We start from the raw sequence: 120,695 nt of genomic DNA, 5'->3' as shown, positions 1-120,695 counted from the left end.
CTACAAAATGATCAAGGGATCAATCCAAGAAAAAGATATAATTATAAATATATATACACCAACACAGGAGCACCTCAATCCATAAGGCAAATGCTAACAGCTATAAAAGAGGAAAATGAGTATGAGATTAGAAATAAATTACAGCGGAAAAAATGTAAAAAACACAAACATGTGGAGGCTAAACAATATGTTACTAAATAACCAAGAGATCACTTAAGAAATCAAAGTGGAAATCAAAAAATACCTAGAGACAAATGACGAGAACAGGATGATCCAAAGTCTGTGGGATGCAGCAAAAGCAGTTCTAAGAGGGAAGTTTATAGCAATACAATCCTACCTCAAGAAACAAGAAAAATCTCAAATAAACAATCTAACTTTATCAAAAAAAAAAGCAAGCCCATTCTCCCCACCTAATGTATTAAATATATTTCAAATAACCATTATTTAGTTTTCACTTCACTTCTCATGTAAGCATTTGGGCGAAGCAAAATATCACAACAATATAGAAGACCATAAAAAAGATTTATAACTCTTTTTAGGGTAATATAATCTGCCCAAGTATTAGACAATATGAACTATGAAAGGAAAATAGGGGCTTCCCTGGTGGCGCAGTGGTTGAGAGTCCACCTGCCGATGCAGGGGACACGGGTTCGTGCGCTGGTCCGGGAAGATCCCACATGCCACGGAGCGGCTGGGCCTGTGAGCCATGGCCACTGGGCCTGCGCGTCCGGAGCCTGTGCTCCGCGACGGGAGAGGCCATAACGGTGAGAGGCCCACATACCGCAAAAAAAATTAATTAATTAATTTTAAAAAAAAAGGAAAATAAACTTTTTAGGGAGGATACCTTGGAATAGAACCTAGAAAGCTCTAAGGTTGAAAGGCTCCCTCTTTTCATGTTTCTCAACATTATTTTTTAGTGAAATTTAATTTATGTCCCCTTTTCCTATGAATCTGCTCAGAAAAAAAAAGATAAAATGACTGAAAAAGAGCAGTTAAAAACAGAAAAGTTAAGAAGAAAAAAACAGAGACATGACAATATCAATATTAGTTCTAACAGAATGTAGCTTGAGTGTCAAAATTTGTGTTAACCTAAATTTAAAAATATGACTTAGGCACATCGGGAATCTGAAATTTTATACTTCTCAGATCAACAAGTATGTTTAAGTGAATAGTACACAGATATATATTTAACATGATGCCAGGACATGGAGAGAAAGAATTGTAGAGTATAAATGGGGAAGTTCCATAGCAAACTTCTGCCTTCACAGAGTTTACTGTCTATTTGGAAAATAAGACCAACAAGTGTGAATTTAACAGCAAACAGCATCTGAAAACATACATTGAGTTGTAATAAATTTTCTAGAAACTCTGACTGTAAATTGTATATGGATTTACTAGTGAATATGGTCAATAAGGACAAGAGTAAAGTAGAAAAGGTTTGGAGAAGCACAGTCAGTTCTGCTGTTAGACAGCATATGCATTTCTTTTTTTTTTTTTTAAATTTTTTGGCCCTGCTGCGTGGCATGTGGGATCTTAGTTCCCCAACCAGGGATCGAACCCACGCCCCCTGCACTGGAAGTGCAAGTCTTAACCACTGGACCGCCAGGGAAGTCCCCCAACATATGCATTTCTATAAATCATTGTGCCATGAAAAACTACAATAAAAACCACATGGCTTATAGGAAAAATGGGGTTAGGGGCACAAAACTCAAAAACTTCATCAGTGACACATTAAAAAAAAAAGATAGGAAACTAATAAAAATAGCAACAGAGGGCTTCCCTGGTGGCGCAGTGGTTGAGAGTCCGCCTGCCGATGCAGGGGACACGGGTTCATGCCCCGGTCCGGGAAGATCCCACATGCCATGGAGCGGCTGGGCCTGTGAGCCATGGCCGCTGGGCCTGCGCGTCTGGAGTCTGTGCTCCGCAACGGGAGAGGCCACCACAACAGTGAGAAATCCGTGTACCGCAAAAAAAAAAAAAGAAATAGCAACAGAGCCTTCACACATGTCAAATAGTTAAGAAATACATAAATACGACAATTAAATACAGCACTTTGAGAAAATCATGGGTTTGCTCGTGGAAGTGAATGTCAGTAGGGCTATAGCTTGTGAGTTACTGTAAAGTTAGTGCAAGGGGGGGTGATATGAAATTAGATGGAAAGTTTTAGTACAAACTGTACTTAGGCGTGGCTCATAACACAAGTGATGAACTGAGGTAGCTTAGTAGATGTGTGAGGTGTGTGTATGTGTAAATTTTTTTGGGGGGGGCCGTGTTGTACAGCTTGCAGGATCTCAGTTCCCCAACCAGGGAATGAACCTGGGCCATGGGGCAGTGAAAGTGCCAAATCCTAACACCAGGCCACCAGGGAACTCCCCTGGGTATGTGTAATTTTTGTGTATTCCTGTAAAGCTGTTCAACTGCGTATGGTTTTCTGCACTCAGTATTTCTTGTAGACAAGAGCATGCATAGGCAAAGGTGAAACTGATGCTATGTTCAAATTGTCTTCTAATGTATCAACTGAATGGAATAAATGCATGCTTTCAAAACAAGCAGTATAGCAAAACTGACTATGTTAGGATTTGAAATAGGGGCAGGGGAAAGTAGTGTGGAGTAGTATCTGTAGAGTGCTTACAATGTGCTAGTAAGCACTGAACAAACTCGTTTTTAGGTGTAATTTAAGGATGAGTAGATTCTGGATATAAAAGGGAAGATTTTTTTACAACACTTTAAAAATATGAAGAAAGGAATGGAGAAATTGTGAAGATGGAATAGATTCATCTCTTCCTATCCTCCTGCTAAGTGTAAGTAGAAATCCTAGACATAATACAAAAAGAAACAAACATAAGAAGACTCTGAAAGGTAGAAAGAAGGCAGAGTGGCCAGGGATCTCTGGATTTGAAGGTGACATGGTGGTTTTCAATCTGTCTCCCATATACCTTAGATATCACGCTGAAGAAGCCTGCAACTCAGAAATGCCAATGGACACAGGTTTGTAAAAGCCCCAAGAAAGGCCTGCTCTCTCCAGACAGAGAAATAGAAAAAAGATGGTTTAGCAGGACAAAAAATTTGTCACCAATACCTGCTTTACCGTAAGCAAATACTAAGGGGGAAAATTAAAAAAAAAAAAGTTCACCAACTCCCTCTTGGCTCTATCAGCAGAGACAAAGTAGAGAATTTGGATTTCCAGTACCCTCCCCTTCAAGCAGTGTTCCCCTTCCCTTGCCAGAGTGATGTCAGTAGAGACAAAGTGGGAAGCCTGGGCTTCACCTCCCCTCACTGCACCAGCAGGTGGCACAGATTTCAGAGAAGGAAGCTAGAGAAAAAGATTCTTTAAATTTATAGATGAAGTCCTGGGGAGGAGACCCCCAAGTTAAACTGACCACAACTAATATGGCAAAAGGTTTGAGAATTAAACTACAGTGTTGAATAGCATCCAGTTTTTCAGTAGCATACAAATGAAACCAGAATAGTACTGCAAGGGCTCTGGAAATTGAATTATCATTGAAACCACAATCTACAAAAGGAGGCCAGGACCTACATGCTAAACCTATATAAGGTGACTGCCTGCTAAAAATAGAAAACATAAACAGAATCCAGAGTTTCATAACATACAATACCCCAAATTTCCAGGACAAAATTTTTTAAAAAATCACTAATAATTTCAAGAACCATTTTCAAGGAAAATCACAACTTAAGTAAGAAAAAACAATCAAAAGACGCCAACACCCAGAAGACTCACATGTTGGAATTAACAAGGATTTTTAAAAATCCATCTTAAAAATGCTTCCACAAGCAATTATTAATGTTCTTTAAACAAATGAAAAAAGTTTAAAAATCTCAGGAGAAAAGAAGATATAAAGTATCAAAAGGAATTTTAGAACTGAAAAATACAATGATATAATAACTGAAATAAAATGTGCTCAATATCAGAGTGGGGATGACAGGGAAACTGTTAGCGAACCAGAGACAGACCAATAGAAATTACCCAACCAGAACATCAGAGAAAATTAAAAAAACAAACAAAAAATGAACAGAGCCTTGGAGACCTGTAGAACAGTAAACAAAAGATCTAACATTTATGTTATCGGAATCCCAGGAGAAAAATTTGAAATTAAAAAAATAATAATGGCAGAAAATTCCCTCATTACCTACAGGGAACAATGATTTGAACAACAGACTTCTCACTTGAAACCATAGAGGCCAGAAGGAAGCGGCCTAACACTTTTTTATGTGTTGAAAGAACTGCCAACCCAGAATTCTACATCTAGTGAAAATACCCATCATGAAAGAAAGGGAAATAATGACATTTTCAGAAAACTAAGATAGTTACCAGCAGACCTACCCTTAAAAAAATGGCCATTTTCTCCAAACAAAAGGAAATACAAGGAGGCTTGGAGTTGAGTAAAAATATGAGGCAAAGCAATTATCAACTCATATAAAAACAAATATAAATGGCTCCTAAGGAGATGATAACATCAAATACCTTAGAGAAATGCTTATTTAAACCAGCTTTAAAAACAACAACAACCAACCCTGTAATTAGGCTGGCAAAGATTAAAGAGTTTGATATTATGTGGCTCTGCAAAGGGCATAGGGAAATTAACTTTCCTATATTCTAGTGGCAATGCCTACCAACATTACAAATGCATAACCCCTATAATCTGTTAATTCTATTTCTAGGAATTTATATTATCAACATTCACATACACGTAGAATGGTATAGAAAATTTGAGAATGGGAACTGATGGGCAGAAACGGAAAAAAGACTTTTCACTGACTATCCTTTTATGCTTTCTAAATGTTGAACAAAATCAATGTATTAAATTTTAAAACTCCCAAGTCTGACAACAATTGTTGTCACCCTGTTCTCCAAAAAACCCTACTTCCTGCCTAACCACTTAAAATCTATTTCAAAGTATCATTTATAAGCATATAGCCATCCTTAAGATAAAAGAACAACACTTTTTAACTCTTGGGCCACTTCTGGTTAGTTTATTTTAGATTATTTAGATTATGCAGTTTGCTTATCAATCACTATGTAAAAGAAATTCCCAACCCTGTTCACTGACCTTTGTTGGGAGGGGAGGTAGGATGTGGTGTAATACTACTGGGTACTGACTTTACTAGTATGTTGTTAAGGTGAAAAAACAAACTTCTAGAACATTTTGCTTGTAAAAACATATGGTAAGAAAATGCTGCTTTACTAGTTTTTTGAGAGGTATAAATTTTATACCAATGAATTTCACGTGAAACCTTTATATTGAAGGAAATTTCAAGGCCATCATCAAAATAAGGTTTGAAATAAAGAAGAGAACTATACCTCAAATGAACCTCTTTTCATTTCAAAAATACTGGGTCTCCCCTCTAAACAGATTCGAAGTTTAACATCCCACTATTCTCCTTTAAAAGTGCTATCACCATGGCTCTTAATTGCAGGATAAAGACACTGAAATGGGATCCTGTCACCATACAAATGAGTGTCTGATCTTTTCTACTGTCTCCTGAGTACAAGATTCACCAACTGCTTCCTCTATTGTGCTCTTCTTTCTGTACTGCCAGGTAATGTTTTCTACCACATATATACAAGATTTCTGCTCATATAACTATTTATTTATTGCCATGCTGCCATAACTCAGCACTTGTGTTTCTATGTACTCTGTAATATTATCATCAGCCCCAACTCATGCTGCATAGCAAAGGTGGACAGACCTCTCTTTAACAACTGCAGGAAACTCTGAAGAGACCAGCATGATCTGAGATCATGGTAACTCTTGTAAAGCCAGGAAGTACCTTAATCAGTGTAGTGGTCTGTGTTCTATCCTACACTCTGCCCCTTGATAGCCTCTACAGGGTTGCAGTTTTGATTAGCCTCCTGTGTCCTCCTCTGCATCTGTTGGAAGGATCTTCCCCTTGACTCTGAACCTTCTCAGGCACATTCAAATAGCCACAAAAAGTAGAATTTCCAATCTCACAACAGCAAAGGGAAGGCCCAGGATGATTGCCCAGACTCACCAAGACCACTTACAGGTGGGCCCAGACAGTCATATTTCTTCAGAAGTCTTTTTGTTTTCTTTCAGGAAGTTAGAAAAAGAAAAAAAAAAGATTCGGTATTTATTTTTAAAGTGGGGTGTGTATCTCTCAAACAAGGTTTTCAATATGATGATGATGATGATGAACACTGCTGTGTTACACAAGCTTTTTGACTATGTCCAATTTAAGATTGTAAGAAGGCCATCAAACATAAATTGGATGGAAGACACAGCTCTGCCATAAAGAAGAAATTTTATTGATGCATGACAAAATCCATTCTGACCAATGTTCTGAATGGTAATTGAAGGACTGTAGAGTAACAGGTGCCAAACTGTGTGACCTCAAACATAAAGATCTTTTCCTCTTTCTATAGTGTGATCCAGAACAGAGCAGGCATGGAAGGTACGACTCAAAACAAATCTGGCCTTTCGGTAACTCCTGTGCAGACAGTAACAAAGGGCCAAATCTTCCCCAACTGATGAAACTGATAAGGGCAAGATATACTTCCTTAGCATGAGTCTGAGGAACACACACTAGAACACTACATCAACTTTCAGCACAACTTCCTGGCCACAATGGCATGGGCAAAATTAGCATTTATTGCTTCAAGTGAAAATATATTATAAAAACATAATAATATACAGAGAGTGACATTCATTCACCTTCTCATCCTTTCAGCAAATATTCAAACACTGACCATTTAGTACCAAAAGAATTTTTACACCATATTTATCTGAGTCTATGATAACATTTATGGTTTAAGATGTAAGCTTTTTAATTATCTCTTCTAAATATGTAAACCACACAGCATCCTTAACTTTTATAAGCAGAGAATAGATCCTAACACAAGATCCTTGAAGACTATAAAACACAAGAAAAAAGCCAAAAAACAGTTAATTACAGAATAAAAGATGAATACTTTCTAGATGATGTGGAAAGAAATAATATCTTAAACCAAAATATTCCAATTGTACTGACAACACTTTGAAGAATTAAATAGCAAAAGATTCAGGGTCTAAAATATGCAAAGATTTAGATTGCTTTTTAGTTTCTATTTTTTCAAAAAAAGGTAAGATACTCAACGACACTTCATTCTTAATGAATCATCACGAACACAAGGCATACATTATAACTGCTGTTTGTAAATAAGGATAGATAGCCAGACTCTTGAACACAAAACAGTCCCAGTATGAGCTGCAGCAATATTCCTGTGATGGTTTACAAGGTATATATTTGACATAAAAGAGAAGAAAGTGAAATCATTAGAATCAAAGTGGAATGCAGAGAAAGAAAATTAAAAATAAGCCTTCTCCAGGGAATTCCCTGGAGGTCCAGTGGTTAGGACTCGGCACTTTCACTGCTGTGGGTCCTGGTTCAATCTCTGATTGGGGAACTAAAGAAAAGCAAAATAAAATGTGCATATTACAGAGCACATCAGTATACCTAAAATTTGAGAACAGAATGTTCTACTTAGGGCAATTCTGAAAGGAATATTAAAGACTTAATGAGTTAGCAACATGTAACAGAAAAAGCTCTAGATCTGGAGCCAGCAAACTTGGGCTTGAGGTCTAGTTAGTTCCCTGATGTGGTAAATACTAATCTCCTTGACTGTATCTGTAAAATGAGGAAAATAATATTGATATTATACAGTTCTTGTGAGGATCAGAAAAGATTACAGAGACTCTCTTGCTAACCATGAATAACTAAGTACTGAGATTATTTATTATTCCCTGGACGATTAATAGAAAGATTAGGTCAATTCAATATTTTATTGCTTTCTACACAGATTTGAAGGTAATCTCACCCCATTACTTTTAGAGTGTCAGGCTCAATATCTGTAATAAACAACAGCAGTTACATATTTCTTATAAAGACTTAAAATACTTAAAAGACCAAGTTCTACCATTTCAGATAATATATCAAACTACCAGTCGTGTTAACTTCAAGTGTTCTTGTCTAAGTAAAAGAAGTTTCTCAAACATGCCAGATGCTTCTGAATCTAAGCAGTGCATGAAGGGGAAATAATTTATTCCCGTGAAGTTTATTAGTCTATGTTAATCTCTTCAACTGTCATCCTCCCCACACCGTCTCTTTCCCTAGAAGAATATTTATTTACCATGCTATTTAGACAACTACACTTTTTTTTTTTTTTTTGCAGTACGCGGGCGTCTCACTGTTGTGGCCTCTCCCATTGCGAAGCACAGGCTCCGGACGCGCAGGCTCAGTGGCCATGGCTCGTGGGCCCAGCCGCTCCGCGGCATGCAGGATCTTCCCGGACCGGGGCACGAACCCGTGTCCCCTGCATCGGCAGGCGTACTCTCAACCACTGCGCCACCAGGCAAGCCCTAGACAACTATACTTTTTAAAAAGCCCAAAACATAAAGTGGAAGCAGATGGATGAATTACTGCAAATAATTCAAGGAAAGTTAAGCAGTTCCATGATAAATAAACAAAGTATGAAGTAAGATAAAACACATTTGAAAAACACAAAAATACATTTAAAAACACAAAAACTTCATATTTATATTCACTTTAGTGTAAAGATCGTATCAACTAATTACAGTGTGTTTGTTTTGTGTGCGTAAGAGTTATCAGAAATATATACTTGCTTTTAGGGACTTCCCTGGTGTCACAGTGCTTAAGAATCTGCCTGCCAATGCAGGAGACACGGGTTCGAGCCCTGGTCTGGGAAGATCCCACATGCCGTAGAGCAACTAAGCCTGTGCACCACAACTACTAAGCCTGCGCTCTAGAGCCCGCGAGCCACAACTACTGAAGCCCGTGCGCCTAGAGCCCGTTCCGCAACAAGAGGAGCCACCGCAATGAGAGGCCCGCGCAACCCAATGAAGAGTAGGCCCCCTGCTAGCTGCAACTAGAGAAAGCCCACGCAGCAACGAAGATGCAAAACAGCCAAATAAATAAATAAACAAACAAACAGATTTTAAGAAAGAGAAATATATACTTGTTTTTACCTTTAGATTTGGGAATTAGCTCTCCACAACTGAGTATCCGCACCTCAGCAAATGGTTTGCTAGCTGCATCTGTTTTCTGGTTTTCTATCTCTCTCACAACTTCTTGACCAGAAATCACTTGCCCAAAAACAACATGATGCCTAAAGAGTCAAGTAAAGATGACTAAATAAAAGCTTATTTTAATATTAATTTAAAGTAGGTTGTAAAATAAATTAAAATAATCTTTACCCATCTAAATGAGGAGTTGGTTTTGTTGTTCTTTTGGAAGTCATCAGATAGAAGAATAAAAACAAAGTCAGAGAAAAACAAAGTTAGCATCTCTAAAAAGGAAAAGAAAATAACTGCATTGGAAACAAAGTAGCAAACAAAGAAATCATATATATGCTATCTTAACATAATAGAATCTTATTTACCTTAACCTTAAATAGAATCAAATGCAAGATGCTTTCGACAATGCATTTTCAAAAACTTGTTCTGAAATACCTATACACTGTTGAAAACTTACATGAAATTAAAGTTCACATTTTGGTGTTACTTCTATCCATCCATGTTCTTGCATGTAACTGGGTTCTTATTGAATATCCATGGTTGTACAGTATTCTACTGTCTGGGCATATAATAATTTATCAAACCATTTCACCAGTTTATGGGTTTAACAACAGTGTTTTTCAATCTTAACATTTTCAACAGTTAAAGCCCAGGTCATATTCTGATGTCCTCATACATGTTCTGTTGGACCTGAACAGAAATGGTCCATGTAGTGTTTATAAATTAGCTGCCAAGACTTAAAAATTTGGATACTTCTATATAAAAATCCAGATTCCAGACCTTTTTGAAAACATGGAAAGACATGGCACCTGGCATGTAGCAATAACTGGTCAGGCTGAGTATCCCTGCCTTCTCTAATACAGAGATTAATCATTAAGTTTCTTGTCCCAGCAGCCTTTACTCCCTTATATTACTTGCCTAAGACCTATGCGTATTTGAGTTTGTTATCCCTAACATAAAGTAAACTTCACACTGAAGAAAGATATCTGCATTAAAATTTGGACAAAACCTAAAATTAGCAAAAAGTAATTTTTAAAAGTCCTTTTTTTCTCCACATCAACCTTAAAGCTTTGTAGCTAAGAAAGCTGCTATCTGAGTAGCTATGAAGACACACTGGTACAACAGACTGAATATGGGCATTGTACAAGATTTGTCATTTTAAAAATCTTATCAAAAAAGGCATTAGAAATTTGGAAGAAGGAACACAATTTAAGCTAACTTTTGATTAAAACACACACTAAAAAAAATTCTAACACATACATGTATTTTTAAAAGTTCACCGTATTTTAAAAACTAATAACCTGTTATTGTTTTCTCACCGTAACAGCTATGATCACCTGAACTTGCTAAAACCACCTAGAAATGTAAAAACCTAGGTATACACTATATATGTATTTGTGTTACATTTAGTGTATATAATTTGCATCAAGATACAGTCAATCCTCACTTTACAGACTACGTATTTGTCCACTGGTTTGCTCACTAGAATTTATTTGTAACCCCTAAACCAATACTTGCATTGCTTTCATGGTCACTCTCAGATTGGTGAAAAAATGTTGATAAGAATGGAAAAACTAGAACTCTTTGTATAATGCTGGCGGGAATGTGAAATGATGTAGCCATTGTGGAAAACAGTTTGGTGGTCCCTCAAAGAGCTAACCATAGAACTACCATATGATCCAGAAATTCTATTCCTAGGTATCTATCCAAAAGAACTGAAAACAGGGAAACAAATATATATGACAATGTTCACTGCAGCATTATTCACAATAGCCAAAAAGTGAAAACAACCCAAATGCCCACTAACAAATGAATATGGATAAACAAAATGTGGTATGTATATATAATGGAATGATATTCAATCATAAAAAGGAATGAAGTTCTCATACATGCTATAAAACATGGATGAACCTTGAAAACATGCTAAGTGAAATAAGTTAGACACAAAAGGACAAATATTGTATGATTCCACTTACATATATAGAATAGGCAAATTCATAGAGACAGAAAGTAGAATAACGGTTACCAGGGGCTGAGGGAAAGGGAAAATGGCTACTCTCTGGAATGATGAAATAGTTTTGGAAATAGTGGTGGTAGCTGCAGAGCACTGTGAATATAATTAATACCAGTGGGGTATGCAGTTAACAAATGGTTAAAATGGCAAATTTTATATTATATAATTAATATAAAACAATAAAATAAAACATTTAAAAAAAGATTAAAAACTGAAGTTGTTTTCTTTAAAAAAAACAGAACACAGAAGTAGTAAAGAATAGTTATCTAGAAGTGGAAAGAGGTCAGGAGAAACCAACAATTGGAAGAGTCTGAGAATATACATGAAGGGTTATTTGAATTTAACATATGGGTTTTGGTAAGCACAGAAGGGATTTTATTTTAAAAAGTGAAAATAAATGATAACACTCAGTGTTGCTGAGGATCTGGTGAAACTGGCACTTACATACTGTTGCTCTAGAGTAAACTACACACTTCCTTTTGGAAGTCAATGTAGCAATATATATGGATAGTCTTAAAAATATGTAAACATTTCACTAAGTAAAATTCTAGCAACTTACATAAAAGAATTAAAAAATACATCAAACAATAGATACAACAACGTTCACTGTAGCAGTTTGAAAACAAGAAGCAAACCAAATGTTCAAAACTAAGATTAAATAAATAAAACCACAGTACATTCAAACAATGGATTAACATGTTAATTCATATTTAGTGATGTACAAAGAAATTTATATTACATCCAAAAGTTGATTACAGACTATATGCAACTATCTACCTGTATTTTTATTGCATGTAAAGATGCTCTGGGGATAGGATTGTTTTTCTTCTTTTAATCTGTGTGTTCTAATTTTCCTACAACAAATGTGATACAAGTTGTTTTCATTTAAAAATCAGAAACACCTGTATATAGGCAATTGGCTGAATAAACTGCAGTATATACACACAACAGACTACTATACATCTGTGGGGAAAAAAAATGAGAAAGATCTCTATGAACTGATATGCAGTGATTTCTAGGTTATATCATTAAGTGAAAAGAAAAAAACATATACAGTATGCTATCTATTGTGTAAGAAAAAAGAGAAAATAAGAAAAAAATATATATCTGTGCTTATGCTTGTAAAAAGACATACAGAAAAATAAACCAGAAACTAATGAGGTTGGTTACTAATATGGATAGGTGGTGGAAAAAAAAAAGGTAAAAAAATGGGGGAATGGGAATGGAATGAAGAGTTAGGTGGGAGTGATACTTCAGAAGTATTCTCTTTGCTTTGACTCTTGGAATCATGTTAATGTTTTAAAAGCTTAAAAAAAAAAGGCAAGAAATAAATCAACGTGAGAGGGAGAACAAATGAAATATAATCAGAAATGAATTTAACATATTTTGAGTCACAAAACCACACAAAATTTACACTAAAAAGTACTAATCCAAGTCATTTTTAAATATAATTTAACTACATACCCTCACTGTAAAAACAAAAATTGCTATAAATAAATAGTGAACTCTAGTTAGTAGGTTACTCTTCACAGTGGTATAGGATGGCAATTTTTAAATATAGGATTCAACAAATGAGTAGAAATTTTGAACACACTCGGAGGGAGATTTCTCACTGTTGAAGAAGGGAGTTACAAATGTGGAACAGAAAACACAAGAATAATCCACATGATGCTGACAGATTAAGTTCTTCTGAGACCAGAAGAGTTTACAGTTATTGAAGAGGAGAGCAAATCTTTACCCATGGGACATGATAAAAAGTATGAATTGCTGACAAGAGCCCTGGTAACAATATTTTTGTAGTCAGAATTGGAAAACATTAGCACTATTGACTTTGGGTTACAAATAAATTTAGTGAGTAGGCAAATTCACAAATACAGAATCTTTGAATAATGAGGAACAACTGTATTTTACTCTTTATAATTAAGTAATTTACGAAGAGATACTCAATGCAAACATCCTGTTCCTTGTTAAACTTACCCTATAAATTTACCATCCATAGGTAATTCTTTCCTGAATCAATGTTACTGAGATGACTGCAAAACAGGGACATTTCTAACTCTATAATTCCTTTTACATTTATTAGTTGCATTCTACTAAGGAACAGTTTTTCTTTCTCCCTTGTTATTTATTCATTTATTATTTATATCTGAATGGACTCCTGGATTTCCATTTTATTTGATAATATCATTATTTATTTTCAAGATAATCAATGCTCAACTTGTCCTAATTTGGCCAGGCGGAATGCCACCCCTTCAAGCTGGCTCCTGAGTCCTCTTGACAAAAGTCTTCATCTTTTGAAAACTTTAGCAGTACAATTCAACTCCCCTTTCAACAATTCTTTGTTCTTCCTCCTTCAAAAATTCTCTCCCTCATACGTCCCTCTCCTATTTATTAGTGATCAGTGGCAGGCACACAGAGAAACGACACACCAAAAAAGTGATATTTTAAATCATCAGATCATAAATTCTTACATGAAGAACTGTGAGCCGTTTGTATCCTTCCCTCTGTTGGCCATTGACAAGAGAAATTCTTTGTTGTGTTTAACAGCAAAACTCTCATCTATAGAGAAGCAAAGTTTTCAGTTATAGGTGTAACTCCCCCCAAAATTCATTTTCATTCTTCTTCATATCTTGTGTTCATATCATGTGCTCTTTAGTGTCAGACAAAATTCAGATAAAAGGTTAAAAGAAGAGAAATCCAATATTAACCAATTTCCTCCATCTTTTCAGATTAAAATATTTCTGATTTTCAATCCCTTGCTATAAAATCCAAATACTTTATCAACCCCCTTTCAATATTATTCTTAGCACAGAGAGGCACTCATTAAACTTAGTATCTGCCATGGTAGAAAGAGCAGATTGCCTTCGAATCTTGGATTAGAATTGGAAAAAAGCAGGTGGAAAGTGAAACAAAATTTCACTGACTCCGAAAAGTGAAAGATGGGAAATATGAAATTAATTCCACAATCACATGTTTATAGTCTTCCAAATGATCTTCACATTAATAAAAAATTCCAGACAGAAAACTTAAATTTGGGAAAAACATTACAGCCAAATTCAGAATATTGAAGATTAAAAAAAAAATCTTCATAGAAAAATGGATGCACAAAAATGTTGATATTGTCACTAAGAAATATAGCTGAATCTCTTTTAATAAAGATTAAGATCAAGCTATGGAAGTTCCTATTCTAGCACTATAATTCTAAAAGTTTATTACAGATCACTGAAACCCTTCAAGTAATATAATGTACGAATGTACTAATCACAAAAAAATCCTACCTTTATAAAAAGTCTATCACATAACATTTTTCACAAGAAAATTAACTTCGTTTAGTTGAAGGTAGTTAGATATTAGTATATCAATAATCTTATTGATTCAAGAAAGAAAAATCAATGAATACTAGAAAACATTAAAAACAATTTAAACATAAACATTTTTACCTTCAAAAAATCCTCCATAAATGGATTCCCCTCCTCGTCCATTTCCTAAGAATGAAAAAACATGGGACTCTTAGAACTGATAAGTCAGTAATCTCCTCGAAGGTCCTACCTAAACACAATGCTTCTTACAAAGTAGGTACTTGAATGACTTTGAATCAAGAATACTCAAACGTTCACAGCAAATTATAAGACCTTAACTTAAAAGTCAATACTGACAAGATCCCAAATTACTTTCTCTCCTCTATGATACAACAGTATGAGTGTAACAAAGTTTATTAAGATCTGTAGAAGAAAGAATGTTCAGATCCTAATGATTATGTAGGTCTTTTAACAGAAATTACTAGTAGCTTCTCAAAGTGTCTTTAAAAACACAGTTTCAATGTTTTTACAATAATAGAGGTAAAAACCATACTGTAGTAAAGGATTACTGGCTGTGACAAAATCAAACATGAACAATGATAGGCTACTAAGAGATGAATAGTGTTTTGTTTTTAATCCAGAAGCAAATTTCTGAAATTAATTCATGTATCAAACATGAAATTTTTTCCTATGTGTTTCCTCCGTTTTATCTATTTCTATGAGTACTTCTAATTTTTTTTTTTTGGCCACGCCAGGCAGCTTGCAGGATCTCAGTTCCCCAACCAGGGATTGAACCCAGGCCCTCGGCATTGAAAGCTCCGTGTCCCAACCACTGGACCACCAGGGAATTCCCAGTACTTCTAATTGTTTGACCAAAGATTAAGTGGGCTGAGAAGAAAACTGGCCTAGTACTTCTAGAGACTTGTCTAACTTTGAGATCCATGTATTTAACAAAGAATATAAATATATGATTTTCTTTGTGGGAATCAAAGTCTTACCTTCACTGAAGTCACCACCTTGAACCATAAAATCTTTGACAACTCTGTGAAAGAGACAACTTTTATAATGTAATGGCTTCTGAGTTGATTTCCCTGTCCCCTTTTCACCTACAAGGAAGAAAAATTAGTAGGCTGTTAAGTAGAAAAGAAATTAAGGAAGTAGTATTAAAGCAAAATTCATGATGAAATCACAAGAAAAAAACTTTTCACTACTTCTTTAATTTTGTATCTATATGAGATTATGGATGTTCACTAAACTTTCTGTGATAATCACTTTATGATGCAAATAAATCAAATCATTATGCTGTACACCTTAAACTTATACAGCAGTATATGTCAATTACATCAATAAAACTAGAAGAAAAATTTAAATAAAATAAATAAAACATTTAAAAGTTAAAAAAAAATTAATGATGAAAGCTTTTGCCCAGTAAAATACACCTCTCTTGACCTATACAGACTTCTTTAAATTACAGAATTTTAACTTCCCTCAGGAATTTTTTAAAAATTCATTTAAAAAGCACCCATGCTTTTCTACTGAGTGTAGAAATCAATCTCAGATACAATCCCATTACAATTAATATGTATAAGAATTACTTTCATGTCTAGTAAATGTTGCATAGTCAACATGCTGAGAAGGAAATAACATGCCTGAAAAAATCTAAAACATGTTAAATTAAAAATCAAAGCAAACTGAAATCAAATGGGACTACTATTACGGCAAGTGAAAATGTCAACAAACCTGTACAAAGACAACGAAAGTTCTCGCATGTTTTGGGGCACACATCAGAAAATAATTCAAAGACAACTCTTCCAGCTAAAAAAGAAGGTAGTTGGTTTAAATTTCTTTACTAACTTAAAATATTAAGTACTTATATATAAATGTTAAATAGGGACATTAATTTCCTTACCAGGTTGATTATTAATGGCGATGTCAAAAAAACATCGAGGACGCTGAACCTTTATTCCCATGGCTTCAATACTTCAATCTATGAGTAAAATACAGTTTCAGGCAAACAGACGAAAACAGCAAAGATTTTTCATACATTTCTGAAAACAAAACAAAACTCTGTGGAGCATAAATGAAAAATGTAGTCTGAATTTATTTTATTATTTATTTCCATGACATAAATCACATGAATTATTCTTTTCTTTGAGAGATTAGATTGCATCTTGTGAGGCAATCAGAAAAGACATTATAGGTCTAGCCATTATATAACACAATTTCTATTTTAACAACCAAATATAGATTGCCACCTCAAACAGAAAACTGTATTAAGTCTGTATGATTAGTGAACTAAGCAGCAGATTACCTTTAAATAGAGAAAAATCAAGGACAAGCTGATCCAATCTTTTTGCGCCTAGGAAACAAAATAAATTTTGATTAAAATGGACTTTTTAAAAGAAAAACATTCAAATTCCCCAAAAATGCCAAAAATAATTCCCCAAGGAAGAAAGAAAGTGGGATACTTTAGTAATAGTAATATATGGTAGATTTACATTCTGAGTAAAAATACATTACATTTTACATATAAAGCTATTTTTTGATCATAAACAATAGCCTTTACTGATACACTAGTGTAGACACAAAAAATATCAGTGAGTTAAACAATAGCCTTTACTGATACACTAGTGTAGACACAAAAAATATCAGTAAGTGAGATACTCTATGTAAGTTTTATCTACATAGCAGATGGCTATTAGTTAAGACATTCTTTTTTTTTTTTTTGCGGTACACGGGCCTCTCACTGTTGTGGCCTCTCCCGTTGCAGAGCCCAGGCTCCGGACGTGCAGGCTCGGCGGCCACGGCTCACAGGCCCAGCCGCTCCGCGGCATGTGGGATTTTCCCGAACCGGGGCACGAACCCGTGTCCCCTGCATCGGCAGGCGGACTCTCAACCACTGCGCCACCAGGGAAGCCCCAAGACATTCTTTTGATAGGCGTTTATTTTAAGGACTTAAAATGTTTGAACTGTAATACTTGGAGGAGAATGACAGGGTAAGGTGAAAAGCAGAAGAAACAAAATAGCATCCAAAATGGCGCACTATAAAAATAACAGTTTCATCTGTTTAGAACAGAGACTAACTGAAATGTTTATGCGTTTCTGAAAATTATAGTATCTAGGCTGGTAGCTCAGTAAGCAGTGAATGATATTTTAAATCCAGTGAAATTTTTATTGAGACAATTTTAGATTCAGTTATAGGAAATAATACATAGATACATGTTTCCCCAATGGTAACATTTTAGAAAACTATGGTATAATAGCACAACTGTAGCATAAAAGCATAACAATGCTTATACACTTCACATTTCCCCAGTTCTACCTGTACTCATTTGTGTGTATATTTATTTAGTTCTACACAATTTTATCACACATATAGGTTCATATAACTACCACCATTCTTATCAATTTTACACATACCACAAACCACAAGTCAGAATACTCAACAATAAAAGCATGGAAGACTTTGCCCAAATTACCAACAATTTGAAAAATACAAATTCTATGTATTTATTCTTTATTGCATGGAAAGGGGGGGAAATACCATTTTCTCACAACTTCCTCCATTTTTTATTTCTAAAAGATACAATATATATACTAAAATTTTGTTTCACATGAAATAAAGCAAAAAAGATGCCTTTCAATCCTCCAGGAGACTACAGACATAGACTTCCTGAAAACAATAAAACAAAACAAAACTTAGTAATTTTAAAATCTTGCCAAGTTTGCTGCATTAAGTTTTTTTGTATAGAATTTCAACTCATGCACATTTAAAGTTGAGAATACACTGAATCCATAAATCTGAGGAAACTATCCTATCTTAAAGAGAAATATTAAATTACTACTTAGTACCTGATTATCTTTTATCTTCTAAATAACTTTTACAGGCCTTCTTAAATTCTCTACTTTTGAAGGTAGAAGAAGAGAAGAGGAAGTTTAGTGATTTATTTATTTTCCTCCAAAAAAAACCTTCTAAAGTTATTTGTTTAGCCACATATCTCAGGTAGAGATTTTTATTCTTACAAAATGAGTATAGATAGCACTGCCCAAAACATACTGCATTGTTCACAGTTATAGTTGATTTCCTATTTACTATGTTCTTGAAAACAAACTCCAAATGTGTGACACACACACATACACAGAGGGAGTATTATTCAGTCACAAAAAAGAAAAAATCCTCCCACTTGTGACAACATGGATGGGCCTTGGGGGCATTATGTTAAGTGAAATAAATCAGACAGAGAAAGACAAATACTGTACAATCTCACTTACACATGGAATCTTAAAAAAAATCCAAAACCTGAACATATAAAGTACTGAGAATGTAATGTACAGCATGGCTAGTAATATCATGCTGCATATTTGAAAGTTGCTAAAGACAATCTTCTCATCACAAGAAAAAAAATTTTCTAAGTATGTGAGGTGATGAATGTTAACTAGACTTACTGTGATTATTTTGCAATGTATACATTTAATAAGTGAGCATGCTGTACATCTGAAACAAATATAAAGTTATATGTCAATTACATCTTAAAAAAAAAGGATTTACACCAAAATATTAACATTGATAATACCTGAGCCATGAATTTAAGGGTAATATTTATGTATTTCTGTTTTCCAAATTTTCTTCAACAAACAGGTACTAATTTTATAAGCAGGAAAAATATTTTTAAAGAAATACTAATAAAATGAGATAATTTTCTGCCTATTAAAATAGCAAAGATATTTTAAAAGAATAATTCCCAATATAGTAAGCAACTCCTCTGGAAACATATGTGAACCTCTTAAGTTTTTATACCTTAAACTGGTTTATACCTTAAAAAATCCAATTGCTAGGAATCTACTGTAAGGAACTATCTTAAATTTAGAAAGCCTTCATGTATAAAGTTGGCCATCTTAGTGCTCCTTTCAGTAATATACTATCACAAGTAATCTATTCAATATTATGACAAATGGTTACATTATGGTCTCTAGTTGAACAAAATATCATAGTTATGGAAGCAATGCTTACAAAGATTAATAATTTGGAAAATGCTCATAATTTGTTAAAAATAATCAAGATATAAAACAGTATATGCAATATTATAATAATAATAATTATAAACTACTCCTAACCCTGAAATTCAAAGATTTACAAAAAGAAAAAAAAAAATTGAAAGGAGGACTCCCCTGGCGGCACAGTGGTTCAGAATCCGCCTACCAATGCAGGGGACATGGGTTTGAGCTCTGGTCCGGGAAGATCCCACATGCTGTGGAACAACTAAGCCCGTGAACCACAACTACTGAGCCTAAGCTCTAGAGGCCATGAGCCACAACTACTGAAGCCCGTGCACCCAGAGCCTGTGCTCCGCAACAAGAGAAGCCACCGCAAAATGAGAAGCCTGCGCAGCACATCAAAGGGTAGCCCCCACTTGCTGCAACTAGAGAAAAGCCCGTGCACAGCAAGGAAGACCCAACGCAGCCAAAAAGAAAAAAAAAAAAAGGAAGATTGAAAGGAAATAATCACTACGGTGTTTGGTTTTAAGACTGGAGAGTGTTTTTGCCTCACTGTACTTCTTTCTACTTTCTTTAACAAACATAGCTGCTGTTATAAATAAAAAATTCATAATAGAATAGAAAATGTACATATAATTTTCTAAGATTATAATATACATGTCTGTGTGTGGTTATAATATATATTTAGGTTATACCATGTGGGGATACTGTACTTTTCATAGAAATAGATTTAAATGGTTGCTTGAAATAACAAATCAAATATGCCTTAAGTTTAAGAAAGATGAAAGACAGCATATTATTATTAAAAGCACTGTACAAATATCTTGAGTATGTAAATGTTCTAATATTAGTAGCTAATGAAGAACAATGGTGACACAAAAGATGGCTCGATGCTATGTCTCTAACATTACTGAAATCAAATTTTATCTAATCAGAAACAGGACACAGTATTTCCTCTTTATTATTTCCTGGTATTACAATATCTAAAATCAAACACAAGACAAACATCTGGTCAATTTTTCTTTCTTTTTTTTTTTCAAGAAAGAGTAAAGAGAAAATACTGAGAGATATCAAAAATACAATTCAGGGAAAAAAGTCAAGCCTATGCAATTTTCAAGTCTATGCAATTTTCAATAAAATAAGTCATGAATTTCCTAAGGATAGTACATAAAGACAGCTTTCAGAGCAGTAGTCTGCAGGCGAACTGTTCACTGCAAAGTTGTTTAATCTAAATGAGTTGCAGCTGTTTTATAAAATGCAGATATAAATTTTTCTTTAAAAAAAAAAAATCACCATATGTAGCAACATGCCCCACTCCTGTACAGCAATCAGCATAGTGTGCCCCTTTAGATGAGGTATATATGTTCCAGTTCGATCTAGTTTCCACTATTGCATGTTAGCCGTTACCATTTATCATCTACTTGACCTCTTGCATTCACCTCACCTGCCTGACTCTCTAAGTATTTCATACTTAATATCATCTACTTTATTTATAATGAAAATACTTTTAAAGATAATCAGCAAAGTTAATAAGCTCACTGAAAAAAGAGTACACAAAAATGCATAAAATCCTGACTTTTAACACTTTTATGTATATTCTTCCACTTTCTTCTAACCAGATAGAATTACAATATGTTGTTTTAAATGTTTATCAACACTATCAGTCATTTTTGTGTGTCAACTATAATGTAACAAAATTTCAAAATATTAAATGCTAGGATGTATAAACTTCTGCAACAAATGTATTTCATAAATATATCAGAGATGTAACAAATTCATAAGTAAAAAGTTTAATCTTGTAGTTTCATACATAAAATAATTTCCATATTCACCCTAAAGTAACATGAAGGATTGGGCGGGGGCAGAAGGACACAGGCAACTAATTATTAAAATATATAGTAAAGAATATGGTATTTGTAATTAGGCAATAAATAATGCAGTGACTTTATTACATTCAAAGAATTACCTGGAAGTTTCACACAGTATGAGGGAGTCAGCATAGCATCTGGTCTCGAAAAAGGAGACAGTAAATACTTTTAACTATTAAGATGACAAGCTGGTCTTTGACATTTCTGATTCCCTTGGCTAATTCCTAAGTGTCCTTAAAAATTTAACATAGCCAAAGTACACTCTGGGAATTTCACCCCAACTCTCTAAAGTTTAAATGATTCTCATTTGTTCAATTTTATTTTCATTATCATAAACTTGTCTGTAAACTCCTTGAACTCAGATCCTTTATATCTTCAACACCAAGAATAATGTCTGGCCCAGGACTACATTACCAAAGAGAATGCGAGTTAAAGCATGAGCAGAAGAAGCTGACTCTTACTCAGTACCTTTTCTCCTATATGTACTGCTTCTCACCTGGGGTATCGCTAATACGTATCTGTAGTTAGTAAATCTTCTCGGCCTATTCCACAGTTGAAATAGAGCCTGTTTTCTAGATCTGCCTTCTAGGGCTGCATTCTATTAAGTGTCTATTTTCTTTTCTTTTTCTTTAAACAGAATCCGCTATAAGACAGAATAAGCTGACTCTTACTCAGTACCTTTTCTCCTATATGTACTGCTTCTCACCTGGGGTATCGCTAATACGTATCTGTAGTTAGTAAATCTTCTCGGCCTATTCCACGGTTGAAATAGAGCCTGTTTTCTAGATCTGCCTTCTAGGGCTGCATTCTATTAAATGTCTATTTTCTTTTCTTTTTCTTTAAACAGAATCCGCTATAAGAGAGCATCTTCAGTTCAAAACCAAGAAACAAAGATGGGAAGTTCTCATCTGCTTAAGTTTAATAAAAAGGTAACAATTTTCATATAAGTCTTCCACCTCTAAGTGCAATCATATTAAGTTTAACTAAAACTATAGCAGATCTTGAAGATTACTTTCAAAGATGGCAATCTAACATTCACATTTTACATTCATTCTTTACCCTACCTTAATGTAATTCACAGAGATCAAATGAGAAATAAAAATGGATTGCTTAGGGCTTCCCTGGTGGCGCAGTGGTTGGGAGTCCGCCTGCCGATGCAGGGGACACGGGTTCGTGACCCGGTCCGGGAAGATCCCACATGCCGCAGAGCGGCTGGGCCTGTGAGCCATGGCCGCTGAGCCTGAGCGTCTGGAGCCTGTGCTCCGCAACGGGAGAGGCCACAACAGTGAGAGGCCCACGTACAGGAAAAAAAAAAAAAAAAAAAAGGATTGCTTAAAAAACATATAAATACGTTTACGAATGCCAGATTGCTAGCGAATTAAGTACAAACAAGTTAACGTTCTGAGGTGTCAGAAAAAGGCAACTATGATCTTCTGCACAGTTCCCCTTCCCTTAGTGTCTCTGACAGTCACAAACCTCGGCCCTGGTAAAAACATAATTAACAGTGTATAGGCACTTACTAAATTCTTAAATCCTTCAGAAAACTTAAAGAGAAAAGCTGTAATGTTGCCAAGTTCGGTGTTAAATAACTTTTTGCACATACAACCCGAGAGACATAAAAACATAGTACAACTATGTTAGTACCAAACTAAAAAGCATATACTAACTGGGAAATCTCTCCTAATATTAATATTTTACCTGCAATTATCTAAACTCTTATAATGATAAATTTATCCCACTGTCTTCAGAGATAGAATCACACCATACTAGCAATGTTATTCAATCCAGTAACTCCTAAATAAAAAATTACACACTTTTGAAGTTTGAAGGAAATAGATAATCTAGTCCAATCTTCTGATTTTATACACTGACAACAAGAGGATTAGAGAGCTGAAGTGACTGGCTCAAAGTCACAAGCGGAAAAAAAAGCAAGAGTTTTCTGGTTAAGACTACAGCTTCACTGTAGAAACTAGCTTATTCACAAATATTCCAGATAATGGCTTACATAATTTTACTTTTCGCCATATGACCACAATGCAATGATTTAATTATGAATAAACCTTAAGCTAAACTTTATGCACAATTAACAGTAGCTTAATATATAAACCACCAGGCTTCATGCAAGTTAAAAATCAGTAAGTTAAGGAATCATTCATGTTTTAAAAATAACCATTTTAATACCAAAAATTGATATCTATATTTATAAGTATGATGTATTTAAATTTCAAGACAAGTTGGTAATCATTTTAAGCCACTACTCAAACTAAAACAAAGTGCAAAAGATTTCCTGTCTGGCACTAAAAGTACACAGTTACAGCAGTTTTCTCTGAGTATTTATAATACTGCCTGTAGTAAATTTCAAGATGCAAGATTTGCCCTACGGAAATAAAAATATACTGAGTTCTTATGGAGACCATATATGCATTAAACCAGGTCAAAACTATTGACACTTAATCAAATGAAAACGGAAACTTGGTGCTAATATTAAAGAAAAAGAAAAGAACAATACCACTACATAGCAGTGAGATTTGCAACAAACTCTTCAAATCACTTGAATTAATTATCTACGGATTCCAACTACATAGAACAAGACACCTTAGTACATCAGGATACAGAAAATAAATACATTATAATTCTGTTGAAATATCCTACAAATAAAACAACGGAAGACATCAACATGTATTTCTTAAAAGAGCAACATTTGAAGAATTCATTGTAGATGGTGTCCTGATAACTAATAGAACTAGTTCATCCTACTATGAAGGCTACGAATTTCCCTTTGCATAGAGAATGGATGCTGCCTGATACGAAATCTAATTTAAAATATGCAAAATATCAAAAGGACAAAGACTTTACTTAGAGGCCACCGATACTGCAAGACCACAATAACAAGCACGAAAAATCAAAGGCCTTTAACAAGTCACGATAAATGTAATGTATGCTCTTCACTTCACTCATTCGAGAACTGCGGAGTTCTTTTACACAGAATTTTAGCAACCCTGAATATTTATGTTTGAAGCCCACAGCTGACGATAGTCTGAAATCAAATATCATTTTATAGATGAAATAAAACTGAGGTTCAGAAAGATAGCTGGGCCAGAAACAAATCCAAAGTTTCTGACCTAGGAAGTTTGTATATTTGTACACCCCTGACAACAGGGGAAGACGAGAGCCTGCAAAGACAAAAACCTTAAAAAAGTAAACAAAGTTAAAAAACAAAACGAAAAAAGCACAGAATCCTACTACAAGACAAGACCCATTAGGATCTCAGGACACCAACAATCCTGAATCATAAATTAGAAAACGTTAATGTAAAATGAGCTCTGTTTAAAACCGAAGTATGTAATTTCTCATAGAAATAATCCCATCTCAAATGGTTAAACTAAAAAAAGGAGGAGCGGAAGATAAAATGGGTAAATTTTCAGATGCATAAAAAATATGAATGAGAGAAACAGCCATTCTAGATATCTGTGCCTTTTCTGGATTTTATACCTCGATTTCAGAAAATGTTTACACACCCCCTCTCCATCGTCTATACAAACCGGGAAATTACTGGCCATTCTTTGCCAAACGGTAATCCAAAGACTCACATACTTTTCTATCTGGTTTTAAGCTACTGAAAATTAACGTACCCCCTAATTTCCAAAACACTTAATTGTTCCTTGGTTGTATTTCTGATCACCATTGCAAAAACTTGGTCCTGCATAAAGTACTGTTGTGGGAAGAAATTAAAATCAATGCACAAAATGGTGCTTTCGTAACATTTGCAAAACGACTGGGAGTTTTCCATTCCCGCAGACCTCGATTCAACACCTTAAAAGACTAAAGACGAAGCAAATTCGCACACTTCCCCCAAGGCATATGGAGCTCCGAAGCCATCACCCTCCTCCAAAACAGTAACTATCTCCTGCTAAAAGGCCTGCACTGCTCACAGCTCCTCGGAACCGTGGGAGAACTTGGAGTCAGCTCTGGGATGAGAAGGGAAGAGCCTGGATTTGAGTTTCAGGAGAACTAAGTGGCCTGTGTCACTTCACCACGCACGATAACCGGCTGTGAGAGGAAAAGGTCGGAGTAGGGGGAAAGCCTAGCCTAATCTTAAACCCTGAGATCCTGGCTCCTCGCCTGCCACTCTCCAACCCTAATCTGACAGGACGGCAGGTAACGCGTCCCACTTCCCCACCTATCCTCCCACCTACCCCGCATTCGTGCTTAGTCTTACGATTTTGAAGCATCAAAATCACCCCGGCTCCCTAGAGTTCAGGCCACCATCGCTGCCGCCATATTACAGCTTGTGCGGCAAAATGCGTCAGGGAGGGAGGTGTGCGCCCGAGTGGAGAGGGCGGGGGCGGGCAGGGGGAAGGCCGTTTCCCAGGCCCGTGAGGCACGGTTAGAAGGCCTCTGCAGCCGCAAGAGCTGCAAAGCTAGCGTCACGATCTTTGGGGGCCGCCTCTGGCACCTGGCAGCCCCGATACCTCGAGGGGAGGCGGTAAAGTCGGTCTGGGCCTATCGCGTCGGCTCCGCCCCTCTCCTCGGGCCCTTCCCGCTCTCGTACCCCGGCACTGCTGCAAAGGACGCCACCGAAACAACACGGGCCCCGTGCCACCTACTTGCACTAGTACACTCTCCTCTTCCCGGGGTCCAGTCCTTTAAATCGCTTCAAATCTACCGCCGCCAGAAAAGGCGCTAAGGCCAATGACCGCCTCCCTCCCCCCAGTCCCGGCGTGGAGGGAAAGCGTCGCGCCGGAAGTACGTCACGGCGGACCGCATCTTCGGGTGATCCGTCGATCGCGTCATCTCACCCTCCCCGGAGTTCTAGGATTTTGGTGTCTGTTAAATGCCTGGTTTATAGGTAACTTAATGCTTTCTGTGTGAGTTGATTGAGAGCGTTTGAAACCGCCATGTCGTTCGTGAAATGAAGTGCTTCACTTAATAAACATTTATTGATCCTCTGCCAGGGTACTGGGAAGGAGACCCTACCTTCAAGGAGCTTCCAGGTCAGCTTCCAGTTAACGCTATGACACAAGTTCTAAAAAACAGATGAACAAAGTGCTATTTGACAAAAGGAAGAAATTATAAAGGGCATTGACGCTCTTTGTTGTCGTTTTTAAATATTCTCACAGCAGCCCCATGATACAGATTATTATCCTTGTTTCACAGATAAAGAAATTGAGGCTCAGGGAAGATAAGTGCCTCTCTCCCAGACACACTGTTCCTAAATACCAGAGCAAGGCTTTGACTGCAAATCCAGTTCTCCAGGGGAGACCACTATTTTGGGACATATATTGTTATTTAATTGTTTTAACAGGCTAAGAATCCCTAGATTTTTAGAATTAATTCCCCCTGCTATTCAGGGGAGTTGGCGGCAATCATTGTGGAGATATGGGGTGAGTGAGGTTTAAAGGAAACAGCTAAGAGGACTTAGATTTTATTACTGTATGAAAAGAACGTTAAGTTACAATCATTTAAATTTTTCACTCATTTACCTGAGGTAAATTAGTAATTATCAACAGCAGTTGGGCATGTGGTACTCTTAAGCATCTTCACCAATTTTATTAGCTGTAAAACTGAGAGGACAATCCCTGCCACTTTTAAGCCATTGCCTTCATTGCAGGGGAGCAGCAGCGTACTCCTCTTTGAACAGTTCAGAGGTTGTATGAATTTACACTTTGCAGTGAGGAGGGCAATTCTACAATACCTTTAAAAATCCGATTTATACTGAGCACTCTATTAAGATAGTTGGTTTGTTTGACTTTTGTTTGTTCAGAATATATTTTTATTTAGCTATGATATACAGATTTACTTTTTAGATTTCTACTTACTGGTAGAGGTAATGTGTGGCATTGCTGTGACATTGGTGTATTCTCCCTCTTTCTCACCCATTCAGTCAGAGACATCTTTGAGGATATATTACAGATTATACCATAGTTAACATTTTGAAGTGTACAAAGGTGACGTTACTAATCTTGTTCTAGGATATACTATCTTGCTAGAGAGATAGACTTTCATATGAAGTGACTGAAGAATTATTTAACAGTAAAATATTAATAAGTACTTAGATATAGTATACATTATAAATGGTCAGATTTTAGGAGATTCTTGAAAGAAGTTTTGAAGCAGCATTACAAATGTCCATTCAAGGACTGGTGGCTGGTGCTGAACTATAACAAAGTTTTCACTGCTCTTTTCTTAAGAAGAGTTGTTTTGGGGGGAATTCCCTGGTGGTCCAATGGTTAGGACTCAGCACTCTCACTGCTGGGGCCCCAGGTTCAATCCCTGGTTGGGGAACTAAAATCCCATAAGCCATGTGGCACGGCCAAATAAGTTGTTTTGTTCATTTTAATTAAGCATATCACCTTTTCTCAGATGGTTATAGAATGTGATAGTTGTTTTCTTTCTCTAGATGTCCTTACTTGGACAAACGAAAAATTGGCATGCTTTGCTGGGTCTCAAACATGTTGAAATTTCATTGGTCTGTGAAATCCAAAACTTTCCCAAATAGATTTGACATGGATTTATTGCTCCAAGAAGGAAGAGTTTGCAAGTAACAGGAAGTATTATTATCTACGTTAATTTGGTGGCTTAAAGAACAAAGGATTTATTTCTCTCTTACATAATAGATCTGAGGTGAGAGGGCCAGATCAGAGGGCAGCTTTACTCCATATAGTCAGTCAGGACCTTGAGTTCCTTATATATAATTCCAATATGCTCCAGGTCCTTGACATTGCATGATTAGAGTGTATTGCTGGTTTCAGGCGGCAGGAAGGAAAGAGGTTATGTCTTAAGGCCTAAACAAGGAAGTAATACATGCCACTTTGCCTCTAATTCCATCAACAAAAACTTAATTGCAGGGCCAAACCCAATTACAGGGTACTGAGAAATGTAATATTGACATGTGTCCAGAAATAAGACAGGGCCAAACCCAATTACAAGGTACTGAGAAATGTAATATTGACATATGCCACAACTACTGAGCCTGCGCTCTGAAGCCTGTGAGCCACAACTACTGAGCCCGTGTGCCACAACTACTGAAGCCCACGCACCTAGAGCCCATGCTCCACAACGAGAGAAACCACTGCAATGAGAAGCCACAACGAAGAGTAGTCCCTGCTCGCTGCAACTAGAGAAAGCCCGTGCTCAGCAACGAAGACCCAACACAGCCAAAAATAAAATAAATAAATTTATTTTTAAAAAAAGATAGTTATTTGCATAATTAGTTTATGTGACCATTTTGAACTATAAGCACACAAGATTTGCTGTGTTGTTGCTAGTATTTTGAAATACATATAGACTCGCACTTGTAGGTGAACTGTTAGAATCACTTTTATTAACAGATTTAAAGAAAAAAATTTTATAATCATCAAAACGGGGTTTCAAGGGGTGACTTCAGTTAGACCTTAACTTACTTTGTATGCCTTTTTTAAGGGTAGGATTTTAAAATTAAAGTTTAACATATATTCATAAACCGTAAGTATAGCTTCATACATTTTTACAAAGTGAACATACAGGTGTAACCTCCACTAGATTAAGACATAGAGCAATATCAGCATCCCGGAAGCACCCCTCATACCCCCACCCCATAATGCTATCACCCCACCCCTATCAAAGATAATTTCTATTTGGAGCTCCATCAGCATATATTAGTTTTGTCTGTTTTAGAAACTTATATAAATGGAATTATGCATATATATTCATTTGTGACTGGCTTTTTTGCTCAACGTTGTGTTTGTGAGATTATCAATATTGCTGCGTGCAACAATAGTTTGTTATTTCTAATGTCCGTATAGTACTCCATTATATGTGTGTATTAGTTGGGGTTCTCCAAAGAAACAGAAGGAATAGGATATAAATAGGAAGAGAATTATTATGAAGAATTGGCTCACGTGATTATGAGGGCTGAAAAGTCTCACAATCTGCTGTCTGCAAGCTAGAGACCCTGGAAAGCTGGTGGTATAATTCCAGTCCAAGTTCCAGATCCAGGGGAGCTGATGGTGAAAATCTCAGTTCAAGGGCGGAAGACCAATATCCCAGCTTAAGCAGCCAGGCAGGAAGCAGAAGGGGTGAATTCCTCCTTCCTGTGCCTTCTTGTTCTATTAAGGCCCTCCATGAACTGGATAATGCCCACCCACATTGGGGAGGGCAGTCAACTTTACTGAGCCCACCAGTTCAAATGCTAATCTCATCCAGAAACACCCTCACAGACACACCTAAAAATAATGTTTAATCTGGGTAGCCCTTGGTCCAGTCAAGTTGACACATAAAATTGACCATCACAATGGGTATTGAATAATTTATCCATTCTACTTTAGATGGATATTTGTGTTGTTTTTGAGTTTTAGATATTATGAATAAAGTTTTTATGAACATTCTTGAATATGGTATATTGGAGCACATATATTTTGCATGTACGTTGGAAATATACCTAGGAAAGGAATTGTTGGATCTTAGGGTGTGGATAGAATCAGCTTTGGTAGATACTGCAATGAGTTTTCTGAAGTGGTTGTACAATACTTTTGTTGTATGTGCCTTTTTCTTTTTTTTTTTTTTTTTTTTGGTACGGGGGCCTCTCACTGTTGTGGCCTCTCCCGTTGCAGAGCACAGGCTCCGGACGCGCAGGCTCATTGGCCATGGCTCACGGGCCCAGCCGCTCCGCGGCATGTGGGATCCTCCCGGACCAGGGCACAAACCCGTGTCCCCTGCATCGGCAGGTGGACTCTCAATCACTGCACCACCAGGGAAGCCCTGTATGTGCCGTTTGATTCCAATATTAGTGAGAACTCTCATTTGCAAATAAGAGATGCCCAGCTTGAAGTAGTTTAGGTAAAATTGGGAATGTATTGCTTCGTGAAACAAAACTGTTGGACACTGTGGTGGCTTTAAAAACATGTCCGTAAGTTCCTTAATGTGACTTTCTTCCAACGACTAAGGCAAAGTGATAGTTTGTGATTTTTGGAGACTAGGTCATAAAAGCATTTTGATTTCCTCCTTGCTGTGTCTCTTGGATAGGGGAAATCAGCTGCCATGTCTTTAAGACACTCAAGCAGACTATGGAGAGGCACGTGTGGCAAGAAACAGGCTTCCTGGAAAAAGCCATAGAGGAATTGAGGCCTCCTGCCAACAGCCATGTGAGTGAGCCATTTAAAAGCAATCCTCTGGCCTCAGTCAAGCCTTCAAATAACTCCAGTCCTTGTTGACATCTGACTTCAATTACGTTAGAAATTGTGAGCCAGAACTGTTTCGCTAAGCTACTTCTGAATTTCTGATCCACAGAAGCTGTGGGATAATAAATGTTATTTTAATTCATTAAGTTTGGGCATGTATTTTATACAGCAGCGTATAACCAATACAGAGAAGAAAAAATAGATGGAATGTCACGGAACTTCTCTCTTGTCTAATTCTACTTACCTGTTTTTTGGCTTCATTCTCTTGACTGACTCCTTCAAGAGGCTATGTCACATCTTGATAAACGGAGTCTCTGCCAGCTCCAATTATAAAATGCCAGAAAAGTCTTCGATTAGCATTGCAGTGACAGCCCCAAAATTTGTGCCTCCCCTTACAAAGTGAGGGGTGTCACTGGGAAATGTTTGTGCCTCCCCTTACAAAGTAAGGGGTGTCACGGGGAAATGTCTGTCCTGCTAAGAACTACGTTTTCTTGCATCTGAGTAAGCATGTGCAAATACTTCTCATCAGTGGAAAGTGCATGAAAATGATGTGTATTACATCCAGACCAAGATATTTATGAAGTGCTGTGCTTTTCCATGTCATCTCTTCCTGTTTCCATCAGCTGGATCCAGAGTATTTTAAAGGCTTGGGAGATTATTGAAGAAGCCTAGTTTCCTGAATCTCTGTGTGGAGAAAAGTCCTCCACTGACCAGGGATACCCACTGGTTGTAATGTGATGCGATTGAGAAATCAAGTTCTGTAGATTAAGCCATTGATATTTGGCTTTATTCATTACAGCAGACATCATTACCCATCTAATAGGCCAAGGTCCTGAAGCAATACTAGATTTGGTCTAGCCTGGGTCATTTCAGTCTTTGTAGTGTGAAGTATGGAGTCTGATACCAAAAGAGGGGAAGTAGATGGGCTGGACTACTACAATTAACCTACCTTTACTTTAGAACAATGAAAATTTTTGCTTCTACCCATAGATAAATTAATTATTGTTCTAATTTTCTATTATATTGCCAATATTATGTTTAACTTTTTAAAAGTGCATGTCTATTGTCACATATATTTCACAGTAATATAAACAAGTGTATAAATTTGAACATTCTATAGAGGTTTAAAATTTAATAATTGCCCCTAACCCTTTACAATTACATTTCCTTGAGGTATCCAATGATACTCTTCTCTATTCCTATTCTAACATTAAAAAATCCTCATTTAGTATCCTTCCTCCCTCCCTTTGACAAAAATGAGATCACATCACACATATTACATATTATGCTTTCATTTGAATAAAAGTGTAGGGGCTTCCCTGGTGGCGCAGTGGTTGAGTCCACCTGCTGATGCAGGGGACACGGGTTTGTGCCCCAGTCCGGAAGGATCCCACATGCTGCGGAACGGCTGGGCCCGTGGGCCATGGCCGCGGAGCCTGCGCGTCCGGAGCCTGTGCTCTGCAATGGGAGAGGCCACAGCAGTGAGAGGCCCGTGTACCGCAAAAAAAAAAAAAAAAAATCATGAACATCTTTGATATCTATACAGCATTCCATAGTATGGGCATACTATAATTTATCTAGTCATTCTCCTATTGGACATTTCAGTTGTTTCAAGTTTTGGTTAATATAAACTATTGTAATAAACATCCTTTTATGTATATCCTTATATATTGAGGTTTATAAATCTGTAGGAAAGATAGCCAGAGGTGAGATTATTGGGTCACATAATACATACACTTTGGGCCTCTCACTGTTGTGGCTTCTCTGGTTGCGGAGCACAGGCTCTGGACACACAGGCTCAGCGGCGATGGCTAACGGGCCTAGCCGCTCCGCGGCATGTGAGATCTTCCTGGACCAGGGCACGAACCCGTGTCCGCTGCATCGGCAGGCGGACTCTCAAACACTGCACCACCAGGGAAGTCCCTTGAACATTTTTTCACGTGCCTGTGGCCATGGAGTAAGGTCTATTGAAGTCCTTTGCCCATTAAAGAAATCTTTTTGTCATTGGGTTGTAGGAGTTCTTTACATATTCTAAATATTAATCCCTGCAGATACATCAATTGCAATATTTTCTCCCATTCTGTGGGTTGCCTTTTCACTCTGTTGATAGTGTCCTTTGATGCATACAAGTTTTTTTAGTTTGATGAAGTCCAGTTAACCTATTTTTTTCTCTTGGTGCCAATAATTTTGGTGTTATATCCAACAAACACATTTTTTTACTGGCAGAATTACTCCAGGAGAAAAAGCATTCATTAACTTGTGATAAAAAAGATAAACAGTTCCTGTTGTTGGGAAACTGATCTGATGTTCATAGCTAAGCATCAATGTTATTTCAAACTAATCTGGCACAATTTAAAGCATGTTGGCCTCCTGTGGGAATAAGGAATCTCATAGAACATCAAGATCAGACAAATTCACTATGCAACACAAAATACCAAAGATTCCCCTTTTGCTAAATGAATGAATGCTACTTCTTTACCAATTTCAGCTTTATCCCCACTTCGGTCAGCCTTCTCTATAGTTAAAATTTATTAAGGTACCCAATCACAGAATTGCCCTGTTTCCTGACAGCACCCAAGATAGGGCAAACCTCATCTTCCTTAGGCCCTCCCCGAAATTACCCACCAAAGCCCAAATCCTGTAAGAGGTTCTTTCTAACACTCTTTTATTGAGCTGCCAAATGGTTTCCTACAGTGTTCATTTTCCTGAGCTGTAACAAGAAGTCCATCAACTGCAGGTTCCTGGTGGGTTTTGGCTGAAGGGCATTGACATTTACTAAGAGGAAAGTTAGAGCCACCCTTTGTTAACCACTTGTCAGCCCTTGTAAAAGATACTTCTTTGTGACTTAAATCATTAGCTAAAATGAAATTTTATAGCTGTGGATTTAAATTATTACCCTAGTTCTCAGGTGTGATTTGTATATAAATATGTATTTTATGAATGCCCTAGACTGCAGGTAAAGGAAAAAGTCCCTAACAGTGACTAAACAAAAAGGATTTTCTTTTCTTACATGGACAGTGTTTCTAGAGGAAGGCAAGCTGCTGGCATCTGTTTGTTCCTTAGACTTGTCTCCTAATAATTCCACAAACAGGTGAGAAGGAGACAAACAGCCCCTAACAAGTGAAGAAACTGTCCTGTCACTATCATTTAGGCCTTACTGTTGCCAGGAGCTGATCTGGCACTCATAGCTCGGCCTTGGTATTCTGTTGAACATAACAATTGCACAGAATGCCAACATGAAACAAGGTTACTCTCTGACTAATGGGTCAAGACCAAAACAAGACCATTCCGTAATTATACCTGAACTCAGACAAAAACAAGAATATTGTCCAAACTGGGACTTCCCTGGTGGTGCAGTGGTTAAGAATCTGTCTGCCAACGCAGGGGACATGGGTTCGAGCCCTGGTCTGGAAAGATCCCACATGCCACAGAGCAGCTAAGCCCATGTGCCACAACTACTGAGCCTGCGCTCTAGAGCCCATGAGCCACAACTACTGAAGCCTGCGTGCTTAGAGCGTGTGCTCCGCAACAAGAGAAGCCACTGCAAGGAGAAGCCCACGCACTGCAATGAGTAGCCCCCACTCGCTGCAACTAGAGAAAGCCTGCGTGCAGCAGCAAAGACCCAATGCAGCCAAATATAAATAAGTAAATAAATTTATTTAAAAAAAAAGAATATTGTCCAAACCACAAAAAATGACCAAACATCCACTTATCTTGGCTAATATGAGTGAGGGCTGCTTCTTTACCAATTACAGCTTCAACCTCACTTTGTTCTTTCTGCCTTCTAGATAAAGTTTATTAAAATACTCAGTGAAATTCTCACAGCAGCTAATGTATAGAAAAGTCCCTCTTAAACCCCTGAATCACTTAACACAAGGCCAAATACTATAGTAAGTTCTTTCTAACACCATCTTAATTTGACACCGCTTAGGGTGTGTTCTGCTTCATTGCAGCCAACCAGTAATTCCAACTTTAGGTGTATTCCTGGTGGTCTTTGACTGAAGGGCATTGACACAGGTCATGCTGAGTCTCATCCCTATGCTTTTTCTCGCATTTGTTCTGAAACCCCTTCTGTCCTGTGCATTCAGATCGACCTCAGTTTTCATATTTATTACCAGTTGATCTAGTTTCCAACAATCCAAATCAGTGCTACTCCAAGAGTGCTCTGCGATTAGTGGTTGCCTAGGGTGTTAGGGGTGTGGGTGGAGTGACTGCTAAATGGTTACAGAGTTTCTTTTTGGAGTTATAAAAATATTCTAAAATTGATTGTGGTGATGTTCCACAACTCTGAATTAAGAAAAGCCACTGAATTATACACCATAAATGGGTGAATCGTATGGTGTGTAAATAATTTCTCAATAAAGCTCTTAAATTTTTTGTGGTCTGGAACTGGTACCTGCCTACCACTACGCAAGTGCAGAAACTGAGAGAAGTTTGATGCTTTTATAGCATTCGATAGTTAATCCATACACGTTGAACATAAATAAAAATCTGGACGTGTCTTTTCCATGTTTAAGTTTTCAAATTTCACTTTTCTAAGTATTCATTTCTACTGTATATTATAAAAATATCAGTCTTCACGGACTGGGAGAAAACCTCATATAGTTGAGAAACACGTGCCCTAAGTACCTATAACTTCAAGACGTGTGGCCCGAGTGTCTCAATGAGGAACTACAATACCCAGAATTCCTGCCAAATGCGTAAGCGACGTCTGTTCCTCCGACCTCGCCGCGACGTGCCCTTGGGCGTGTAGTGCGTGCTTTTGGTAGAGCACGCTGTGTTCGCCTGGCCTCTTTTCATGGTTTGGGGACGGACACCACGAGAGGTAAGGTGATGTCTTTCGAGGAAAGGCTAAAAACTCTGGGATATGAGGGAGGCGTGAGCGACACAACCCAGCCTGTTGCGTCCCTTGCTGGGAGACGTGGAATAGGCTGGAGTTCTGAGCCCTCGTAACCAGGCTTAACCGCGATCCTTCAGAAAAGTTCTCTGGCGTTGAGGGAAAAACTTGCCCGCAGGTCTCGGCCGGGTGGCGGCGATAGGTTTTCTTTTTGCTCACAGCACATTCTCGGGCCGGGACCCTGGGTTCGGCTGAGAAACGGAGGCTTTCTTCCGGGTATTGGATTTCCCGGAGCGCGGAGGACTAGGGCAGAGCTGATCCCTCTCCCAGCCAGGACCGGGAGACCAAATTCATTCGTTCAGCTTCACTGTGTGCCAAGCGCGGAGGATGCCTGCCATTTGCAAAGGGTGTCCTTGTGTATCCTGCACAGTACCTGTTCACGGCGGGTAACCTATCTCTCATTTATAGTACCAAGGCCCCTCCTTTGGTTAAGTCACTTCCCCAAGGTCACTTAGCTGGGGACTTGACACCTTGGTATTGTAACCAGTGGGTTCTTTCCACTTTCAGATGTGAATAGGCAGGAGACTCTGCTTTGTGCAGAGTTTTTTGTGTATGTGTGTGATCCAAGTCGGCTTGGGTCGGGATGCTGTACAGATTGCCACAAAGTAGTCAATATTGTCTCATCGTTTTTTCTTGGGTACAGACAGTTTGGCCTAGCCATAGGATTCTGAGGCATACTTTTAGTGTTGGTTTGTTGATGTAATGAGGATGTTCAAGTTGAAAGAACTGGGTGGTTGTCTCAGCTTCATTAGTACTAGAGTAGTTTTTTTTAACCTTTTTGAACCTAGCTTTTCTCTGTAAAATGCAAATGATAGCATCTACCTGGCAGGTTAATTGAGAGAATGTAATGGGATAACGTATTTTAAAAGTCCTTTGTAAAATGTTGCAGCAGTGTTAGATGATAGGATTTTAGTCCCAGCTTTTCTAACCATTGTTTCTCAACTAGAAATATAGACATTTATAAATTTTAAAAACAAATTATTCGTTTTCTTTATTGTCTTTGGTTCTCCTGTTGCATCACTACGCAACTACATTACTTGATTTCTTCATATGTCCTGATTGGGCTTTAATCATCTCATTTATTGCTTAAAACCTACTTAAGGTCAATAGTGATTAAACTGTTTGAGTTCTTTTAGTGTACAAGGAGAAAGGAGCAAGAAATTTTCTTGAAAGCAAATATACCAGAAATCATCCCTCTGAAAAAAACATTTTTTATTATGGCTCTGAATTAATGGCTACTCTTCGTAGAAACTATAAAGGCAAAATGTTTATTTATTGCAGTTTTATTCTTCTATTTAAAAAGATGCTTCTTTCTGGTTTGGGATTTTTTTTTTTTTCCCTTCTGCTTTTATAGTCAAATTTGAAAACTTCATGTTAAGTGTCAGATTTATCATTTTTAAAATGGAGTGCGGGGGGCTTCCCTGGTGGCGCAGTGGTTAAGAATCCGCCTGCCAATGCGGGTCATGGGCCTCGAGCCCTGTTGCAGGAAGATCCCACATGCCGCGGAGCAACTAAGCCCGTGTGCCACAACTACTGAGCCTGTGCTCTAGAGCCCGCGAGCCACAACTACTGAAGCCCGTGTGCCACAACTACTGAGCCTGTGCTCTAGAGCCCGCGAGCCACAACTACTGAAGCCCGTGTGCCACAACTACTGAGCCTGTGCTCTAGAGCCCGCGAGCCACAACTACTGAAGCCCGTGTGCCACAACTACTGAGCCTGTGCTCTAGAGCCCGCGAGCCACAACTACTGAAGCCCGTGTGCCACAACTACTGAGCCTGTGCTCTAGAGCCCGCGAGCCACAACTACTGAAGCCCGTGTGCCACAACTACTGAGCCTGTGCTCTAGAGCCCGCGAGCCACAACTACTGAAGCCCGTGTGCCACAACTACTAAAGCCCACGAGTCTAGAGCCCTTGCTCTGCAACAAGAGAAGCCACTGCAATGAGAAGCCTGTGCGCCGCAACAAAGAGTAACCCCCGCTCACCGCAACCAGAGAAAGCCCGCACACAGCAGGAAGACCCAATGCAGCCAAAAATAAATACTAAAATAAAATAAATAAATAAATAAAATAGAGTGTGGAAGGAAACCCCTTTTCCTGGATATTTAGTTGTGGATTAAATCCTGCTCTCAGGTTCAGGCGAAGAACAAAGTGTGTAATTAATGGAGGAAAAGCTTGTTATTTTAATTAGAATTTTGGAATTTGATAGTTATAACTGTGTTAAACTGATTTCTTTACAGAAATTGCATATTGGAATGAGATTTGGAGTCATCATAATGGAAGCAAGCTACATGAAGGAAAAACAGTTATTTTTATACCAGCATATTGCACCTGACTGCTAGTTGCAAATGGTTTTCTTTACGTAAGAAAATTTGTGATATAAATGAAAAGATAGTTCTTTTCCTAGACTGATTGTTTACAATATGCTTCGCCTAAGAGCTATTTGTCCATTCTCCTGGAGAGTGTTTCAGCTTCGACCCTTTAGTTTCGAACCATTACTTAGTCAGATGAATAAGTGTACAGATGAAGAGCAAATATTTGATCTTATTGAAAAAAACAAAGCCATACTTTCAGAAAAGCAAGTGGCATGTGCACTCAGTATGCTTTGGCAGTTTCAAAAGCAGAAGATCAGCTTGTTAAAAAATGTGGAATGTATCAGAAACCATCCCCAATTTCTTACTCTTCATAATTTAGCTACAACTAAAATGGAATTCATGAATGACAATACCTTGGTGAATGTGTTATACATCATACAACAGTAAGTAATGTACTTTTAGATTTTATAGAAATGATTGTAGTTTATTTTTATATTTAATTTTCTAAAAAGCTCTAAACGGGAAAAAATGTTTTTTTCCCTTTTTCCTGATAAGCTAATTTTTTAAATTTTATTTTAATTTTATTTATTTTTGTCGGCATCAGGTCTTCGTTGCTGCGTGCGGGCTTTCTCTAGTTGTGGCGAGCGGGGCTACTCTTCATTACAGTGCGTGGGCTTCTCATTGCAGTGGCTTCTCTTGCTGCGGAGCACAGGCTGTAGGTGAGCAGGCTTCAGTAGTTGCAGCACGGTGGGCTCAGTGGTTATGGCACACGGGTTTAGTTGCTCTGCGGCATCTTCTCGGACCAGGGATCGAACCCGTGTCCCCTGCATTGGCAGGTGGATTCTTAACCACTGAGCCACCAGGGAATTGCCCTGATCATCTAATATTTTAAAGATATGTAGAGGATATTCTTTGATTATGGTAATCATTTCACAGTGTATATACATATCAAAACATTATGCTGTACAACCTAAATATATACAATTTTTGTTAATCATATGTCAATAAGGTTGGGAAAAAATTTAAAAAGAAAAGAAATTTTACATCATTCTCAAGGGAATCCAGCCTTCAGAAGAGCTGGATGTCCTAAATGAAGAATTGAGCAGCTATATAAAGGGAAAAAGGACACAAAAGTTAAAATTAATCTGTTTGTTAGTCTCATTGGTGAAATTATCCAAGGTGCAAGGGCCATTTAAGTAGCTATAGATGTCAGCACTGTACAAAGCAGAGATACAGTTGTTTTTATTAGGGTGTCAGTGTATACAAGAAAGGGGCTTAAGGCTTTACTTATTCTGGGGGGTGGTGTTAGACTAAAAAAGAGTGACATCCCTTTTTTGGTGGTCTTTCTCAGATTTGCAAAGTTTTTTCTCTGAGGTACATGGTGGGATGGGTATGATAATCAGTTTTGTTTTCTCAGTGGTCATATTAGTTTGGAAAATGCTGAATCAGACGAAATTAAACAGATCTTTATTGGACTTCAGAGCATTCAGAGCCTGCAGGACTCTTCAATATACATATGCTAATGTATATTGTGAACCTTTTAGCGGGGATATTTTCCAAACTTACTTATCCACAAAACATTGTGTTGAACACCTCACAAGAACACTGCACAGATGGAGGAATGCTGCTTCATGGTGATTTGCCCCCAAACCGCATTTCTGTGTATCCCTCCTAAGTCATATTTTAGTGAGGAAAGGATTTAAGAGTAAAATATAATTTTGTTTTCAAGTTTTTAAAATAGCATGTAGTTTGATTTTGTTTCATGACTCAACCTGAAAGTCTTTGACTTTTAGGAGACAAAATAACCTAGCCTTAACATTATAAAGATGTTGAAATCGGTTAAAAAGAGATTTTTATATGTACAACATATAATATATATTGCTTAATTATATATAGAAAATATCCATTGTTAGTGAAGGTATATGCTTTGCATTGTTAGTGAAGGAACTGCCATATGCTTCTGGTGGTATAATACGTATCCAGAACTATAAAAATGTCCTCGGACCCAGTAATTTTGCTTCTAAGATTTATCCTAAGAAAGTAACCTGAGATACATGTAAAGATTCTTGGGCTTCCCTGGTGGCGCAGTGGATAAGAATCTGCCTGCCAATGCAGGGAACACAGGTTCCATCCCTGGTCTGGGAAGATCCCACATGCCACGGAGCAACTAAGCCCTTGCGCCACAACTACTGATCCTGTGCTCTAGAGCTGGTGAGCCACAACAACTGAAGCCCACGTGCCTAGAGCCTGTGCTTCGCAACAAGAGAAGCCACCGCAATGAGAAGCCCGCACACCGCAACAAAGAGTAGCCCCCGCTCTCCACAACTAGAGAAAGCCTGCGTGTAGCAATGAAGACCCAAAGCAGCCAAAAATAAATAAATACATAAGTAAATTTTTTAAAAAAAGATTCTTGTATGTGGTTATTCATCCCAACATTGTTATAATATTGAAAAACTAAGATCCTAGTAAGTTGGTGAATGTTTAAATGATAATTTATTCACATAATTAATAGTACACAACCACTAAAAATTATGTTTTGAAGAATATGTAATGATATGGGTAAATGTCCACAATATAATGTTAACTTACTGAAAAAGGCAGGATATAAAAATGTAAAAGAAATATGTATGTCTTTAAGTATGTAGAAAAATAACTGGAAAGAAATGCTCCAAGTTAATGATGGTGGATATTTATGAGTAGCAGAGTTATAAATGATTTTTATTACCCACTTAAAGTTTTTCTTTATTTTACAAACTTTCTCCTATAGAAATATTTTTGCGGTCAGAGCAAAGTAGTACGTGTTAGATGTACTTTTAACATAAAATATATCATTGAACATTTTTATTGTTCAGTGGAGGTCATTGAAATGTACAGATAAAAGGATGAGAAGGGCATGGGATAAAGTATAGGGGTTTATTAGATTGTACCAAGAAATCAGAATATTGAAATGAGACCAGACCAGAAATAAGGACTGATTGTGTAAGAATATAATAACTTGTGGTTTACTTTTGCATTATAATCCTTACTGCATGTATGTTTTTAATAATTTTAAAATGTTTCTGTATAGAAAATTATTTTCTCTTGATTTTATTGAGGTTTGGTTTTGAGGCCCATGACCCGCTAGTTGAAGCACTAGTTACAGAAGCATGGAGAAGACTGGAAAGGCAAGTACTCTGGGTTTTTCAACTAAGGTCAGGGTTGTCCTTTTCAGTGTTAGCACAGTGAAATCTTATAGGGAAAGAATGAGGAGCTGCTGCCTAACTATCAAGCTTCATTAAAAAAATGTATTTAAATTCAGTTTACTTCGAGGGGTTTTTGATCTTGTAAAGTGTGTTTATTTAGCATGGTGAAATCTTGTAGGAAAAGAATGGGGAATGTATTTTTTTCCTTAAGAGAGAAAGAAAAGTATTTCAAATATTCCCTATTTAAGGGTGTGGAATGTAGTGTGCTTTAAACATATATAATTAATCAAAATATAAATAGAGTCACTGCTATTCTTGGACTAGGCTTTCTGAATTTTTCTGAAAGAGTTCTGCTTCAGAAAGAAAAACATTCTGAGTGATAGGCTGTCAGTAAAAACCCTAGATGTTCAGGAGTCATAAAAGGAGAAAGAAGATACCAGTTCAGGAGAAAGGAAAGCTATATAACTGTTTAGCAGCATCTATAGGTACTTGTCTATCACTCCATCTTTATGAAGAGGCAGTGAGCAGAGTCTTAGAAGCTAACAGTGTCTTAGAAGCTTTCAGGTCCACTGCTGTGAATAGTATCAATTCAGATCTCTTTCCTACTTTATACACAGCTATATCTTTAGCATATTGCCATAATCAATAATCATCTAGAACGGGGCATGACCAGAAATACAGCCGCCCCCTCCCCCGTCCCACACCCCACGTTCATGGGGAACCTGGTGCTAAACCATTGGTAGACGACCTACTTCTGGGTGGGGGGTTTCATAGTAGCAGAATAGCTCCCTGCTGTGATCTATTGAAAGTCAGCCCTCAACACAAGGGTTTGTAAAAAAATAAAAAGAGAAACAAAGAAAAAAGAAAGCAAAAAAAGAAATAAAAAAATAATTATTTAGAAAAATGTGAAATTTGTTGAGTATTATGAGTACAGAGAAGCCTATGGTATCCTATACTATACTATTTATGTTTTATAAGAATATATGAGAAGCTCTCCGTTTATAAAACAGCTGAGATAGTAGCAGAGCTCATTTTGGCTATTTATGAAAACTTGGAATATTTAAACCTAGGGGTTCTGGATAGCCAAGGTCCATCATTAGTAGAATAAAGCAAATGTTAGTGAGGAAAGGGAAAATCAAGGTGGGAAAGAGACAGGAGGAAAACCACAGAACAATGCTCCCTCTAAACCAAATAGTAACCTAGGGCAGAAGAGAAACTATAGCTGTTTATTTGTGTTTAGATGAGAGGAGCAGCATAAACTTTACAGCTCCTCCTTTGTAGCAGCATATGTTTAAAGCATAAACAATGGTAAATTCTTACAACTGTAGTCATATAAAGCTCTGTAGGCCTTTGTTGTGTGAGCTGGATTAAATTAAACAAGGTACCCACCAGATCTCTGGGCTTAGAAATTCCACATTCATTTACTGAATGGTGGTTTTAGTTAATCTTATTATCTAAACCTGTCTGTTTTCTCTCTCCATTTTTGCATTCTCTCTACCTGTAACTATCTTTTTGTTGAGGGTAAGGAGAATAATCTTAGTGCTTTCATGAGCAATTCAAACTAGTCTTCCCGCAGTATCCAAGGGCAGTTGGTTCTAGCATCCCCTCAGATATCAAAATCCATGGATGCTCAAGTCCCTTATATAAAATGATGTAATATTGGCATAAAACCTACAGACATCTCCCATCTACTTTAAATCATCTCTTGATTAATTATAATACCTAGTACAATGGAAATGCTATGTAAATAGTTGCTCAGCATGTGGCACATTCAAGTTGTGCTCTTTGGAGCTTTCTGGAATTTGTTTTTTAACTGAATATTTTCGATTTGCTGTTGCTTGAATCCATGGATTTAGAACCCTTGGACACGGAGGGCCGACTCTACTAGGTCTTTGGGGGTTAAATTTGGTCATTGTTGATAATAGCTCAAAACTTTTCTTCAAAGCAGCATTAAATGGTATGTGTATTACTCATCTTGAACAAATCAGTTGTAGAATAGGTGCTTTTTTCATTTTGGTTTTACTATCTACTACTTAAACAATTAAATTACAGATATGCAATTATACTTCCCAGTGAATCAGACATTTCTTTTTAATTTTTCTTAATTTCACAATAGCTCAGGTGATAATGACTTTGTTTTATATGGTGTTTTTTTAATTTGTAGCAATACTTTTATTTTTTTATAATACTAAGTAATAAAATTTTTTAAACCCTAATTTGTATTCCATGTGTAGAATTTCTAATAGAATCATAGAATAAATGTTAATTTCTGATTTTTTTATAGTCATGGTGGCCTATGATGTTAAATTTTTGTTACTGCGGTAACTTAATTAAATGATTTTGCTATAATATCTATGAATTTGTTATATAAATATAATTTGTAATGATTCAAATAGGATAGATTATTATGAATTAACAATATGGTAGATCATAGCAAGAATAATTAGCATACATTTGAAATTCAAATTAAAAACCCTCTTTATTATGGAAGATTTTAAACATTTACTAAAGTAGAGAAATTAGTATAATGAACTCCTTTGTACGCATCATCCAGTGTCAACGATTACCAACGTATAGCAGTCTTGTTTTGTCTAGATCACCTCCAGTTCCCTCCCTACCCTTCAGTATAGTTTAAATTGTGGTATCATTTCATCAGTAAATACCTTAGTATATATTTCTGATAGACAAAAAGCACTCTTTAAAAATATATATATAATCACCATGCCATTTTTTATACCTACGAAAATGAATAATTATTCCTTAAATTCCCTAATAACTGAGTTCAAATTTCCTTGATTGCTCTAAAAAAGGTCTTTTTATAAGGCAGTTTGTTTAAATAAGTATCCAAACAAGGTTTACTGATTACATTTAGTCAAGTTTTTCTCTGCCCTTTTTTTTTTTTTTTTTTGTGGTACGCGGGCCTCTCACTGCCGTGTCCTCCCGCTGCGGAGCACAGGCTCCAGACGCGCAGGCTCAGCGGCCATGGCTCACGGGCCCAGCCGCTCCGCGGCGTGTGGGATCCTCCCGGACCGGCAATGAACTGCGTCCCCTGCATCAGCAGGCAGACTCCCAACCACTGCGCCACCAGGGAAGCCCTCTGCCTTTTTTTTGTAAGTACTCATTTTATTAAAGGATATCATTTAAAATTACACCAATCATAAGTATGCATCTTGATGAATTTTCACATACTGAAAATACACTTATACTTCTGTGTAATAGCACCAAGATCAAGACAAAGAATATCACTAGTTTCCCAGAAGTTTCTTTCATGCTCTCTTCCAATCACTCCCTACCTTCCTGCCCTAAGAGTGACCACTCTCTTGGCTTCTACTACCATAAATTAGTTTTGCTTTTATAAAAATGAAATCCTGGGAATTCCCTGGTGGTCCAGTGGGTAGGACTGGGCACTCTCAACTGTTGTGGCCTAGGTTCAATCCCTGGTTGGGGAACTAAGATCCTGCAAGCCATGCAGCGTGGCCAAAAAACAAAAAGAAAAAAAAGCGAGAAATCATATAGTAAGAACTCTTATACCTAGTGTATTTCACTCAATATATTTTAAAGATTCTTCCATGATATTGCGCTGTTTGTTATTTTTTATTGCTGTATAGTATTCTAGGAATATGTGCAATTTATTCACTGTACTCTTGATGGACATTGAGATTGTTGCTATTTAGCATTTAGTTTTTTGCTGTTACATATTATGCTGCTGTGCAGTTCCTTATGCTTGTCTTTTAGTGAATTCAAAGTCTTTAAAAATCTGTAACAATTCTCCTTCCTGCTCATTTGTCTTGCCATTTACTTGTTGAAGGAATCGAGTCATTTTTCCTATAGGAAAATTCTGAAGTTTTTCAAGCATGATTGTAGTAGAGGTTGTTTTATTTGTTAATATACAACCTTGAGTTGAAATTGTTCTGTCCTCAAAAAATTAATATGTAAATGATTCAAACAATTTCAAGTGTTTTTTTCCCTTTTTAAAATCTTCAAGTAGAATTTGGCTTTTTAACTCTTAGCCTGGGTTACTTTTATAATAATAAATAATCAACATTTTAGAAAAATTCATTTTATAGTAGTAATATATTAGTATTTTTTATTGCTTTTTATTTTATAACTGTGTATTATGTTTTAAGTGAAAATAAATAGTAATGATCCCCTTTGTATATTTACTTTAATAGGTTTGATATTAATATGCTGTCAAAATTTTCCTCTTGCCTGGCAGATCAACATTTATGTTTTAGTCCATTAATGGGAAAAATAGCTGATATTGTAAATAGGAACTTGGAAACGATACAGGACTTAAGGTAAATCTATGTAGGGGCTTTGTGTTATGGTGGAAAGATTCTGGGCTTTGAATGCACACACACTTAGACTTGCTAGTTCCTAACTATGTGACTTTATAATCTCTTGGAAGTTCACTGTCCTCATCTATACAACAGGTATAGTAGTATCTACTGTGCAATGTTACTGTGGGAATTAGAGATGAAATATGTAAAGTATAACACAATGTTGTGAAGATTTGTGATTTTTCCTTACTTGCAAGCTAACATGTTTGCCTACCATCCTTACAACCTCATTTAACCTTAATTACCTCCTGAAAGGCCCTACCTCTAAATATAGTCATATTGCCAGCTAGGGCTTTAACATATAGATTTGGAGTGGGGGGGAACCATAGTTCAGTCTATAGCATACACCAGTGTTCATAGCAGCATTAGTCATAATAGCCAAAGGGTGGAAACAACCTTAATGTCCATCAACAAATGATTGGGCAATCAAAATTTGGTATATACCCACAATGGAATATCATTCAGCCTTAAAAAGGCGGGAAATTCTGATATATGTTACAACATGGATGAACCCTGAAGACATTATGCTAAGTGAAATAAGCTATACACAAAAGTACAAGTATTGTATGATTTCACTTTATATGAGGTACCTAGAGTAGTCAAATTCATAGGAACAAAGTAGAATGGTTGTTGCCAGGAGTTGGGGGAGGGGAGAATGGGGAATTACTGTTTAATCGGTAGTTTTAGTTTGAGAAGATGAAAAAGTCTTGCAGACGGATGGTGGTGTTGGTTGTACAACAGTATGAATGTACTTAATACAACTGAACTGTACACTTAAAAATGTTTAAAATGGTAAATTTTATATATATTTTCACACATATATGAAAGTAGCTTATAAAAGCAGAGACAATAAAAATCACTGTAAAGTAAACTTTTTTAACTTTAAAAAATTATTATAGACCCATTTGAGAATCTAATGAAATCTTTGGACATTTCCCCACTCCAAACTGCAATTACAAATATATATACAATTAAAAAAAATCGTATTCAAAGGGTTCATGATTAAACTAAATAGCAATGCTGGTTTACTAATTAAAGTTAATTGGTACTAACATTAAACATTCTGATTAGAGAAGCCAAAGTATTGTATAACTGGGTTTTTAAAACATAATTTGTTTTATTGAAAGGATTGAAGAAATTTTGAAACAAAAAAATGCAAACAGGCCCCCTATCCTAATGGTTGAGATATTCGTGTCTTTTTTGTAGATTGTTTTATAATTATTATCCCCACGTTTGTTATATATCTTACATTTTGCATTCTTTATTCATTATTAGGTATATTCTTATATTTAGAGTTTCTTGATTTTTGTATCATGTAAGAACTGTCTTTTGAAAGCAGAGACCTCACCTTTGTAATTTTGGTGTCTTCCACAGTGCCTAGAAGATTGATTTATGTTTCTTAAGAGTGTTTATTGAGTGAAGAAATATTCACGTTCAATATTGTCCTACTGTTATATATTAATATTAATGTAGCCTGAAACATTAAAAAATATGAAATCATTAGTGAGAAATATTTTGCCAAGATTTTTACTGGTAAATTACAGATACACAGAGAAAGGAGTAACAAAGCGAAGTCTACTTCCAAAAATATAGAATGAGACTTTCCATGTTGCATTCAATGGGCTGTTGGCCCAGAGTGATTTCTGAGTAAATTTCACTAAAATATTTTCCTTCAAAGCATTTATCTATAGAACGAGATATTATACACACTAAAAAAAAATTATTTCAATTCTTTTTTGCCTAAAGGGGTTTGATTAGTGGGAGATCAGAGTTCAAGTCCCATTAGTATTTAAAAGAAAAATTTTGTTGTATAAAACCTATAATATTTTTATCAGTTCCTTTCCGTTTCTAAGCATTTAGTCTTAGAATTGCTCATTTTTCTTAGATAATGTAAAAATCTTTGCATCTTTTTCCTTTTTCAGGTGCTTGTCTGTTTTAATGGTCAGCATATCTTCTTTAATATCACAGCGTTTTCAAGAGCAACTAGTGAACAAAGCAGAGCAACTTTTTGACACCATAGATTCTTCCCAGGTCAACACTGCAAGAAGAATAGTACAGTTTCTTCGAAATATTAAATATAGTTATTACCCACTATTGGAAAGGTGCAATAAAGTGTTTTTGAGCAATGTGAACCACCTTGATTTGGACTCCATAAGTAAAATACTTAGTCTATACCACTCTCTACAGTTCCATAGTTTTGAATTTACTTTAATGACTAAGAAGAGGCTAACAGAAATGATTCCTCTGTTTGACCACCCAGCTAGCTTTGTAAAATTGTTTGTAACATTAGGACCTGTGGCAGGACCTGAAGAAGAGAAACAGTAAGTTCAGCTAAAAATACTTTACTTTTCTTGTTGAGAATATATAGAGCCTTCAAGCTTAGATCTTGCAGTTCTGAAGTCAGAAAAGTCACTCCACTCAACCGTAGAAGGGAGAATTATCTCTTGTGCTCTGCTCCTTGATTCTTTCTCTGATTTTTCTAATTTACATCTCAAACTCTTAGTCTCCTACTGCTTTGAATGGGGACCAATAATCCCCTGGTGGCCAACACAGCAATGGATGTGGGAGAACATCATTTAAGTGCTATTCTCCCTTCTTAGGCCAGGTGACTGGCTTTGCACAGAGAGATAAGACTCCCCCATCCCCAGTACAGAGTGTGGAATATTCAGAATTATAGTAGTCCTAACGATGGACCATTTTATGCTTTGGTGTCTTCAAATTCATCATCAAAAGCATTTATTATGCACATTGGTATATGTTCCCAGTGTCAGGTTTGAGTGATTTTGGTCTGATTCCTATCTTTAAGAATTTCTAGTTTTGCCACATTTTTTTTTTTAACATCTTTATTGGAGTATAATTGCTTTACAATGGTGTGTTAGTTTCTGCTGTATAACAAAGTGAATCAGCTATGCATATACATATATCCTCATATCTCCTCCCTCTTGTGTCTCTCCCCGCCCCCCCCATCCCACCCCTCTAGGTGGACACAAAGCACCGATCTCCCTGTGCTATGCGGCTGCTTCCCACTAGCTAGCTATTTTACATTTGGTAGTGTATACATGTCCATGCCACTCTCTCACTTCGTCCCAGCTTACCCTTCCCTCTCCCCGTGTCCTCAAGTCCATTCTCTATGTCTGTTTTGCCAGATTTGATGTAGATAGAAATATTTGGGCTATAAAGATGAGCAAATATTAAATTAATACATGATTACTAGATATGAGCAAACAAATAAGTGTGATTCGTAGATTCAGTTGAGCAGGGGTTCCAGGAGTTACATAATAGAGGTATCTGCCTCATTTCTGTTAGCAAAGACTTCATGGAGAGTTTTATTTTTAAGAGTTCTTTGAATTATATGAAGAAATTTAAGGGTACATTTTAAGAGACTATCAACATGGAAACAAGATGATTATTAAAAAACTTTTATTGGAATCTTTCTCTTTTTTTGTCACCATGCACTGTTAAAATCTTTTATGCCAAGGCAGTACAAAAGTTGAATTTAATTGAGTCCCTACCTTCAAGGAATTTTTATTCCACTTGAGAGTGCAGAAATACATAATTGAAATATGTAAATAGCATGACACTTCAACATAGTTTATGAGTAACTACTAAAATTAGTGATATAGATAGTAACTACTGTGGGCAGACAGAAAAGTGAGAAAGACGTGGACTAAAATGGTTGGGAAAAGCTATGGGGAGAAGCTGGGTTTGAAATGTTTGATAAGGTTGGTGAAAAGGATGGTGTGGAACTATGTAGGATGAATAGAAAATTAATTTATCTTGCTTTCTTTAGACTTCATTTTTAGGCTTGCCTTCTAAATTATTCTAAAAGACACACTTACATACTTTTATTACTGGATTACTTTGGATGATTTCAAAATGGACCATCTTTGTAAATTTTCAGTTTATAATGTTACAGTAAGTAGTTAGTATATAAGATTTCTGTTAATATGCAGGTATACTGACTTCCTGGTCAGATCTTATTCAGTTTTAAAAAATTGGGGTAGAGTTGAAATATCAATTGTTAGTTCCTTAGCTCTCTAGCTAAAGTTCCTTAGCTCTCTAGCTAAGGTTTACAATGTTAGAATTATTAATTGACCAATTAATTTAAAAACATTTTATCTATATTTTTATGAGATAGTTTAGGATTATACTGAGGCCTTAACTACTTTGAAGAAAACAATGTATTTTTCTTTATTTAATAGTATTTTGTATTATCCCCAGTTATGTGGGGAGAAAATTAGAATTATATATTGAATTCAGTTTTTGTTTCTATTATTTTCTATTTCTTACCTAAGAACTTATTTTTTAAAAAAATTTGTAAGCTAATCATCAGTTTTTCAACATAAAAATATTTTTCTTTGCTTCTAGACTTAAATCAACCATATGGTTGATGTCAGAGGAGTTGACTGGCCAGCAAGCCCTGGCAGTGATGGGAGCAATGGAAGAGATGGAAAGCAGAAATTCACGTCTGATTAAAAAGTAATCTTTTCTGAAATTCATGGTGTTAAGTTTAGTTGACATTCATAAGTTGCTATTTTTTTTTTTGAGAAAAAAACTTATGTTTTTTTCCTGTAATCTTGGTTTTGAAGAACTACGGAATTAACATTTAAGTCATTGTTTATTTTCTAAATAATTTATTTTTCAAAATAGAGATTGTTAAATAGTTTATAGCATATTTCATTTCATTTGCTGCTGTTGTTATTCTCAAGCAGAGGATATAATCTAGGAAAGTGGAGAGCATAGAGCAGAACTGACTTTAAAAGGACAGTTTTTGCAGAACAGTTAACATCTATATGAACTTGAATTGTTTCACACTACAGTTGTTACCTTGAAATCATACTGCCATATATTGCCTTTTTTGTTAACTCGACATTTAAGAAGAGACAAAAATACATGGTTCAGTTTGTGTATATTTATCTTTTCATTATCATAATATTATATATTCCTTTAAAAGATATTCCTTCTACCCTAATTTTTCCAACTTATTGTCTCTTCGCATTTCCCATTGCTTTAAGCATCTCTGTTAGAGGACCAGTGGATTTAAGGAAGAAAATTAAATCAGTTTTACATTTCTATCATCTTGAGACAGTTCTTCAAGAACAGAAAACCTTGTGTCATTCATTGCTGTTTCTCCAGCACAGAGCATGTCTGGCATGAAACAGCTCCTCAGTAAAAGTTTAATAAAAGTACATGAATGAACTGGTTATAATACATGTTTTATCATTCTTTTTAGAATTGCTTCAATTCTGTATAAACATTTGGATAACTATAAACCAGTAGAGTTATTGAGGATAACTCAAGCGTTGATTTTTCTACATTTTCAAAGTAAAGAGCTTTTTGTGAAACTCAGAGAATTGCTGCTTAGGTAAGATTAAAATAGATGTGTTTAAGTCTTTCACTATTGTTTTTTTTATTTCTTTATTTCACTGTTTGTTTTCTTTATGTATAGAGTTGTTGGAAGTTTTTTTTTGTTTTTTTTTGTTTTTGCGGTACGTGGGCCTCTCACTGTTGTGGCCTCTCCCGTTGCGGAGCACAGGCTCCAGACACGCAGGCTCAGCGGCCATGGCTCACGGGCCCAGCCGCTCCGTGACATGTGAGATCTTTCTGGACCGGGGCACGAACCCATGTCCCCTGCATCGGCAGGCAGACTCTCAACCACTGCGCCACGAGGGAAGCCCAGAGTTGTTTGAAGTTTTGAAAGCAGAAATGGGTAGGTTATAAAAAATGTTAAATACACTCGTCTCCCCGCCATGCCCATTTTGCTAGTGCTTGTGCTTGATATATTTTGAAATGGAAATGAGGTCAGTGGGGTGATGAGTTCCCTAGGACGTGAATACACAAAGCCAAGCCATTCTCCTTTCCTGCTGGGATGGAATAACCATGAAAAGATTGGAGCTGCTGAAGAAGGCAAAACTCCATTTGGGAGTGCTCACGTTTGGGGGCCTTTAGTCTGCTTAGTTGCCTGTTTTAAGGCATATTAAGTTTTTAAATTCGAAATTTTAAAAGTAAAATATGTGGGGGTAATGTTAGTGAAAAAGTGTTTTCATACAGATTTTCCCTTTATAATTTTAAAATTTCTGCATTTCTATGGATATAGCATTCATATTTCAACTAAGAAGTTATTCAGTTTTCCATTGACTTTGCATTATGCTAAAATGGAGTTTTCCATTAAAAATTTTTATTTTAAGGATCAGAATAATGAATGAAATTAAAAGCAGATTAACCTTTTTCCCCTCCATTTTTCCATACTAGTTTGCTTTCTTACTGTGGTTTTTGAAAGACCAGGCATGGGGCTCTATGCTGTAATCGAAAGAGTGACATATAATTGAAAATGATTTTTACTATAAGGTGATATCCATTTTCACAGGCCCAGCCGCTCCGCGGCATGTGGGATCTTCCCAGACCGGGGCACGAACCCGTGTCCCCTGCATCGGCAGGTGGACTCTCAACCGCTGCGCCACCAGGGAAGTCCAAGTTTAGTAATTCTGAGCAGCGAGAGCCCTTACATACCTCTGTAATTTAAAATTTTAACCCTTCCCCCTCTTCAGTGTAGATTGTGTGAAAGAACACAATCTGATTAAAATAGTTTACATAAGCGTTTGTATAAATAGCTCCTGAAACCATTTGGGGAATCCAGGGAGTTCATGTGCTGGAATACTATGTTCTTTTTTAAAAAATATATTGAAATATAATCTACATAAAATATACATATCCCCTCCACATTACCCTACTCCTTCCTCCTTACGCCTCCTTCCCCAGGTTAGCTACTATCCCTGCTTTTACTGCAGAGATTAGTTTTGCCTGTTCAGTGCCTGGCTTCTTTTGTTTAATATTTTATTTATGAGGTTTACCTCATAATGTTTTTGCTGTATACTCTAGTAAGAATGTAACAATTTTGTTTTAGTCTGTTCTAATGTTGACAGATATTTATTTCCACTTTTTGGCTATTGTAAATATTCCTGTTATGATACGTATTCTCACATGTATCTTTTAGTGAACATATGTGTGCCTTTCTGTGGATATTTACCAAGGAGTATGATTGTTGGTTTGTAGGTTATACATATGTTCATCTTCAGTAGATCCTGCTAAACAGTTTTCTATTTTTTTTTTTTCTTTTCTTTTTTTAACAGTTCTCTGACTAGGGGTTGAACCTGGGCCACAGTACCGAAAGCCCACAATCCTAACCACTAGTCCACCAGGGAACTCTAAAATAGTTTTCTAAAGTGACTGTGCCAGTTTATATTACCACTAGCAAAATGTGAGCATTCCTGTTACTCCATATCCTCACCAACACTTGGTATTTTTTTATTTTCTAATTTTAGCCTTGGTGGTGGATTTGTGGTAGTATTGTAAACACAATTGCATATGTAAGTTTTGGAATTTGAGGAACCACCATAAGGAAAAACATGAATGGAGGTTGGCAGGTTTGTGTCTGTAGGGGGTTTATTTTCAGACAAGTATCACAAGATTGGCAAATACTGAGAGTTCCTATCCCTTGGGTCAATTCTGCAAACAGATATAGCTCTTGGGGACTTTCTTTTTTTTATATAAAATAGTATAGTAACTTTTTCTGGTTATAAGAATAAAATAGTCATTTAGTACTTATTGAGTACCTACTTTGTGTCAGGCAATGGACCAAATATTATATGAAAATCATTTTGAGATCCTTTTGTACTTCATAAGCATGATGATTGGGCGTTCACGCTATTGCGTGAGATGTGCCTCCCTCAAACCTGTTATGATGTCAACATGTGACCCATCTGATGTGGAAAAAAAATCATTTTGAAAACAGAGAAAAGTATAAAGAAGAAAATAAAAATCATTTATAAGCCCTTTCATCTACGATCAACAGTTTTGTTTATTTCCTTGTGGTATATACTTACATTTTATATCTGTATCTATATCTATATGCTTTCTTTTTCCATAGTTGAGAGTCATGAACGTGCAGCTTTGTATTCTTCCTTCTCCAACCCCCACACTTAACCTTAACAGCATTTCCTATATCATTTAAAACTATTTGTAAATGTTTTTAGTGATTGGATATTACCCATCGTATGATTTGTACCATAATTCTCTTAACTATTCCCCATCATTGGGTATGTAGACTGTTTTCAAATTTTAGCCACATAAAAAATACGATTAATAACATAACATAAATCTTTCCCTGCATTTTAGATTATTTTCTTAGGCTAGTTTACTAGACAGAGATTGATCATGACAAATGATATAATTACTTTTTTTTTTCTTTTTTTTTGCGGTACGCGGGCCTCTCACTGTTGTGGCCTCTCCCGTTGCGGAGCACAGGCTCCGGACGCGCAGGCTCAGCGGCCATGGCTCACGGGCCCAGCCGCTCCGCGGCACGTGGGATCTTCCCGGACCGGGGCACAAACCCGTGTCCCCTGCATCGGCAGGCAGACTCTCAACCACTGCGCCACCAGGGAAGCCCTATAATTACTTTTAAAGTTCTTAAGCTACTACTAAATTACTTTCCAGAAAGTTTGCACCAACTTTTTAAGTTTACTGTTAGTGAATGAGAAAGCCTGTATCAATGCACCCCTGCTAGCATTGAACATTATCATTATTTTAATATGCTAACTTAATATTTTTAAAAGTAACTCAATTTTGTTTTAATTTATATTTGATTATCTCTTCCAACACTTCTAACCCTAAAGATTCTTTAAAAGCTCCCAGTTTTTAATTTGTATTTTAACAACTGCTGTCCTGGTGGTAGGGCTTTTACCATAGGGGTTTGGGAAAGGAGGAGTGGAGGATGGCGTCAATTGGATGCGCTGTTATCCTGTTTTTGTTTTTTTAAAGCTGGGCTTCGGGCCTTCCCTGGTGGCGCAGTGGTCGAGAGTCCGCCTGCCGATGCAGGGGACGCGGGTTCGTGCCCTGGTCCGGGAGGATCCCATATGCTGCGGAGCGGCTGGGCCCGTGAGCCATCGCCGCTGAGCCTGCGCGTCCGGTGAAGAAAGAAGGGAATCACTATTACTGAGTGGTCACGCTTTGCCTGTTCTAGGTCAAGCTCCTGACAGGTCACATCAGAAATTCAGTCCAAGTTCCATCTCCAGCTGCAGCACTGCAGACATTGTTCTGACACTGATGTTTTGTTTGTCAGGGTCTATGGTTTTATTTTTGCATAAAAAATTGGGGCAGTGCTTTAGAACATCTTAAGGCTTCCCTTAGTAATCCTTTAAGAGGCTGTCATCTTTGAAATTATCCAACCCTTCTTAAATTAAATTATATTTTAAGCCTATCACACCTATTAATTGTAATAATAATTATATATTCATATTTTAATACTTATATGTATATTGGTTTTTTTGCTGATGTATTAATTTTGTTCTTTTCATTTTTCCCTCTTTATAGTTATTTGAAAGTCAGTGTCATACCTAGTGAGATTTCCCTCCTGGTTTGTGCTCTTTCGATGCTTCCTTCTCCTCACTTAGACGAAGCGAAGATATCTCAAATTGAAGCAGTTTTACCACAGTGTGACCTAAATGACCTGAATAGTTTTGCCACATCTGTTTTAAGATGTATTCAGTATGATCCCATGTATCGGAATAATACTCCTGGGAAACAGTTGAAACTACTTCAAAAACTAGATCACTACGGTCGTCAGAGACTACAAAAATGCAGCAGTTTGAATCTGTTATGGGAAGAAGTTAAATCTCTAAAAGGAGACTGGTTTGCTGATTCACTTCTTGAAGAAACTGTTGTTATCTTACAGCGTTTGATGGATGAAATTAATTACATAAATGTTGCAGGGATTGCATCTTTTATTTCTAGAACTAACTACCTCAGTACTTCGCTACTTGATAGGATAGCCTCAGTGGTCCTTCAGCAGAATGAAAAGGTGAAATTGAAATGTTTGTTACACATTAGTTTTATATAGTTGTCAACTTCTAGAAGAATAAATGTTTATCATAAGTACTTTGAGAACTTGATTGGAATTTGAAGTTTAAAAATTAAGCTCTAGTGGGAATTCCCTGGTGGTCCAGTGGTTAGGACTCTGCACTTTCACTGCTGAGGGCCTGGGTTCAATCCCTGGTTAGGGAACTAAGATCCCATAAGCCACGGGGCGCGGCCAAAAAAAAAAAAATTAAGCTCTAGTTTCTGGTTCAGCAGTTTGTCGTTCCTCCCCTTAAAACCCCTTCCTCCAGCAGTGCAGATTTGGGGAGATCAGCTGTCATCTTTTGGTGTATTACAAATATTGTTAAGATCAGTCAAAATTCATTGACTAGAAGGAAATTCTTAAAATGATAGTTGTATAAGGATAAAGAAGATGAATGATTTTTGTTTTCTTTTTCTTGTTTTCTATAATCCTGTGATAGTTACTTTTACTATTTAAAAACTATTCAAAAGAGTGAGATAAGTGTGAAAACTGAGAAAATTATAAGATCTCCACTGACTTCAATATTCTTGAATTGCCAGTGTGTCTTACACATTTATTTCTGGAACTTGTAAAATGCTGCTTTTTGGATTATGTGAGAAGACAGTCACTTACAAAATCTATTATCAGGATATGGCTTTTACTTAGAAGACATTATTTCTAATAAGTGAAAATAAAAGTCTGTAGTGCCTGTCAGTTATTAAGTATTGGATGAATGAATAAAAAAGAAAAAGAAGGAAAGAAAGAAAAATGAATTATTATTATAAACTAAGAAACTTCTTAATTACATTATATTATGAGTCTATAAAATGTGCTGGTATCATGGAAATTAGTGACACTTTTCTTGTCATTTTAATGACTAAGGAATTCTGGAACAGGATTTTACACAAAACAAAATCAATCTGTAGCTTATCTGATTTATTTTTCCTGCATTAATATTTAGAGTTACTAGAAATTAGTGGTGGAATTAAATAAATTATAGCAAGGTAGAAAACTTAATAAACAGAATGATACATGTGTCATTTAACTGTGGGCATGTTCATTTAACTATAGGCATGTTAGATAAAGACTTCTGCTTAAGATAATAATTAGGCTAAATTTTGCTTTGTTTTGCTGAAGTTGAAGCAATAACTTTTTTGTTCTATTTTTACAGATTCATCCTTTTGCAATCCTTGCTATTATTCTTCCATTCAGCGCCCTGAACTATGATCCACCTCAAAGGGATGAATTTTTCGGAACTTGCCTTCAACACCTTAATTCTTACTTAAGTAGGTATATTGTTTGGTAATACATTGATGAGGAGGTTGGGGATACTGTTGCTGCTACTCTAATACATATTCCTTTTTAAAGGATAGTGATAATAGCCATGAGTTTTATACCTTCAAAAAATATTTTGGATCCATTTTTTAAACTTTTTTATTATGAAAAATGTCAAACTTACATTAAAAAGTGAAAGAATTGAACAAGTAGCACCTATAAACTCACTGGTTAGATTCAGTGGTTCACATTTTATCATATTTGCTTTACTGTTTGTTTCTCTTGCTCTCTTGTTTTTTTTCTAAGCCATTTCAAAGTAAGTTGTAGGCACTGTGACTCTTTACCCCTAATTGCTTAGGCATATACCTCCTAAGAATAATGATCTCCTACATCACCACAACCCTGTTAATCACACCTAAGAATATTAATAGTCCCCTAATACCTAATACACAATCCATTTTAAAATCTCTCTCATTCTCAAAGTACCTTATTTAGAGTGGTTATTTTGGACCCAGGATTCAATCAAGGTTCACTCATTCCATTAAGTTATCTCTTTGGTATCTTATGGTCTAGAATATTCTCTGGTTTTTGTTTTTTGTTGTTTGTTTTTTGCTCTGCATTGACTTAAGAGAAAGATTTTTTGTTATCTAAGTTTTCTTTTTTTAAAAATAAATTTATTTTTTATTTATTTTTGGCTGTGTTGGGTCTTTGTTGCTGCGTGCGGGCTTTCTCTAGTTGTGGCGAGCAGGGGCTACTCTTAGTTGTGGTGCGCGGGCTTCTCATGGCGGTGGCTTCTCTTGTTGAGGAGCATGGGCTCTAGGTGTGGGGGCTTTAGTAGTTGCAGCATGTGGGCTCAGTAGTTGTGGCTTGTAGGCTTTAGTAGTTGTGGCATGTGGACTCAGTAGTTGTGGCTCACGGGCTCTAGAGCACAGGCTCAGTAGTTGTGGTGCATGGGCTTAGTTGCTCCGCGGCATGTGGGATCTTCCCGGACCAGGGCTTGAACCTGTGTCCCCTGCACTGTCGGGTGGATTCTTAACCACTGCCCCACCAGGGATGTCCCTAAATTTTCAAATACACAGTAAAATTGAAAGAACAATGTAACAAACATCTGTGTACTGTATACCCACAATGTAGCTTTTGAATAATGATTAACATTTTGCCACATTTGCTGTGTGTGTGTGTGTGTGTGTGTGTGTGTATGATGAACCACTTGAAGTGTCAGCCCTAAATACTTCAGGTTATAAGGACATTCTTCTATGTTAGCACAATACCAGTATCACACTTAAGAAAGTGAACAAGTACCACCTTCTACCTACTCAGTCCATAATAAAAATTTCCCAATTGTCACCCAATTTTTTTTGATAAATTTTTTAAAGAAACCAACGTTGAGTTGTTATGTCACTTTCTCCTAACCTTTTTTTTCTTGATGTTTATTTTTTGCAATAGAGATTGGCCATTTATTGTGGGTTGTGCCACATTCTGCATTTGTCTGAGTGCTTGCTTTTAACTTGCTCCTCCATCTCCTGTGCTCCTAGTAAACTGGAAGTTAGTTATAGATGCTTGATTAGATTCAGATTAAACATTTTCAGCAATAAATGCCTTTATGTGGTGCTGTATACGTGATATTTGTATCATTTCTGGAGACATGTAACATTTGATTGTTGTCAATTTTAAAAGTTTGTTCATTTTTTAAATAGAAAATAAATATTTCTTAAGGTCCTATGTAGATGTTTATTAATTGTCAGAAAGGTTGCTGCTCTGGTGCTGATTATTATGTGTCTCTTTAAAAAGTCTAAATAGTGTTTCAGTGCCAGAAAAAAGTGGAGTAGAAATACTCCTTTCTACTGTTGGTCTTAGCAGAAGCAGTACGTGAGGGTAGCGGAGGCAGGAAATTATTTTTTTCTTTTCATTCTTTATTTTGGTCCTGAATTGTATTTCTTTCTGTTTGGCCTTAAAGAAAAAGGTTTTAATGCTGCTTCTCTTCTCAGACCCACATGTCTCACTTGTCAATATAGTGTGTTTTAGAAGTGAAATGTCTGGCTCAGTAGTTACTGCCTTTTCAGTCAACATTCACCAAGTACTTATTGTCAGGCAGTCTTTAGTCACTGGAGATATAGGAGAGAATAAAAACAGGTAGACTCTACCATTGTTGATTTTACTTTCTGATGGGGTGAAACTGGCATAGACAATAAACAAATACATAAGGTGAAATGGTGATAAGTATTTAAGACCACTAGAGCAGGGTAGGTGTGTAGGATGGAGGATAGTGAGGTGGGCTGGATGGAGCGAGGAGGTGTTATTGACCATGGATTGAATGAAGTGAGACCCCATTCAGGATGATGTGTCAAAAAATCTAAACAGGGCTTCCCTGGTGCCGCAGTGGTTGAGAGTCCGCCTGCCGATGCAGGGGACATGGGTTCGTGCCCCGGTCTGGGAAGATCCCACATGCTGCAGAGCGGCTGGGCCCGTGAGCCATGGCCGCTGAGCCTGCACGTCCGGAGCCTGTGCTCCGCAACGGGAGAGGCCACAGTAGTGAGAGGCCCACGTACCGCAAAAAAAAAACAAACTAAACAATCATCATCAAAAAATCTAGAAACAATAAATGCCAGAGAGGGTGTGGAGAAAAGGGAACCCTCCTGCACTGTTGGTGGGAGTGTAAATTGATACAGCCACTATGGAGAACACTATGGAGGTTCCTTGAAAAACTAAACATAGAACTACCATATGACCCAGCAATCCCACTACTGGGCATATACCCTGAGAAAACCATAATTCAAAAAGAGTCATTTATCACAGTGTTCATTGCAGCACTATTTACAGTAGCCAGGACATGGAAGCAACCTAAATGTCCATCGTCAGATGAATGGATAAAGAAGATGTTACACATATATACAATGGAATATTAGCCATAAAAAGGAACGAAATTGAGTTATCTGTAGTGAAGTGGATGGACCTAGAGTCTGTCATACAGAGTGAAGTAAGTCAGAAAGAGAAAAACAAATACCGTATGCTAATTCATATATATGGAATTTTAAAAAGCGGTACTGATGAACCTAGTGGCAGGGCAGGAATAAAGGTGCAGGCGCAGAGAATGGACTTGAGGGCACGGGGGGGGGCGGCGGTTAGAGGAGGCTAGGACATAGAGAGCAGCATTGACATATATACACTGTCAAATGTAAAATAGATAGCTAGTGGGAAGCTGCTGCATCACGCAGGGTGATCAGCTTGGTGCTTTGTGATGACCTAGAGGGGTGGGATAGGGAAGGTGGGAGGGAAGCTCAAGAGGGAGGGGATATGGGGATATATGTATACATATGGTTGATTCACTTTGTTGTACAGCAGAAACTAACACAACATTGTAAAGCAATTATACTCCGGTAAAGATGTGAAAAAAAAAAAAGAGAGGTTGACTCATGTCCATAGGTGGGGAAGAGAATCCCAGGGTAAAGAAAAGCAAGTGCAAAAGGCCCTGAGGTGAGAACATGCTTGGTTTCTTTCGGGAACAGCAGATTCAGTGTGGCAGGAGTGGAATGCGGGAGACTGAGTTGGTAGGAGAAGAGGTTGGAGAGACAGCCAGAGACCATCTTCCGCAGAGCTTTTTGCTCTGCCTGGAGAGTAAGAAATTCCTATTCTGTCATCCAAGCAACAAATACTTACCTGGGAGCTTCCACGTCCAGTATAAGGTGTTAGGCTCTATATTAGGGCAGGAATTGTTTCTCTAGGCTTGTAGACCTCTAGTTAGGCTGTGTGAGACCAGTATAAATATATTAATTATGTCAGTATGATGCTCATGGGCTTTGCTACATTTTTGTGGGGTCTATATGCTAGATAGTGTCTAACCATGTCTATTTTTGTGTGTCTCTAATAGACAAAATGGGACCGATATGTATGTGTTTATTCATGTATGGGTGTATACATGTGTGGCATTCATATATACCCCCTTTTAGTAATACAACTATATATAGAAAGATGAGACTTGAAACTGAAAGGTGAGACTTTGAATGTGCTCTCCTGGTTGTTCAGTTGTGTGTCAACAATCAGAAAGAAATGAAAATACATTCTTTTTTTTTTTTCCTTCAAATAAAGGATACAAGAGATGAGAGTTTGAGAAGTACAGCTTTGATTTTTTTTTAAGACTTACTGGGAAAATGTTTGGAAAATTCTTGGAGACCTGTATAAGCAAAATTCTAATGGAATAATACTTTTCTTTATTTTGAATAAACATTAGTTTTGACAGATCAATTTTGCTGGTGGAGATCATCGCTATTAACCTTGTTTGTGACTTGATCCTGCTTTATTAAATAAACTCAGCAAAACATTGAAAAGATTTAACATCTTTTTTTGTCCTTTGTAAGAACATTGCTGCTAATAGCACATTTTAGAGGACCCCTTCCCTCTCATCAGAAATGTCTCTTGGGAGAGAAAGACAAATACCATACGATATCACTTATATGTGGAATCCAAAATATGATACAAACAAACTTATTGACTAAATGGAAACAGACTCACAACATAGAAAACAAACTTATGGTTACCAAAGGGGAAAGGGGGTGGGGGAGGGATAAATTAGGAGTTTAGGATTAGCAGATACAAACAATTGATACTATATGTAAAGTAGATAAACAAGTTCCTACTGTATACCACAGGGAACTACATTCAATGTCCTGTAATAAACCATAATGGAAAGGAGTATGAAAAAGAGAATATATATATGTATATGTATAACTGAATCACTTTGCTGTATACCAGAAACTAACACAACATTGTAAATCAACTATACTTCAATAAAAATTAAAAAAAGAAAATATCTCTTGGATGAAGCAAATCCGGTAAATAACCTCAAGCCTTATCTCTGAGTGACTTACCGTGTTGCTGGCTGACAGGTAAGGGAGGAGGTACTGAGTGAGACCTGAGCTTCCTATATGTCTGTATCCAGCCTGGGGGTCTGAGAGCCCTAGAGAGTAGCACAAGACTGTGGTGCAGACTCCAGAGCTGGACTCTCCAAGTTAAATCTCACCCTCCACTTGCTAACCATGTGGCTTGGGGCAAGTCATTAAACTTCTCTGTGCTTCAGTACACTCAGTTTATAAAACGGAGATAATAATCATTCCTACTTTACACTGAAGTGAGGTTTAAATGAGTTAATATTTGTAAAGTGCTTAGATTCTGCACACATTCTGAGCGATATTATCAGTATATAGAGACTGGGATCACTTATTTTTACATACTCCACTGACCCTTTCTTTGTTTTCAGTCTTTCTCTTTTCAAGGCAATTTTAAAGACTTTTAATGGAAGTATAATAATAACACAGAAATGTGTACATATTCTTAGTATATATATAGTATGTGAATTTATACAAATTGAATCAGCCAAGGAATCAGTACCCAGATCAAGAAATAGAATATTAGCATAGTACCCTTCTCCCTGGCCCTCATTCCCATTCTTCACCCACCCAGAGGTAACCAATTTACCACTATCTGGACTTGTGACAGTATAGATTAATTTTGTCAAGGTTGTGTTTATATTATTTTTTTAAAACCTGGTTTTACCTGAATAAAGTATATATTACGTATATGTGAAGCAGCTGTACATTTTAATTTTTTTTTAATCTTGTTCTAGGTATATTGGATCCTCTCAAGTTAGTGTTTCTTGGTTACTCTTTGGCTACACGTGAATATTTTTCAGAAGATCTACTGAAGGCAATTTTTAACATCAGATTCTTAGCCAAATTAGATTCTCAACTTGAACGTATGTATATATATATATATATATATTTTTTTATTGTTTAGGAGTATTTTATTCACGTGGGTGATAAATGTATGATTTTTCTTTAATTATGTGTTAAACTATACATATAGATTTTATGCATTTTTTTCTGTATGTAAATTTCATAAGCGAAAAAAGTTAAAAATAATGTGATAAGATACATAAAAACACTTTCAAAGAAAAACTGCTGTATACTTGTTAAACATTATTATTAAAAAACAATAAACTTTTTGCTTTACAACAAGCAAGCGTAATATATTTTTTACTTTAATAAATTATCACTTGTATTTTATATCCAAGTTTCAGCTCTACCTACATACTAAAGCATTTAAATGTTAATACTGGGGGTTTTTTCTGTTTATAAAAGTATTTCCTGATTATTGTAGAAAATTTAGATTATAGAACAGTATAAAATAGAAAATAAAAGATTATTCATAATCTTACCACCAAGTGAAACTACCGCTTTTAATGTTTTGGAGTATTTCTTTTCTGTCTCCTGCCCTTATATGTATGTTTATATACCTATATATATTTTAAAACAAAATTTGAATTATACATATGTTCACTTTTGTCTGTTGCTTTTGTCATTGAACTATATTTTGAACAATTTTCCATGCCATTAAATATTTTTTGATGTCATGATTTTTTAGTCTATAGAATCTGCCATTATAAGGAAGTAATAAAATTTGTTAGCATGTAGGTTGTTTCCAATTCTTCATTACTATAAATAATGATTATTATACATGAGTCATTGCCCTCATCTTTGTTTCCTTGGGATAGATTGCTAAATGTGGAATATTAGGTCAATGAATATTCTTTAGTAGTATTTTTTAAAATGTAGTTTTTTTGTTTTTATTTATTTATTTTTGGCTGCTTTGGTTCTTCATTGTTGCGCACGGCTTTCTCTAGTTGCGATGAGCAGGGCTACTATTGGTTGCGGTGTGCGGGCTTCTCATTGCAGTGGCTTCTCTTGTTGCGGAGCACGGGCTCTAGGCGCGCGGGCTTCAGTAGTTGTGGCACTGGGCTCAGTAGTTGTGGTTTGTGGGCTCTAGAGCGCAGGCTCAGTTGTTGTGGCGCATGGACTTAGTTGCTCCGTGGCATGTGGGATTTTCCTGGACCAGGGCTCGAACCCATGTCCCCTTCATTGGCAGGCGGATTCTTAACTACTGCGCCACCAGGGGAGCCCCTAAAATGTAGTTTTAATATTCATAATTAGTGAAAAACATAGGTGTTTGTCCTAATCATCCCACTGAATGTAATAATTTAAAAATATAAAGCATGTGTATGCAAATGAAATGATTTTGTAATATGAGAATAAAAGTTACAACCATTATGAGGATAAATGAATGTGAAAAATGAATCGTCTTTGCTAAGTTCATGCTATCAAAGTCTATTAATGTATTTTTTTAATTTCAGTTTTATGTTCATCTCTAAATATGAAGGTCCAATTTCGTCTTATGGAATTAAATAGAGCGGTCTGCTTGGAATGTCCTGAATATCAGATTCCATGGTTTCATGACCGCTTCTGTCAACAGCAGTATAAAAAAGGTTTGAATTTTGTTTGGGTCAGAAAGTAAAGCTTAATTCTAAAGTACATTATTAGGTAGTGCACTGTTTTTATTGTTAAACCTAACCATGACACCAGAGTTCCTAAGAGTGCCATAACTTGTTTAATGGAACCATTTTGTAGAGAAATTTGTGTTGTAAGTATTTCTTAATATTTAGGACACTAAACCTCTTTTGGTAGAGAGCCAAAGAACTTGTGCTGAATTTAGTGTTATTGCAGGTGGTATTACAATACATGGAAAGTCTTGTTGGAAATATTATGGGATGATTTTCATTCAAAAGCTGATTATTTTAAGTGAACTAATTATTTTTATTTTCCTGAAGATTTTGGCAGTATGAATGGAGCACAACAGCAGATTTATAAAATGTTAGCAGAGGTACTAGGAGGAATCAATTTTGTAAAAGCCTCTGTTCTTACACCTTATTACTACACAATAGGTAAGTCTTTGGTAGGTTATTAGCTACTTTCAGAAAGCCAAACTAAACAGAATCATCTCATCAACTGGAATTTTTAAACTTTTAAAAAATTTTTTTGTTATCTTGGAAATTTTCAGGAAATTCCCTGGTGATCCAGTGGTTAGGACTCTGCACTTCCACTGAAGGGGGTATGGCTTCAATCCCTGGTTGGGGAACTAGATTATATCCCAAGCCCATTGTATTGCCAACTCATATTTGTACCTCACGTTGTCAAGAGGCTTATTTTTATGTGAAAATATATATAGATCATTAAAAATAAGATTTAATTGGTAATATTTGTATATAAGGATATGGTATAATTAAGACAATACAGTAGTATGATTAAGAACTAAGGATTGGAAGAAAACACTCATTTATATGATACGTAATACATGCTTATAGAAAAACCAGAAAGGACAGATAACAAAAAGGAAAATCACCCATGATACAAACACTCTTTACTTTTGGTGTCTATGTTTTTCCTTCTGACTTTTTTTTCATTTTTAATGACATTTGCTGTTTTCTTTCTAATTTTACAAGCAATACATGTTCATGTGTGCAAGCAATATGTACTTTAAAAAGTTCTGACTTTTTAAAAACCAAAATGGCTTATTTTATAGTGTTTGTAGCTTTGTTTATATGTTGTGAATATTTTTCTATGCCAACAAATATACATTATTTTTAGTGACTGCATAATATTTCATTGAATGACTATGCTGTGATTTATTAAGGTTTTTTGCTGGTATGTGCATCTTTCAAACAATGCTGTAATTTCATATGACAACAACAGTAATTGATACACTTACATATTATTAGGTTACATATTAATTATGTGTTAGATATTATGTGTTTTATATATAATAAACTTATTATGTCCCTATAAGTTTTGCAAATTATTCTATTTTATAGATAAGGAAACTGAGGCCCAGAGACATTGTTGTTTGCCCAAGGTTATGTAGCTGGCAGATGGCAAAGCCAGGATGACCTAGGCATTCTAGCTCCAGAATTCATTTTCTTTATGAGAAAAGTATATTTCACGTTCGATAATTAACTTGAAGATGCTTCAGTGCCCCAGTTTCCCTTATATATAAAGAATAGGTAATTAAACCTACTCTTTCTTCCTTATCATTCATTGTTTCTTTTTTCATTTTTCTTGGTTTAAATACATTTTTATGATTGTTTTTATTATGTAAAAATTTCATACATATTCAAGAATAGAATAGTATAATGAACCCTCATCCAGCATTAAAAATTATTAATACTCACTAATCAGAGTCCCACCTGATCTTTTTCAAGCAAATCACAGATAATATATCATTTTAGAATGTATATCTAAAAGGATATATAACCACAGTGCCATCATTTTCACCTCTACAACTATTCGTAATAATTTCTTAATATTATATAGCTTGTCAACGTTCAAGTGTCTCAATTTTCTTTTATATGTTTTATTTTACTGTTTGTTGGACTTTTCCAGTTGAAACCCTGTGGTGTCATTCAACATGCTCCTGCATCCCCTATTTTTTCTGTAAACCAGTAGTTAGATATAGAGGCTTGATTAGATTCAGGTTAGCTTAGGAGTGGCAGTGGTCATTTTTTGGGCCAGCTTTTTCATAGGTCGTATGTGCTTCTTACTGCATCTTATCAGAAGACATACAATTCTGGTTGTCCCCTTTTTATTATATTAAGATTCATCAGTGTGTTTATATGTTGTCAGCTTATCCGTTAGGAAGCTTTCCCACAGCTTTTCACCTACTGATTTTAGCAGCTATTAAAATTGTCTAAATGCATTATTCATCAAGGGTGGAAAAGTAGTGATATTCTACATCTGTCATTCTGCATTTATTAGTTGGAATTTGTCTAAAAAGAACTTTCCTATGTCAACTGTTTAGTTACCCTATGTACAGTTCATACAGGAAAGACAGGATACATGCTTCAATCTTTGTCTTTACTAATTTTCGGATGAGTTGGTTTAGCTTCCTCCAATTGTGACCAAGAAATTTAAGGGGATTAAAATAAAACTGTAATGTGATTTGGCTTAGTGCAGTGCTAAATATAGCCCCCATGCTAAATAATAGTTTAGTAATACTTGCTGGTTGATTTTTTATTCATTGATTTTCAAAGAGAGGTGATCTTGGACTAGATCATATATATAAAATAAGCTGGATAGGGACTTCCCTGGCAGTCCATTGGTTAAGACTCCAAGCTTCCACTGCAGGGGGCATGGGTTCAATCCCTGGTCGGGGAACTAAGATCCTGCATGCTGCGTGGTATGGCCAAAATAAATAAATAAATGAAATAAGTTGGATAATTAGGGAGGTACCTCATTCTTCATGTTTGTGTGTGTGTGTCTTTATATACATGTATAAATATTTAAAATATATCTTAAAATTTTACCTATAAGAATTTACCTAATTCATATTGTTGGTTCCTGTACTTTCTTATAGATTTTGAGTGTATCTTGGATAAAAGGAAAAAACCTATTCCGTATGGAAGCCATAATACAACTTTGGGAAAACTACCAAAAATACGCTCGGAATTAAATACTCAAATAGCTGGATCAAGACTGCCACCAGGAGCTGAAAAGTACCTTTCTTAGTTTCAGATTTTGTTATCTAAATGTTAAATTTGGCACGATTTAATGAACTCACCTATCAAGGATTATTTATAGTAGAATCTGCTCCTCATGTATCTCATGCATGCTACCCACATACCTTTGCTTTTCTTGTGCTTTCTGCTTTAATCTCCATCCTTCATTGTCCAAAGCCTAGCAATATCTAAAGCACTAACCTTCAAGTTGTCCTCAGTGGAAATAAATAGTGTCTTCTTCTTTGGACCTCCCATGCCTCTCTACTTTTCGGATAGCACATAGCTGCTTCCTACACTGCATTACAGTTACATACTATGTATCATATGTTCTTTGTTAAACTATAAAGTGTGTCCTTTTATTTTTGTATCCCTCACAGTGCCTTACATATGGTAGGTGCATAATAAATACGTATTGGACAAAGAAACAAATAGATGAAAGCATGCAGATACTTACTATAATTTGGTTTAATTCTAATGAATCGGATTACTTGTCATTAATTACTAATTTAAGTAGAAAAATAACTTAGTATACTCATTTATTCATTTGGCGGTTTTTAGTTTATAAAGATGCACCCTTGTTCCTGAAAGGCTTATAATTTTTCAGTTTCTCAATTTCAGAAGTAAATATTTATTTTCATCTTATGTAGGATAGCTTTGGAATTTTTGGATTCAAGAGCATTTTGTAGAAACATCCCTCATTTAAAAGGAAAATCTGCTATGAAAAAACGACACTTGGAAATTTTGGGCTATCATGTAATTCAGGTATGAAATACTTATGTAATATTAGCCTTTAAAAAACCCAGAGACACTGGCTTTACACGTGTCCCCTTTTAAGGTGAAAGTTGTAGAATTACCTTTTTTTTTAATATTAAAAAAAGCTATATTAAAATCTCTGAAATAGAACACCCTCTGTTTTTTTTTAAGAATAGTAAATAAAAATAATTTTAAAAATTGTCTCTAGAAGATCTCTTGATTTTTATATTCCTCTTACAATAAAGAGAGGCACTATGGAGATGGATGGAGTGATAAGAGAAAAAGGCTAGTGTATAAATATAAGAAAGGCACATGGGAAAAAATGTCGATTGTTGGTATTGTAGGAACAGGAGGATGAAAGGAGCTGTGAAGCAGAAAAGGGTCTTCCAGGTGTTGTCAAGAAGAAGGCAACCTTCCAAATAGGGTTCAAAGGCTATGCTTATGTAAACTAATGTCTTAGGGTTCCTATAGCTCTTCTCAGTATTCTTAGAGGTCTTCCCTGATGTTTTTTGCTGCTGCTTTTGATCTTTCATTCAGACTACATTACTTATTTTACAGATCCCTCATTTTGAATGGAACTCTATGGCACTGTCAACAAAGAATGCTCGAATGGACTACCTGAGAGAACGGATATTTGGAGAAGGCAAATCATCATCATAGTTTTTACTGAAAATTAGTTATCATGGTGTGTCATATTTGGACTTATTTTAATTAAGTGGCTTGATTCAATTAAAAATTAATGTAGAATTGATTTCTAGGTCAATTAATACCTATTAAAATAAACACATTTTACAGTGGACTACTTTCTCTACTATCTAGTTGGGAAATTGTTTAAAATTCTTAATATAAAAGACATGTAGCTTTTAAGAAACTTAAGTAGTTTACAGTTCATTCTTTGAGTACATACTATGTGGCAGGAACTATATTATTTTATTATTTTTAATTTTTTTAAAATTTAAATGAGACCCATTTATTATACTCCTTAAATAGCATTTCCAAAGTTTTCTTACAGCATACAATCTTTTATATAATGCATAGGATTCTTGTTATATCTTGAAGCATGAGGAAAGGTTTTTGCTATTTTAAACATTTTTAGAAAATGCAGATGTACATATTTCATTCTCCAATTTCATTTGTAGTAGAAAACAAGTGTAAAGTTACCTCAACAATGCAAAGGAAAGGATTAGTAAACTCAGATTTAGGAAGCTTCTTTACAGTTGATTGAGACAGATTAACAAAAGGAATAATCTGTTCAATTTAAGATTTAATTTCTTAGAAAATGGTTTTAAGCTCTGATCATTACATTGAAGATTCAATAACTTTGGGGTTTTGATTCCCATTGCTAATCTCTTGGACAATAACATAGTGAATAATTTCTACATGAATCTGTATAGCCTTTTTAAAAACAATAAATTAAAGCCCTATTATCCAAACAGACCACCTCCCTATCTATTATGGTTTTTCACCTTGTTTATAGCTTAGACAGTTTGAAGAGATTTAACCGTGTTGCTAGGCAACTAGCTCCTGAAGCATAACGTATTTCTTTCAACATTCCAGCCCATTCTTTTTTATCATCTTCATACCTGATGGAGAAAAAGAAAGCAATCAGTAAGTTGTTTTTAAGTAGGTAGTTCTATAGATTTCCCTGTGTTGAATATACAAATGTTGTTCTCCGAGAAAACCCTACTGGCTTTTACCCAGAGGAGGATGCACCTGACTTGCAGACTAACAAACACTTGAATTCCTCCAAAAGTACGCATTCTCTGAGCATATGCCCATATTACTGGCATGGTATTTAATCTGGATGCTTAGGCAGTTAAGCCTTCTGCGGGAATCAGATACCGTCCAGAGATGACGGGTAACAGACAGGCAATTAATCTTTCACCTTTGGACTGCTAAAGATGGCTGGTCCCCATGAGTCAAGGTCACCAAAGAGTAAGAACTGGGAAGAGCAGGGACTGTTAGTCACTTTGATTATGATTTCAGCTGTTCCCATACACTAGTGCTCAGCATGGTACATGACACTAGTGGTCACTCTGTAAGAAGCCATTCTCTTTATTGTCCTGTGTGAGTACTACTCTTACACTTGACATTAGGTAAGAACTGGTTGTCCCCTCTGAATATTCAGGGTTATAAAGATACAGACAACTTGGGTTCCTTTGAGACCTGTGTGCTTTTCCTCTGCCTGATGCCTGGAATGCCATCTCTGCATGAGAAACTCCTAAACACTGTTTCCTTTCTGAAGCCTTTCTCACCTTCCTCAAGCAGTTTGTTGTTTTCTCTTCATTTCTCACAGTGTCCTTTGTATGGTATCCGTTATAACAATTATCCTTCTATTTTAATTTTTTCCCCTATATTTATGTCCTCAACAAGCTCAAAAGTACATATATCTTATTCACATTGCTATCTTCCCTCCTCCAGAAGCTATCAGTACTTGGCATGTAGGAAATACTCCCAAATCATTCTACAAGGAGTGAGTAAGATTTAAAATAATTTTAAAATTAGCTGATGCCTATCTGACTTACATCAGTGGTCCAAATTTAACAGCTGTACAGCTGTACTGTGCACTGAGTGATTTTTATGTAGGGAAAAGTAGACAAAAAATATTTTACCACTAATCAGGAAAAGAACCTTGATTATCTATATAAAATTTGGAGCAACAAATTAAAAGATAAAGAACAGTTTTAAATGATCTAATGAAAAAGTGACCACATTTAAGCAATAGGAGGTTGAGGTTAAATGAGGCCTAAAAGCATTTGCTTCCTGGCAGTTATATTTTTTACTTTCAGCTTGGTCAGTCCTACATAATGGAATGATTTCAAGAAAACATATGAGAAATGGAAATTATTTTTTACATCACAGTAAGAAGGTCTATAGATTTAGAATGTAGTACACTGTTATTTTCATCTCTGCATGTGTGAATTCACTAGGAAGTTGAGGGCAAGTGGGTAGCCACTTCTCTGTAGGTCAGTGGCTTTCAACTTATCGCATATCAAAGTCACCTGGAGGGCTTGTTAGAACACAGTTTGCTGGCCCCTACCTCCAGAGGTTCAGTAGGTCTGCGGGGTGAGGACTAAAGATTTGCACAAGTACTCAGGTGGTGCTGATGCTGCCTTGGGAACCACTGCAGATCATTGGTTCTCAAACTTAACTCGCAAATTGGAACTACCTGGAGACATTTAAAATGTTGATGCCTGGGTCCCACCCCTAGAGATTGACTTTTTTGAAGTTCCCAAAGTGATTCTAATATGCAGCAAGGTTTGAGAATTATTGCCCCAGATTTTATTACCTAAATGGAAAATACCAGTACCTAAAGTTAAAATTTTACAGCCAAGCAGATGATGATGAATGCCCCCTCCTCTTGCCTTTCCCAAATCCAGTGATTCTGAAGTTTGTCTGCACATTAGAATCATCTGGGGATCTTTTGGAAGTTCCAAAGCCCAAACTAAATCCCAGGTCAATTAAGTTACAATCTATAGAGGGGAACAGAGGCAGCGTCAGTGCTTTTTGAAGTTCCCGAGGTGATTCCAATGAGCAAGCAGTTTTGAGAAGCACTGCTTAATCACAAAAATAAACCATAATGAGAATCCCTTCTGCTAAAATTACCAGGAGATGCTGTACTTTCCTTTTCCTGCAGTATTCTGTTGAAGCAACTTGGCTTTTTTTTTTTTTTGCGGTATGCAGGCCTCTCACTATTGTGGCCTCTCCCATTGCGGCGGAGCACAGGCTCTGGACGCGCAGGCTCAGCGGCCATGGCTCACGGGCCCAGCCGCTCGGCGGCATGTGGGATCCCCCTGGGCCGGGGCACAAACCCATGTCCCCTGCATTGGAAGGCGGACTCTCAACACTGTGCCATCAGGGAAGCCTGCAACTTGGCTTTTGATCACCATTAGGATCCAGAGTGGCTCATGTGGTGTTCAGCTGAAAGCACCATTCCTTAACATAAGTGTTTCTCAAGGCTTGCTGCATGTTAGAATCACCTGGAAGGTTTTAAGAACTAGTGATGCCCAGGCCCTGCCTGCAGAAACTGATTTAATTGGTCTGCATGAAGGCCCAGGCACTGGTATATTTTAAAAGCAGCCAGGGGACTTCCCTGGTGGTCCAGTGGTTAAGACACCACGCTCCCAATGCAGGGGGCGTGGATTCAATCCCTGGTCAGGGAAGTAAGATTCCACATGCCGCGCAGTGCGGCCAAAAAATAAATAAAAGCAGCCAGGGTCAAGAATCACTGCCTATTCACTCTTAGTACCCATCCCCATTTTCCAAAAACCCTAACCTTCCCAGCCCTCCATTATTTCATATTTTTTTCTGCTGCTTTCCAGTCTTTTCCCATCTCATCCTCTTGCTAGGTCTAACCTCTTCCGCTGGAAATTTCCAGTTTCTTTATCTTCTTCCCTCTTTTTTGGAGGAAGAAAGGTCATAGTTAACTTCCTTTATTTTTTAAATAAATTTATTTATTTTATTTATTTATTTTTGGCTGCATCGGGTCTTTGTTGCTGTGCGCAGGCTTTCTCTAGTTTTGGCGAGCAGGGGCTACTGTTTGCTGCGGTGCATGGGCTTCTCATTGTGGTGGCTTCTCTTGTTGCGGAGCACAGGCTCTAGGTGCATGGGCTTCAGTAGTTGTGGATCGCGGGCTCTAGAGCACAGGCTCAGTAGTTGTGGCGCATGGGCTTAGTTGCCCCATGGCATGTGGGATCTTCCCGGACCAGGGATCGAACCCGTGTCCCCTGCACTGTCAGGCGGATTCTTATCCACTGCGCCACAAGGCAAGTCCCAGTTAACTTCCTTTTATAGCCACTTTTTCTTGCCCCCTACACAGTTAGTTACTGTTACAGCAACATAAGGAAATGATGTCTGATGCACAAAATAATTGTTTGGTTAAGCTGCCAGCCTTTCAGCCTTCCAGTTTACCAGCTGGGAATAAGGCATGTACTGGTTCAGGTATAGAACAAATGTTACCTACTTTTCACTCTCAGGCTCAGTGTTATGCCTTCACTGATCACTCTTCCAAAGCTGTACTCATACACTTAAATGTGTAAGCAAATCACCCACTAATCTTGTTAAAATTAAGATTCAGATTGAGTAGGTCTGGGTTGGGGCTTGGGATTCCGCATTTCTAAGAAGCTCGCAGGAGATGCCAACACAGCTGGTCCACAGACCATACTTCGAGTACCAAGGTTCTGGACAATCTGGTGACAGGCCAGGTAAGGGTATCCAGACTTGGGAGTGGGGCTGGCCTTTAAACTGACAGGTAAAGCGTAAGTCTGGCAGTTTCTGGATGAGTATACAGCATGAACTCATGCTCACCTCAGGCAACTGAGATTTACCTCCTGTAAACTTAGATCAGCAAGCATGGTGCCTGGGCTGAAGACAGCACATGTGGTGACCTGATAGTGACCAGACGTCTGCACACTGTATGCCCTGCCCCAGCTATGTTACTATGTGACTTTCTTCCATGACACAAGTTACACTTCCGCTCTCAAGACTTCTGGATACACTGGTCCTCTACGTGACATTCACTGCATTAGAAACTATGGTAAACTACACACACACACACACACACCTTTTTAAATACATTCATTTTAAGCTTAACTGTAAAATAGTTCAATTGAGTAACAACTGCAAGTGTTATACTTGGGAGACCTACCCAGCACCTATCTTGGAGGTCAAGTGGATTGCTACTTTTCACTTTTCTAAAAAGCTTTTATAACTGAATCCTCAGAAAATTGGAAAAATACTTAAATTAGATTCAAAATAGAGTTCATGAATCATGGAAAACTCAAGAGTTTAAGTGTTTATTCCAGACTCTGTCTTCTTAGGAAATAAAGTACTCTCTGGGAGAAAGGTAAGTGGTTTGGAAGCCTTTGCTCTACTGGATGCCTAGAGCGTTCATTTCACTTTTAAAGCTGGAAGGGAGCTTAAAGGATCAGTTGTCCAACTCTCAATTTCTGATTAATAGGCCCCGATAAGTTCTTTCCCAAGCTCACAGCTAACTAGAAGCAGTACTTGATTAAGTAAGTGGCAATGTGTAAAAGTTCAACAGGTTCAAAGAGTGTTTAGTTTACTATCAAGAAGTAGCATACAGGGCTTCCCTGGTGGTGCAGTGGTTGAGAGTCTGCCTGCCGATGCAGGGGACACGGGAAGATCCCATGTGCCGTGGAGCGGCTGGGCCCGTGAGCCATGGCCGCTGAGCCTGCGCATTTTGGGAAAGTCTGGCTTCCTATTCAAAATTATTTTATCTTATTTGATTTAATATTTGGTTCAGAAAATTGGGGTGAAGAAAACTTACTTCCATATGTCATTGACTTCAGTGGGTGCAAATTCTTTAGACTCCAGCTGAATCATGGCAAAACCACCAATGGCATACAGGGATCCAGCCAGGCTGACCAAACCGATGGAACTTCTTTCTTGGGGAAATTCAGTCATTACTTCCCACCTAGTAATTATTGAAGATACAGTTAATGTAAAACTTTAAAAAATGCCAAATGTATTTACCGAACAATTATAGGAAATTATAATTAAAAACTTCAAGTAGCATAAACATCCAAAATTAGAAGATTAAATTTGCTACTGGAAAATATCTAAATATTCCTTTATTTGAAAGATGTAACCAAATTAGATTTTAAAGCCCTCAATATGTCAATCCAAGAATACTTCACCTTCATTAGTTAGCACCTTCAGCAGTGGTTATCAAACTGTATGCCATAAATAGTGGAGCTTTGAGGGACTTCCCTGGCGGTCCAGTGGTTAAGACTCTGTGCTTCCCCTGCAGCGGGCACGGGTTCAATCCCTGGTTGGAAAACTAAGATCCCACATGCTGTGCAGTGTGGCCAAAAAAAAAAAAAATAGTGGAGTTTTGGGGGGAAGTTCTAGGGCTCCTAGGCCCTACTGTGTTGGATTTCATTTGAATGCTAATACGAATTTTTAAAAACTGATCTCCATAGTGTCTCAAGAAATCTCCAAACCCTTTTTTTTTTTTTTTCCGGTACGCAGTCCTCTCATGCCTCTTCTCCCCATGTCCTAATTGGAAAGCTTAATTTTTATCCAAAGTTAGAAATTAAAACATATAGTGATTCATATTCTGTAGTAAGAGATGGCAGCTTACTTATTGGTGGTGAGGTCAAAAGCTTCAACTGAAGCTGAAAGACCATCTTCAGTGACACCTCCAGCAATCACAATTTTGCCTTTATGAACTGCCACTCCAAACATGGAACGAGGGGTTTTCATTGGAGCCAGATCTTTCCAGTCTCCTCTTTTGGGGTTGTAGGTAAACATCCTGTTTGTACACTTTCTGTAAACATAAAATACAACAAAATGGTCCTTTTAGAAGCTTGCTTTTTTGAAAGAAGCAACTTCACTAATCACTTACCTTTGCTTCTCGTTTGAAATATGTAGTATAATGAGGATCAGGAAAATTCTTAATCTGAACATATATCACCAAGCAAAGGACAATTCCAAATATGAGGACTAAAGCTATTTTAAATCTTAATTACACTACTGGAAGGTAGGGTCCTTTACTTTTGGCAATTGCCTAGAGGCCCAGGCAGAGTAGATTTTAATCCTATCTGCTACTAAATTCAATACACAATAGAGTTAACAAAAATTCATAAACCCTTTATTGTGCCTCAGTAACAAAGACGTTTATTCATTTCATTATCTGAATATCCTAAGAATGAATCAGTTAACTTAAGAAATAACTAGGTGTGAATGTACCTATTTTAAATGTAACTGCAATATGATGGCTCATTTTATTTTAGTCTACCACTAATATACCAATGCATTTTAAGAAATCTGGGACTAAAGATTAGACAACTAGTCATCTGAGCTGATGGGTAATGAAAACAATTTTGTATGCTAAATGGTACCAGAAAAACCTGGACTTACCTGAATTATCCTTCTTAGTATGTTGTTATGATTCCATAATTTACTGATGGGAGTTCGAATTCCAAATAAGAATTGATTAAGTGGATATATTTGGTAAAGCCAAAAAGCAACCAAACAAAATCTCAACTTTTTGTGAGGACAATTTTTTTTAGTTTTATAAAAGACCAGATATCTGGAGTAGAAGCATTTCCTCTAATATATGACTATGAGTATTATCTTAAAACTCCTCCATAAGAACACGATCCAAAATCATGTTCTTCAAATGCAGTGGCGATAACTAGTATAATTCAGTGCTTATTTTAGGTAATGACTCTTTTCAAAGTTCTTGACTTTGGCATTTGTCAAGCAATGTTCTGGGTTTTTTTGTTTGTTTGTTTGTTTTTAAAGGGAACTTTATTTATTTATGGCTGCATTGGGTCTTCGTTGCTGCGCGGGCTTTCTTTAGTTGCAGCGAGCAGGAGTTACTCTTCGTTGCTGTGCACGGGCTTCTCACGTGGTGGCTTCTCTTGTTTCAGAGCACGGGCTCCAGGCACGTGGGCTTCAGTAGCTGTGGCACGGGGGCTCAGTAGTTGTGGCGCACGGGCCTAGTTGCTCTGCAGCATGTGGGATCTTCCCGGACCAGGGCTCGAACCCGTGTCCCCTGCATTGGCAGGTGGACTCAACCACTGTGCCACCAGGGAAGCCCGCAATGTTGTTTTGGTTAATCATATTTTCAAGATTAATGTATTCTTACTGACAAGACCTGCATGCTTCTTACTGACACATCAATTTCCTAGTTACTAATACTACTTGAAGGAAACAATTTAAATCATTTGGCAGAGTCACTATGTTTCCAGTCATAACACTGCTTAATACAGATTTTCCATTCTATTACTCAGGAAAAATGTTCCAAACAAGATTTTGCTCTGAGTGTGTTTATAATATGGCCTTCCTTTAAATGTTTATTTGATGGGAATATCTGGCATTAAGGAGGACATCAAAATTTCAGAATATATTATCTTTGAATATGGACAGACTGTATAAAAACCCTTTGCTTTTAAAAATCATATTTTCTGTAATATATGTCATTTTAATTGAGTAATAGTCATTAACTATTAACTGCACAACATACAGTTCTTTAATTCTAGTACATTTCCATATTTTACTCTCCTTTCCTGCTTTGCCCTTAAATTCTTAATTCTGACTCCCTTTCCAGGATTGGGCATCTCTTGAACAAACTGGGTAAATGATACAAGCCAAATTAGGCAGAGTTTTCAGGGGCAGGAAATTTGTTCTCACTATTGAAGCTAAAAATCTTCATTTTACCAGACAGGCTACTGGCTTAACTGACTGACTTCTGGAGCACTCTAAACTCACTTCTCCCTTGGGGGTATAAGATCTCTTTCCTAATTACCTATCCCTTGAGAAGTACCTAGAAAGCAAGTTATATGAAACTTCATCCTCTTTTTCTCATAAGAGATTGGGTGCTACTGGGTATATCAGGTATATCTATTCTGTTTGATCAGTGCCTGCTTGTGACCAGTTGTTAAATATTTTGAATATCACCTGTCCAGGAGTAAATAAGTGAAACATTGCTGAGGAAAGAACTGCCCCCTTTTCAGTCCCCAGTCACCAGTTTCAAACTCAACTATCTAAATTCTCTCTGATGAATGTAAAGTACAAATCCATGATTTTTAAGCACTATTGTTTTAATAGTTATATTTAAAATATTATATTAAAGAGATACACTTAATTTGTATCTACTTATGGCTAAATGAATAAAAAGCCCACTGGTTTTAATGTAGTAAAATATAATTATAAATTAGCCAAATAAAAGGCTTGATTATGTTCCTAAATGCTGCTTTTCCACTGTAAGAATGCTTATGATGGAGATATTATGTTTGTTCTTAGCAATATGCTGGGCATACAGAAATTGACTTTAGCAACTTTAAAACTGTATACAGTTTTCCTTCATCAATCATTTTAAATATCCTCCAATAGCTTTTTGAAATTTTACTTTCAAAATGTTATGGGTGAGAACCAAGTCCTATTTCAGCGTGTAGATTCAAGTGAAAACAGGAAGGAACCCTTGTAATAAAAAAATCACTTGGATATAAACCATAAGGAGATGTCAGGGTACTTACTTGTCATCTGTCTTTCCTCCGAGACAATATATCATCCCCTTATGTGAAATCACACTATGGCCATAGACTTTGATAGGAAGTTTTTTAACTTCATTCCATTTGGCTGCCCTAAAATCAGAAGATAGAATTTATATGCTTTCAGTGAACTTCAGTTTCTAAAATTATGATTTTGATATAGGCACTCATATACCTGAATGCTTAGGAAACGAGAATGTCATGCCAACTTACACGGGATCATAGCACAATACTGAATCCAGTGAAGCCTCTGTTTGAAGGTCTTTGCCTGCAACTACATAGATTTTGTCATCTACTTCTCCCAGACCGAAGAGACACCTGGCTGAAGGCAGAGGTGGAAGTCCAACCCACTCAGATGCTACATTATCAAGCTGAAAGAAAGAATATATGAGGAATTGTGGAGCTTGTTACAGATGTACCAAAAAATATGCTATACTTTGTTGTTTAGAATTCATTGAGATAGTCAAAGTTCTCAAAAGTAAAACTACAACCCCAAAAGGATCATATTTTACCTTTGAATTACTGAGAAAAATAAGAAAAGCTACTTGGCCTACCAAAATAGCTAAAAGTACTCAAACCTGCAGAACTTGAAGAAAGAGAAAATAAAATAGTCACCGGAGATGAGTTAAGAACTGTGAGATTTCTTGTTAAATTTTCTTCCCATGTTGCCTTGTTCAGGTTTGAACAAGGACTCATAATACTTTTAGGATACTGGGGAAAAAGAGGGTCACAGTATGTGACTGAACCCCGCATGCTATATTTAACATGCTCCCAAGCTGGCGCCCGGGACAGCTGGACCTGTCGCTCAGTTCACAGACAGCTGGGGCACTAGGCATTATTTTTCTTTCCTTCAACATTTTTAGGTTCTCCATGCTTCACTTTATTACTTCGGATATAGGCAGGTGTTATAGCCTATAACTTCCTAGCCTTTTTCAGGGAGTCATTTAAAATACCCTTCTCTCTCTCTCGCGTTTATATTAGGAAGTAACTTTGCTTTTTTTTGCTACTGCCAGTTCTACAAGCCTAAGACAGCGCTCCAAGAGCCCACGCTCTGGGATAGGTGATTCTGATATGGCTGGCATCAGCTTTAGCACTTACTATTGGTAATTTTAAGATTTTCCACTTTGCATTTTAGGACACCAAAGCACAAGAAAACTGCTTTCTGAGGGTGCACATTCACAGATTTGTTGTCCTCTCTAGTGCTACTTCTATGCAGTCGAAGAAAAAGGAATAAAACCCAGAATAATTGGATACCAAGGATAGATGCAGATATTAAAGTCTGTGGTATAGGGAGGGGTCCCTATGGAAGCCTATCTCTATCTGGTCTAGTAACCGTGGTTAAAGCAAAGTACTATTTAAAACTAGCAGAGATGACCGGTTTGATCCCCACACATACACTGTTAGTTTGCAGTCACAAATTTCAACATCCAGACTGTGATCACTAATGTTTTCTTTTTTTCTTTTTTTTTTGCGGTACGCGGGCCTCTCACTGCTGCGGCCTCTCCCGTTGCGGAGCACAGGCTCCGGACGCGCAGGCTCAGCGGCCATGGCTCACGGGTCCAGCCGCTCCGCGGCACGTGGGATCTTCCCGGACGGGGGCACGAACCCGTGTCCCCTGCATCGGCAGGCGGACTCTCAACCACTGCGCCACCAGGGAAACCCTGTTTTCAAATTTCTTGAAAAAAAATTATTTATCAATAAAGTGGTATGTAGTATAGTACCAGTAATAATGAGCATTTATGGAGTTTTTACTCTGTGATAGGCTTCATACTAAATGCTTGACACAGATAATCTCATCTAGTCCTCCAGGATAGGGACTTTTATTTTCTCCATTTTACATATGAGGAAACTGAGGTACAGAAAGTTTAAATAATTTGCACAAACTCACAGAGCTTTTAAGTGATACTTGATGCAAGCTATACAAATTCATAGTTTGTCTTTTTATAATGGGAACAGCAGCCATCATGATCCCAAACCGGAGGGTTTACAGCCCACACTACACAATACTGTCTACATACCCATACTACCCTGGATAGGGCACTTCCTACAGCAGATGAGACAGCAGACTGCCTGCCAGGCTTTTTTACAGATGAGCTGTCAAGCTATTTAACCTCTCTGGCTTCAGTTTTCTCACCCTTAAAATTAGAGTTTGGACCTAGATTACTTTAAGATGTGGTGTTCAAAGATTTGATGAAACTATTAAGTCTATGGAAAAAACTGGCTCTTACCTAGGTAAAAAAATTCTCATAATCTAATTCTAGTATACAATCAAAGGTCATATGAATCCTAACTTAATACATTTTAAACAGAGGTGACCAAGCAGAAAATACAAAGCCTGAGATTCTCATACATATATTTTCTTGTGAGTCATAACCCTCTTTTACAGTCAGGTGTTTTTATCCTGGCATCTTGTCCCACTATTTGTGCCTTTTAGAAGGAGCAAGGCATGGGAAATGACAGGGAGTCGACCCTTTCAACTTTGTATAACCTTTTGTAGCCAAAAGGAACAACATCAAGCAGGTTTCAGAAATGAGAGGCTGTGTCAATAAAAGCAAGGGCAGTAACAGGATGGAAGAGAATAAAGATAAGGCTATTAAGTATTCTTTGGGTCTATGATTTCCAGGTATCTGTCTGTATTTTGATGTCATTTTTACTTCCTAGATAAAATTATTGCCTTTTCAATTGAATTTACCCTTCCTGAAATTTATCTGAATTTAAAATTAGGGCTTAGGAAATTTTCTGGCCCACATTCAAATACTTATAAAAATAAAATAGAAGCTGTAATCATATTTCATAGTTAACATTCTTTAATGGAACTTGGAAAATTAAGAACCGTGATTAACATGTATTATTACATTTTTCAAGATTAGAAAAAGCTGGTTAAAGAGTGTGCGTTAGGGCTTCCCTGGTGGTGCAGTGGTTGAAAGTCTGCCTGCCGATTCAGGGGACACGGGTTCATGCCCCGGTCAGGGAAGATCCCACATGCCACGGAGCGGCTGGGCCCGTGAGCCATGGCCGCTGAGCCTGCGCGTCTGGAGCCTGTGCTCCGCAACGGGAGAGGCCGCAACAGTGAGAGGCCCACGTACGGCAAAAAAAAAAAAAAAAAAAGTGTGCTTTATAAATGCACCGTATGTTACACACTTTGAAAGCATTCAGTGACTGTGGTATGACATTCTACACATGCTTATCTTTGGCCTTTCCAACTCAAGTGCCCATAAACCCCAGGCCATAAGTAGCCATGACCTAAACAAACTCTTTTGAACTATCTGTAAGCTACAAAGTACTGGTACTGACATTACTAAAGATGAAGGTTAAGCCACTGACTCCTTCATAAACTGGTAAATATAATGTGTTGATAATATGAAACGAACTCCTTTCAAACAAACTACAAAGAGTGTTAGTTTAGGAGGGTGTGTTTTCTTGGAAACTTCTATGGTTTCATAATACAGATTAAGTTGCCAATATGTCTAAGTACAACTCTGATCCAAATAAATTTGATCATTTATCATAAATATTTCTAAATACAATTAATCCAAATGAGTGACACTTGTGTAGACAGTGTTTCCTAGAAGGTAATCCAAAGCATGTAAAATATGTATACAAGTTCTTTTCATTTTCAACAAAAGTATATTTTAGGCAGTAACCATAAATAAGAGATGAAATGCTACCTCCAGGAACTTCAAATCAGTTCAAGGAAACTTGGAAGAAGGTAGAAAATCTGATCAATTATAACATTTTGTAATGTGTAAAGTACTTTGATTTGGGGAAATACAGTAACCTGTTTTTCAGAAAGAGGACACAAGATTAAATTTCGTTTTTACTAAAATACTGGACTTTAAAGGGTTACAGTCACAATCAACTATAAACATGACATTTTGGGTAAAAGTGCATAAAGAAAATTGTGAGCCATCACTTATACATTAATTAGAACCTCATTCTTTTCCAAAACGTTTATTAAATATTAATAGAACCTCATTCTTTACCAAAACGTTTATTAAATATTAACAAGCAGTTAACTGATTCAAATATTTGTCCGCCCTCCAAGTAATGAAAATTCAAGGGACTGGAATAGCACATCAAGAAGAATAAAATACAAGCAACCTGAATAATTCACAAGTCAGCTAACTAGATGGTGACTAACAGCCTTTCCTTTATGTCTCTACATATATGAAAATATCCTTTCTTACCTGGAAGAAGTACGACTGTAGAGGTTGATCTTTATTTTCTTCATCCACATAGAGGCCTCCTACCACGTACACCTGATTTTGCTGGGTAACAATGCTGGAATGATTTCTGGGGATCTGCTCAGCCAGTGCAGTAAGGTAGCATTCATTTTCCGTGGGATCATAAGCTACTGCAGCTGTGTCATTAACCAAGAGGATGAGGTCTTTGACAAACATTCCATGCCTGGGAATATCGTTCAGGTAACCAGGAAGTAAATCTTCATCACCAACATCACCATTCACCTCACTAGCCCCAGCCTTCTCTGTGTTTTTGCTAGGTTCTGGGAGTTTGCCTGCAAAGGCATCTTTGAGAACTTTGATTTTTTTCTGGAGTTCTGGGTTGCTTTTAATTATATCATCTTTCTCAACACGATCTTTAAAATATTTTTCTGTCATAAGGCGAAAACGGATACAATCAAACACTTCGCTAAGGTTTTTAACCCTGTTTTCTTTGTCTGTTCGCACCCATTTCATCACTGCCTCAAATACAGCTTCTTCCTTTTCTACATTTAGGCTGTCATTGGAAATGACTGAGATCAGCTCCTGTGGAGACAGTTGCATGAAGTCCTCTTCCTTACAAATCTGTAGAAAGCGATCAGACACAAATTCACGGGCAGAGATGGCAAGTCTCGGGCAGTCAAGAAGAAGTCCTAATCTTAGGATAGCTAGACAGTTACCAGGAGCGAGTCTTTTCTGAAGATAAGAAACGCAGACAGTGAACACGGAGGGGATCTGAAAGCGGCTGGCCAATGCAAAAATATCTTGCACATTTCCGTCGTTGAGATCAATACTGGCAGAGTACAGGTACTTAATGATTAAATCCAGTACAGCAGGATCCACATTATCTAGTACTACCTCCTTTTTTTTTGCCTCATCAATTTCAGATAAAAAATACTCACGGAAGTAAGGACTACAAGCTGACAAAATCAATCTGTGGCAAGGAAGATTTTTGTCACCTGCTTTCAGTGTGCAATCGATGAATTTCTTCTCATCCAGGAGATCTTTTAGACCATCCTGAAGAAGGGTGGATTGGTAAAGCCGCAGTTCCTCTGCAAGTTCCCGCTGGGAATCCATTTTGTGAGTAACCTGGGTAAGGAAGGGGACACTAAGGCCTTAGCTCCTCACAGCACACAGGTCTAGCAGTAAAAAGGCAGATCAGTGTGCTTTGCCCAGCCTGAAGCCTTTGCAATTTAATCCCACCAGCTAAATATAGATACCAACTCTAACAAGGGAATTTAGGAGAGCTAGTTTGGAAAGAAGAGTTCTTGCAGCTGTTACAGATTGAAAGGAACAACTGGAACTTTTAATCACTAAGGACACAGCTAAGAAACAAGAGATTTAAATGAAGTGGAAAGCTTTAAAATACATAAAGCATTAGAAGATATGCTAATAAAGGCTACCGCAAGAAAATGTTTATTAAACTAACAGAACACTGAATCATAAAAATGAGTCAGTCCGCTAAAAATGGTCTAGTGGCAAGCTACTTGGCTATCTGAATTAATGATGCAAAGTTCAAGAATATGAGCTGAGTTCATTTGGATACTCATAAGCAAGATCCCCTTTCCAATAACTGCTACAAATTTTTATTTTCTACTCAAAACAGTGGGATATATAATCTTCTTTTAGAAGTAGGAAACAAAGACTTCTACTTAGGTACTATAATTATAGATTTTTTTTGGAAAAAAAACCTTTAAAATAATAATATCCCCCCATCATGATTGAAAATAAATGCAGAGAAACTGCTATTTTCTAAGACATTCCAAATTATCGGTATTTTTAAGTGGAAAAACTATAATTAGTATTGAATTAAATTATGAAATTATTTGTTCACACCCTGCCTTGCTCTACAAAGGATTTGATGTGGCAAACATTAAGACAAGAAAAAAAAAAGGTTAAAAGTCGGCCCTAGGGAAAGAAAAAATCTACACACATACAGTAATGATCACTAAAGATATTCTGTGGTTTTGTGTTGATCTTTCATTAAATAAAAATTTAAAAAATAGAACAGATGTATTGTAACCCCATGAGAACAATGTAATCAATAGAACATAGCAAAATCAGGATGAAGTGCTACATTCCTGGTATAATTTGAAAAACAGGCTTTATATACACACAAAAAAAGTATATGACTAGAATCATAATTTAAGTTGTTGATTATAATAGAACACACCATATTAATTATGGGATGCAGAAAGCATGACTTGAAAAAAAATTGATCCTCTGTTTACATACAAATAGCATCATATACTTCTTCATGAAATATTTTATTACAGAATTATATTCTCACATTTTTAAAAACTCAGTGGGGCTGTAAAAATCCTGTAATTTCAAAGGTTGGTATTCTTAAACATGCTCAAAAGAACATAAGCTCCATAAAGACAGGGATTTGGGGGAGGTTTGTTTTGCTCAATGCTATAGCCACAGGGCCTCACGGGTCCTCCATAAATGTTTGTTGAGTGAATCAATGAATGCTCCCAGATCAGGGAATTATGTATTTTTAAACTTCAAGGTCTCCATCCATCAGTAAAAGTTTTTTCCCTTATTTTACATCACGGTGAAGTCAATGGTACTGTCAGCTGCCAAAACAACAGCTGAAAGAAGAGCTCATTGACTCTTTCCATTTATAGAGGCCACTAAAGGTTTTAACACACTAGAAAAAACCTACAGCTGCTCCCTTGTTTAAACAATAAATGACTCATTTCTCTTTACACGTAACACCTAACATCTGAAAAGATTAATGAGTCAGATGCAAACACAGTGTTTTGACGTTTTGAGATTATTCCTCACTAATTGGCAATTTTATAGTCTGTTTTGCTTGAAAAACTATTGAAACAATATTCCTAGCTGCATTTTTTTGACCTGTACACATTTTTCAAGCAACATTTTCCCCCAATATAGGTTATTATAACCCCATCCCTTAAAAATGTAAAAATCCTTTCCTATTTAAATGAAGAAACCAATTTATAGCTTTTGTTCATTGATCTTTATTAAACTCAGGTTAGCCCTTGGTTGTACTATGTGTCTATGGTTGTACATACAGTTGCATCTTATTTTAAATGATTTTACACACTCACTTTTTTCACTCTAGAAAAAGCGGGTTAATGTTTTGACAAAAGTTCCTTACAAAGTTTCTTTATACTGAAGCAGTGGCAAAAAACACTTATGCAAGAGAGGTCACCAAATCTTACCTGACCAAGAAATCAGAAAATAATATCATATTTTTGAAAACTTCAAAGAAGTTTCAATGAATGCAAACAAAGAGCAAGTCAACAAATAAACTATTTATTTAAAAACTATTTAAAACTATTTTCTTACAAAATAAATGTATTCTTGCCAAAACGATATTGAAATTATTTCCAAAATAGTGCCCAAAACTTTACATAGGGGTTGATATCCTCCAAAGTTAGCTAAAATTTTTAGTTTTTACATAAATGGTTACCTAAAAATGACAAGCTTAAGGTTTCTAATTTATATGAGAGTTGGCTTACCTTTGGAGCTATGTGATAAATATATTTAAACCAGATTTTTATAACTAAAAAAGCAGCATTTTGATTACTCCATAAGAATAGTCTTATGCTTTTAGATAACACTTTCAAAACATTTAATGGTGCTGCATAAATTCTTTGTTAAACTCAACATGATACAGTCTTTTAATATCCACAGACTAATAATTTACAAGTATTAGTTACAAAATAAACATACTTACAACAAACCAGATACATTTTGATTACAATTTCAAATATAATTTTTAGAAGACTGGCAATAAAATCTTCGACAAATGAGTTTTTCCTTAATCATTAAAAAAAACTCTCTGAAAAGCTTTTTCTGTAAATGTAAAAACTATGCCACGCCTTATAGCAGGCGACTAGTATCTTTAATCTTGAGATATCTTTAAATAGAAACCCAGCTCAACTCAAGATCAACTCATTACTTCCCAAAGTCCCTGTAGGGTGAATCCATCCTTCAATTTCTCTATTGCAAGCCCCAGTTCTTCTGAAAACACAGGTTCACGATCTTGTTGCTTTTTGGGAGATAAGAGGATGAGATGGGAATAGAGAAGGTGGGCAAGGAAGAGGAAAAAAAAAACAAAAAATAGGTTTCACATAAGTTTGTGAATACTAAATACTGGAATATAGAAAATTTTTTTCATATACTATAGGTAAAATATCCTTACCTTATTGCCATCAGCAAAATAAGCCTATAAGACAAGGAAAATTATATTTCACATACTTGATATATAATAGGTTAACAGGCCAAGGAACAGGTAATTAATTTACAGAACAATTCTGTAACTAACTGTATTTTATATTCTGTTACTGTGTGTCTAATGGTTTTCTCACCTATCTTTACAAGGCTGGTAGCAGAATTCACTTCTTCTGTCAATCATTTATGTCTTCAAGAGTTACGCTTTAAGCGCTAAAAATGTGCTTTGTAATTGGTGTATAACTAGCATTGTTAACTTGAAAGGAGATACAAAGAATGACTAAGCAGCTATAAAATTTCACCCCTACTTTTGGTTTAGAAGAAGATGCTGGCAAAACAAAACAAAGCAATCAGTGCTTCAATGTGTCAGCAAAAGCATATACTGAGGCAGTAGTAGTTTATTATTAACTATCTTATACTTATTTCACACTTTGCTTAAAAACTTTCATTCCCAGAGAGATAGTCTAGTCAGATTCATAGACCACAGTACATAGAAAGTATTATTATTATTTTGGCTATTAATTAAATAGTACAAATTTGGAAACAAGAAAGTTTACTGTTCAAATAGAAATCCATTTTAAGATAATATACCTATAAACTGAAAGGAGGGAGGTCCATCTCATAAAGATTACTTATGGAAAGTACAGACTTTAAATTAATTAAATTAACTATATTTAATATATTCTGTTATCTTAAAGTGTGAAAAAACTTTTCACACATCTGAAATCCTCTGAATAAGTATGTTCTCAAACTATTTCCCAGTTTGGTAATTTAAAAGTATTTTCATACACACACAAAAATCCCTAACCTGAAAAAAAAACTACTCTCCAACTCATGTTTAAGACATTCTAAAAAGTCTCAAGTTCTATGCTATTTTACACACTTAAAGCATTATTTAATTAAACACGACTCAGATTAAAAAAAAAATCACAAGAAATTTAGTAGCTCTTCTTTGTGATGCTCACCACAAAAGCATCTGTGTGATCATCAGAGTCTATTTCTACATCATCTTGAATTTGTTCAACTGTCAGAGCTTCAAGGGACTGTGGCTGAAAATCAGCAGATGTTAAAAAAAGAAAAAAGAAAAAGAAAATCAGTTAAATCAGATGTTAAAATGTATCAGAGACAATATTAATCAAATAAATAATTTTAGTAAAATGTGCTGTGAGAATTGTAAATACCTGTAAAAGGATATCACAGTTACCAACCACTCAAGTCTTACAAAAATCACTGCATAATTTATATTCTATTAAAACTAACATGAATAATAAAATGAGTCAGTTAAACCCAAGCTTTTAAATCTGAAGTCAATATCATCAAAAGATTTAAAATGACAAATTTACACAAACTTAATATGATACTTAGAAATATCCATCAAGAAAAACACTCTCATTGGATTTTATCTGATTTTCTGGTAGTTAAAAACTATCTGTTAGTTTAAGTTTAAAAAAACTAACTTTTGTATAATAGCAAGTTTTAAATTTTCCTCAAAATAGTCATTAAATAGAATTTGTGAAAAAGGAAATTTGTGAAAAAGAAGAACTAAGATTTGTATGGAATACTCTAAAGGTGAAGCAGAATAAATACAGTGCTGGTATCTATTAATTCATTTTTCAAATATTTGAATATCTTTAGTGTATGAGGTACCATGCTGGTACTACCAAAGGTTTAAAGTCTCTGCCCTTACCAGAAAAGGTGTGTAATCTAGTGGGAATGGAGTGAAGGACAAAACACAATTATAAATAACTAAATATCAGGTTGAACTATATGAAATTGCCATTTTAGTAAAAAATGGTCAAATATTAATAATATCATATAGTTCAACCTACAAAAAATAGCTGTAACAAATGCAATATCTATTATAATAGAAGAGTTTGGAGACAGCACAACTTCTGGCTTGTGCATGCCAGAAACTTTCATGAAGAAAAAGCTGGCACGTGATCTAGGGCTTTTAGGATGAGGATGATTTTCATAGGTGGGATTAGGGGAAAGGGTATTTCTGACAGAGGGGATCAGTATCAGCAAAGGTGAGAAACCACAGGATATAGCCGAAGAAGATGAATAATCCAATATCCTGGACAGACAGAAGGAGCTACACAGAATATTGTACTGAATAATGCCAAGGAGTATCATTCACACTGGAGTCTACGTGAACAATGTTCTCTGGGCAGTGCACAGCCTACAGAACCAGACACTGTGGCTGTGCAGATAAGGTGGGAAAGGTAGACTGAAGTTTACTGAAATTTTTTAATACCAGCTCAGAGAATGTGGACTACTTATAAGGTAATTGGTGGGGTAAAGTTGATGGTCGAAGTGTACTGCTGACAAGAGGTGACCTGATGCCCTAGTCCGAGGACAGCTGGTGTTTCAACCATGTTCAGAGCTCTGTGACTGCGTACAAGTAAATTAACCTATCTAAGCCTCAGTCTCCTTAACTGTGAGATACGGCTAATAATAATGATGATGATACACTTTATAGTGTTTTTAGGAGGATTAAACAAGATGAGGCATATAAAGTTCTTAGAGCAGTGAACAGCAAAGAGTAGGCATTCAACATAGCCATTCAACAACTATGAATATTCACTAAGAGCCTATTATGTGCTAGTTTTGATTGCTGGAGATATAATAATTAAAGAAAATAGATAAAAATCCCTAACTTCATGGAGATTATTTATAGTGAAGGAGACTGATTAGTGTTAACCAAAAATAAAGCAAGCAAGTGAGCAAACAAGCAGAACAAGGGATAAAAAAGTGACGGGGGTTGGTGTTTTAGATGGATAGTCCAAAGACCTCCCTGAAGAAGTGGCTTTGGAGTAAGGACTTATATGTGGTGACAAAACAAGCTACTATGGCTGGTTATTATTATGTACTGAGGGCCAAAGAAGGGGAAAAGAAGAGAAATGAAAGGTAGAGACAGAATGGGTAGGAGAACTAACATATTGTCTCCAATGTGCCAGCCACTTTACAGACATGATCAATAACTTTGTAAGAGAGATTACCTTCATTTTATAATGTGAAAACTGAAGCTCAAATTTGCCTAGGATCACAAATAAATGGTGAAATTGGGATTGAAGTCAGGTTTGTCAGGTTCCAAGGACCATGCTTGTTCTATAACATTATTCTACAAGCAAAAGTAGCAAAGGAAACTGCAGTTTGAATAGAAAGAAAGGGATAGGAAAAGGGAAGAGACTGGTACAACTGACTGAATGTGTAAAGTAAGATAATGAGAAAAATAAAAAAGGAAAACCCCAGAGTTTTGAGCACATCTGACTTTGACAATGTTAAAAATAAATAAGTAGTGAATAAATAAATAGATAAATCAGCAAGATACTGCTTTTGAGAAAAATGACAAGATTTTAGGTATGCCAAGTTTGAGATACTCAACCATGTCCTAGTGTAACTTACTGACTTGGAAAATTATTAATTAAATTACTAAGATTAACTTTTTTTTTTTTTTTGCGGTACACGGGCCTCTCACTGTTGTGGCCTCTCCCGTGGCGGAGCACAGGCTCCAGAAGCGCAGGCTCAGCGGCCATGGCTCACGGGCCCAGCCGCTCCGCGGCATGTGGGATCTTCCAGGACCAGGGCATGAACCCGTGTCCCCTGCATTGGCAGGCGGACTCTCAACCACTGCGCCACCAGGGAAGACCCTAAGATAAACTTTTAAATGAGAAATTCAATTCATGTTATTTGGAATGCTCATCTATGTGAAAATATTCAAGAAATATTTGGAACCCTGGTAAGCTTACAGAGTATGCCAAGATCAGAAAGATTTGGGAGTCATCTACAGAAGTACAACTTGAAGAAACTGGAGGAGGAGGTGATATTACTGAGGAATATACAGAGAAGGTAGAGTGAAAGGGAGAATGCTGAAAGAAGTGCAGGTTGGGAAGAAAGCAGAAAATGATGGTTAAGGAGACGAAATAGAGTGTATGTACAATATGGCGTCAACAATCCAGAGACAAGTTTCAGCTGGAAGGGGAAAGGGATATATATGGAATTTGACAGGGAGACAAACAAAGTCTGTCTCCCTGTCTTAAGTATATGGAGCACAACGAGGTTGAAGTCAGAGGGTATGAATTTGTACTTAGCTGTCCAGTCCTACTTCTTGATCTTCCTGGTCACCTGCTGTAGTCCAAGAGCAGGAAGAGAGACAGATAATATATGTGATATGGCTCAACATGCTGAGTATTGGCAGGGACACTGATGAAAGAGTGGGTGGCAGGGACACTAGCAATAGAGTGTACGGTGAGGGCCCCAGGACAAGAACAGATAGCAAGGGAAGGTGTGACAGAGCGCCTCTGGCAAGGGTACCACTGTCAGAGCAGACGGCGAGGAGTCTCTAATGAAGTGGCTGGTGAGGACAACAGTGAAACACCAGATGACAAGGGGCCCAGCCGCAGAGGCTGAAGAGTAAACCCAAAAGACAGCTGATGTACCTGGAGAGTGGGACTGGTGCAGAAACCAGAAGTCGTGAGGAAGGCAAAGAGCAGACATGTGGGCATGATATTCAAAATTTTTCACAACTGACATGGAAGAGGATCTGATGAATAGGAACAGACACAGGCCATATTAGTGGAGCAGCCTCCTGGAGGTCCTATATTGTGGGTCATTGGGGGAAGGGAATGGTGTCTGTGAGGCCTGTAAGGTTTAACCAAATGCTAATGGCTGGCTGAAGTAAAATAAAAATAAAGTTGAAATAAAATAAAAATAAAGAGTGGGGGCTTCCCTGGTGGCGCAGTGGTTGAGAGTCCGCCTGCCGATGCAGGGGACACGGGTTTGTGCCCCGGTCTGGGAAGATCCCACATGCCGCGGAGCGGCTGGGCCCGTGAGCCATGGCCGCTGGGCCTGTGTGTCCGGAGCCTGTGCTCCACGGCGGGAGAGGCCACAACAGTGAGAGGCCCGTGTACCGCAAAAAAAAATAAAAATAAAAATAAAGAGTGGGAGATTCAAATCTCTACATCAGAAGAGCCTTGCATATGGGGACATCTTGGATAGGCTGCTACCTAGACGGGCAGGAATGAATGGTGAAGCAGCCAGGGACAAAACAGGTGGTAGGCACAAATTAGCATTGGCCATACTCACTGAGCAGAGCCTGTATATTCATCATTTTAAACATAGTTTAAAATTAAATTGTACACAATGTGTGTATATCTGAATTTTATAGATTGTGTAAAGGCAATTGAGCAAATTCTGTATATCACACACTGAACAAATTACCTTTTCTTCCATCTCATAATCCACTCCAAATATAGGACTGGTAGAATAGACTTTGTGAAGTGAATTAATTTCCTTAACTGATTCTTGTAGTTTTTCCACAGGATCTATTTTAAAGCCAAGAACATATCCTCCGCTCTGTAAGAGAAAATAATGAAAAAATGAAAAGTCTGAGAAACAGTATTTACAGTATATGATAAACTACAGCTCTAACTGTGCTTACTTCAGAGCACAATATGTAGGCTGATTTTATTTTTTATTTTATTTTTTTGCGGTATGCGGGCCTCTCACTGCTGTGGCCTCTCCCGTTGTGGAGCACAGGCTCCGGATGCGCAGGCTCAGCGGCCATGGCTCACGGGCCCAGCCGCTCTGCGGCATGTGGGATCTTCCCAGACCGGGGCACGAACTCGTGTCCCCTGCATCAGCAGGCGGACTCTCAACCACTGCGCCACCAGGGAAGCCCTGTAGGCTGATTTTTTTAAATTAAAATTTTTATTATGAAAACTTCCAGCATATACAAAAATAGAAGAGTACAATAAATGTCCATGTAGCCATCATCCAGCTTCAACAAGTAACAACATATGGCCAGCTCTGTTCCATATGTAACCTCCCCATCCCCTAAATCTCCTCCCCTCATCCACTCAGGATTATTTTGAAATATATCCAGATATCACATAATTTCATCTGTAAGTATCAAAGCTAATATTTCAAGATTAAAAAAAATATGCCATAGATTGTGAAGGCCAAGGGAACTGAGTTTTTCCTGAGCTAGACCTTGAAAAGGAATAGACTATATATTAAAATAAAAAAGGGAATGGCATACCTGAGGCTATCTCCTTGTAGAATTAGGAAAGAAACTTGCCCATGACAGTTTGTTGGAGAAGAAGTGTTAAAAAATTAAGTACCCATATGGTGATGGTTGAGAGCATACACGTTAGTGTTCAAATCCTGGTTTTACAACACTACATATGATGTATGGTTTACATCATACAACTAGCTGTATGATGCTGGGGAAAGGAGTGAGTAGACATTCATATTTAAATTTAGAATTTAGAAGAGAAAAATCTCTTTTTAAAAAAAATTTATTAAAACACATAAATGCAAAAACCAGGCATAATGGGGCGTAGCAGTCTATAATTAGATACAGTATAATCTGAGTTTGATGGTATAAAATCTCAAATAGGGTGTGTTTATCTGTATAGACCTGTGTTGCTCAAAGACAGTCTTATGAATCAGTCAGACCTGGAATCAAAACCTAGCCCTATCACTTACTGTTATTAGACCATGGGCAAGGTTTCTAACTTCTCCAAGTCTCAGTTTCCTTGAATAAAAAATGGGGAAAAAATAGTAACTGTATCATAGGGTTGTGTAAAGATTGAAACAATGTCATGACTGTAATCATAATTAATATGTCTGCCCAAAAGAGAAATATAAGCAGGATTCTTCCCATGGGGACAATTACTATATGACTTCAAACTCAAACTCTTCATATAATCTCATGTTACAGCTAATACTCTTCTTGGATATAAACTGGTTACTATAAAAATAAAACTAAAAATATAGACTGTCACATAGTTTTTTAAATCTATTAAAGATTAATAAAAATATAAAGTATCTTACCTGCTGAGAGCTTTCTATGACAAGAGCTAAACCAAATTTTGAATCTCTAATCTTTATTGACCGCTAGATATAAAACGAAAAAAAAAAAAGCTTGTTTTTATTATCTGATAGTAGTGACATTTTAACACGTTTTTCAACTTTTACACAGTAACTACTTTTCATAGTCTGAAGAACAGAACTCTTCCTCTTTCCTTTTTCCTTACACTCCTATAGAGATCAATTAAATGAAAAATTTCATACTGGAAATAGGTGGCAAATTTGTAAGGCAACACAAAGATGACATCTCTGAAATATGTACAAAATTCTGACTTAAATGTCCCCTGCTTCAGGGAGTCCACAACTTTTCTGAATATTTTAAACCAAAGGCCAGCAATCCTTTAGTTATGGAGAGCCAGTGTCTTTTGTGGCTCCTACGGCTGGGTTAGTTTTTAAAAGTCCCATGTGCCTGACGTAGAGAATGGACTTGAGGACATGGGAAGGGGGAAGGGTAAGCTGGGATGAAGTGAGAGAGTGGCATGGACATATATACACTACGAAATGTAAAATAGATAGCTAGTGGGAAGCAGCCGCATAGCACAGGGAGATCAGCTCAGGGAGATCAGCTCGGTGCTTTGTGACCACCTAGAGGGGTGGGATAGGGAGGGTGGGAGGGAGACGCAAGAGGGAGGGGATATGGGGATATATGTGTACGTATAGCTGATTCACTTTGTTATACAGCAGAAACTAACACAACAATGTAAAGCAATTATACTCCAATAAAGATGTTAAAAAAAATGTTGCATGTGCCTTCTGTTTCTTACACAATAAATGACTAAATTCTGAAAGAACCTCCACTGCATTTATTGAAAAAAAAAAGTATTGGCATTCATCACTGGGCATCAAAGAAGGCTAGGATAGGTCAAATATAATTAACTCAACTGGTAAGTGTGACATGAGGGTGAAGCGTGGCTAGTGGATGAGCAGTGATACCAGTGGCCTGGGAGAAGGGTAGAGGGGCAGAAGCATAATGACATGCAGGACCTGTAGAAAGTGAAACAAAACGTACTTGCTGGCAGGGTTAGAGAGAACCCTGGAGGATCTAACATTATAACCAGCAGACCAAAAGTCCAAGAAGGATAATAATCTGTGGTAGGTGACTGTGTATCATACTTCCAGACAGATGGGCATTGGAAGTTGAGAAAAAGAGACAAAGAGAGACACAGACAGACAGACAGCCTAAATGGTAATTGTTATGAAAACCTGGGCTTCCATCTAGACTACTTCACACCCTGCCAGGAGTACACACAGTCCTGGTTAAGAACCATAGAACACTGGCATCCTGCTTATGAATAGGTAATATAACCAGGTAACTGTGGATGACACATGCTGGTAAGATAGAAACTGGCAAGAAGATACATATATAAATATACATCTATAGGAAGGGAGTCAGGACAATGGCTGAGGCCCAGAGCTGAAGTTAGAACGTGACTGCCCAGTGACAGGTTGTGATGATATCAGATTGCAAGTTGTTTGGGCCAGGCTGAATTCATTCCAGAATCCGTATTTGGCAACGGTATTCTTAAATAACGAAAAGTATCCTACTTGGAGAACAGAAATCACAAAGTTGTTTACTACTCAGTAATTATTCAGCATAATAGACATTGATATGTAAATGCAATATAAAACAGCAACGAACAATACAAACATCAACTTATCAAATACCTATGTAGACTCTGTCACATATTTCCAGCTACACTTATAAATTCTCGTATTTCTTTAGATGGCCAGAAATAATTTTTTTCCTATCAGATCCTATGATTTTCTGTTTAACGTGTTGTTTTTCTCCACCAGACTGAAAGCTCCTTAAAGGCAGAAACTGCGTACTGGTTCATGAGTTTCATCACTGAGCATAGAGTAGGTGCTCAGTATTTGGCAAATGAATGATCAAATATTTTAAAGTAACTCAGGAATCAAACAATTTAGCAAAAGATAGACTTGGGAATATTTTGCAAAGAATCATCTTTCCCATAGGTTAAGAGGTCTCTTTAAAAAATGACATTTTCCAGATATCACATACATTGTATCTAATACTCAATAAATATTTATTAATGAAACTATTTAGTCTTAAGACTACTTATATTCTGTAATAAGGGTGATTATCATAGGATAGCCTCACAGGATCCTCATTAACTATTTTTATGTTCCATCTAATTTGCACTAGGGTCCAATAAGTAGGGTTTTTTAAAAATGTATAAGATGAAATTCTTCAGATTATTGGAGTTTACTACTTGTTTCACTGAATCACATACTTACCATGAAAGCAGCAGCAGAGTAAAAAGAACCGTCTTCATTTACCCCCCAACAAACTGGTCTCAGGTGTATTAGTTCTTATTCTAAATTTTAACAGCTTTAATTTAAGCTAAAACCATTATGACTAAAAACCATCTTGATTCCTTTCACTGAACTTGTAGTATGAATCCAGCTTATAGTACATGCTGTATCCAAATACAATAAAAACTATTCATTCACAGAATTAATGAATTCGCTCTGGCTTTAAAAGGGTTTGAGCAGAAAGTAGCAAGACAGCCATAAAGTGTGTGGGTCAGTGAGCTGAAGCCATGCCAAAGAACCACTAATACTTGCCTCCTGGAAAGGTTATGGAAAACTTTAGTAGCTAAAAGCCCTTTGAATAAAATCTAAGAAAAATCACCTTAATCTGTATGATAACTATTAAAATTTTTAGACTCCAGTATATTTCTCTCTTAATAGCAAGTTGATAATGGTGCCGTTTCCCTTGAATGGAAGTACAATTGGGTCTTTTCTGATTATCAACATTTAAAAAGTACGCTCTCAGCTAAACTGTTGCCACTAAGGAGAGAGAAAACTCATCTAATCCCAAAAGTCCTATTAACTGTTGAACAGAAATTATTTATTCTACATTAAAATAAGGTCATCAAAATGCATGCACTTACAATTTGCAGATATGGTATACTGACATTAAAACTGTCATTCATATTTGCATGCCACACGATTCTCACATTGGTAATAAAAAAAGTTCCTAAATTTCCCTGTAAAAGAGAGTGATGAGAGAGGCATCAACAATCATGTCTGAATACTTACTCTTTATTTTCTAAACACGAGAATAATTCTGATTCTCACAGCAGCATAAAATACCAGAAATGAGTATTATGGGTAGTTATTCAGATGGGGAGCTGTCTATATCCTATAGAATATTTATCATAGTTTAAAACTAGAACTTTTCAAGTGTGCAAAGTTTATTTACAATTTAAGCTTATGATTCCATGTTTAGCAAGAGCTCTTCAATCAAATGCTACACCTTTGCCACACTGGTTATCAGTCGAATCTAGGTTGTAACACCCACAAAGGCTGGAAACTATTCTTAGTAAGAGACAAATTATTCTCTAGAAATTGATTTTTTTCTTATTCCAACTATTAGTTGCTTGTATGTTTCCTCTGGTCATAATTTCAAGAGGAAATGAAAAGTTACAATCATGGATGTAGGAGTCACCAAATGAGTTATATGTTTAATTCCATAAAGACTGGATTAAAAGGCTTCCATGACTGTCCATCCTATAACTCTCCTCAATCAGCCTAAGTTATCATGATGTGGAGGGTAGTGTGGTATGGGGGAAGAGCGTGGCTGTGGGACAGAATAGATGTGGAAGTCACTTAATTCTTTAGGGCCTGAGTTTTTCATCTGTAAGTGAATAGAGACTGGACTAGATGACCTTTAAGGCCCATTCCAGCTCTAAGTCTACACATAACAAATGTTGATAAAAAGAGCATTAAAACCATACAAATATGAAAATCAGAATATTATGTATATCAAGAGCTATGTTAATTAAGAGCTCTAATGCTTATTTTAACAGTTAAATAAATATACAAACCCAATCATAAATGGAAAAATGATTACCAAAGAAAGCACTGCCCCAAAAGGTTCATTAGTTCTTTGCATGGTACCTGATCACTGGATAAATTCCATACTCCATTGATTTTATCATATACATGTTCTCGTGGTAGTAATCTTAGTTGCTTATTTTGAATTAGTGCACTTCTCAATTTAAAATCACGATACATTTTAGAAGTTTCATATGCTCTATAAAAAAGAACAAAAGACTAATCCAAACTGAAAATGTGATTTTCTTAGATTATGTTTACTTATCTACAAAAATACACAGTTATATACTCAAATAGTTACTAAGGTACATTAAAAATTTTTTCTTCTCATTAAGTTTTGGTGATTATAGTCTTTTGTACTGTATTTGTCATTTCAGTGTAGTATTTACAAATTTTATCTCAGTACCTATATTTAAGATGTCTAATTTTTAAAAAATTTATTTTATTTAATCTATTTTTGGCTGTGTTGGGTCTTTGTTGCTGCATGCGGACTTTATCTCGTTGAGGTGAGCAGGGGCTACTCTTCATTGCGGTGCACGTGCTTCTCACTGCGGTGGCTTCTCTTGTTGCAGAGCACAGGCTCTAGGCACGTGGGCTTCAGTAGTTATGGCATGTGGCTCAGTAGTTGTGGCTCACGGGCCCTAGAGAGCAGGCTCAGTAGTTGTAGCACATGGGCTTAGTTGCTCCGTGGCATGTGGGATCTTCCCAGACCAGGGATCAAACCTGTGTCCCCTGCATTGGCAGGCAGATTCTTAACCACTGTACCACCAGGAAAGTCCCTAGATGTCTAATTTTTAAGTCAATATATATAGTATGGCACAAATGAGAGGAAGCAGATTTTTTTTCTTTAAGCTGAAGAACAATGCTTGCAAAAACAGACATGGAAATTAATTTTTCTATCAAAAAGCTTCCCTTCATTTCTCTGTTTTAGTTAAAGGTACCATTATTCTTTTGATATAAGACTGCAACTACTTTTCTCACTGAAACCTGAAAACATTATGCTCACATCTACCTTTATACAGAAAATTAGAATGAATCTGTACCAACTCCAAAAGATACCCTAGGACAGTGTATGTATTTGTGTGTGTGTATGTATGTAATAAAATTGCTATAACTTTGTTTTCTTTCCATGTCTCCCTATTGATAAATAATAAACACAGAAGAAAATTCTGATTAAATTTTGGTTAATTCTAATTTTAACTCCGCAAAAATACAGGTTAATTTACCCTTTTAATAAAACTAAAGGGTTTTCTTTGCCTGAATAACTTTCAAAATCATTTATATAAATTATAATATGTATTGTTAAACTTCTGATTTTTACATTAATTAATCTTCTAGTATATAAATTATGAAAGAGCAGGATTTGAGCATTTGACTATAAATCTTAATTTCCTTTAGGGTGGTAATCATCAATATTTAACCAGTGGAAAAAAATGGAAACTATTCATGTTATAAATTGTTTTGGAGGGAACACATAACATTTTTATACTATTAAAGAAAAGTAGCTTCTCTGTTCCCTTCATACTCCATTTCATATTACTTCTCTAAGTAAACTGAAATAAAAAGATAAGAATTAGGTATATGCCTAAGAGAGCTTAAAAAAATATGTTTTCTCACAAAAACTTGTACACAAATGCTCACAGCAGCATTATTCCTAACAGCTAAGAAGTGGAAACAACCCAAATGTCTATCAGCTGATGAGTGGATAAACAAAATATGTATCTATACAATGGAATCTTATTCAGCTATAAAAAGGAATGACGTACTGATATACGCTACAACATGTAGCATGCTTGAAAACATTACATAAGTGAAAGAAGTCAGACATAAAATGCCACTATATTGTATGATTTCATTTATATGAAATGCTCAGAATAGGCAAATCCAGAGACAGAAAGTAAATCAGTGGTTGCCAGGGGACCATGGGAATGAGGGAATGGGAAGTGACTACTATGGGGGTTTCTTTTTTGGAGTGATGGAAATATTCTGGAATTGAGTAGTGGTGAATATACAACACTACCAAACTGTAAACTTAAAAATGGTAAATTTTATCTTATGTGAGTTATATCTCCAAGAAAAGCAAACAATTATATAGATTAAAAAAACATCAACATAATTAAAAAATAAAATAACAACTAGGAAAGAAATAAATTTGCAACATACATGACAGATAGGAGTAAAATTAAGAAATTTACAACAGAAAACTATACATAGCCAACAAATATGAAAACTTTCAACATCACTAGTAATAAAAGAAATTCATATTAAAACAATGGTATATATACATACTATATATATCTGTGTGTATAAGTTTTTGTGTGTGTGGTTTTTTTTTTTTTGGCCTGTCATCTTAGCCAAACTTTAAAAAAAATCATAGTACTTAGGGCTGGTTAAAAAAAAAAAAAAGAGCTGGGGTAGTAAAAAGAGAATAAGAAAACAAAAAATCAAACAACCACAAAACAACAAAAAATTTCTCTTTAGAGAAATTACCCAATCATGCCTTCTACTGTTAGAAAAATAACCTTAATTCCTTAACTGAATTATTCAACTTGGTTATCCACATTGAACGAATTCTCTATTTCATTTTTAACTACCTTGGTAGCTAATTTAATAGACTCTTCAGCAGTTTTATGTGTTTTATAAATACCTTCAAAGTGTTTATTAAATGGTAATGCTACATGTTCTATGTATCTTCAGGATGTTTGCAATAGAGCTTGGAGGAAGACAGCACCACATGTTGAAATTTTACCCTCTAAACCTTTATATCATAGAATTACCTTAAAAATATTCAATAATCTATAAAGTATTACCATACCTGTGTACTGCAATCACAGAAGTAAAAAGTCTAGGACTTCCAGGAACCAAATTTGTAAATATAAACTCAAAACGAGTACTGTTACATTTTGTTAGTATATAAAGAGCTTCAGTTTGGCCTCGTAATTTCTGTAAAGACAAATTTATTTAAAGCTTCAGATTTTAAGAGCAATTTCTCATTTATAGTAAAAACAAACATCAACCTCAAATATCTACTGTTTCTTCACTATATATATTTCAATAAGATTTTTCAGACTTACAGAATTAGCAGTCCTTGTTGTAATATTCAATATGCAGTTGTAACCAATAGCTAAAATTTAAAAGCAAAGAATTTAAAGAACATGGTACAATAAATTGAGGGAAAAAACTATATATACAGAACTTTTAAGTTTAAAAAATTAAATATATATAAAAATACAATTAATATTTTTTTATGAAATATCTACAAATTTAAGTTAAATAATTAAAAGGACTAGAAAGATAATTCTGCCTCTTTTGAACAAAAATATTCTCAACATGGGGAAAAAGGAGGTTTGCTTCTCTAAAACCTATACAGTATTATTTACTAAAAATCTTAGCACCACAACATCAAGAGAAAAAGTCTAGCTGGAAAATCTACGATACCTTTAAAAAACAAATGAAACAAATTTAACACAATGAAAGATTGTACTTTTATTAGAATTTAATCTCCCTTCTTTGGTATTACTTGAAACAGGTTATAGCAAGTTTCAAAGTAAAGTAAAAAATGAAACCAAAAATCATTCAGTGTATATGTCCAAGAGACAAAATGGACAGACTGAAAAAAACATTCCTTTTGTATTATGAGGCAGTCTGTGGTTAGTCTAGGGTTTCTTAAGCTTTTATCAATTAAAGTTTTTCACATATTTCATAGTATAGCTTCTGCTGGTGTCAAGAGCCACTGTGCAAGTTTACTTGACAAATTATTTTTTTTTCTTTCATGCTAACAAAGATACTTACAAAGATTGACTCTGAGTAATGCCAAAGAGTGCCAGATAATTCTTAAATTTGTTACTAAGAGTCTACCTAAAAGCAAACAAACAGAAAAATAAATTACCTTAAATAAGGACCCATTTTTGCAGTATAGAATGAGATGGACATGAAACTTCTGGCCCAGTACCAACAGCAACACCCACAGATGTTTTTCATACAGTTATTAATTGAAAATACTTATTGCGCATATCCATTCTAGGTAAGGTATACAATGTGTGATTCAGAATCTCAGAGAAACAAAATCTGATAGTTACTGAAAAAATACAGGTATTCACTGCCAACACCTTGGTTTGACTCAACTGACAGAGGAGAAAACTTTGTACTGTTTTTTTTTTTTTTCTCAGTAGAAGCTGTTCTGGGTGTCCCAGTAGGTTATATGCGTCCAATTGAGTATGAGTACAGGACAGTATAATTATTAAGCCATTCAGTGAAATCACACTTCTCAAAGAACTCTCATATATATATGAATCCCTGCCATTTGAGCAGTCTCTTAGCAGTTCTCATTTAAATGAGCCATATACTCATATACCCAGTTTTTTTGCTGTGAGCAAACTTTTTCCTCATATGAAGTTATGGCTAGGCTGAAGTCTGTTTAAGGCTTATGCTTTTCATTCTTAGCCTCAAACTGATGTTCTTACACTGAAATATGTACTGTTAGATAAACTTCATTTCTCAAAGTATGTCCTATGAAATAGTAGTCCCTATAGATGCTCCAAGAAAAAAAAAAGTCAAGTAAATCTGTGCATGGTAAACTATGTGTCTTAGAAGTTTGTAATACAATTAGCATATGAGGATAGTTTTGAAATATCTTGAACTAGTATCTTGAACTAAGTTAACTCTCTTAACTTTAACACATTTCTTCAGCAAATTATAACAATGGAATTCTTTTGATGAGTTATCTATAGCCATGTCATACTCCTTCCTCCCTGAAAAAACCCCTAGAATATCCAAAATCAGAGAAACTAAGCCTGTGTGAATGCTGGAGTGAGATGGGATAGGAGGTCCTAAAAACTAAGGAAGGCGTTATCAAGAGAAACTGTGGAACATTACATGGTATGTTTGACAAATAGTAAGTCACCCAGCATGGCTAGAGTGTAAAGTTCCCACAAGATCACAGAGGACTAGACCTGCATCTATCAGTCAGGGTCAAACAGAAAAGAGATGGCTCACTTAAATTAGGATAACTGGGGTTTATTTACAGAAGGACTTATTACAATGGTATGGGGTGGGGCATCAGGAACCATAATTGACATATAATGCTGTTTCATATCTTATTCTCCAGCTAATATAACTTAACGTTTGTAATTTAAACCAGAAATATAAAATACATTGGAAATATACTCACCTTTATCCCCATTATTTCCTTTGGTGTCTTCAATTGAATCTAAACAATCAATAAGGACTTCTCCAGGTCTTGTTTTCATTTGTCTAAAATAAATATAAAGGCTTTAATTTTTTAGCTACAACTATACCCGCTTACCATCTAGTGAGGGAGAGAAAAGGCATATGCATATAAAACAGACAAAAGTATAAATAATACAGTACCAAATGCTCAGGCATTTGAAAATAAGGTTTTCAAGAACTTAAAGAACCTGGAGATCAAGTGGGGCCTGGAGTGACCAGGGACATGGAGAGAAGTCAGAACTAAAGGAGAGGTAGGATTTGGAGAAACAAAAGAGAGAGAGGAGAACCTATGATTAAGGACCAGAAATAAGAAATGATAAGAGAATGTAGGAAGACTGGCCTGGCTGGGGAAGAAGGTACATGTTGAGAGGTAGTGAAAAATACAGTAGGATAGGTAAGAAGGAACCAGATTATGGATAACCTAGTATGTCAGTCAGATAGATATGGGTTTTATCCTGTGGACAGTGGAGAAGCCCCAGAGGTTTCTGAGTAAAGCAAAGGAGTCATGCAGTTATGGAAGGAACAGATTAAAGTAAAGCAACATTTGGACTTGGTACACAATCAGATAAAGGAGACAAAAGGAAATAAAGAATGAAGAATAGGTTGCTGACTGATAGAATGTAATCTAGAGTGCCGAAAGAAAAGAAAAGAAAAGAAAAACCTAGCAGAATATGTGGTAGAGCCTTCTAACACATTCTCGATAAAACCAACTCAATTACCTACTGGAAATACAGACATGATCATATACTTCACTGTTGAAAAGCCATATTACCCCACTACCTAGATGATGAAGTCCAAAATCCTCAACTGAATATTTCACAATCTAGCTAATCTACCTTTCTATTTGCACCTCCTTTCTCTACCTGCCAGACCCTGCTTCTAGCCAATGAGATTTATACCTCTAAGACTCTAAATCTAATTTTTTTTTTCTTTTCTTCCTTTTCATTTTTCTGGAATACTCTCCTCCTGTATACCCTAGCAAGGCCCTGACCATTCATCAAGGCTCAATTCAAATATTATTTTTTCTTTGAGGCCTTCCCTAGGAAGAATGAACTTTTCTGTTTCTATGGTCCTCCAGCTTTTTGTTCATTTTTTCCATGACAGTATTTACCACATTTTTTATAGTTAGTTGTTTACATCTATCTCCTGCAGTAGAATGGGGGTGGGGTGGGGGAAGGGTCTCATTTCCTATTATTTTTGTATCTTTAGCTATCAGCACAGTCACCAGTACATAGTAAGCATCTGATAAATGTTTAATAAACTGAAAATGTTCATGAAATGAATCTTTGCTTAAGAACCCTCCAAGAATAGCAGGAAAAGTCAAAGAATGTGTGCAATATGTAACCGTTGCTTATAACTTTACAAATTCCCTTCCCTCACAACGCCTTAAAGGATCCAAGACCATATCAGTATTATATATCTAGCCACAGCTAAGCCTGGAAAATTAATATTTCATTTTTTCCACCTAAGAAAGTTCTGTTCATAATAAAAAATCATGCGAATTGGCTAAGAAGCTCCAAACCATCAACCCAAGAACCTTAGCTTTACTGTTTTCCAACACTTACTATCCCAATGGGCACTTTTTTCCTGGACTGCCGGCAGGAGGTTTCTAACTATTCTCTTTAAAACATGAAAATTTCCAAAAACAGGGCTTCTGTTTGAGAGGCTCCAAAAGAGGGTTCCTTCTTCCTGTTGGTGATTTAGATGAATAACTAGAAACGAAGCTTACCACGGAAATAAAGTCTGCATGGTCAGGGATTTTGGAGAATGCTTACTCTCACTTCCCTCGGAGACTCAAGCTTTAGAACAGTGAAGTCATTTTTCTAAGGGCCCACAATGTGTGTTCTTATTCTAGACCTAGTTTCTGAACCCTCGTTTCCAGAGTCCCTGCTCCACATTCCTTCCACCTTACGAAACTGGCACCGCAAGCTCACTGGGTTGTACTGGACGCCCAAGCCCAAGGTGGTCCCTGCAGTGTTTGGGCTCAGCTTCCGACATGTCCCCCGGGTCAAGACGCGACCGGGGATCGTAAGGGACCGAAACTGCGTACAATCTAGACGCGCTCCGGCTGTGGCGCCTGGGGAGGGCCGCTGGGCCTCGGACAGTCTGGGGTCTCCTGAGGTGAGGACAGCAGACGCCAACCTCCTCCCACCCTCGCGAGGGTCTTAGGCTCCGCCCGCGGGTCGGGAAATCGCGCCGCGGCGCCCTCTATAGGCTCCCGGCCACTGGGGAATCTTGGCGACTCACTGCGAGGACACGTCGAAGCGGACATCCCGGTCCTCCCAAAGCGCATCCAGCACCGACATGGTGACCGCGGCGGCGGCCTAACGGCGTCTCGCCGGCTCCAAGACAACGGGCCGCCCCTGGCACGACGTCTACGGCGGGCGCCGAGACCCAAACTTCCTCGAGGTAGTGTGCGCGCTTTCCCGGCCCTGTGGTGTAGTTAAGCGGATTTGAGGCTCCAGGCAGGTTTCCGTGCCTCAGAGAAGCAGAACTGGCCCCGGCTCAGGAGCGGGTGCTTGACTTCTGAGTGACCTTCCGCACCTCCAGACTCGCCTTCTTAAGCCGTTCCTCCCCACCCACCCCCTTCCGTTCCTCTCCCTACACTGTCGGGAAATTTAGCCTTAGGGACTTACCAGGCGGTTCACTAGTTAGGACTCCGCGCTTCCACTACTGGTGGCCTTGGTTCCATCCCTGGTGGGCCAACTAAGATCCCGCAAGCCGCGTGGTGCGGTCTGAAAAAAGAAAGAGAGAAATGTAGACTTAAAACTCGAAATTCCTCGTCTGGCTCTGCCTCCTCCGGCCCAGCACACCTCATGCCGTCCTCGCGCCTTCTGCTTGCTCTCCAACCAGGCAGGGCTCAGCACCTTTGGAGGGCGCCCCCTTTCTCTGTCTGAACTCTCGTTCTCCAGATCTCTACCTGGCCCGTCCTTTGTCACTTAAGCCTCAGCTCAAAAGTGAACTAAAGCGGTCCTTAACCTTTCTTCTCTCGCTCTGCTGTGAGTACCTTGAGGACAGAGTTCCCTTTGAACCCACGCGAGCACAGAGTAGGCATTCGGTAAGTACTTTTCGAATGTATCAAAGTGCCGTCCTTCCCTCAGTTCATGACAGTTCTCTAAATCAATGGTTCCGAGTGTGGTCCGGGGACTCCAGGAGGTCCTCAAGATCCTTGCAGGGCGCCCACAAGGTCCAAATGTATTTTTAATAATACTATTTGTCTTTTTAATTCTCAGTCTCCCTTTGAGTGTACAGAGGAGTTTTTTAGAAGCCACATGATGTGAAATTGAATGTGAAAGAGATATGAGAAAACAGCTGTCTTAATATCAAGATGGATGTTAAAAAAGATTTGCAAAAAGGTAAAACAATGTTACTCTTCTCACAATTTTTTGAAAATATAATTTTTAAAATGTAATATATGTTAATATATAATGAGGTTATTTTTACTTTTAAATGAATTAAGTGAATTTTTAAACATATCAATAAATATCAATAGCTATAACCCATATAAACAAAAACTCTTTCAGATCCTCAATGATATTTTTAAGGGTGTAAAGGGGTCCTGGGATCAAAAGTTTGATCACTTTAAATTATCTGGCACCCTGGTGTGTCAGGCTTTGTTCCAAATACTGGGTATATTCATATGAAAGGCATGAGGAATTTTTCTCGGTTGACGAAGGTAATGGAGACAAAGGAACATGTGGTGGACGCAGACTAAAGTGGCCCCCATTGAGTCATGCCCTTGTATTATCCCATCCCCTTGGATGTGAGCAGAACCTGTGACTTTCATCCAGCTAATAAAATATAGCAAAGATGATGGGATGTAAAAGTGACGGGATATCCTTCCCATGTTTATACTATGTTAAATAAGGCTGGATCTCAGCTGGCTGGAGCAAGAGAGACTCTCCTGCTTGCCTTGAAGAAGCCACCTGCTATGACACCGCCTTTAGGGCCAGCAGTCTCACGTCCTATAGGTGCAAGGAGCTGAAATCTGCCAACAACCTGAATGAGCTTGGAAGCAGATCTTTCCCCAGTAAAACTTCTGATGAGGCCTTAGCCCCAGGAAGTATCTGGATTGCAGCCTGGTTGTGACCCTAAGCAGAAAACCCAGGTAAGTCATGCTTGGACTTCTGATCTACAAAAACAGGGAGATAATAAATGTCTGTAGTTTTAAGCTGCGGTCATTTGTTATATGCTGCAATAGAAAACTAAGACAGAGATTGGTATCAGGAGTGGTGTGCTACTCTAACAAATAGCAGAGGCTATTAGACCCAGCAAAATTCTGCTGGTGGGAAGCAGGCTGATAAAATTACTCACCTGTTGGGAATTCCCTGGTGGTCCAGTGGTTAGGACTTGGCGCTTTCACTGCCAGGGCCTGAGTTTGATCCCTGGTTGCGGAACTAAAGATCCTGCAAGCTGCAAGGTGTGGCCAAAAAAAAAAAAAAAAAAAAAAAAAAAATTACTCGCCTGTAAACATGTGCTACATTTCATGAAAAAGCAAGGATAACTCAGAGGATCTGAGCACCATGGAAGATTATTCCCAGATCTTAAACCTTAAGCAGTAAAAACCCAACATTTGCGCAGATGGATGTCAGAATTGTTATATGGCAGTGGCTCATTTGTACCTTCCATTTCCCCCCTGTTGAACTGGAATGTCTCTAACTGTTCTCCTATGCCAGTCCCACCATTGTATGATGGGAGTGTTGGGAGCACTGATCTCTTTAGTTTCACAGGTCACTAAGGGGAATTGTGCTTCAAGGAACTGCACTTAGTGAATTATAGCCAGGAGCCTCATTTGCTCAGATGTAAATGATTTAGATGATGAGATCTTGGATTTTGAGCTGATGCTGTAATGTGATGAGAGGGGAACCTGGGGACGGAGTACACAGTTTTGTTTTGTTTTTTTTCCTTTGGGAGAGGCATGAATTGTTCAGGGCTATAGGCAGAATTCCAGGTGGCCTCTAAGATTCCCACCCATGGTGTACATATCTTATGTAATCCCCTCCCCTTGATTGTGGAAGAATCTATGTATAGGATATGAGTCTTGTGGTTAGATTATGTTGTATGGCAAAGATGAAAGAGTTTTGCAGATGCGATTAATGCCCTTTGAATTAGTCAAAAGGGAGACTATCCTTGGTGGGCCTGAACTTATCAGGTGAGCCCTTAAAAGAGATTTTCTTGCTGGCTTTGATGAAATAGTGTCCAAGTTATGAGAGAGCCACATGTCTAGGAACTGAGGGCAGCCTTTAAGAGCTGAGAGCCAGCAAGAAAACGATAACTCCAGTCATCCAACCACAAGGAACCAATTCTGCTAAGGAACCTGAATGAGCTTGGAAGGGGACCCCAAACCTCAGATGAGATCACATCCCTGCAGACACCTTGATTCCAGGTAAGCAAAGAACTCAGCCCAGACTCTTGACCCACAGAAAACACTGTGAGACAATAAGTTTGTATTGCTTTTAATCTGAGATGGTGATAATTTATTACAACAACATTAAATTAATGCCCTGACATCACAGTAGGACCTTTGAAACAAAGACTGAAATGACTATTTTTCAGTGCTTTTAACTGGGCCTTCATATACTTTGTTTCCCAGACTTTTTTTTCTCCTGCATTTGTAAGTAAAGTTTTGTGTGTGTGTATGTGTTTTTACGTTTTAAATCAATTTTATTGAGGTATGATTTACATATAATAAAATATACCCATTTTAGATGAATTTTGACAAGTATATACATCCACGTAACCACTTCCATAATGAAGCTACAGAACATTTCCGTCACCCCAAAAAGTTTTTTCATGCCCCTTTGCAGTCAACTTCAGGTTCCAGAAACCATTTGTTTGCTTTCTGTCACTGCAGATTTTTTTCATTATTTTTGTTGTGGTACAATATATGTATATATATAACATTAAAAGTGCCATATTGTAAATTGATTTTGTGTGTTCTAGGATTTTATATAAATGGTGTAATAAATTACATACTATAGGGCTTCCCTGGTGGCACAGTGGTTAAGAATCCACCTGCCAGTGCAGGGGGCACAGGTTCGAGCCCTGGTCCTGGAAGATCCCACATGCTGCGTAGCATCTAAGCCCGTGCACCACAACTACTGAGCCTGCGCTCTAGAGCCTGCAAGCCACAACTATTGAAGCCTGCGTGCCTAGAGCCTGTGCTCTGCAACAGGAGAAACCACCGCAATGAGAAGCCTGCACACTGCAATGAAGAGTAGCCCCCGCTCACTGCAACTAGAGAAAGCCCACACACAGCAACGAAGACCCAATGCAGACAAAAATAAATAAATAAAATTATTTTAAAAATTATATACTATATATACTCTTCTGTATCTGGCTTCTTTCATTTTGCAGAATGTTTTGAGGTTCATCCATATTGATACATGTATCAGTAATTTGCTCCTTTTTACTGCTGTCTTATTTTGCATTCTATGGATAAACTGCAGTTTGTTTCACATGTTGGACATTTGGGTCATTTCCAGTTATCATTAATAAAGTTGCCAATAGCAATAATGCATAAGTCTTTTTGTGGATATAGATTTTAATTTCTTTTGAGTAAATTCCTAGGAGTGGAATTACTGGGTCATATGGTAGGTGTATTTTTTTTTTCTTTTTTTTTGCGGTATGCGGGCCTCTCACTGCTGTGGCCTCTCCTGTTGCGGAGCACAGGCTCCGGACGCGCAGGCTCAGCAGCCATGGCCCAAGGGCCCAGCCGCTCCGCGGCACGTGGGATCCTCCCGGACCGGGGCATGAACCTGCGTCCCCTGCATCGGCAGGCGGATTCTCAACCACTGCACCACCAGGAAGCCCTGTAGGTGTATTTTAAACTGCCATCTGTTTTGCATAACAGTTGTACCATTTTACATTCCCACCAACAATGTATCTCCATCATTTGTCAATCTGTTCAATTTTGCCATTCCATTGGGTATGTAGTGGTACCTCATTGTGGTTTTAATATGTATTTCCCTGATGACTAATGGTATTAATCATCTTTTCGTGTGCTGATTGAACATTTGTAAATCCTTTTTGTAAATTGTCTGTTTATGTCATTTCACATTTTTTAACAGGTTGTTTGGTTTTGTATTATTGAATTTTGTAAGAGCAAAGTCCTTTGTTAGATATGTGTATTGAGAATATCTTCTCTCAGTCTCTGGTTTGCCTTTCCATTTCTTAACTTTTTTCTTCCAAAGAGCAGAAGTGTTTAGTTCTTAATGTTAATGAAGTTTAATTGATCATTTTTTCTTTACTATTTAATATTTTCTGTGTACTGAGAAATCTTCCTCAACCTGAGATCACAACAGTTTTCTTCTAGAGGTCTTAACAGTTTTAGATTTTCATTATGTATATGATCTGTTTCAGGTTAATTTTAATGTATGATATGAGGAAAGGTAGAGGTTCATTTTTGTCCCTCATGAGATTCCTTTATTTTCTATATGAATATTCAGTTGTTCTAGCACCACCTTTTTTGTTGAAGTATAGTTGATATACAATATTATTGGGTTGGCACAAAAGTGCCTTTTAAGTAAAAATAAAAGACACATTTTTCATTTTCACCAAGAATTTTATTGAACAACATATTCACCGTTTTGTTCCACTACCTTCTGCCATTTTTCAGGCAACTTCATAGTTCTGTCTTCACAAAACTTTTTATCTTTTTGAGCAAAGAACTCTTCCAGGTGCCTTTTACAGTTTTCCAGGGAATTGAAATTTTTTCCATTAAGAGAATTTTGTAAAGACCGAAATAAATGGAAACCCGAAGGTGTAATGTCTCATGAATACGGCGGATGAATCAGAACTTCGCAGCCAAGCTGTAACAGTTTTTGCCTGGCCATCAAAGAAACATGCAGTCTTGTGTTACCTGATGGATGATGTGTTTTCTGTTGACTAATTCTGGATGCTTTTCATCGAGTGCTGCTTTCAGTTGGTCTAGTTGGGAGCAGTACTTGTTGGAATTAATCATTCGGTTTTCGGGAAGGAGCTCATAATAGAGGATTCCCTTCCAATCTCACCATATACATAACGTCACCTTCTTTGGATGAAGACCGACCTTTGGTGTGGTTGGTGGTGGTTCATTTCGCTTGCCCCACGATCTCTTCTATTCCACATTATTGTACAGTATCCACTTTTCATCGCCCATCACAATTTGTTTTAAAAACGGAACGTTTTCTTTACATTTAAGTAGAGAATCGCATGCGTAAATACGGTCAAGAAGGTTTTTTTTTTTTTTTTTGCTTAACTTATGTGGAACCCAAACATCAAAGCGATTAACATAGCCAAGCTGGTACAAATGATTTTCAGCACTTGATTTGGGTATTTTGAGTAGGTCGACTCTCTCCCGCGTGGTATAACATTGCTTGTTCTCAGTTAATGTCTCGATTTGATCGCTGTCAACTTCAGCTGGTCTACCGACCGTGGAGCACTGTCCAGCAAGAAATCTCCAGCATGAAACTTCGCAAACCACTTTTGACATGTTCGATCAGTCGCAGCATCTTCTCCATACACTGCACAATTTTTTTTTTGCGTTTCAGTTGCGTTTTTACCTTTCTTGTAAAATAATAAAGCATAATATGCCAGAAACGTTGCTTTTTCCCCCTCCATCTTCCGTATTAAAATGGCTACACAAAAATTCATCAATTTTGATAAGTTCTTTTTCAAAATGCATGCTGATATGACAGCTGTCACATACAATCTAACAAAATTGTTTCGAATGAAGTTAAAGACAACTAAGTGCTACTAGAGCCATCTTGCGGAAAAAACCGAAAGAACCTTTTGGCCAACCCAATATATAAGTTACGGGTGTATAATATAGTGATTCATAATTTTTAAAGGTTATACTCCATTTATAGTTATTATAAAATATTGGCTATATTCCCTATGTTATACAATATATCCTTGTAGCTTATTTTATACATAATAGTTTGTACCTCTTAATCCTCCACCTCTATATTGCCCTTCTTCCCTTCCCTCTCCCCGCTGTTAACCACTAGTTTGTTCTCTATATCTGTGAGTCTGCTTCTTTTTTGTTGTATTCACTAGTTTGTTGTATTTTTTAGATTCCCCATATAAGTGATATCATACAGTGTTTGTCTTTCTTTGTCTGAAGTCTATCCATGTTGCTGCAAATGCAAAATTTCATTCTTTTTTATGGCTGACTAGTATTCAATTGTATATATATATACCACATCATATACATATATTTGGCTGCACTGGGTCTTAGTTGCGGCATGCAGGATCTTCATTGCCATGTGCAGGATCTTTAGTTGTGGCATGGGAACTCTTAGTTGTGGTATACATGTGGGATCTAGTCCCCTGACCAGGGATCGAACCTGGTCCCCCTATATTGGGAGCACGGAGTCTTAACCACTGGACCACCAGGGAAGTCTCTACCACATTATCTTTATCCATTCATCTGTTGACAGACACTCAGGTTGCTTCCATATCTTGGCAATTATAAATAATGCTGCTATGAATATTGGGGCAAATGTATCTTTTCAAATTAGTGTTTTTGTGGCTTTTTTTGGTTAGATACTCAGGAGTGGAATTGCTGGGTCATATGGTAGTTCTACTTTTAGTTTTTTGAGAAACCTCCATACTGTTTTCTCCAGTGGCTGCACTAATGTACATTCTCACCAACAGTGTACAAGGGTTCCCTTTTCTCCACATCCTCACCAACTTTTGTTATTTGTGTTCTTTTTGATGATGGCCATCCTGACAGGTGTGAGGTGATATTGTGGTTTTGATTTGCATTTGTCGGATAAGTAGTGATGTTGAGCATCTTTTCATGTGCCTGTTGGCCATCTGCATTTCCTCTTTGGAAAAATGTCTATTTATGTCTTCTATTTTTTAATCAGGTTGTTTGTTTTTTGATGTTGAGATGTATGAGCTGTTTATATATTTTGGATAGTAACCCCTAATTGGTCATATCATTTGCAAATATTTTCTCCCATTCAGTAGGTTGTCTTTTTGTTTTTGTGATAGTTTCCTTTGCTATGCACAAGCTTTTAAGTCTAATTAGGTCCCATATGTTTATTTTTGCTTTAGGAGACAAAACTATTGCTATGATTTATGTCGAAGAGTGTTCTGCCTGTTTTCCTCTAGGAGTTTTATGGTTTCGGTCTTACATTTAGGTCTCATACATTTTGAGTTTATTTTTGTGTATGGTGTTAGAGAATGTTCTAATTTCATTTTTTTTTTTACTTGATATAGGTAATTTTATTTAATTAATTTATTTTCTCACATCTTTATTGGAGTATAAGTGCTTTACAATGTTGTGTTAGTTTCTGCTGTACAACAAAGTGAATCAGCTGTATGTATACATATATACCGATATCCCCTCCCTCTTGAGCCTCCCTCCTACCCTCCCTATCCTACCCCTCTAGGTCGTCACAAAGCATCGAGTTGATCCCCTTGTGCTATGCAGCAGCTTCCCACTAGCCATCAATTTTACATTTGGTAGTGTATATATGTCAATGCTACTCTCTCACTTCATCCCAGCTTCCCCTTCCCGCTCTGTGCCCTCAAGTCCGTTCTCTACATCTGCATCTTTATTCCTGCCCTGCCACTAGGTTCATCAGTACCACTTTTTAAAATTCCCTATATATGTGTTAGCATACAGCATTTGTTTTTCTTTTTCTGACTTACTTCACTCTGTATGACAGACTCTAGGTCCTCACTACAGATAACTCAATTTTGTTCCTTTTTATGGTTGAGTAATATTCCATTGTATATATGTGCAACATCTTTATCCATTCATTTGTTGATGGACATTTAGGTTGCTTCCATGTCCTGGCTGTTGTAAATAGTGTTGCAATGAATATCGGGGTACATGTCTCTTTTTGAATTATGGTTTTCTCAGGGTATATCCCCAGTAGTGGGATTGCTGGTTCATACAGTAGTTCTATTTTTACTTTTTTAAGGAATCTCCGTAGTGGCTGTTTCAATTTACATTTCCACCAACAGTGCAGGAGTGTTCCCTTTTCTCCACACCCTCTCCAACATTTATTGTTTGTAGATTTTTTGATGATAGCCATTCTGACTGGTGTGAGGTGATACCTCATTGTGCTTTTGATTTGCATTTCTCTAGTGATTAGTGATGTTGATAATCTTTTCATGTATTTGTTGGCCATCTGTATGTCTTCTTTAGAGAAATGTCTATTTAGGTCTTCCACCCATTTTTGGATGAGGTTGTTTGTTTTTGTGATATTGAGCTGCATGACCTGCTTGTATATTATGGAGATTAATCCTTTGGCAGTTGCTTCGTTTGAAAATATTTTCTCCCATTCTGAGGGTTGTCATTTTGTCTTGTTTATGGTTTCCTTTCCTGTGCAAAATCTTTTAAGTTTCATTAGGTTCCATTTGTTTATTTTTGTTTTTATTTCCATTACTCTAGGAGGTGGGTCAAAAAGGATCTTGCTGTGATTTATGTCAAAGAGTGTTCTGCCTATGTTTTCCTCTAAGTTTTATAGTGTCTGGCCTTACATTTACGTCTTTAATCCATTCTGAGTTTACTTTTGTGTATGGTGTTAGGGAGTGATCTAATCTCATTCTTTTCCCCAGCACCACTTGTTGAAGAGGCTGTCTTTTCTCCATTGCATATTCTTGCCTTCTTTGTCAAAGGTAAGGTGACCATACGTGTGTGGGTTTATTTCTGGGCTTTCTATCTTGTTCCATTGATCTATATTTCTGTTTTTGTGCCAGTACCATACTGTCTTGATTACTGTAGCTTTGTAGTATAGTCTGAAGTCAGGGAGCCTGATTCCTCCAGCTCCATTTTTCTTTCTTAAGATTGCTTTGGCTATTCGGGGTGCTTTGTGTTTCCATATAAATTGTAAAATTTCTTGTCCTAGTTCTGTGAAAAATGCCATTGGTAATTTGATAGGGATTGCATTGAACCTGTAGATTGCTTTGGGTAGTATAGTCATTTTCACAATATTGATTCTTCCAATCCAGGAGCATGGTATGTCTCTTTCATCACTGTTTTATAGTTTTCTGAGTACAAGACTTTCACCTCCTTAGGTAGGTTTATTCCTAGGTATTTTATTCTCTTTGTTGCGATGGTAAATGGGAGTGTTTCCTTAATTTCTCTTTCTGATTTTTCGTTTTTAGTGTATAGGAATGCAACAGTTTTCTGTGCATTAATTTTGTATCCTGCAACCTTACCAAATTCATTGATTAGTTCTAGTAGTTTTCTGGTGGCATCTTTAGGATTTTCTATGTATAGTATCATATCATTGTCAAACGGTGACAGTTTTACTTCTTCTTTTCCAGTTTGTATTCCTTTTCTTTCTTTTTATTCTCTGATTGCTGTGGCTAAGACTTCCAATACTATGTTGCATAATAGTGGTGAGAGTGTACACCTTTGTCTTGTTCTTGATCTTAGAGGAGAGGAAATTCTTTCAGTTTTTCACCATTGAGACTGAGGCTTGCTGTGGGTTTGTTGTATATGGCTTTTCTTATGTTCAGGTAGGTTCCCTCTGTGCCCACTTTCTGGAGAGTTTTTACATAAATGGGTGTTGAATTTTGTCAAAAGATTTTTCTGCATCTATTGAGATGATCATATGGTTTTTATTCTTTGATTTGTAAATATCATGTATCACATTGATTGTTTTGCATATATTGAAGAATTCTTGCATTCCTGGGATAAATCCCACTTGATCATGGTGTATGATCCTTTTAATGTGTTGTTGGATTCTGTTTGCTAGTATTTTGTTGAGGATTTTTGCATCAATGTTCATCAGTGATATTGATCTATAATTTTCTTTTTTTGTAGTATCTTTGTCTGGTTTTGGTATCACGGTGATAGTGGCCTCGTAGAACATGTTTGGGAGTGTTCCTCCCTCTGCAAGCTTTTGCAAGAGTTTGAGAAGGATAGGTGTTAACTCTTCTCTAAATGTTTGATAGAATTTGCCTGTGAAGCCATCTGGTGCTGGACTTTTGTTTGTTGGAAGATTTTTAATTACAGTTTCAGTTTCATTACTTGTGATTGATCTGCTTATATTTTCTGATTCTTCCAGGTTCCATCTTGGAAAGTTGTACTTTTCCAAGTATTTGTCCGTTTCTTCGAGGTTGTCCATTTTGTTGGCATATAGTTGCTTGAAGTAGTCTCTTATGATCTTTTGTATTTCTGCGATGTCAGTTGTAGTCTCTCCTTTTTCATTTCTAATTTTATTGATTTAAGTCCTCTCCCTTTTTTTGTTGATGAGTCTGGCTAAAGGCTTATAAAGTTTGTTTATCTTCTCAAAGCACCAACTTTTAGTTTTATTGATCTTTGCTATTGTTTTCTTCATTTCTGTTGCATTTATCTCTGCTCTGAACTCTATGATTTCTTTCCTTCTACCAACTTTGGGTTTTCTTTGTTCTTCTTTTTCTGGTTGCTTTAGGTGTAAGTTTAGATTGTTTATTTGTAATTTTTCTTGTTTCTTGAGGTGAGCTTGAATTGCTATGAACTTCCCTCTTAGAATTGCTTTTACTGCATCCCATAGGTTTTGGACCATTGTATTTTCATTGTCATTTGTTTCTAGGTGTTTTTAAATTTTTTCTTTGATTTCTTCAGTGATCTCTTGATTATTTAGCAGTGTACTGTTTAGCCTCCATGTATTTGTGGTTTTTACTACTTTTTTTCCTGGAATTCATTTCTAATCTCATGGCACTGTGGTTGCAGAAGATTCTTGATATGATTTCAATTTTCTTAAATTTTCCAAGGCTTGATTTGTGACCCAAGATGTGATCTGTTCTGGAGAACGTCCCATGTGTACTTGAGAGGAAATTGTATGCTTCCACTTTCGGTGGAATGTTCAAAAATATCAATTAAGTCTATCCGGTCTATTGTGTCATTTAAAGCTTGTGTTTCCTTATTTATTTTCTGTCTGGATGATCTGTCTATTGGTGTAAGTGGGGTGTGAAAGTGCCCCACTATTATTGTGTTACTGTCGATTTCTCCTTTTATGGCTGTTAGCATTTGCCTATGTATTGAGGTGTTCCTATGTTGGGTGCATAAATATTTATAATTGCCATGTTCTCTTTTTGGATTGATCCCTTGATCATTTTGTATTGTCCTTTCTTATCTCTTGTAACAGTGTTTATTTTAAAGTCTATTTTATATGATATGAGTATTGCTACTCCAGCTTTCTTGTGATTCCCATTTGCAAGGAATATCTTTTTCCATCCCCTCACTTTCGGTCTGTATGTGTCCCTAGGTCTAAAGTGGGTTTCCTGCAGACAGCATATATAAGGGTCTTGTTTTTGTATCCATTCAGCCAGTCTGTGTCTTTTAGTTGGAGCATTTAATCCATTTACATTCAAGGTGATTATCAATATGTACCTTCCTATTATGATTTTCTTAATTGATTTGGGTTTGTTTGTGGGTCTTTTTCTTCTCTTGTGTTTCCTGCTTACAGAAGTTCCTTTAGCTTCATTGTAAAGCTGGTTTGGTGGGGTTGAATTCTCATAGCTTTTTCTTGTCTGTAAAGCTTTTGATTTCTCCGTCAAATCTGAATGGGATCCTTGCTGGGTAGAGTAATCTTGGTTGTAGGTTTTCCCCTTTCATCACTTTAAATATGTCCTGCCACTCCCTTCTGGCTTGCAGAGTTTCTGCTGAAAGATCAGCTGTTAACCTTATGGGGATTCCCTTGTATGTTATTTGTTGGTTTTCCCTTGCTGCTTTTAATATGTTTTCTTTGTATTGAATTTTTTTTTTTTTTATTTTGCGCTACGTGGGCCTCTCACTGTTGTGGCCTCTCCTGTTGAAGAGCACAGGCTCCTGACGTGCAGGCTCAGTGGCCATGGCTCATGGGCCTAGCCGCTCCGCGGCATGTGGGATCTTCCTGGACTGGGGCACAAACCCGTGTCCCCTGCATTGGCAGGTGGACTCTCAACCACTGCACCACCAGGGAAGCCCTGTATTAAATTTTTGATAATTTGATTAATATGTGTCTCAGCATGTTTCTCTTTGAGTTTATCCTGTATGGGGCTCTCTGCACTTCCTGTATTTGATTGACTATTTCCTTTCACATGTTAGGGAAGTTTTCAACTATAATCTCTTCAAATATTTTCTCAGACCCTATCTTTTTATTTTATTTTATTTTATTTATTTATTTATTTTTGGCTGTGTTGGGTCTTTGTTTCTGTGTGAGGGCTTTCTCTAGTTGCGGCAAGCGGGGGCCACTCTTCATCGCGATGAGCGGGCCTCTCACTATCACGGCCTCTCTTGTTGGGGAGCATAGGCTCCAGATGCGCAGGCTCAGTAGTTGTGGCTCTCGGGCCTAGTTGCTCTGCAGCATGTGGGATATTCCCAGACCAGGGCTTGAACCCATGTCCCCTGCATTGGCAGGCAGATTCTCGACCACTGCGCCACCAGGGAAGCCCTCAGACCCTTTCTTTTTCTGTTCGTCTTCTGGGACCCCTATACTTTGAATGCTGGTGTGTTTAGTGTTGTCCCAGATGTCTCTGAGACTGTCCTCAATTCTTTTCATTCTTTTTTCTTTATTCAGCATCCCAGCAGTTATTTCCACCATTTTATCTTCCAGCTCACTTATCCGTTCTTCTGCCTCAGTTATTCTGCTATTGATTCCTTCTAGAATATTTTTAATTTCAGTTATTGTGTTGTTCATCACTGTTTGTTTGCCCTTTAGTTTTTCTAAATCCTTGTTAAACGTTTCTTGTATTTTTTGGATCATCTTTACTATGAATTCTTTTTCAGGTAGACTGCCTATTTCCTCTTGATTTGTTTGGTCTGATGGGTTTTTACCTTCCTCCTTCATATGCTGTGTGTTTCTCTGTCTTATCACTTTGCTTAACTTACTGTGTTTGGGGTCTCCTTTTTGCAGGCTGCAGGTTTGTAGTTCCCGCTGTTTTTGGTGTCTGCCCCCAGTGGCTAAGGTTGGTTCAGTGGGTGGTGTAGGCTTCCCAGTGGACGGGACAGGTGCCTGTGTTCTGGTGGATGAGGCTGGATCTTGTCTTTCTCTGTGTTTTGGGGTGCCTGTGACCTCATTATGATTTTAGTCAGCCTCTCTGCTGATGGGTGGGGTTGTGTTCCTGTCTTGCTTGTTGTTTGGCATAGGGTCTCCAGCACTGTAGCTTGCTGGTCATTGAGTGGAGCTGGGTGTTAGCATTGAGATGGAGATTTCTGGGAGAGCTTTCACTGTTTGATATTATGTGGAGCTGGAAGGTGTCTGGTGGACCAATGTCCTAAACTCGGCTCTCCCACCTCGGAGGCACAGCCCTGACACCCGGCCGGAGCACCAAGACCCTGTCAGCTACGCACGCAGCTCAGAAGAAAAGGGAGAAAAAAAGAATGAAAGAAAAAAATGAAATGAAATATTGCTGGGTGTAGGAACTCCTCCCCTCCCCCAGCCACCCCTCAGGGGTGCCGGTCCTGTAGGTGTGACCTTTACTTTTGCTCCCCCTTCCCTCCCTCCTACTCCCTCAGGACCCGTGTGGCTGGAAGGGGCCTCTGTGGGCAGAGGATCAGGCCTGGGATCTCAGCAGGCGCCCGGGGGCCCAAGTGGGCAGGGGAAACCTGGCCACACTCCCTTTTGATCCTCTGCCCTCCTGATGGTCCCCCAATTTCCCCCTTCAGGAGTGGGATCCCTTCCCTTCCCCCAGCCACCCCTCAGGGGCACCAGTCCTGTCCCACCTCCACTTCTCCTCCCCTCAGCTCAGAAGAAAAGGGAGAAAAAAAGAATGAAAGAAAAAAATGAAATGAAATAAAATAAAGTTATTAAAATAAAAAATAAATAATTAATTAAAAATTAAAAAGTAATAAAAAGAAAGAAAAAACCATACAGACAGAACCCTAGGACAAATGGTGAAAGCAAAGCTATACAGACAAAGTCACAGAAAGAAGCATACACATACACACTCACAAAAAGTGAAAAAGGAAGAAAATATATATATCTTTTGGGAAGTCTGAGGTCTTCTGCCAGCGTTCAGTAGGTGTTCTGTAGAAGTTGTTCCACATGTAGATGTATTTCTGATGTATTTGTGGGGAGGAAGGTGATCTCCTTGTCTTACTCTTCCGCCATCTTCAGTTAAGCTCTGTTTCTGAGATTTTGGATCATCTTTACTATCCTTACTCTGAATTCTTTTTCAGGTAGGTTGCCTATTTCATCTTCATTTATTTGGTCTTATAGGTTTTTACCTTGCTTCTTCATCTGTAACATATTTTTTTGTCATTTCATTTTTTTTTTTTTGGATGGGTGGGGGCTGTATTCCTGTCTTACTGGTTGTTTGGCTTGAGGCGTCCAGCACTGGAATTTACAGGCAGTTGGGTAGAGCTGAGTCTTGGTGCTGAGATAAGGACCTCTGGGAGGCCTCACTTCAATATTCCCTGAGGTCTGAGGTTCTCTGTTAGTCCAGTGGTTTGCACTCAGTGCTCCCACCACAGGAACTTGGGCCCAACCTCTGGCCTGGGAACCAAGATCCCGCAAGCTGTGTGGCACAGCAAAAAAAAGAAAAAAGAAAAAAAAGGAGCTGTACAATAACAAAGAAAAAAAAATATTAGAAAGATAAAAATTATATTAGGAAAAATATAATTGAAACAACTGCGACAAGGTAAAACAAAACCACAGCAGAAAAAAGAAAAGAAAAAAAAAGGGGGGGAACAGGCCAAAAGGAGCAGAGTCACCTCCACTTCTCCTCCCCCCTCACTCCCCCCCATGCCCCATATCCTACCCAGTCACTGGGGGTTCCTCCCTTCCCCTTAGGTGTCCATGGTCCCCCACTGATGCCTGTTTGGTGCCCTAGTTGTGCAGAGATGCAAATTCTGCCTCCTCTTAGTCCACCATCTTGACTCTGCCCCCTAACTTTATCCTTTTACATGCTATTAGAAAAATAAAAGATTTATTAGAAAAAATAAAAATATAACTGAATCAACAACAACAAGGTAAAACAGATCCCCACCCTAAAAGAAGAAAAAAACAAAAAACAAAAACCCTTGGCTATGGGGGGCAGAGTTTAGGCAGGGGTGCAGCTGTCCAGTTTTCCCAGTGCTACTTATTGAAGAGACTGTCCTGTCTCTATTGTATATTCTTGCTTCCTTTGTCACAGATTAATTGACCATAGTGTGGGTTTAGTTCTGGGCTCTCTATTCTGTTCCATTGATCTACTTGTCTGTTTTTGTGACAGTACCATACTGTTTTGATAACTGTAGCTTTGTAGTATAGTCTGAAGTCAGGGAGCATCATTCCTCCAGCTCTGTTGTTCTTTCTCAAGATTGTTTTGGCTATACAGGGTCTTTCATGTTTCCATACAAATTTTAAACTTATTTCTAGGCGGGGCGACTTTCAAGCTCGGGACAGGGCCTCTGCTTAGGACCTACATGGAAGGGGAGAGGCAGCACGTCCCCAGGGGGGCCTCCAGAGTGTGGAGTTCTGGAGTTTGGAGGTAAGGCCCTGGGTGAGGGTGTGTGTGTGGGGTTTAGGCTAAGTGCAGTTGGAGGGGGTCTCAGATGGGGTCTCTAAGTGTAGACGTTGGGCCTTGGATGGGGGTGTAGAGGTGGGGCTTGGACTCTGCATGGTAGGAGGGTGACTCCAAGGGCAGAGGATTAGGCCCAGGAGCCCAACAGGCTCCCCAGTGCCTAAGTGGACAGGGAAAGCACAGGCTGCATTCCTTTCCATTCCTCTGCCCCCACCCAGGGACTCCCTGTTTGCCGCTGGACCCCTAACAGTGGGTGGGTCCTGCTGGGTGTAGGAACTCCTCCCCTCCCCCAGCCACCCCTCAGGGGTGCCGGTCCTGTAGGTGTGACCTTTACTTTTGCTCCCCCTTCCCTCCCTCCTACTCCCTCAGGACCCGTGTGGCTGGAAGGGGCCTCTGTGGGCAGAGGATCAGGCCTGGGATCTCAGCAGGCGCCCGGGGGCCCAAGTGGGCAGGGGAAACCTGGCCACACTCCC

At 37.2% G+C, this 120,695-nt stretch overlaps 4 protein-coding genes and 2 non-coding genes across 9 annotated transcripts; 3 read left to right on the top strand and 3 right to left on the bottom strand.

Moving 5' to 3' along the window:
• Positions 1-8,992: 8,992 nt before the first annotated feature.
• Positions 8,993-25,945, bottom strand: LOC112410716 (peptidyl-prolyl cis-trans isomerase G; the record flags this gene model as incomplete). The annotated part of the gene is made up of 9 exons (XM_024761424.1): positions 25,834-25,945; positions 16,675-16,722; positions 16,273-16,411; positions 16,104-16,178; positions 15,362-15,469; positions 14,505-14,549; positions 13,536-13,623; positions 9,231-9,260; positions 8,993-9,142 (listed from the first exon to the last, which is right to left on the bottom strand). Coding segments are annotated over exons 3-9 (557 nt in total), but the record flags the coding sequence as incomplete, so codon positions are not given.
• A 1,493-nt stretch (positions 25,946-27,438) lies between these two features.
• Positions 27,439-27,511, top strand: TRNAE-CUC (transfer RNA glutamic acid (anticodon CUC)). Its single transcript has one exon. It is a non-coding gene; the product is annotated as a tRNA-Glu (tRNA).
• A 7,643-nt stretch (positions 27,512-35,154) lies between these two features.
• FASTKD1 (FAST kinase domains 1) lies at positions 35,155-68,193 on the top strand. 3 transcript variants are annotated; one of them, XM_024761426.1, is made up of 16 exons: positions 35,155-35,209; positions 37,518-37,639; positions 37,972-38,035; positions 40,688-40,756; positions 44,947-45,072; positions 47,037-47,435; positions 49,483-49,593; positions 50,348-50,479; positions 54,484-54,970; positions 56,160-56,274; positions 61,884-62,012; positions 63,447-63,578; positions 63,921-64,034; positions 66,500-66,638; positions 67,289-67,403; positions 67,953-68,193. In XM_024761426.1, the coding sequence occupies exons 3-16, from the start codon at positions 37,983-37,985 to the stop codon at positions 68,052-68,054; spliced, it is 2,223 nt and encodes a 740-aa protein (XP_024617194.1). In that variant the 5' UTR covers positions 35,155-35,209; positions 37,518-37,639; positions 37,972-37,982; the 3' UTR covers positions 68,055-68,193. The 3 variants fall into 3 exon arrangements, with proteins under 3 accessions (XP_024617194.1, XP_024617193.1, XP_024617195.1); XM_024761425.1 differs by having other exon boundaries at positions 37,518-38,035; XM_024761427.1 differs by lacking the exons at positions 35,155-35,209; positions 37,518-37,639; positions 63,447-63,578; positions 63,921-64,034 and having other exon boundaries at positions 37,702-38,035.
• On the top strand, positions 52,778-52,880 carry LOC112410721 (small nucleolar RNA U13). Its single transcript, XR_003005484.1, has one exon. It is a non-coding gene; the product is annotated as a small nucleolar RNA U13 (small nucleolar RNA).
• A 418-nt stretch (positions 68,194-68,611) lies between the features above and the next one.
• KLHL41 (kelch like family member 41) lies at positions 68,612-82,789 on the bottom strand. Its single transcript, XM_024761428.1, has 6 exons — positions 81,604-82,789; positions 77,630-77,787; positions 77,402-77,509; positions 74,500-74,685; positions 73,684-73,830; positions 68,612-68,977 (listed from the first exon to the last, which is right to left on the bottom strand). The coding sequence occupies exons 1-6, from the start codon at positions 82,711-82,713 to the stop codon at positions 68,866-68,868; spliced, it is 1,821 nt and encodes a 606-aa protein (XP_024617196.1). The 5' UTR covers positions 82,714-82,789; the 3' UTR covers positions 68,612-68,865.
• Positions 82,790-84,902: 2,113 nt separating this feature from the next.
• BBS5 (Bardet-Biedl syndrome 5) lies at positions 84,903-104,475 on the bottom strand. 2 transcript variants are annotated; one of them, XM_024761429.1, is made up of 13 exons: positions 104,442-104,474; positions 104,053-104,237; positions 101,747-101,829; positions 100,369-100,434; positions 99,651-99,700; positions 99,392-99,519; positions 96,640-96,775; positions 95,631-95,726; positions 92,680-92,742; positions 91,063-91,197; positions 86,808-86,891; positions 85,814-85,837; positions 84,903-85,660 (listed from the first exon to the last, which is right to left on the bottom strand). In XM_024761429.1, exons 2-13 carry the CDS (start codon positions 104,109-104,111, stop codon positions 85,559-85,561), a joined length of 1,026 nt encoding a protein of 341 aa, XP_024617197.1. In that variant the 5' UTR covers positions 104,112-104,237; positions 104,442-104,474; the 3' UTR covers positions 84,903-85,558. The 2 variants fall into 2 exon arrangements, with proteins under 2 accessions (XP_024617197.1, XP_024617198.1); XM_024761430.1 differs by lacking the exon at positions 92,680-92,742 and having other exon boundaries at positions 85,245-85,660; positions 104,442-104,475.
• Positions 104,476-120,695: the final 16,220 nt, after the last annotated feature.

The sequence above is a fragment of the Neophocaena asiaeorientalis genome, unplaced genomic scaffold, assembly GCF_003031525.2.
Source record: "Neophocaena asiaeorientalis asiaeorientalis breed wild unplaced genomic scaffold, Neophocaena_asiaeorientalis_V1.1 scaffold578, whole genome shotgun sequence".
In the NCBI taxonomy this organism is placed as follows: Eukaryota; Metazoa; Chordata; class Mammalia; order Artiodactyla; family Phocoenidae; genus Neophocaena; species Neophocaena asiaeorientalis.
The sequence above is the reverse complement of the archived record's forward strand: the minus strand, read 5'-3'. Positions and strand labels throughout refer to the sequence as shown.

What these genes read in the sequence shown, in the direction of transcription:
- KLHL41 (XM_024761428.1), bottom strand. Translation starts at nt 82,713, where the DNA reads ATGGATTCCCAGCGGGAACTTGCAGAGGAACTGCGGCTTTACCAATCC. An exon ending in TACAGTCGTACTTCTTCCAG is followed by an intron (nt 77,788 to 81,603) that starts GTAAGAAAGGAT and finishes TCTTTCTTTCAG; the next exon opens with CTTGATAATGTAGCATCTGA. An exon ending in GGAGGAAAGACAGATGACAA is followed by an intron (nt 74,686 to 77,401) that starts GTAAGTACCCTG and finishes TTATGTTTACAG; the next exon opens with AAAGTGTACAAACAGGATGT.
- FASTKD1 (XM_024761425.1), top strand. Translation starts at nt 37,701, where the DNA reads ATGCTTCGCCTAAGAGCTATTTGTCCATTCTCCTGGAGAGTGTTTCAG. An exon ending in TCAACAGCAGTATAAAAAAG is followed by an intron (nt 63,579 to 63,920) that starts GTTTGAATTTTG and finishes ATTTTCCTGAAG; the next exon opens with ATTTTGGCAGTATGAATGGA. An exon ending in CTGCCACCAGGAGCTGAAAA is followed by an intron (nt 66,639 to 67,288) that starts GTACCTTTCTTA and finishes CATCTTATGTAG; the next exon opens with GATAGCTTTGGAATTTTTGG.
- BBS5 (XM_024761429.1), bottom strand. Translation starts at nt 104,111, where the DNA reads ATGTCGGTGCTGGATGCGCTTTGGGAGGACCGGGATGTCCGCTTCGAC. An exon ending in AGGAAATAATGGGGATAAAG is followed by an intron (nt 100,435 to 101,746) that starts GTGAGTATATTT and finishes GTTTGCTTTTAG; the next exon opens with GTAGACTCTTAGTAACAAAT. An exon ending in ATTACTCAGAGTCAATCTTT is followed by an intron (nt 99,701 to 100,368) that starts GTAAGTATCTTT and finishes TTTAAATTTTAG; the next exon opens with CTATTGGTTACAACTGCATA.